Here is a 144,179-nt window from a genome sequence, read left to right as displayed (position 1 = left end):
GCCCATCTCTCCCTTCTTTCACTCACTCTCTCTCTCTCTCTCTCTCTCACACACACACACACACACACACACACACACACACACACACACACACACACACACACACACACACACACACTTGCTCACAACATCTGTCAATGATAGCATTTGGAGGGGGTTCTGATTGTGTCCCGAATCACTGTATCTGGCTAAAAAATGTGACTTCCAACCATTTACACTATAAATAGATTTGAGTGGTTGCCTTATGGGAGTTTACCTTATGCTTTACATAATGATTACTGCTAACCTTTGCTATGGAGAACACAATGGCTAAGTAAAGCTATCTACTAGGATGTTTTGAAAGAACTACTCATTGGAATGTTCTTTAGCTAAGAAAAATGGTATGATAACCTAGGTACTGATATTCACACATCAATAAAGGGTTTGTTTTGCTTCTTGCCTGGTACTGATTACATACATACTTACTCTAGTTTTTGCTGTTGTACTAAAAATTGGCATCAATTCTGACAGGCATATGATACTGATTTGGTTTTTTTACTACCTAAATGTGCTATGGTATGGTGATATGGGGGAGATTGTTCTGACTTACAAAAAATCAGATACTGCTATATTTAGACCGATGAGATGAATTCCTAATACTGGCCAAACTCTGGTCCTATTTTGTGAGAAAAGCCTTTTTCAAGGGAAGTTGTTTAACTAAAGCTTGGACACAATACAGGAAGCATGTGAAATTTTCCTGGTCTTTTTGACTAGGAAATACTAAATAAACTGGTTTTTTTGGGGCTCCAATCTTGCTCAATGTAGTTGAGAATTTACTATATGAAGTAGTTACCTATCATGAAAACTTATGAGAAATTAGTGTTTTTGCATAAACATGCTACCTATGGTGGGTATGGTGTTGAAAGCCTGGTGGCGATGCTGGTTATGCTGCCATAGAATATATGTAAACACTCTGGCTTTTGGACGAATCTGTTTTGATACTGATTTGATTTTGATACTTGAACAATAGGTACTGATATGGTTTTTTACTACCTGAGTATCGTAGGGTCTTGTGATATGGGGGAAACTATTTGCTTTGACTAAACAAAAAAATCTAACCTACAGCTGGTTGCTTGGATGTCTGGCTTAGATCTGGCCTTTTTTAACCATATTCATATATATATTCCACTACATGTGGTTCTTGGTGTTGGTGCTGCCTTAAAAAATATATGTAAACCATGCTTATTCTGGTTTTTTATGCTTTTCTACCTAGGATTTGGCTTATCCTATGATTTTGACCAACATATGGTTACTAATTAGGTTTTGATGCTTTTAATACCTGAGCATGTTATGATATTGTGATATGGAGAGTCTGTTTATCTCCAGAAAAACTGACCTTTAGCCTATTGCTAAATACTACGACTTGATGAGGTTATGAGGTTATAAAGAGGGAACCTAGTGGCCTTGACTTACAAAGTGAGATTTGATCTTTATCTATGCTTCAGTTAAAAAAAAATTTAGCTGTGTCTACGGCTCATTTTCTGGTCTTTAATCCTGGTCTTTGGATGTGACTAGCCATTTTTTGGAATAGACTCTACTCTCATTAGCTGGCTATTTTTGGGAATGGTTTGAGGTGGCCTGCTTTTGGCTGGCCCTAGCTCTGGCTCTGGCTGATACTTCTCTAGATTTGGCTGGTACTTCTCTGGGCTAATGGTTCAGCTATTACATTAGTTTCAAAGGGTATTCTTTATGGAATGTAGTATAGTGCTGGTAAATTTGCATAACCTGTTGAAAAATATTGGATGACTCAGTGACTTCAGATTCTTGATATCTGGCCTAAAAATTGGTCGAATGATAATCCTAGTTGATTCTGGCCTTGAAAGGCTCGACCTCAAAGCATATTTTAAGGTGAAGTTACAAAACTTAGCATTGCATGCAAGATTTTTTCCATACTTTACATAGAATGTTATGGATTGGTCAACATTTTTTATAAAAATAAAACAAATGGAGAGACTGGCAGGAATATGGTTTTTTAAAAAAATTCCTTGACATTTTAATATGTAGGACAATAGCTAATCTAATAATTTTTAAGTTTGACATAGATAACAACTGATAGATTCTTTGAAGCCTGCCATACATAGCCAAGTCTAACATATCTGTTGTCTTGACTATATGGATGCAGGTGAGAATTCTATCTTGGCTTAAAAAGGTTTAGCTTGCTGCAGTCCGACTATGAAAACACTTGATAATTCAATTGGGATAGTTTTGATACATTTGTACACTGATTTGGAATGATACTTGATTCTTATTATGCTGTACAATTATGAATGAAAGACTGAGTTGTTTTTGTACTTATCTTTGCCTAGACATCTTTAGACAGTCGTCTTTTTGAACATCTTGTTCATTGGTGTGTATTCATTATAATTAAAACAGCTACACACACCCCTAAACACCAGCCCCTCTCAGGCAACTGGGAGGACCAGGACGCTGGCTTTGGATATTTCGTGTCTTTAGGCTTTGAGTGACCCACTGTCTATAATTCCTTAACTGGTCGACAGGTGTTAGGTGGTCTCTCCTTGACTATAGATTGGATTCCTACTCACGACTATTGTAGTCTTTTTGGCTCAGTCGGTTTTAAGTAGCAGGTTAATCCAATTCCACTCACCTATGCTTAAGCAAATTGTATTTGACAATTACAGGAACATGCTACCTATTACACATATGATGACTTTTTGGAACAAGAGGAAAAGCTTGGCATATATCATCTAAAGACTACTCAATGACAAACATACTTTTTCAAACTGGCTGACAAAGCCTTAAAACTCCTACAGGAGTAATGTCTTCCTTGAAGATGCTATCTGATATTGTATTAGTAGACAATTCTACTCTCTTCAGGGACACTCGACACTTCTATGCTAAGGAATTTTTTAATCATCTTTCTGATGAGACAATAGGTCCATACACAATGGGCCTACTACCGAAACCCATTGTGTATGACGCCTGGGATAGGGCGGGTACACACACACACACACACACACACACACACACACACACACACACACACACACACACACACACACACACACACACACACACACACACACACACACACACACACACACACACACACACACACTTGGTCACAACATCTAACCATGATAGCATCTGGAGGGGTTCTGATTGTGTCCTGAATCACTGTATCTGGCTAAAAAATGTGACTTCCAACCATTTACACTCAAACTAGATTTGAGTGGTTGCCTTCTGGGAGTCTACCTTATGCTTTACATAATGATTACTGCTAACCTTTGCTATGGAGAACACAATGGCTAAGTAAAGCTATCCACTAGGATGTTTTGGCAGCATGGTGCCTCTAAACACCTAACCCTTTGGGAATATTCCCTTGTGGAAATAACCCTTCCCTATATGGTGTTTGTATGGCGTCTCCTAGATTAAACCACTGCGAGGTATTCTATGCAATATCGGGGGCCACCGATCCCCTTCCCCTTCTGATGATGTCGGCGGCCTGGCGAGGCTTGTAGCTCTGCATTTTCATAATATCTCCTCCTCTCTAGGGCCCGCTCACAATCCCAAGGAGGATTGTGTGCTGTGAATGGCTTGCAGGGAGTGGCCTTACCTAGCATGCTGTGACGACTATTGACATGCTTCTTTGACCCCTATATTAAGGTGAGGGGCTCTTCCCTTCACTTAAACTTGGTCTCCCCTGGCACTTTGAAGAAAATCTTGGATTGCTTTTGCTCACAGGTTATATATATTTTCTCAATGCTTAGATAATCCCTTGCTCTGTTGAGTGATTATAAAAGGTTTTTTTTAAGAATATTAAAAGAACTGTTCATTTTGGAATGTTCTTTAGCTAAGGAAAATGGTATGATAACCTAGGTACTGATATTCACACATTAATAAAGGGTTTGTTTTGCTTCTTGCCTGGTATTGATTACATATGTAATTACTCTAGTTTTTGTTGTTGTACTAAAAAATTGGCATCAATTTTTGACAGACATATGATACTGATCTGGCTTTTTAACTACCTAAATGTGCTATGGTATGGTGATATGGGCTCTTCTGACTATAAAAAATCGGATAATGCTATATTTAGATTGATGAAATGAATTCCTAATACTGGCTAAACTCTGGCCCTATTTTGTGAGAAAGGCCTTTTTCAAGGGAAGTTGTTTAACTGAAGCTTGGACACAATACAGGAAGCATGTGAAATTTTGCTGGTCTTTTTGACTAGGCAATACTAAATAAATTGGTTTTTTTGGGCTCTAGTCCTGCTCACTGTACTTGAGAATTTACTCTATGAAGTAGTTACCTATCATGTAAACTTATGAGGAATTAATGTTTTTGCATAAACATGCTACCTATGGTGGGTATGATGTTGAAAGCCTGGTGGCGATGCTGGTTATGCTGCCATAGAATATATGTAAACACTCTGGCTTTTGGACAAATCTGGTTTTGATACTGATCTGATTTTGATACTTGAACAATAGGTACTCATATGGTTTTTTACTACCTGAGTATGGTAGGGTATTGTGATATGGGGGAAACTATTTTCTTTGACTAAACAAAAAATCTAACCTACAACTGGTTGCTTAGATGTTTGACTTAGATCTGGTCGTTTTTAACCATATTCATATATATATTCCACTACATTTGGTTTTTGGTGGTGGTGCTGCCTTAAAAAATATATGTAAACCATTCTTATTCTGGTTTTTTATGCTTTTCTACCTAGGATTTGTCTTATCCTATGATTCTGACCAACATATGGTTATTAATCAGGTTTTGATGCTTTTAATACCTGAACATGTTATGATATTGTGATATGGAGGCTCAGTTTATCTGCAAAAAAATTGACCTTTAGCCTATTGCTGAATATTGCTCTATTCACCACAACCCTTGCTCCATCATGTTCTCCCTTGCCATGTCCCGATGTTGGGATGATATGGCTCTATTTGTATCCTTGTCAGACCTACATACCTAGCTACAAAGTAGAAAGTATTCTATCAATTTGAGAACATTCAAACAATACTCCTTTCAATCTTCTTACTAGAATGAACCATGCATGTGCATGTACTCTTGTATGTATATCACAATATGTGCTAACGAACGGGTGGTTATATGTAGGCATATGTTAATTAGCATACATGTGTGATCTAAATCACATGCAAGCAAGAATAAGTGGCTAGAAAATACACGTACTATCACACATGTAAGAGGTAATGACTTGCATCAACTTGTACACGAGTTAGCATACATGTGTATGCTAACTAACATAGACTTGTATGTTTACTACCAGATTTGTATATGTTAACTAGCACTAAGGTTTATGCTAACTAACACATAAATGTATGCTTAATATCATACACGCGTGTGCTAGTTAACATATAGTAATATGCTAAATAGCACACAAGTAGGCGTCTAGCTATATTATGAACTTACTTCCACACATGCAAGAGGTAATGAGTATTATATGAGTATTGATTCTAAGATTTAGTGAGCTTGTGCACACTTGCACTAGTTAGCTTACAAGTGTATGCTAACTAAGATAGACTTGTATGCTTACTAGCATATATGTGAATGCTAACTAGCATCCAAGTTTATGCTAACTAACATAAAATTGTATGCTAACTAACATACACCTGCGTGCTAGTTAACATAAATTAATATGCTAACTAGCACACAAATAAATTTTTGGCTATACTATAAACTTACCTTGCTATGTTGATGTGCTAAACTCAACATACAGTAATTAAGTGTCTACCTATACTACTCAACACTAGTTTGGTACCTGGCACTAAAATGTCATGTGGACATTATTATGTCCTAAAACTTGGAAAAAATTAGGTCATTTCTATGCTCCAAACAATGTCAAATGGAATTTTCTAAGGAAGCCACCAATGGAAAAAACTTAGATATGCAAGAAAAAGTCATTATATATATATATATATATATATATATATATATATTACAATATCAATGGACATATCAATGTCCCCTGTTTTTGTCCTACTCACTCATATTGAATGATTTTTTTCCTAGGTAAAATCAATTTTGTTTGTCACAATACTTTATGTGCCACTCTATATACTTACAAACACCACAAATTCATGTAATCAAAGCCAATGAAATTTGTTTTGTATGATTTATGCACCACATACTAGAATCTACACACTTTTGTAGACATGGTATTAAAGAACCTTAAAAAAAAAATTTAACTAGTGATTCTCAAAACAACTTTATAGGTTCTTATGTACTATACCCATGGCGCAAGTCACACACTATGTAAGTTGGTAGAAATTCATTATGAATTTTCCTTGGTATTTTCTACAAAATAATCCAAAAAGGAAACTGTAGTGTCCGGTTGTGGTACCAGACTAGTGTTAGCTTGCATATTATTGTTAGCATGAACCAATATCTGTGTTATTGTGAGTGAGTGGCATCAATTAATCCTACACTATTAAGAGACCTATAAAAGTACATAACAGTCATTATCTTGGATTACAAAACAATACACTAGCAAGTTATTCAATTTCAACACATTAGTCCTATGTACACTTTGCAAATCATGTACTTGTATAATAGAAACACGTGTATAGAGAGTAAGTTGTATTTTCAAAAAAAGTACAAGGCCTTTCAAGAGGGGATATTGAGCATAGAAAAAAATATAGGGCCTTCAAAGGCCGAACAAGGTTTCAAACTAAATCATTGAGAGGCATTCAACATCTAATGGGGCATGGATCATGTTCTACCAAGCGTATACAGGTAGTCGGATGCAAGCAACCAAAGCCAAAGCCAATTCACAACTTATCCAAACTGAGACTTTGGGATATTTTTTCAAGCTTTGGAAAAATCAAACAACAATGGTAGAGATTATGAAAGCACTTGTATGCAGAATCATCAACAATTAAAGTGTTTCAAGCATTCTACTACTTTTCTTATCCCAAAAATTAGCCAGATATATGTAAAAAATGGGCTTTCCTAACCCAAGAATGACTTAATCACCTTCCTGCCTTTTGCATTGGGACTGAGACAATAGCCACCTAACTAATCTTTTGGAACACTTGTGCAACTCCATGTGAAATTATCCAAGCACCACAACAGGAAGTGAAGGGCTATAGTACGGATAAAAGCACGCTAGATATGTTCATAAAACACCTATTTCATTCTCAGAGTCTATATGTGTAGTAGGATCACCTCACCTACTCTGAAATATGACACCATCACTCCATTGAAATCAAGAATAAAAACCCTTGGATCCTTCTCTATGGGAGGGGGTGCCTGATCTAAGTCTAGCTTGCCAACTACCAAGGGTGGTGGCACGTGCTCAACGATGGTTTCCTCTATTGGGAAGACCATTGGCTTTTGACATGCCCTTTTATTTTTCTTCAATGGTGGTGGCCATTGCAAACATAGCATTAGTTCCTCATCTTCAATTGTTATTGCTAGGTCTAGTTGATTAAACCATTTCAATAGCTGCAAAAGTGTTTGGGAATGGGAAAAAGCAAATAAATAGTCAACTTTTGATAGCCACACCACAATAATTATACCATCTATGGAGCAACCAATTGCAACATATAAAAGTGCAGGCACCCACATGACTAGTACACAATGAGTTGTCCATAGTGATGTAACACTTAAGACAATTATACAATTGCTTACTCATTGATGCAAATCAAAATTTTGCATTATAGGTAACATCTACATAAGGAAGTTCTCAATTCTATTGATTTAAGAACATCCAAAGAATACTCTGATGCACAAAACAACTAGATGGGGAAATTCAAAGTTTTTTGCAAGCACGTGTTTCCACTACAAAACTGGGCTGGCAATCATCTGTACATGCATAGGGTTTTCATTTTTTAGCAAGAGACACTCGACTACCCAAGTTACCCTTACCCTTCTTCCTTGCTAGCTAGCTTACTAGATGGCCCAATTTGGGGAGTCATTTCCTATGTCAATCGTGTCTTTGCTTTTGAGGTCTTCTAGGACGTTGACTATCACCTCATTTGTCTTAGCCAACACCTCCTCTTCTTGTTCTACTTCATCTGATACATTGTACCCCAGTGGTTTTTCCTCTTCATTTTCTTTCTTTGCATCTGCAACATTCAGTTCCTCCACCATCTTCTTAAGTCACTCAACCCCATTAATAGCCACAATCTCAATTGTAGAGGCAGTCACATCCATGCTCATTGTTGCAAGATTTCAATTGGCCATATCTATAGTCGACACATGGTCCTCACCACCAACCTCTTCACCTTCTAACCTGCTACAAACTTTCACTCGGGATTCCCTCCATCTTCCCAAACGAGAACATTTGGCTCCTCTCAAATGAGCTACATATCACATGTGCTGCAAGAAAAGTCAATCATGTCAACTATAGAGACTATAAAGTAAAAAATTTACTTGAACTAGCATATGGAAATGCTAACTACTACCATGGTGGCACTATTAGCTAGCATAGTGCTAGTGCTAACAAGCATAGGGGCCAATTCTAGCTAGCATGGTGGAAATGATATCTAGAATAATGTTAGTGCTAACCAACATATGACACTGCTAACTATTATGGTGGCACCTATATCTAGTATATACATATGAAACTGCTAACTAGCATGGTGGCAATGATATCTAGCATAAGAAGGATGTGACACTGCTAACTAGAATGGTGGCACTTATATATAGCATTGTATAGCTCTATGCTAGATATCATGAAAACACTACTAGCTAGCATGGTGGCACTTATATATAGCATAAGAAACATATGGCACTTTTAACTTGCATATAACAGTGTGAACTATCATGGTGGCACCTATTTCTAGCATAAGCATATGACATTGGTAACTCGCTGTAAGACTAGGGGAACTAGTGCCTTGGAGTCCACCTCCCAACCTCCCACTATATAGCAAGCTTCTAGACCTTTTCCCTAGTTGGACTCCCTTTCCACACTGCCTACTCCGGCCTTGCCCTTTTCTAGACATTACTCCCCCCTTAAGGAAGAGTTTTCGTCCTCGAAAACAAAAGTGGGAAACTTCTTCTTAAGAACACTAACGTTTTCCCAAGTGGCACCTTCCTCAGGTCGATCTTTCCACTTGATTAAAGCTTGTCAACGCACATGATGACATGTACGTAAATCATGATAGTCAAGAATTTGTTCAGGTTCATGCGGTAAGGTAGGAGGTTCAACAAAATCAACCAAAATTTGCTGGTCTATGACGTTGTCGTCCCATGTAGCCGCTTATGTAAACGGCTTACATGAAACACCCGATGAATACGAGAGTGTGTAGGTAGCGATAATTTGTAGGCACGATCACCCACTCGCTTGAGTATTTTGAAAGGCCCACAATATCATGGAGATAGTTTAGGTGTTGGCCCAGTTTTCAGACTTTCTGAATGCTCTGGCACACGTAAAAATACTTCCTCCCCTTCCTCAAAGGTAACTTGCCGACGTTTCTCATAAGCGTACTTCTTATACCGATCCCGTGCTTGTCGGACATTCTAACGAGCGAGTTTCAACATATCCATGTGGTCTTGGAGAAAATCCTTAACCACTTGGAGTTTTTCGGTTGTCAACCCCATCGTAACAGGTGACCTAGGTTGAAAACCATACATGAGCATGAAAGGACTAAATCCAGTCGTGACATGCTTAGCACTATTGTAGGCAAACTCGAGAATAGGTAAATATTCTTCCCAGTCTAACTGTTTCTTGCTAACATATGCACGTAGCATATCCTCTAGCACTTGGTTAACTCGTTCAGTCTGACCATCTATTTCTAGATGATCGGCTGTACTAAGGTTTAGTTGTGTACCCAATCGTTTGAACACAACCCTCCAAAAATGACTGTTAAACTTGGGATCACGATCATTGACAATGTTACTTGGCAAACCATACAACTTGTATAGGTTGTCCACAAATAACTGGGCTAGTTCTGGAGTCTTAATCATTTATTTGGCTGGAATAAACTTACATAGTTTAGTCAACCAATCTACGACCACCTATACCGAGTCATGACCTCGTACAGTGGTTGGTAAACCCACAATAAAATCCATAGAGATACTTTCCCATTTACCATTGGGAATCTCCAAAGGATGTAAGAGTCCTCCTGCTTTCAGGCACTCCGCTTTGTTAACTTGACATTTTTGGCAATGCAAGACATAATCTTGAACAAAGCCATGTCAATATGGCCAGTAAAACTGTCATCGTACGAGAGCATAAGTCTCTAATACCCGGGTGCCCTGCACTTGGACTATCATGAAATTCATAAAGAATTTGGCACCGAATGTCTGTGTCCGTCAGTACACAAACTCTCTCCTTATGGAGTAGGTACCCATTGTCGATGGTGAAATGCTTCCATCGCTATAGTTCATCACTCGACATAGGAGAACTATGTGTGGAGGTTAACGTTACACTACCATCATTGGAGTGAGAAGGATCCCTCATTTGTACATGGCTCCACACTTGGGAATATGCGTCATCATGCTCATATTTGCCCTTTAAAGAATTCAAAAATTCACTACGAAGTTCCAACGAACAAGAGAGAATTGATCCTCGGCATACGACTAAGAGCGTCAGCCACCACATTGTATCGTCCTTTATGATATCAGAGCTTGGTGTCATATTCCTGAAGAATCCCAGCCCACCCGGCTTTCCGACCCTTCAAATAAGGTTGTTGTGTAAACCATTTGATGCTTTCATGGTCAAACACAATCTCAAACTGAGCACCATACAAGCAATGTCGCCATGTTTTTAAGGCAAACACTATTGCATAGAGTTTGCGTTCATAAGCAGAGTAGTTCTGCTGTGCTGCATCAAGCTTCTTGCTTTCAAATGCAATTGGCCGCCCGTCTTGTAATAGGACTGCTCCAATAGTACGGTCACTGGCATCCGTTTCCAAAACAAATGGTTTCAAAGGATCTACAATAGCTAGTATTGGAGCTGTAGCTAATGCATCCTTGAGCGTATCGAAACTATGCTGTTGAGCTGGTCCCCACTGAAAAGCTTTGCCTTTTCCTTTCGTTGGTCCATCATGGGAACAACAAGATTAGCATAGTTTTTAACGAACCTTCGATAAAAACCTGCAAATCCTAGAAAAATCTATAACTCTTCCAGATTTTTAGGAGAAGGCCACTGCCAGATTGTATCCACTTTGGATTGATCCATATGTAGACCAGTAGCTGAAATAACATGCCCAAGATAGTAAATTTCTTCTTTTAGAAAATCACACTTAGATTCCTTGGCATATAATTTATTTGTTCGTAATAATTTGAACACCTGCCTGAGATGTTGTAAGTGTTCTTCTTTAGAAGCACTGTATACTAGAATGTCATCGAGAAAAACAATGACAAATTTGCCCAAGTATGGCTTCAAGACACTATCCATAAGTATCATGAATGTTGCGGGCGCATTGGTTAACCCAAAAGGCATAATAAAAAACTCGTAGTGTCCAAACCTTGTTCGAAATGCAGTTTTGGGTATATCAGCAAGTCAAATACGTACTTGGTGATATCCTGACCGCAAGTCTATTTTCATAAAAATACGAGCGTGAGTGAGTTTGTCGAACAACTCATCCACGCGTGACAATGGGTACTTGTTCTTAACAGTAACCGCATTTAAGCCACGGTAGTCTACGCACATGCGCATACTGCCATCTTTTTCCTTCACTAATAGGATAGGAGAAGCCCATGGTGAAGAATTGGGTTGGATAAACCCTCTGCTAAGGTAGCCAGGAAGCTGACGTTCCACCTCAGCAGCTTCATAGTAACTCTTGTGGTAGGGTGGTTTACTGACAGGTTTATTTCCTACAACTACATCGATGCTATGTTGCACCGATCATGTCGGCGGTAATCCTGGTGGCAAATCATTACGAAAAACATCGTGAAATTCCTTTAATAAAAATTTTAACTCACTAGCAACTTTTGCTTATTGGGAAGTAGCCATTGGTGGAAGAGATGAGAGAGAAGCATGCGGCGTTGAGGAATGTTCAACAAATTGAATGTTAGAGAGAAAATGAGACAATGAGTAACACAATAAAACTTGATCTATTTCATTATAAAAAACGAGCTGCATAAGCTCAGCTGTACATATCAATGGTGAAGAAGGTACATCCTTCTCTCCTAACAACAACACATGTGCGCCATGGGATTCGAACATCAAGCTGTTGTGCTCATAGCTACGCTTCAGTGATGGTCCTAGGCTATGCAACCATTGCCTACCAAGGACCACGTCTGCCCTCTCCATGTTCATAACCTGAAAATCCAAGGATCTGGAGTAGCCTTGTACTTCCAACATGATAGCTCGGACTTGAGTATCCCAGATTTTGGCATCATGTCCATTCATCATTTCTACCTTGTAGAGGTGGGTACTCGGAGTTTGAGGCAATTTGAGTTTTTGCACTGATCCATAATTGATAAAATTGTGAGTAGCACCGTCATCTACCAAGATGCACACCTTGTGCCCTTGCAGAGATCCGTGCATACGTACTAACTCATGTGGTTCGAAGGTCTGTTTCCACATGGAAGTTTTGAGACAGCATTCATGCACCACCGTGGTGTGTGTTACTTCCACTGTAGAAAATCATGAGGAAGACTCAAGAGGCAGCAGTTGCACTGTGTGCACTGCTTTCTCCTTGCCATGAGCAGCAGATTTCCCCTTGGGACAATCCTTTTTGCCATGACCGCTTCCCAAGCATTGAAAAGATAATTGCTCTTTCTTAGACTTATCAAAGTCCTCAGAAGAGAGAGGACCTCTGGACCCCTTGGGTTTTTTAGATGCTTCTGAATTGGCTACTATAAATTTCCTTTTATTCTGCCCGTACTGTGTGGGTGTATTACCATGTGTATTAGCAGGCACATGATTATGATGTGGTTTCTTTTCATCTGGACCATCATGAATATGTGCTTTCACTATGGCTTCCTTAAGTGTTTTAGGGTCTTGAGTCTTGACGTGCTTCTTAAGCTCTGGCGTCAGACCATGGATAAACCCACATACTTGCTGAAAGGTGTCTAGGCCTTCCAACTTGAGGATAACATCCTGATAGTGAGATATATATTCAAGTAATGATGGGTATTGGCGCATGGAACATGTGTCCCAAGCCGTCCAATTCTGATCTGCCTCATTTGTTGACAAGAATTCTTTGCGAAACATAGTTTCAAAAGTTTCCCAACTCTGTGGTATGATATTCTTCTCCTTGAGAGACATCCACCATTTTTAGGCCTTGCCTTCCAGAGTTAAGCTTGTTTGCACTGCTCTGACTGCGTCTGGAGTACGCCGTAAGGCATGAATTCCATCCCACTTGCTGAGAAAGATATTCACTGCATCCTTATTGCGATCTCGGTCTTCTCCCTTAAAAGTCGGTGGTTTGGTGTTTTTCAACAACTCATCCACCTCTTTTGCCGTGAGAGTGTGCAAAGCATTGGTAGATGGACCTTGTTCATGATCAGAGAGGCCTTGCCCCTGTGTAGCAAGGTGCTCATGCATGTGCGTGTCAGTAGGACCCTTGGATTGCTGTTGCATAAATTGTATCACTAACGTGGATAATTTAGTGACATTTTCATTTAAAGATGCAAAATTTCCTTCCATGATTGGTATGCGTGTCTGAAGTGCACCAAATTCTTGAATATCAAGCAGTTCATAAGCGCCGTCACCTGCCGTAGCATTGCGGGCACTCTCCGTGAGAGCATCCGGCCCGTAGGCCATCACGGGCAGGATCAGGCGTTTGTTGCTCCAAATCAAAAGTCATATTAATATCTGAATCAATGGCAACACAGTGCAGTGTAAGGAATAGAAGAAAAAATATATTGAGTCGAGGAAAATTAATCCCGTAGTTGTAATTGGCACCGCCAAGGGTAATTATCCGTGCTAATTACATCAATTGTCCAAGTTGAAATCAATCCGAAATTCTAGTCGTGCAGGTACTCTACTTGGACACGTCGTAGCCGAATCGGGTGTGATTGTTATTACTTTCCAATGCAATTGACTTGATGAATATGGTCGCCAATGAATCCCTTTGAGAAAATTTATCGAATTGCTGATTATTTGCAGCAAGCACGTAGGGAAATTATGTACTTGCCGGCCCCTTCGCCGATCAAACTCGAATATGTGCTCACAAAGTCCGGGTTCGAAGCTTGTTGCTCGATGCGGTGTGTGTAATCACCCTTAATGTTAATTTAAGTCCTAAGGCCAAAGGCCTTAGGCATTGTATGTGAACACAAGGCTTTAAAAAGCCATAGCCGTCAAGCAGACAGCGCGAGAGTAGGGGAAGGTGGAGGGGGAGCGATGCGATGCGAGGCGGGCGCCGCTACTGTGTTGAATATTGTTCAACAGCCCGAGGCGCTCCCGTTGAGCTAGCCTGCATCCGTTTTGGTGCACCTTCACCCGGCGGCTCCCCTTGCCAAGCCCGCGTGCACACGAGGTTCGACCTCGTCGTCCTCCCTTAGCAAGAGACAGGCTCCAGGGCGTCGACCATGGCATGCAATCATGCAAAGGCCTTGTGTGGCCAAAAAACACTACACCCTCCTTTTCCCCAAAAAGGCAACGTGGCTCTGATACCAGTGTAAGACTAGGGGAACTAGTGCCTTGGAGTCCACCTCCCAACCTCCCACTATATAGCAAGCTCCTAGCTTTTTGCCCTAGTTGGACTCCCTTTCCACACTGCCTAGTCCGGCCTTGCCCTTGTCCCGACACTAGCATGGTGGCATTGATATCTAGCATAAGAGGGATATGACACTGCTAACTATTGTGGTGGCACCTATATCTAGCATAAGAATAGTGACAATGCTCTATATCATGATGACTTTGCTAGATATGATACTATAATCGTAATCTACTAGATGAGCTAGTGTTAATACTAGCATAGTGGACGTAATATGTAACGTAGTGGTATGTACCATATAGACCAAAAAAATGTTGTAAATATCTTACCATCTCCCCATATCACACCCAGATGAGCATCTCCTATAATTTCTTTGGAGAATTCTCAAACCACACATCAATCCTTATAGGCACACAAGGTTGCAAAGCACATTGAGTGATATGTCTGCTTGCAAGGTAGCACCACCATTATGAAAACTTTGTTGACATTGTATTTTTGCCCACACCCAACACATTTTTTAGAAAAAGTAAGGTCAGCTATGTTGGGGGTTAGAAAAAAAGGTAGAGGAGGGAAGATGCAAACTTGGTGCCCTACTTTGACCCTACTCATTATCTCTTAAGGCAAGGCATGCTGCATCTCCAACTCCTTGATAGCATCTACATGGAGATCTATTTCATCCTGCAGTCAATCAAATACACATAAGGATTGCAAAAATACATCCATGCATACAATCAATGTTTGGAAATAACTTATAACCAGCCTGGAGATATTATTTGGCTCGATTGTTACTCCTCCAAGAACTACCAACATCGATCGATTCTTGTGCTTCAAGCTACGTAGCAAGGGTGGTTCTTGTGACAAAATCTTCCTCTATCAAACCTACCAACTTCAGCTTTGTTATAGTAATTTACTTATGCAATAATGCAAGTGCTTTAGCAAATTTCTCGTCACTCAATTTCTGTACTTTTGCAGCCTCCAATTTGTTTTGGCTGCTTGCAAGTTCAACTTTGGCCACTTTCGCTCATAACTTTGCATCTTCAATGAGAGCTTTTAGCTTCCACGTTGTAGGCATGTAATCTACACGTTGGCCTAGTAAGTCATGTCTTGTTGGAGGTGCTCTTGAGATAGGTGTCACTTCAATCTGTAGTTCTACTTTGACATTCTCCGAAATAGTTTCACCCATGTCATTGTTTAGATTCCCACACATGTAGTGGGTATTGAAGTGGTCGGATTTGTGTAGATCATTGTTGTGTTATTCACCCACAACACCTCAAGAAAAGACTACTACCTTGCCACTTTTCAAAATTCATGGAGTAAATTGCAAGATGTATTCTCTTACAAATGACACGTTTACCTCCATATTTATAGGCTGCCTTTGGTAGACCTTGTTGTAAAAGACCACATTGTCCTCGGAATGTTCTACCAAATATTGCTACATTTAACCCTGTAAGAACCTGCATCCCTTGCATATGCAAAGATCAATAGCCCAGTTTGCCTCCGAGACATCAAAGTCCCTCAGCATCCATGGGTCTTGGCCTTCTATGGCAAAGCCATACTGAACGTGAAAATCTTCCTTGTATGGGAAAATATCGATCGGAGGGGGTAACAAACCTAGGGCAACCTCCATCTACCCACAAAAGATTAAAGTATAAGCATTAAGGCATTGGCTAATAATTCATGTGTGCCAAGCATAAAATCATAAATTAAGGATTTTAAAGTGGTCGATCAAGTAAGCCCACGTGATAATTTACACTTTTATGAATTATCATTGTGACACTATGCCATGTTATTAATTAAACATAAGTGACAAGCAATGGATAATTTTCATAACCTAAAAAGTTTGCCAATTGTACGGTCACTTTCATTCAAAGTTACCACTTGGTAACTTGGATTTTCTTACACACTACCAAATGGTAGCACAATTTTCTCAAATAGTTATCACTAGGGTTTAGGTTTATATATATACACTTATATAGATAAATAAATGCATACATATATATTAAATGCTCCTTGCTAAGATATAGGAGTTACCATCTCAATTACAAATGTCACCAATTGGTAACTTGACTTTTTGAAACTAGTACCGATGGTAATTTTATACAAATTTCATATTTATATAGTGCTTTCACTCATCTACATAAACTATGTATTTATGAGATTGGTATCTTTGATGCATCCTCATAAGTTTAATCACGTCTCTTGTACTAGATAACCATTGCTTGAAACTGCCATAATTTCTTTGCTTTGAGAGCTACCTGCAAATTAGTCAATGTTGTTGACACCCTCTCTCAAATGAAATGTTAGTGTAATTTAGTATCATCCAGCCTATAATAAAATATCACTATTCTTTTTTAGGCTCTTAAGGGTGTACATTATGTGATGCTTGCACTATTAACAGAACCATGTGCTAGCAAACCTTCCAAAATAGAAAGGGTAAGTCCAGTAATCAATCATGAATTTATACATGTCAATTAGCCACCCAAGTTATAATTAAAATTCCAAAATATCTATAGGGTGGATGCATGAATAGGTGGACCAAAGAATTGGTCCCAAAGTAAGGTTGTGTGATCGGATATAACTCCATTTTTGAAAACAAGTTTTTTTTTTTTTTTTTGGTTCATATTTTAGTTAAATGCATGCACAACAAAAATCTATATATTCGATAGGTGCACCGAGTATCATACCATTTGGTAGCCCTCAAGCCTCTAACAATAGTGTACCGTGAACTTAGCCTCAAAAATGGGATGGTGGTCACATTCTAAATGAGTTATTGTATTTTTAATCTAGGGCAAGGAAGCGGAGAACTCTGGCTACTTGATCTCTTTCAAACTTAAAAGGGAGGATGCATCCTCTCTCAGTGTTGTATGATACATGTATGTCACGGTCTTTAATTGACCTTACAATCACACAATGTTGTTTGGATAAAGGTAGAGCATCTTAACACACTTACCGTAGGACTATGTCTTTATTCTTCTACATGTGCATGTTTAAGTATTCTTTGAATACACTTATCCACACATTTGTTGTCTTGGGTAGCAAGGATATTGTAGAGTCCTATAGGATACAATTTAACATGGTGGGCATTCACTACTAGCCTCATATGTATACCTACTATGGCAGGGCAGGCCTTAGTAGATAATTTGAAACTCAAAAAATGAGATTTTTAAGGCTACGTATCTCTTATACATAAGGCAAGACTTTTACTTGAGTACTCACTCATGCTCTCATGAAGGCTAGAGACATATATTCTGCCAGTGTGTTTATCATGCCACACCCCTTCCCCCGACACTTGCATGTGATCCATTCCCCCAGAACTCTGCATGAGCTTCCATCACACACACACACACACACACACACACACACACACACACACACACGCACACACGCACACACACATTGCAGGTTGCAAAATTATCACACATGTTGTCTCTTCCCACTCACCATATCCTGCTATGTACTTGCACATGAGGATCCCTTCAACGCACACACAAAGACACATGCACGAACACACACCCACAAGACCAACAAAGGCTTTTGTCTCTTCGACACTCGACTCAAATGATACAATACCTAGCTCTAGATTTCTAGCTCCCTCGCAACCTCATACCATTCTCTCAATGTTCATGATTTGGAATCAACATTTACTCTCCAAGTTGCTCCTTTGCCGCATCCAAATTTCCATACAAATAGGTGCTTATGCACCTACTTAGTACATACATGTTTTTGTTAGAAATGCAGGCACTAAATTGGACTTAAAAGCATTGCTTTCTGGTGATATGTACTAAAGAAAGATGAAGAGGTTTATTGTTTAGCATTTGTAAGTTGAACTAACAATACAAATTAACTTTTTTTATAAACATTCTAAATTGGAAATGTCAAGAAACTATCTAGCTTTACATTTGAAACCACGGATGAGGGTCGTGCAAGAGATGTCATAAGTGGATGATTTTGGCAAAATGATAATATTACAAACAAAATGCTGGCAAATTTTTTGGTAGTTTTCACGTGTATGCACACATATGGAAATGAGCGGTAGTTGATGATGTTGAGTAGAATCTGCTTGATCTCTTTTGAGACTAAAAGATGGGGAGATTGCTAGCATATCTTGATCATAAATTCACAAATAGTACATGAACGCTTGTATGAACACAAACCACTTATAATGGAGGATAGAATTTTTTATTGATTACATGAGAAATTTGATACTACCTATTCTTAATCTTAGCTAATGATTGACTCAAAATTCACACTTGTATTTATTAAGTGAATGCCTATCATTCATAGTGACTATATAGATGGACTTTGAAGTCCAAATCCCAACAAAGTTTTGAATAGACTTGATTTGGGATCCTTTACAAGTTGTGTCTTTGGTAAGGGCTCAAGCTAGAATTGAGTTTGAATTGAGATTGACCAGATGAATTTTTTATAATGTTTGTTGTACATCCCAAGATTGATGCCTTTCATCTTATTATATGTTAACGGCCTATTTTGCTAATTTAGATAAGGCACTCATGAGGAATTTCAACTGGATATGCAAACTTATGGTGTAACCATGAAACTATATGCTAGTTTTTATGATCATGCTGCATATTGGTATGGGTTTATTCAAAAGTTTTCTTGATTTAATCCGATGAGGTTGTGTTTAAACAATAAATGAGGCAACACACAAGTAGCTGATATTTAAGTAATTGAGATGTATGTTCCTTAGTTATCACACTTATGTCAGAAACCTCCTCTAGAAAGGGTGATTTTTTTAAAAATTTTGGATACAAACAGGATGTTACTAGATTTCTTGAATTCCAAAATTTTAAATTTTTTTGGATGAATACAAACAAGATGTTACCAAATTTTTTGAATTCCAAAATTGGTCTCTTGATACATCACATACATACTGAAACCTACTAGCAAGGTTGTTGTCTTAAAATTATTGGGTATTATTTTGCTCAAAAATGACATAAAGCTTGATTTTTAGGTTTAATTTGACCAGATTTTTGGTAGAGACAAATATGGTTTTTGAGCTCAAATTCCTCTTTGGAATTCTTCCTAATCTAGTATTTGCAGGATACTTTATGATTATTCAACTCTTAGCCGTTTTAGAGTCAACGCAAGAAATGTTTTGGGGATTTCCAATAAGTGCTTGCATGCACATATACAGTTTTTTGTGTTCATTTATGACCGCATAGGGGGAAGCTAGAGATGCAATATACAAAAAGATTTAGTCTCTAGGTTTTTTTGCTTCAAAATACTAGCCTTAACTCCTCATGTGAGGATCTCTTATGAGATCGTAATGACTGTAAATTTGAAAAATAAAAAATAAAATGAACAAGATGCTACCCAAATTTTTTGGGGGGCTTCTAATCATGTGATTTTATGTTTTAACTAAAATTGCTTACAATTTTAATAGTTGTCCGCTTAGTTTCTAGTTTCATTGTAATTTTGAACATAGATAACAAGAGGAAGGGGTCATTGACACATGTCTTCCCAAGTAATGCCAGTACTGACTTGCTTGTGTTTCTTGGATGGTGGTAGATAACATGACTTTTCCTTGGAATCACAAAAGTAACTGCAACTTTAGCAGTTGAGATACATACTGGAACAATTCTACATATAAAGACATTTTTAAATCTTATAACTTATTGTATATAAAAAATTGTTGTGTTGTTAACAAATCAAATAAATTCAATAGACATATGGAGATGGTTTATTTTCCTTTCCACATATAAGGTAACTTAAACTTCATTAATGATACATTTGATGCAACATTCCCCCCCCCCCCCCCCCCCCCCCCCACACACACACACACACACACAACGGTGAAATTAAATGCCTTCAAAAGGCCAAAATGACCTATGAAACCAAAAGTTACATCCCATTAGAATTTGATACTTTGTTTGGAAAGCTATGAAAATAGAAACTGAACAAAAAATTCTAAAATCTAGGTCTATCATACATAGATGGGTAGGTGGGTCGTGTAATAGAGTAAACATGGTGAACAAGATAGGGATGATGAGAGCTAGAGACTTTCATATGCATTTGTACATGAATACATGAGAGGAGTGGGGGAATAGTGGGTAGAGCCTCAAGGTGTACAATAGCTCATCTTATGTATCTTTGATTATGTGAGTATCCTTGTAGCCTAGGGCATCTAGTTCATCCTATTGTTGAGCATGGGCTCCATGATATGTATCTATGTAGACCCTGTCTCAGTCAGGTGTCCACCTCTAAGGAGATTGTCTCTGAATTTGTGTATCTTTAAGAGGTATATCCCCATACATCTCTGGTCATATTAATCCATGACCTTGGCCAATGTTCCAAAGCCCTCTTAGTAGAGGTGGTGGAAGTGTCCTCTAATCTTATAATATGTGGTACATCGGCATATGTAGTGCTCCTCTATCTTTGGATCATGCTGGCATTCTTGAAAAATCCTCTCCTCTAGTGGAACCCTCTTGTATCTGCCTATCTCTATCTTGAGTTGGTAGAAAGAAGTGTGGATCTTACCAATGGCACATCTTGTTAGGACAAGGATCCTAACGACAAGTCCAAGGAGTAGCTACAAGCTTTAGGGGTTCCTTAAAGATAGTTGGCACAACCAAAATGTATATAAGGAGATGGTTGGGAGGAGAAAAGTATCATATTCCCCCTATGTCCTTTCACTTGTATCAAAGAGGTTTGTGTCTTAGGAGAGGAGGGAAGGTCATGGAAGCTCCGCCTTGCATGCACTTTTGCATGGCTCATGCAACCACTCTTATCTCTTTGTCTAAGCTATAAAATATTTTTGAGGGTAGAGAAGCACATGAGAACGGGCCCCTAGCACACATGGAGGAGGCACTTTTGACCTGCATCAATTTTTGTGTGGGCCATCTCAACAGGTGCACGCCGGTTAAGGTTGTCTTTGCCACAATAACGATCGGGCATAATGGGAGGAACAATCTTTTCTCTCCCTCTCATCTGCACTTTGAATGCCAGAAGCCATGAGAGATTCGTTCTTTTTTGCACTAGAGACCCATAAATTGGGCCTAGTTGAGGCTCTCCCATCAAGGGGTGCCCATGAGTTGTCTACCAAGGAGCAGTTCACCTCACAACCACCAATCTTAGGAATGTCCTTTTGCAGTAAGCCAGCACACTAGGTGTTGGAAGGAATTCAGAGTCCAAGGCCAAGCAAGTGCAAAGATGCCAAATAAGATGTGATCAAACATAGAGAAGCAAGGCTTCTATGCATGTTCTTCTTTGACTTTGTGCACAATCATCCATCCAAAACATGATCAAACAAGGTGAAGCAAGGCTTCTACATGTGTAAGGCATTATGCATGGGCACGTCAAGTGAGGTGAGGCTTGTGTGCATGATTTTGCACATGTTGATTGTATAACATCCAACAAGGCTTGTGAGCAAAGAGATCAGGTGGCACGTAGAAATGTTTACACATGCATAATGCATGCATGCTTCTTGAGCTTGCATTCCAAGTGAACGATGGTGAAAGATCCATTACCAAGGAAAGCTTTATTAATCCTTTCATCACATTCAACACAAATCACGTGAATGATTCCACTCTTATCAATTCATTCAATGGTAACGGATGTATGTAAGTACATTTGCTTCATATTCAAGCACAAGCGCTTGAGCAAGGCTCAATAAGAATTGTCAGTGGTTTATGATGTCACTTTGTAGTAGTGGAGCATAGCTCAACGGGAATCCAATATTATTCAAGTTGTTCTTTCATTGGTGCATGACACATACTTGTCAAATGCACTTGAAAGTGTTGATTTTAATAGTTTTTTGCAAAAAATTACATGGCTACAAGGTTAGCAATCATCTTATCTATCCACACATGTTGATCCTATTGTACATAAGAGTGCACAGCTTGGTCTACCAACTCATGGAGTTCATTAAAAACGTTGTACTACATAAGATTCAATTGATTCACAATGATTTTGTGTTATAGCATCATCCATTACTATGGTAACTAAGACGTTCAATATTCTAAATTCTACAAGCTAGGATATGTCTTTGTCAAAGCATGCACACTAGGTGTACAAGCCTTAGTGTTAGGCAAAGACTTTTCCAAGGTGGCATGGGAATTCATTGAGACATAATGTGAGTCAATTAAGTACAACAATATGGCCTATGAACTCAAGGAGTTCCACAAGACTTAGGAGCTCAAGGAGTTCAACCATCATCTGGAGCAAGTTTATGAGGGTGCCTCTCATTCCTGTCAGTGAGTGTTTCTAGTTTCCTCCACACACGAGTACTTCTCATACTAGATGTCACATTTACTAATGTCACTTGAGTCTCTGGGAATGACACATGTGACTTTTTCCTTATTTGTATTTCATGATAGATTCACAGTGTACTAGGTCAAATTCATTTGCTATACCAACACAGGCATGCAATATCAAGAACAATTTTAGTGGAAAAATTTATTGGGTATCTAGAATGACTTGTTAATGTAACAAGTATGTCAATAAAATTTGCAAATGGTTGTTAATAAGTTTTTTATTATAGTTAATCATACTTAGTACAAACATAGCAAAGGCTATTTCACATCAACAAAAATGTTTCATTGTTTTGTTTGACCTAGTATATTATGAATCGCTATGGTCCATGATGAGAAGTGTTTAGTTTCTTACAAACAAGCTATTTACACATTTGTCTCCTCAAATTTCATATATGCTATGAGCATAAACTAATCCATGAGAATTGGTAAGCACAAACCACTCCAATCATGGAAATGTAGGCTCAAATAAGTTTTGCTAAATGCATGCATACTAGGTGTTATGGGCCCTACTGGAGATTATATCTATAGTAGCATGCAAATTCATGTTTTTGTGAAGCTTTTTAGTCACAACAACTACAATATTATCCATAGATATAATCTCCCATTTACATTGGGAATCTCCAAAGGATGTATGGATTTCCTAGCACTATTGTGAGTGATCGTGATTCCAAGTTTAATAATCATTTTGTAGGGTTGTCTTTAAACGATTGGGGAACACAACTCAGTATTAGTAGTATAGATCATGCAGAGGTGGATCTGTAGATTGAATGTGTTAATTAGGTGCTAGAGGATATGCTTAGAGTTTATGTTAGCAACAATTAATATGATTGGGAAGATTATCTCCCAATTTTGGAGCTTGCTTATAATAGTGCAAAGCATGTTAGGACTAAATTTAGTCCTTTCATGCTTATGTATGGTTTTCAACCTTGATCACTAGTTATGGTGGGGTTGGCTACTAAGAAAATTCAACACGTCAAGGACTTATCCAAGATCATATGGACATGTTGAAATTTGCTCAACAATAGCAAGGTAGATCAAATAAGTATGCTGATGAGAAACGTCGACAAGTCACTTTCGCGGAAAGTAAAGAAGAGGTATTCTTAAGTATTCTAGAACTTTCACAAAGTTTGAAATTTTTTCATCCATCTAGTTACCTCTTAGATGGTGTGGCCCATTTAAATACTCAAGTGAGTTAGTGATATGGTCTACATACTCTTGTATTCATTTGAATTTTTCCCTGTAAGACGTTTATGTAAAATGAACTTACATATGGACAACAATGTCATCAATCAAGATGTTTAGATTGATTTCGTTGAACCTAGAAACTAGATGGTTGGGAGGAGACCAGAAGGCCATTTTCCATGTGTCCTTTCACATGTGAGGCCACGTGACAGGTCCGTGTCCATGTAGCTAGGTTGTACTATGAAAGCCATCATCTATAGTACATGAAGGTGTGTAAGGTGTCTAGGTGCTATTGCATTACCTCTGGGGAGTCTACTATAAGAACAATATCATCACCATACAACAATAGTAACATCCAAGTACTAGCCATTGGACTCCTCTGCCTCCTGAGCTCCCAATGTAGTGTGAGATCTCATCAATATATCATTGAAAGAGAGTCGATGCAGGTGGGCATCCCTATTTCACCCCTATATTGGATTGAACTAGCTGTGATAAAGCTTTTGAGGTCCATACTCGTCCAACCATAGTCTCATAGAGTGCCATAATACCCCATATCAGCTCATAGGACACTCCTCAAGCTTGTAGTCTATGATGGGCTCCTCTGCATCCTAAGCTCCCAAGGTAGACCAAGATCTAATCAATATATTATCCAAAGAGGGTTAATGAGAGTGGGCATCCTTGTTTCACCCCTTTATTGGAGTGAATTGGTAGTAATAAACATTTTGAGGTCTATACACATCCAACAAAAGTCTCATAGAGTAGTTGAGCCTTGTATAAGTTTTACTTTGCACATCAATCATTATAGAGCTTTGTTCTCTAAACTCTTGTACTTCAAGTCATTAACTGAATCTGAATACAGTTCTAGCTATCTCATAATTTGAATTCAATTCTTTTTAGTTTAGTTGTTCATCTAGGAAGTCTGAATTTATCATCTGCTCATCTAAAGTTTGAGTTTGTAATTAGTTCATCTAAGCCTAAACCTAGTCGTCCACTCTAAGTTCAAATTTAAAAATGATTTCAAAGCAATCCAACTCATTCCAATGTGTGTGTGTGTGTGCACATCTAAGCCTAAACCTAGTCATCCACTCTAAGTTCAAATTTAAAAATGATTTCAAAGCAATCCAACTCATTCCAATGTGTGTGTGTGTGTGTGTGTCTGCACATGCACGTGACGTGCATGTGTGTTGATGTTTTAGACTTATACTTATAAACAAAAGAACACAACAGTTCAAAAGACAGCTGGCTTTAGATAAAGGACAATGATTAGCACAAAAACAACTCAGACTTTGATTCATTTTTGTACATCATAGTCAGAATGAGGTATCATTCTAGTGTTTTTTATATAAGATAGTCAAGAACAACTTTTTCCTAAAGTGAAAGAGACAAGGTTTGACAGTCATGGATAGCAGCAAAGCCAAGAAGATCCTAACTAGAGATAGAGTCCTCACCTTCATCCATATAAACAAGACCACCCCTTCTAATCCAAGTGTCAGAAGATCCCTTAAATATTTCATAAAAAATTGAAGTATTTAAGATATGAAGTAATTTAATTTTTTTAATTTTCAAACCCCAAAACACAAACAAGTGTTTTTCCACATGTTTTCATTGTGATCAGAAGGCCACCACCCCTTCTGATCCAAGCGTCATAAGATCCCTTAAATATTCCATAAAAAAATGAAGTATTCAAGATATGATGTAATTTTTTGAAATTTACAAACCCCAAAACATAAAGAAGTATTTTTAAAGATGTTTTCATTGTGATCAAAAGGCCACCACCCCTGCTGATCCAAGTGTCAAAAAACTATGCTTCTAAAAGTCGCTCTATAATAGTCATCTAGAATTCAAATTATTCAAAGCTAAGCAGAGGCGAACGTAAAATGCCATATGAAACATTATGTACTCAGAATGAAGTAGTATATCCCAACATCAAACTAGTGTGAGAGAGAGAGATTAAAAAGGCCAGAAATAATGAGAGGGAATCTGTGTAATAAGTCCCATGGTAGTCAGCCATTGAAAGTTCTCAAAAAATACAGCATCCATATCCTCACCTAAGTTCAAGCCAGGAAAAACCCATACCAAGATGTTGATCAAGTTGTTTTTAAAGTAATTACTAATATAAAAATAATTGCTCATTTTCCAAAGAGCCAATCCAATAAAAATGGTTTTCTAGCATCACTTTGATAACCACCTTCGAAGTAGTGCAGGACATGGTCGTAGATTAATCCTTTTCAATAATCCATGCCAAAGAAGGCTATCATGTAGGGATGCTCTACTTTGAAAGGAGGTTCCTTTGATTTAGATGGCCCTCTATTTTGGAAGGCCTATGTGAATGTCCTCTCTGATGTACAAAATAATTTCCTTTGGTACATTTTTTGGGCATTATTCAATAACATTTTGATTGGTTGAATGCTGCGATGTATAATGTATGGTATAGAAACAACTCTCTCTTTTACATTCAAATCAAAATAGTTCGTGAACTGAGTGAGGTGAAGCATTTGTGGGTGGATGTGATTCTCAATGATGTATCCCCCCCCCCCCCCCCCCTCTCTCTCTCTCTCTCTCTGGCGCACCCACACACATAGATGATACTATGTAATTAATGCAACCCATCCCAAGGGTAGGAAAAAAAGTTGGGAGGATCATGTCATGTGGATATGTATCAAATTCTACATGGATTCCTTAAAAGTCACGTGCACCTTTAAGCGAGAGACTATTGGATAGAAGGGCCGCTTAAAGGCGAATGTGACTTTTAAGAAATCCGTGTAGATGGGTATCACATTTGTCTCCTCTAGCCAAAACCAAAGATCCTTCAAGATCTTTTATGTGCTATCAATAGTTTGAAGCTACATGTATCACAACATTATTAGCTACAGCATTTGAACCCACATAATTTTTTAAATAGCCAAACTAACATTTTAATGCAGCAATAGATGAAGCCATACCAAGTTATAATGAGTATCGGCATCACATAAAAATAGATCATAGCACAACCTAGTTATATATGAAGTACAAGTAATATAGAGAAAAACAAACCGACAGCATAGAGGTAATGTTTTATGTAACAGATAGTTAGTCTTTGGTGATACGTGTTCTCTTGGCACCTCCTTTACCCTTTTGGCCCTCTTCAGTCTTGATATATTCAGAGTCAACGTAGTTGTTACTATTAGAAGCTTAGGTGTGGTTACAGGAAAGACCAACGGATTATCTTTGTGGGGGTGTTTGGGGCTTTGCACTGTGAATCTCTTCACCTCAACAATCTTCTCTTGCAATTTGGTGACTTCATTGTCACAAATCATAGCCTCTTTTTCCTCCCCTATTCTTGTCTCTTTGTATCTCTTTACTGGTTTCTCCCCCTCTTCCACTGTTGTTTCCTTGATAGGGACATGATTAATATTCCCTAAATTGGGGGCTTGGGATGTAGGCTCGGAGTTTTCTTTAGTCCTCATGGGAAAATCCTTGGCAAAGTGCCCAGATTTGTTAAAGCACGCCCCAAAGTAAGTCTCGAAGTTGAGCGCAATAGTCCAACATTAATCACCATGCTTTTTGATGGTGTCTTAGACCCATTACATCCTATACAAACCCGATTAGAGGACCTTCCTAGCCCCCTCCTATTAGGAACAAATAGGGGGGTGCCCAATTGACTGGCAAGCATCTTGATATTATCCTAAAGCCAACTAGGCAGGCGTGCAAACTCAACCCAGACAGGATGAATCCCCTCAAGGTACTCTGTCGAGTCAAACATTGGCTCCCATGGTAAAACGCAGACTGTTGTCCTATTAAATGTAAGGGGACCCTTACCAAGGATCTTTAAAATGTTGGATATCTCCTGAATCTCATTGAGAAAAACCCCTTTGCTAGGTAAGTAGTATTTTCAATTGCTCCTTCATGCCCAAGGATTTGCGGCCCCTGAATCCATTGTATCAGCTCATATCTATTCGGCATTCTCCCACTAAAGCCAAAAACTAGTGTTAATTGGGCTTGCATGGCTAGTTTTTCTTAATCAAAGCTGACGAAATTGGGACAGTGAGGGCCTCCATGACCTCCATCTGTTATGGTAGCGGTTTCTTTTGAGCACTAAAGTCTCGATCCATCAGTGTGTCTTCTAGTACCCCACTGTCTTCTCCCTATGAGCAATTTCTTTTGTTACCATTCGGGTCGGTATCTAGTTGCTTGATAACTTCCTTAAGCTCTTGTTCAAGTCGAGCCTTAACATTCTTTAGATTTCATGACTTGTATCATGTCCTTAATGCAAACCTTAGAGTCGTGACCCTTCAAGATGCTTACAAAAGATATTCCTTGTTTGAGAGCTATAGAACTCGTTGCCACCTTGTTTTTATCTGCACAGATCATGCTTTGAGTCTCACCCGCCTTGAGGGTTATCACCTCAAAGCTGTATCCTTTAGAATTTTGGTCAACCATGTTTCCTTTTTCTTTAGCAAAGCCGACCTTTTCAGTCGACCCCGCTTCATTAGCTACCGGGGCCAGGTCCCTTGTCAAAGTGCCACCCCCCCCAGTAAGGCTTCATTCAATGGTCGTGATGTTGGCCCATCGCCTTCATCCACCGGGATACTTTCTTCATTCAGTGGGAGTTTCCTAGCCACGAGTAAGTGCAAGAATTTAACAATGTCCTCCTCCATCAGAAGCATGTCCACCTCCATCGTTAACACCACGGGGGAGTGCCAACAGTTCGTGCAATAGCCTTGCTTAGCACGAGAACAAAAATGGTGGTAGGGAGGTAAGGGCTAGAAACCTCACAGGAAGGGGGGGTTAAAATCCTGGGGCAAACGACCCCTAAGGGGATACAAGGGCAAAGATAGCAATCAACGAAGGAAAAATGGCACATAAGATAATGAAAATTGCCACGCTTACTACGCTAAGGACACAAACAAAAAGCGAATCACGAAGTTCAGCACGCCAAAGATGCAGTAGCGGCCGCGAGTAGCATAAGGGAGTCTTGATGAGGAGGGATGTGAAGCGGTGCAAGCAAGAAGGACTGGGAGCACATCAAGGGGGATAAGCCCAATGATTAAAGGAAACCCCCTCCAAAGAGCGATAATAGCCTCAACCTAGTCCAAGAACCATGCAAAAATGAGTGCACAACTCTATAGAAGGGTGATGCTGCATTGTGCAGCAAACATAAACGAGCTCCTACTCAGATCTTTGAAAACTTGCTCCCCTTCTACACACATACCATCGTAGACCATCAGATACCTAAGATAAGGGAGCCTTAGATTTCTTGAAGAGAAAGAGATCATGTCCTTTTAAATGCTATTTATGAAAGCTTGCATTCATTTTTTTTGTCATGTTGAAAAAGGCATTAGAGAACGAAGGATTAAAGGGTGTATTCATAAGAGTTTGATCCCATGATGTGAACTATTGATTTTGAAAAAAAATTCTTGATATTTTTATTCATAAAGAGTCCTTTCATTTAAGGACTTCACAAAGATTCATTTCATTGAATTGTTTTACTATTTTCTATGCTTATTAAATCTGTATTTTCTTAAGAAAACATTAAAATATTTTTTTGTTTTAGTTTTTCAAATGTGTCATTTTATTTTATATCTTTTTCATTTTATTTTGTTTTAAAATGCCAATGTGCAATGTGCACCTTTCTTCTTATTATTAGAGTTTTTCTTAATACATAAACCATTTGTGATAATTTATATATAATGGATAATATAATTTTATACTAAACACAAGAAAAAACTATGTGTGATTGTAGGAACTCATTTAAACTTGCTCTCTATAACTCTCATTTCCCTTGAACTTAGCGGTCAGCGGTCCTTAGTGTCTGCTCACTTTGTTACAGAAGGCATTTAAGTATTCCATGTCTATCACTTTCAAATGTTCGATAACCATATACATCCTTCCTTTATGTGAGCTTTAAAAAAAAAAAAAAGTAGAACTCACAATTGTGAGCGGCAGATAGATTATCAAAGCCAAAAAGAATACATCAACACCCATGCTCACACCAAGCCATGGCATCACAAAGACCACATGACCATCATCATCATACAACCTAGAAAAAATTACAAGACAAGCCAGACCATCAAATCGATTAGATAGAACATTGGCGAACAGAGGAGCCACCCTGACGAACATATCATAACCAGAAACAGACATAGCCAAAGAGAACCTGGGTAAGCCACCTCAGCTGCCATTGGATAGCAAGCATCTTCCACATGCTTGAAATCTACCGAGAGGAAATCCGCAGCAAGCTTACTTTAGGCTCAACCCGCAGCAAGCTTACTTTATATGAGCTTTAAACTTCCTATTTGGACTTATTCTCAAATACATTATCACCTTTCTTTCCATGGTTATTTTTATTGAAAACATAAGCTTAAGTTTCAAATGATGAAAATAATTTCTCTTTTCCTTCCATGGTCTTTAAATAAGAGAGTGTTCATGTAGACCATTATATACAAGAGTACAATGCATTTCAATGCTCATATTGACGATCGAATGTCTCAAAGGCCAAAACATAATTAGGACTTTGTCATGTGAGTAGGTCAATAGATGAAGCGGGAAAATTTCATGTATCAAAATTTTGCACTAGGGTAATACCCCCTAGTTTTAGAAGTGTTAAGGTGCACTTGGGCGGATTTCATCAATGTTGCTCCATTTTGGGCATGGAGAGATGCAATGCATAGTTATGACCTAGATCCAACTGCAGCTTCTTAGCGCAAATGATCCTTTAGAGGAGGAGACCGACGGCATGTTTAGCAAACACGTGTATCAAAATGTGGTTCTAGTTTAACAAAATCATAGAGGCCCATTTCTAAGACAAAGTTGCCAACGGACTTGGCATCGTGCTCTGGCATCCCGAAAATGAGTCTGCACTGCACTTGGCATGGGGACACCAGGTCCCTGTGGATGGGGGTAGCATTTTGTATTCACTGTAGAGGGCTAAAAAAGGGTGATTGATTTGAATACCTCAAATCTAGAGAAGATTTTGAAGTCTTTTGTGTTTGTCACTCATTCATTATCAGAAGAAATCCTACTCGGGGCAATCTCGCAAAAGTCAGAACAAGGTGGACAATGGCTATGCGATGCAGGCTTAGTTTAATCTAGGAGTCGCGATTCGGAGCATGGAGTTGTGTTGTGCTCACTCAGTAGTGTTATATTTTATGGGTCGATGAATGTCAACTCATGGCTTATGGGAGTGGGCGGCAGCGCGGCGACTAACAATAGAAATGTGGTCTGTCGGTTTACCGCAGTGGGAAAAGGCTTCTATGTGGTAGGATGTGCTTCTAAGAAAATTTGTTCAGTACCTGTTCATGAGAGGAGGCATATAGGGAGCTTCTTATTTTGCTTATGCTATGTCTTGGACGCTTGAGTTTTGCTCGAACAAAGAATTAATGAACTTCTATCCAGTGTGGGTCACGATCAAAGGCTTTCTTTTATGGGTTCAAGATCATGCTAACTCCATCATTGTTATGTTGGGCAGGGTGCTATTCATTCCAAAATTACAGCGTGTAAGGTTTGGCTTGGATGTTAAGGTGTACATAATATGGAATATGAGCAAACCTATCCCCAAGTATCTAGATTTGAGCATGGGCAATATTGGCGCATACCAACAAGAATTAGTGTTTGCGTCATTTCTCAATGCTTGTTACAAGTGTTGTAGAATGGGCACAACAATGCAAGGGATTGCCATGAGGTAGTAAATGCCCCTTCTCAAAGGATTAGGACAATGTGGAGGCGGGTCAATATAGAGGTTTAGCCTCTAGAGGATGGCAAAAGGATGGAAATAAACACCAAGGAACAAGATGGGACAAGTGGGGAGGTGGATAAAGAGATGGACTGCAATGTAGAGGAGCTACAAGAGGAACGAGATACCCCAATCGGACCTTCTAGTGGGATCAACAAAGCGATTGAGATCCCAACGGGGGAGGTGCATGATAAATGCAAATTGACAATTTATTATGTAAGCTAGAGTCAATTATCTTAGAGTCTTTCAACCTTGAAGGAAATAGCAATGAGGTAGAGTTCCCTTGTGTTGAGGTGCAGGACAAGATAGAGATGGTCAATACGGACGTATGATTGCAAAACCAACAACTAGACCTAATTAGAGACTTGGTGAATGTCAGCTCCTTTGACCACCACTGTGAGTCTACTATTTAAAGAATAGCTAGAAAAAAGTGATGGCTGTAGCAATAGTTTTTGGCTAGTTGGTCAAGGGGTGTGATAGAGTTCCCTTGTGTTGAGGTGTAGGACAAGATAGAGATGGTCAATACGGACGTATGATTGCAAAACCAACAACTAGACCTAATTAGAGACTTGGTGAATGTCAGCTCCTTTGACCACCACTGCGAGTCTACTATTTAAAGAATAGCTAGAAAAAAGTGATGGCTGTAGCAATAGTTTTTGGCTAGTCGGTCAAGGGGTGTGATGTGACAGGGCTCTCTCCTTGGTGGCAACCCCAAGCCAACCTAAGTCCCATTGGTATCATTTGGTTTCAAGGTGGCACCCTTCATTAGCCAATGTGACAGTTTCCTTGTGTTTTAGGTGGTGTCATGGCTCAGTTGGAGCATGGCTTTCAATGTAACATTTTTGGTTTCATAATATATACATACACTCACTATTGTGAGTTTGGGGGAAAAAGAAGGAATAAATTGAAGTAACTAAGAAATCTAATTCTCTCTCTCTTTGAGCTCATAGAAAGCTCAATCTCTCACCTCTTATGGCTTGTGGAGTTTTGCCTCTTGCCACCTTGATACATGAGCTTTATGTGCTTTTTCATAGCTTTCATACGATGCCATTAATTGTCAAGCACTCCTTAATAAACAAGTGAGGGAGATCTTCACTTGCATTTTTGCACCCTGAGTACCTATCTGGGCCAATAACTCTAGCCAAAATCTTCATGCATGTTGGCAGAGAGCCCCCCATAGCACTTTCCACAATTTATTGTATATCTTCATCGATAATAGCCATTGTGAATTCTAAATGTTATTTGCTAGCATTGCCCATCTTGCTTCTAGCCATTGCAAACCCCACTCCTTGTTAAGGGGCAAGAACCAATTGGTCTTGAATATTAAAGTGTAGTAAATGTTGGAATTAGGGTTGCAGAGAAACACACACAAGTTGGAGAAGACGAAGGAAGCTCAAGGCACACAATAGAGAGTGTGTTACTTAGTGTGCAATGAAAAGATAGATAGCCCTAGAGTGATGGGCGTATAAACAATGCTCGAGGGAAAAAACCTCCTGAAGAGGGAAAAAATGCCCCGGCGGTCCTAGTGTGTTCACACACATCACTACCACATGTATATGGTAACAAATCCCCCCTGGAGTGATGCGGTGAACGAGAGCTAGCACATGAGTAAAGGGAAGTGCCATGCCTTGAGGACATGATCAGTCCACAAAGGGGAGTAAGCCCAAAGATTTGCGGAAAGCTTCAAGCTTCTCACGAGACAATGCCTTTGTGAAAGGATCTGCAAGGTTGTCCTGTGTTGGCACATAAGCCAAGCTGATCTCTCCTGCTGAGAGCCTCTTTGTGACATAATGGTAATGCACCTCAATGTGCGTTCTAGGAGCATGAAAAACTGGGTTCCTCGCAACTGCCAATGCGCTCTGATTGTCAGTGTAGACGGTGTTGGTAGTGTCCTATCCAACACCCAAATCAGCCATAAGGCGTCTGAGCCATACACACTCAACTGTAGTTGTGAAGACTGCCCTGTACTCAGCCTCACAACTCGAAGTGGCCACAGTAGGTTGCTTCTTGCTCAACATGATATACATGAACTACCAAGCATGAAAAAAAAACCACTTGTGGACACTCGTGTGTCAAAACAACCAGCCCAATCAGAGTCCGAAAAAGCATGTAAGTCTGGCGGCAATGATCCCCCCTTGGGATAAAACAAGCCAAGATGTAAAGTGCCACTAAGGTAGTGGAAAATCCTCTTGACAGCCTGCCAATGCTTAGACCCTGGGCTATGCATAAATCTGCTGACCTGTGAGACTGCAAACTGAATATCCGGCCTCCTGTTGCATACATAAATTAGGCAGCCAACAATAGTTTGGTAAAGAGTGACATTAGCAGGATCTCCAGCATCATGTAGACTCAACTTCAAACCTGTTTCCATGGGAGTGGCAATAGGTTTGCAATCCTCAAGTCCAAACTTACATAGCAATGTCTCTATGTAACTTTTTTGACACAAGGCAATACCACCATCACACTGCTTAAACAATATACCCAAGTAATGATGCAACAGCCCCAAATATTTCATCTTGAAAGTAGCATTCAAATCAGCCTTAAATTCAGCAATATGTCTCTCATTTGGTCCAGTGATCAGCAAATCATCAACATAAAGAACCACAATGAGAAGTACATCACCCTCACGCTTTACATACAATGTGATTTCTGTTGGATTGTTACGAAAGCCTCGTTTGACCAAATGAGTGTCAGATTTCTCATACCAAGCACGAGGAGATTGGTTCAACCCATACAAAGCCTTCTTACATTTGCACACTTTGTCCTCTTGTCCTTTTATGACAAAACCGCGAGGCTGCGTTACATAAACTTCCTCAAATATGTCACCATTCAAGAAAGCAGTAACAATGTCTGATTGATGTACATCCCAACCAAAATGAGCTGCCAATGCTCATAGAAAACGCACAGTAGTCATACGACAAGTGGGAGCAAAAATCTCTTCATAATCTATGTCTTTTTGTTGTGCATAACCCTTTGCAACAAGTCGAGCCTTATGGCGATCAATCTCACCATCCGGCTTGAGTTTCAACTTGTAAACCCACTTCGTACCAATGGCCTTTTTGCAAGGAGGAAAATCACATAAAGTCCATGTGTCATTTTCTATAAGTGCATCATATTCTAATTGCATGGCAGCCATCCAATTTTCTGAATTTTGTGCTTCATCAAAAGACAGAGGCTCCTCAACATCATGTAATGTAGACACAGCCAAAGCATAACAATCTGATGCATAAGATGCATGGCGAGAGCCTGAACGAGTACGACTAGACAAAGGTGCATCCAATTTACTGTCACGCAAAGTGTGCACCAGCCGCAAAGTGTGCACTAGCCATTTTGGCATACCTCTAGCCTGCTCATTTTCAGCCCTTTCCTCATCAAATACATCATGTACATCTGCATCAGTAATAGGCTGATCTGTAACATTTTCAAAAAACCCCATAGGCTGTACATTTGCCTCATTGGAACTTACATTTGTATTTCCACCACTGAAAAGAGGCAACAAAGTGTCATAAATGTCCTGTGAGCTTACATTATTGTCTCTTGTACATGACAGCAAGGGCTGAACATAATCTTCCACAAACACTACATCCCGTGAAACCAGAATACGTTTTGTTTGCGGATGATACAACCTGTAACCTTTGCTTTCAGCACTATAACCAACAAAAATACATTTGACAGCCTTATCATCCAATTTTCTGTTCTGCACTTGTGGCACCAAAGCATATGCCAAACAGCCAAAAACACGCATGTGCTCAATAGAAGGCTTTCTATCATGCCATGCTTCATATGGAGTAATAGACTGCAAAGCTTTCGTAGGACACTTGTTAAGTACATAAGTGGCACACATGATGGCCTCAAGCCAAAAAGAATGCGGCAAAGCTTGACTTTTGACCATACATCGTTCCATTTCCGTCAGTGACCTGTTTTTCCTCTCAGCAACACCATTTTGCTAAGGTGTATAAGGCACTGTACATTGGTGTTTTATCCCACGACTAGCCAGAAATGCATTAAATTCATGAGACATATACTCCCCCCCTCGATGGGAACGGAGGGTGCCCATAGTACATTTCGAGACATTTTCAGCCATAGCCAAAAAATGTTTGAAGCACATAAAAACTTCGGACTTCGCTTTAAGCTGAAATACCCATGCATGCCTGGAGTAATCATCAATGAGAGTCACGAAGTACAGGTAATTGCCCAAGGACGGATTTTGCATGGGCCCACAAACATCACTATGCACAAGCTGCAACCTGCATGTGGCCCGAATTGAACCATCCTTTGGAAACTTAGAACGCTACATCTTACCCAAAATACAGCCTTCACAAACATGTTTGACAGGTGCTTCAAGAGGTGGCAAAGAAGCAACCATATTAGATTTCTGCAAACGCAGCAAACTGGCAAAATTCAGATGACCAAAACGTGCATGCCAATGTTTTGCATCTGAAATAGCCCTTGAATCTGCAACAACATTTGCAAAATTTTGTCCACACTTGTCATACAAAGTGAGCTTATACAGCCCACGGTACAAAAGGCCAGATACAACAATTTCATCACCAAAACTGAGATCATGAACTATATATCTGTCATCCACAAATTTGACTACAAGTCCAAGTCTAGCAAGTGCAGATACAGACAAGAGATTCTTCTTGATCCTAGGTACATAAAGTGCATCAACAAATGTGAAAGAACTGCCATTAGCAGCAATAAGCACAATCTTTCCAACTCCCTGAACTGGATAAGAGGCATTGTTGGCACAAGTGACTGAATTCCCATGAGGGACAGACTCGAGAGAGGTAAACAATTCACGATGTGAGGTAATGTGCTTTGTAGCACCACTGTCGAAATACCACACATGTGAATCTGCAGCAACTGACAAGCATGCATCATGGTCTGTAGGATTGTAAGTGCACTCTATGCTAAAAGCCCATTTTGCATCAACATCAGCATTACAGTCTCCTTTCACAGAAGACCCAACAATGGCTGCATTTGTAGTGGAACAAGCATTTGCAGTGGAACCAACCTCTTTCTTCTTAGCCTCTTTGGCCTTCAATTTAGGACACGACTTGATCAAGTGATCATTAGCTTTACAATAATGGCAACAAAAGTGTTGCCAACAGAAGCATTAGGAACAGAAGTGTTGCCACTCGCAGCAGAACCATAAGAAGTGGCTGCATTGCTGTTACCACCCTTTCTTTGAGAAGCAATAAAAGCCTGTTCAACTGCACGCTGTCTAGTCCTGTTTTTTCTGGAAAGTGACTCTTGCAACAACAATGTGCATAATGCATCAAACTTGACAACTTCTGGATTTCCTTGGGTCATAAGTCTCCAAGACTAGCAAAAGTCTGGTAAGAATCTAGTAAGGCATCAAGAACAGTTTACACAAGGGAACTGTCTGAAATGACTTCACCTGCAGAAATGAGTTGCTCATTGATATCCTTGACACTAGCAAGGAAAGTGTCCATATCATCTTCCTCATGCATAATCTTCGACTCCAGCTCTTTTACGTAGCAAAGCAATTATATCCTCATTGCGACTTGCATAAAGACCAGCCAAAATATCCCAAGCGTGTTTTGCAGATTTCGCTGAACGGATGTGAGGAACAATGGTGCGCTTTACAGACAACGCAATCAATGCATGAGCCTGCGCATCCTTAACATCCCAACGAGCTTGTGCTACCGTAGGCAAAACAACTCTAACAGCAACAATCCTTGCAGCAAGACCTGCAACATCCTCAACATCGCCTACATCCTCAGAACTAGGACGTACATCAATGCCCTGCACAATGTTCCAGATGCCCTTTGACACAAGAACATGTTGCATCATATAAGCCCACATAGGGTAGTTGTCCCCATCCAACCTGTCCTCAGCTTGAACACATCTGTGTTGTTGTTGTCAGCCATGATAAATGCTACACCTGATGTGAAAACTGGCTGAAAATAGGAGAAATAGAGCGGAACAACACGTGCTATATAGCACAAACCGTAGAAGACTGTAAGGCACCTGAGTACGCAGAAAATGGCACTGATAGAAATTCTGCACAAAATGACGAAATTGCCTGTGCAGACCTGCCTGTAGTGGAAACGGAGGCCGAAATGAGCCCGAATCAAAAATTTGAGCAAAAGCTCACTGAAATCGAAGAAAGTGAGCAGGCATATACTGGAGCAGCTGGCGACTAAGCCCGGGAGGACGCAACCTGCTTTGATACCAATTGTTGGAATTAGGGTTGCTGAGAAACACACACAGCTTGGAGAAGACGAAGGAAGCTCAAGGTACACAATAGAGAGTGCGTTACTTAGTGTGCAATGGAAAGATAGATAGCCCTAGAGTGATGGGCGTATATACAATGCTCGGGGGAAAAAACCTCCTAAAGAGGGAAAAAATGCCCCGGCGGTCCTAGTGTGTTCACACACATCACTACCACATGTATATGGTAACAGTAAACACTCCTGGATTGCGGATTACAAAAATGTATGTGCTTAGGCCATCATCAAGCTTTCCACTCAAGGTTCAACTCACAGATAGGCATCACACACTTTACCAACCCTTTGATAGTCTTGTTCACCAATAGTCTTTCAGTGCCACTTGGATGGAACTGGGCATCCAATTTTGGTGTGCTTCTTTCTAGCTCTTACTGTTGTTGTCCCAAAATGGGCCAACCATCAGAGACCTTTGTTATTCTCTTTTTTGGCTATTTCTCTTCGGAAGGAGTTCAAGAGTGCACCTCCTACTTTGGAGAGACAAGGGGAAGAACATTTTACGGTGTGAAAAGATCTGGTTGAATCTCCCCACTTCAGATCCTATGTTGCTTTGGTACACTTGCGTACCAGCTATTGTACCACCTAGTCTTGAATTGGACCATCTAGGGGAAAGTCATTTGTCATGAACTTATATCTCTTTCCAATGCTCCCTTGGGAGAACATCTTGGCCTTGGTCATCATATCCTTTGTCAGCATTTCTCATGACTTGTCTTGCTTTGCAATTGAGACCACAAATTTGGCACATTGGGCTTATGCATGGACAACAGGTTTAAGTATTCCGATACCTCCTTGCTCGACTGGCCTCACGACCAACTCCCATTTGGCCCATTGCTAGGGAATTGGGTCTCTGGTATTCTTTTTCCACAAGACTATTTTTATTGGTTTTAGGAATTCTTTCCAGTTGCATTTGGCTATCTTGAGAAGTGGTCCAATGAAGGCTATATATGGGAGCATGAACAAATTGATCACTTTAACCCTGTTTGAAAAGGGAAAAGGCACATACTCCCACCTTTGCATATTGAACCTTACTTTATCTAAGACCCATTGGAATATTTGCTTGTGCACTATGTCCACTCTTGGGGGGGATCCTAGGTGTTGAAATATCTTCCCTTTTGACACAATATCTATCGACCACATAGAAGGGTCGAATGAGTCATTTTTTGAGAGTGAGATCAATCTTGACTTCTCAATAATGCAGTTCAATCTCGAGGCAGTGGAAAAATTTTGCACAATCTCAAGGGCCTTCCTAACCACCTGAGGACAAGCTTTCAAAAACAAAAGGGAATGGATTTGTTCATTATTAGGTAAGGATAGCCCTTGGATCTACCCTTTTGTGCCACTGGCTTTAAGAATTGTAACAAGTGGATGAGAGTCAATGTTGAATAGCGGCGAGGCTAGAGGGCATCCCTACTTGTTAGACCTTTTTATTGCAAAAGCACCCACAATTCTATTGTTGAAAAGGAGTTCAAAACGGCTACTAGCACCAAGAGTGAGAACCAATCGACATATCCACAGGCCAAATCCCAGCAAATTCATGACATCTTCTATGAAGAACCATGTTATCTAATCATAGGCTTTTTCTAGGTCAAGTTGGAGGAGGGTACACTCTTGCTTGGTGAAGGCTATGTATTCGATACCGATCATTGTTGCAAGATTGTTGTCATAAATTGACATTCCTTTAATAAATCCATGTTGATGGGGGGGTAATGACTTTGTCCAGGAGGGGGGAGAGTATCAAGGCAACAAATTTGGGAATTATCTTATAATCCACTGACATCACCAGTGATGGGTTGCTGGTGCTTCAATTGGGAGTATCATATTTGCTTAGGAATAGGCTTGATGAGGCCCCTTTTTATGCTTGCATCTAAATATCCTTCAAGAAGGGCTTTGCTAGCCATACACGTGATTGAGGTCTTAAGATCCTCCCATAATTGCTTAAATAACTCCGCATTCATCCCATTCCACCAGGGGGCTTTTTCCTTACCTAGAACTTGAAGCGCACAAGAGCGTTCATTCTAGGGCCTACACTTTTCACTACTTTTTGAATACCCTTGGCAAAGCAGTCCTAGGCTTTGGGGTTTGCCTTGTTGACATCTTTGCTAAGCTTCCTCATAGCTTTTTTGGTTAGGCTTTTAAAGAGAGGGTCTCTGAAGAGGTGGTCACCTCTGATAAGTAGCGTCTTCAATCCTTTAGGGTACTTTTCTTCCCCTTTGACCTTTCTCAGCTTTATACCCAGGAATAGGTGATCTAATAGGCATTGAGGGTCACCATCTTCATCTCAAGAAGCAGCAAAATCCAATTATGGATGAGAACAGTAGCATTAGCCAAGTCAAGAAGTTGTGTGGGCATATTGTAGATTGGTGTACGTAAAGCTAGGCGTACTATTCCACGGCCCAACTCCCACATGTCCGTTAGGGCCCATTTCTCACAGAGGCTCAACCATTTTGTTTTTCTCAACGCTATTAGAATACTTGAGGAGCCTATCTTGTCCTTACTCTTCTCTAGCATTTTAAAGTCTCCTACGAGGAGCCATTCTCCCTGAGGTGCACCCACGGCTTTGTTCTTTCCTTGGTAGTACATGGGCTGTAAATGTTAATAATGGTGATTGGTTGATTTGCCCACTTGACCCTCACTCTAGAGCTCTCTCAGAGTAGTGATTTAAGACCACCTCATGCTCAAGGTCCTTGTCCACAATAGAGAGGACACCATTGTATTCGTCGACTCCCTCTCCATAGAAGATCAACTTCTTCTCATTGCTTGTTTTCTTGTGATGGAGGCATAAAGGTGATGCTTTTGAATGGCCCAATAGCTAACATCCTCCCAAAAAAGGGCATTCTTCTTTTGGGTTTTCAACCCCTTCACAATTCCATGATTGAATATTAATTTCATCCATCATTGACAAAGGGGTACAAACTCCTCCACCTCTAGGGACTCTTCCTCCGTCTTAGACTATTTCCTATCGTCCTCCTCCATTGGTATTTTCCGATTCTCAAGCTGGGAGCTTACCAACTCAGTTGTCTTGAAGTTCTCAAATTCATTATCTTGCAACACATTAAACAGGTTATTGTACAAAAAGGGATTTTTCGGTTTATCCATTGGGAGTTTTTTTTATTGCCCAACACCCTTGCTTGGGATCTAAATTGCTTGCAAGAGATATTGGAAACATGTTGCTATCCTTCCTCCTAAATATAGGTGAGAGCACAATTTTTTCGACCACTCGGGTTGTTGGTTTTTGTTGAGCATCGGATGAGAAGCGGTAGCTAGGGGTGGCCTTTCCACTGCTGTGTTGCACTTGTGAGGGTTTCTCTAATTTCTCGTAGGCTTATGTACAATCTTTGGGCTGCTCATCCTTTCCATATTATTATATGTTGTTTTGTGGTGGAATCTCACTAGTCGTGGCTATCTGGGTTGCTGCTTGCTCAACTATTTCCCCAACTGAAGGATCTAGTGACGGAGGAGTGAGGCGAGACCTTGCAAAGTGTCCAAACTTGTTGCACTTAAAGCATGCACCAAAGAAGGTGTGGGATAACCTTCAAGCTAGCCCCCACATTCACCATAAGATTCTTGGGTTGGGGATTTTTGAGGCCGCAACAGATGCAAACCAATGAGGCTACCAAGTCTTTTAGATTATTCTTGAGCCACATTGAAAGGTTGACAAATTCCACCCAGACCAGGCACATTTCCTTAAAAATGTCGATAGATTCAAAGGAGGGATCCCCAAGAAGTATGCACATCGGCGAGTAGTTGAAGAAAAGTGGGCTTTTAGCTAGGATTTTGTCCACCACTACTGTGTCATTGAATTGGATTGAAAAGAAACCTTTTGCAAGGTATTTTGCGAACATCATGGAGCAAAATTTGGGTATTTGAGATATTTGGGTTATAGAGCCAGTTGATCAAAAACTAGCATAGAGTTGGCTATCTTTGCTAGTTGTTTCTTTATTAATGGCAGAGGGACGACAATAGTGAGAGAATCTTTAACTTCTACTCTTGTGGGAGCATCTTTTTGAGAGCTTGAAATGCTCTATCGACCTTGACCATTTCCATTTTGTCAGATGGTGCAGCCGGTATCTCCCACGACTTCTTGTTCATAGTAAGCACGCTTATAATATCTACTAGCTCTTTTTCAATATGTGCCTTATGCACCCTTAGTTCTTCTTTGTTCATTCCAATAGTGGCATTCTGGCTACTAGTGTTGCTGGCCGTTTCACCTGACTGGGTTGCGTTGTCCAACATTTCTATTTAGCCAAGTTGTGGGCCCTTATACCTCCCTTGAATCCTCACAACCACATTTGCATAAGAGGGTCTAGGTGGAATCTCCATCAGTCTATAGTGGGACACTAGTAGACCCTCGAATCTTGGGCCCGTGGGAAAGGTACCTAACAGAAAAGGGAAGGGGGTGGGGTGGGGGGGGGGGGAATGCTTATTTTCTAGAATAAAAGGTGCTTATTATCTTGAATAATAAACAATTATTATCATTGGCGAGGACTGGCAAGTAGCAAAAGCGGGGATCTTTTAAAAAAAGGGAAAATTACCAAAATACTCCTCTAATTTGTGGAAATTCCCAAAACACCCCTAGAATTTAAAAAATTCTCAAAATACCCTTGTATCTATTTTGGTTGGATTGTTCAAGATTTTCCAATCTTTATTCCTTTTTGACAATTGAGATCCGTTTTTGAGTGCTTACCTTGTAATTTGTCACAAATTACCTCGCAAAAAAGGGCAATTATGTCTAAAAATAATAAAGAAATTCATCTCCAAAGCTTACGTAACCAACGCAAATTCTAGTTTTAGCATCTTGTATTGATAGACAATCAGTCTTCTTATGAAAATCTACAATTTTTTAATCTTTGGAGAAATTTAATCTCAAAGCCAGGGGTATTTTGGGAATTTCCACAAATTAGAGGGGTATCTAGTCATTTTCCCATTAAAAAAATAGCTAAGTATCTCCAAGCACTTATAATCACACCCATACAACACTTTGGTTAGCAAACCTCCAGGTTCTAGTGGACTACAACCCTGCATAGCCTGGTCTGAATGCAGGATGAGCCACTCGCTCACCATGTGAGCAAAGTTGTTGTAGTGCGGAGACCCAGGTTGCAAATGATACTCGGATACCCCTTCATCCTCCTACCAGCAGAGCCTAGGACATTCTCAGCCTCTTTCTTTACCTTCCATCGCTAGCATAAAGCCTAAGACATTGCTCTTGCACCAACACTTGATTATTTGAGAATAATATACACAATCTATCTTACATAAGGCACACATGCAACTTTTTTTTTTTTCAAAACTCACAATGGTGAGTAGATTATATTATCATAACCAATCAATTACAAATTCTAACCATGCTCGTGCCAAGCCATGACATCTTCCAAGGATCCTAGATACATCAGCTGACAAGGGGACCGTGATAAGGTTAAGGGTATTGTAGATTGGTTTCAACCTAAGAGACTAAATATGCCAAGTAAACTACATCCCTTGGATATCTTGAAATGGAAATTCATGAGTATGGACTTTATCATTGGACTTCCATATGTCCAAGCTATCTACAATTAGCTAACATGCTCACTAAGATAGTAGGTTTAAAATTCCAATCAAGAGAAACTCTTCTATAGCCTCAAATATTGCTCGCATGTTGATCAAGGAGATTTTTAGAACTTGTGGTTTCTAAGAGGGTTTTCAATGATCGTGATGTCAAATCTACTTCAAGATTCTAGATATCACTTTTCCAAGCCATTGAAACCCAATTATGCTTCAGTACAACTTATGGTCCTCAAACTGGTGGCCAAATAGAGAGGTATACCAAGTTATGGAAGACACTATAAGGACCTACTACAACAAAGAGACTAAGAAATGGATTCACTGTCTTTTCTAAGTAGAGTATGCTTACAATTATTCTACCCAAAGAAGTATTGGAATGACACCTTTTAACACCCTATATGATCAAGAATGCTTAGCTCCATTAAATTTTTTAAACTTCACCACCATAAGGATAGAATCATCAATGCAAATGCTCAAGGAAATGGAGGTCCAAACTAAGGCTATTTACAAGGACATTCAAGCAGCTGAGTACCGATAGAAGAAGCATTAAGATCAAAGGAAATTTGAGATGTCTTTAAAGAAAGGTCATGAGGTATTCTTATGAGTAAAACGTAAGAAGAGAAACCTATCATTAGACAAGTACAAGAAGCTAATCTATCATTATCGTGAACCCTGCCAAATTATCAACATCATAAGTGACAAAGCTTCCTCCTCATCTCAAAGGTCATGATGTATTCCATGGAAGTCTCTTGAATCCTTATGTTTCTGACCCTAATCATGTGCTTGATGATGACCACTCAATACATTTTTCAGCTTCAATCGAACTATATATTGGAAAACTGTGAAGACAAGCTTAGGAATAAAACCATTTGGGAATCCCTTGTATCATGGAAAGATTACCCTATAGAAGATTCTACTTGGGAAGACGAAACAGACTTATGGAGGACTATTCCACCTTTTTTAAGAGATGAGGACATCTCAAATCCCAAGGGTGATTGTAAGGCCACTGCCTCCTAATAATCAAAATGTTTATAATTTTTCTTGTATGTATGGTCTTTGCAAATACACTTGGTAAGTTAAGCATTTTCCCTTATTAGAATGACATAAATTAGCACTTTATATAAATCTTAACTTAAGCATTTATAGGTTGAATTTTTCAAATCACAAATCGAACTCACGTAATAAAAATAAAAAAATAAATCCCAAAAGGTACAAATAAATTAGACATGAACGTTCTGTTTTATAATGGGTGGATAAAAAGGGTCTAATTCATACTTTATAATTTAAGAATTTCATTAAATGATATATCGTAAGTTTATATAATTTACCAAACATTAGAATTTATAGATATAAGTATAAGACTGTAAATTGAGAACATTAATCAAAGTATAATGCTATTACAAACATTAAGGTACCTTAAATTACTATAATTCCATAAATTTATGGTCTTGCTAAGATCATATATTGCATGGTTAACCTTAAGACGCTAATTATATTATCTAAGTGTAGTAAAGCTTAGCGATGGCACCACAAAAACTCTACATTCAAGGAGCTAATGACCACAAAGCCAAAACCAGCAATTAAGAAAATCAAGAAGAGCAAGCCACTTCTATAGAAGAAGCACATGTTAGCTATGAAATTTAAGTTGCACATTCATTTTGGGTGCTAGAACTTTGTTAAAGTATTTAAAAAACCATCTACAATGAAACAAAACCCGAAAACAATAGGTCTTAACTCTAAGAAATACAACATATGATTGACCAATTGGAAATAACAGTTTGGACAAAATGTTTCCAAAAGAAAGAAGTGTTTAAAAAACCTTTTGGTAAGGTTCTTCTTAAGACCCTTTACTTACTACTTTTAGTTCACTAGGTGGCCAAGGGCCTAGAGGTATAGGACTTTGGGGTATTAGAAAGAGTACCTCGTCAAGTGGTAACCTAGTGCATTTTTATGCCAAGTGAAGAGCCTAGATTGGTGTAGTGATATTACCCAAACCATGAATGGTAACCTTGAATGGTATTTCCATATTGGGTGAAGTGCTCAAAATGGAAATACCCTATTTTTGTTTATACATGGACATATCTAGCCTTGTTAAAGTAAAGGTTCTTAAGGAGAACTTAATCCTAAGAGTGTCTTAGATGGGGAAAAAAGGTTCTATATTCTTGTTTGGAAAAGGATGCTTTCAATACTGTTTGCAAAAAATATTATTATTTTTAAAAGCTAACATGTGCCCCATAATAAGAAAGGAACATTGCATGTGTCAACAACATGGTAATAATTAGAGAACCAAAAGTGATCCGGTGAGTACGGTGTGGAAAATGAGAGAATGATACTCAACGGCATCATTCTATGGATGAGTGGACCCAATAAGTTGAATAACTTTTTAATAATATTTTTTAATGTAGTTAGAAAAGTACATAATTTAAGGGTAAAGTCAACGAATGTGCCTTTTAAATATGGGGAAAAAAGCAATGAGTTTTCTACTCTATGTTTCTACTCTTAGGATAGTTGAATGTTATTAAGCTAGGGGTTATGTTTGCCCCTACTCTGGTAGCATATGTGACCAATCCTTCACCACCACCGGCTCATGCTTGACACTACAAAGTAGCCAAGGCAATGTCCATTTTTTTTGTGAGGGCCATACCCAGACTCGACCCTACTCACCTCCCTCAGTCCTCCAGACCGTTCAAGGGAGTGACGTAGATCTATCTGTAGGTATCCCTCCCACTTGGGACCGACACTCAGATAGGACTCCGGTCTATCTCAATCGCCAACCCAATGTGAGGGCCATACCCAGACTCGACCCTACTCAGCTCCCTTAGTCCTCCAGACCGTTCCAGGGAATGATGTAGATCTATCTGCAGGTATCCCTCCCACTTGGGACCGACACTTAGACAGGACTCCGGCCTATCTCAATTGCCAACCCAAGGGGGTACATCCCTTCATTCAATGATTCTATCCGCTTCTCATAATCAATATATCCTCGACAGCTTTTCGCACCCAAAATCGTGGTCCTTAGTCTTGATTCTCTTTATCTTTAACTTGAGGATCTGCTCTTGCTTTCTTGTTCTCCCTTGGTTCATGGTGATAACCCCTTTTTCCTGACAAGCAGGCACTGCAGTGATCACTTTCCCCTAAGAAGAGGGATCTTACAATCCTACCTGGTCTTGCTCATCCCCGATTACCCATTTTTATCCCACGCAGTCCTAGCGTTTAACATAAAAGTTTTAAATTAACATCCGGCCATCTGACCCTCCGGATCCGCCCACCCACCGAACCATTTCATGAAAATCCCTTCCCGAGGTAGTACTTAACTACTACGAAATCAGGAAGACAACAGCCTATCAGACATCATCAAACAACAAGAAGCATGCAATCTGTTGCATACCCTTGTTCAGGGAAACTCATCTGGTTGTTCCCACCAGATCTTTATTTAGAAACTTTTAATTCATTTCCTTTCCTTTATCTGCTAAAATTAGCTTGTAACTAGTTTCCTGATTAATCATGCTACACATTTAGTTTCAACCAATTCATCTTACCTCCCCATTCAGGCCAAGATAATCGGTTACAAGACATCAAAATGGCAACACCTTCACAATATTCCCAGAATTAAGTGTTTAGGAAAGGCTCCTCATGTAATTTAATCATTCCTTTCTAAGCATTTTATTTCGAGAGGTATAGCACCATCTGGTGACAAATGCACAGGGTAGCCCCTATATTCCTAGCCTTTCCAGTTCCTATTTTAAGCAACCAAATAAAAAAAAATCCTTAATTAAATTCACACCATCCTCCCTGAGAATAACCTTCTCAGCCAACTATTGGCATCAGGCCATACCCGGATTATGGCCTATTTCCAATAAGATACCGCGGGTACTTCACCCGACCGAGCAAAATAAAACAAACCCATTCATCCCTTATCCCTTGAGCATGAATGACCTAGGTATAACAACTTGTTGGTTACACTGCCCTAGTCGAAAAGGGCCAATCTCCAACAAGTTCCCCAAGAGAATCCTCTCAATGGGCCGGCCTTTCAATCAAATTGACGCCAAGAAGATCCATCTTGGTTCCCGGTCATTTCCAGACAATCTTCAAAACTCCTAGTTAAATCTATGTTTTGCAATGGGCTATCCCTATCACCTCTCGAGATTCCTTTTAAATCCTAGTTGGTAATTTCAAGGTTCATTCATTTATCAACCTTAATTCCTACTTTCATTAATTATCTACCAGCCACGTTTATTTAGAAAATACAAGCGAGTTTTTGCCCCAGGCATTTGATGGTTCATGTCTCTTCGAAAATGCCAACTTTTTAAGTTCAATCCCCGTTTTGTCGATTCCCAGGTTTTTGCAATCCTTTTCCATCCATGGGGCATCTCCATGGAAGCTTGTAGAGTTTTCGGCTCAAACAACACGGAGATCAATTCCGCGAAGTTATCCCCTATCTCCCCCATTCCGTATTTGCAAACAAACTTGAAATTAAAAAACTTTAGAAATACTCTTCAATAATAAAAATTGAACTACTTCTATCGAGCTTATACAACTACTCTTTTCTTATGGTACTTAGCTTTCCATTTTAGGAAGCTAGAAGGTCATCCTATAATTTATGAGTTTTTCGAGCTTTCCATTAAAGCTTAAACCTAAAATACAAGGTAGTCACTAAAGCTTACACCTAAGTGAAAAGTTACCATTAATGCTTAGCTTACAAGAGAAAATCTACCTTTGGAGATTAACTTTATGATTCATAGATGCTCTTATCACTTGACCTTAATTGCGAGGTTTTCATTAAAGCTTAAAACCTAAAAATGCAAGGTAATCACTAAAACTTACTTCTAAGTGCAAAGTTACCATTAAAGCTTAGCTTATGAGTGCAAATCTACCTTTGAAGCTTAACTTTATGATGCGTAGATACTCTTATCACTTAACCCTAATTGCAAGGTTTCCATTAAAACTTAAAACCTAAAAATGCAAGGTAATCACTAAAGCTTACATCTAAGTGCAAAGTTACCATTAAAGCTTAGCTTATGAGTGCAAATTTACTTTTGAAGCTTAGCTTTATGATGCATAGATATTCTTATCACTTACCCTAATTGCAAGGTTTCCATTAAAGCTTAAAACCTAAAAATGCAAGGTAATCGCTAAAGCTTACATCTAAGAGACAAGTTACCATTAAAGCTTAGCTTACGAATGCAAATCTACCTTTGAAGCTTAGCTTTATGATGCATAGATACTCTTATCACTTACCCTAATTGCAAGGTTTCCATTAAAGCTTAAAACCTAAAAATGCAAGGTAATCGCTAAAGCTTACATTTAAGAGCAAAGTTACCATTAAAGCTTAACTTACGAATGCAAATCTACCTTGGAAGCTTAGCTTTATGATACATAGATACTCTTATCACTTACCCTAATTGCAAGGTTTCCATTAAAGATTAAAACTAAAATGATGCACAATAATCCTTTCTAGTATTAAAACACATTAATTAAACCTACTAGAAATGAAGATTACCTCCTCTAAGCAAGAGGGATGCGGGGTTGAAGTCCTTCTTAAAGAGACGTGAGGCTCAAGGAGGAAGGAAGGGATTTATGGTGAAGAGGAAGGAGAGAGGAGCTTCTTCACAAAACCCTCAAGGGTTTGGCCTTCGAGAGAGGAAGAGAGTTAAGGGTTTGGCCTTCAAGAGAGGGAGAGGGTAAGAGAAAGGTTTAATGGAAACCTTGAGTTACTTAAGCATAGTCTTGAGCATGGCAAGTATGCAAGTAGCTTAGCAATATGTGTGTAAAAATACAAAGGAGAGGGGGTGCTTATATAGAAAAAAGGTGTGTGTAATTCTCTTCTCAATTCCTATTGGACCCTATTTCTCTTCTCAAATGCTATTGGACCCCAATTTCTCTTCTCAAATGGTATTGGACCCCAATTTTCTTCTTAGTTCTTATCTCTTAACTTTATCTTTTAATTAAGTTAGTCCCTTTTTCTCCTAGTTCTCGATCTAAACCAGTTCCCACGCGGCTTTTGATGAAGAAGTATAAAAATAACCTTAATCTTAAAGGAAAAATATAGGGATGACGTAATTTCTTATCTGAAATATCCTTGTCTTTTCATTCTGGAGTAAAGTCTCGTTGTCTGTATAACTTCTTTGTCGGTCTTACTTTTTCTAAATTATTTTCTAGGCCGAAAATTTTGTGAATGGCTCTAGGGTTTAGGGAGGGACCTTACATGTTTTGTATTATGTGCCTATTGCCCCCTCATAGGCTTGGTTCCCTAGTGTACGCTAGATGGATGGACATACAATCCTTAGAATAGCACCTTCATTGTTACTAACCCTTCATAAGGGTTCCCTCTCTTGGTCATATAAAATCGGGATAAATCATTCTTTACACCCTAACATGTATTTTTTCCTAATAAGGGCACCTTTTTTGACTGCTTGTTGATTATCTAAACATAATTGGATAATGAAGAGAGGGATGTAGCCCCCTATGTTACATCAATCCTTATCATCATTGCCTCCTCTCTCACCAAATCTTCAAGGCAATAATCGCATTCTGGCATGTCTCCAACTACCAAAATTTGGCACCTCCAGAAGCTATCTTTAGGGAGCTAGCAACTAGAGAATTCTTCTACTGAAAGCTAGTAGGTAGGGAATCTTCAATTTGGAGGTTCATGGTCACAGAAAACCTCCTTGGACCATACATCTACATTTCACCCTTCAACGTGGAGCATACCTTAGACTTCAACGTGGAGCATACATCTAAGGTAATATATACCTTTTATTTTTTTGGAAGGTGAGCACCATAGGGATGACCTCAATAACAAGTGGGTAAGTTTCACAACCTCTAATTTGGCACCTCCAAAAGCTATCTTTAGGGAGCTAGCAACTAGAGAATTCTTCTACTGAAAGCTAGTAGGTAGGGAATCTTCAATTTGGAGGTTCACGGTCACACAAAACCTCCTTGGACCATACATCTACATTTCACCCTTCAACGTGGAGCATACCTTAGACTTCAACGTGGAGCATACATCTAAGGTAATATATACCTTTTATTTTTTTGGAAGGTGAGCACCATAGGGATGACCTCAATAACAAGTGGGTAAGTTTCACAACCTCTACCTTTTGCATTTTAGAGTGAGTTTACATTTTTTGTTTGTGATGGTGGTAGGTTGCTTGTCCTATGTGTGCTACTCCTCCAATATTAAGTGAATTTTTTGTTCTTATCTCCTTCCCTTCCCTACATTTCTTTAAGTCCTCCCAAAAACCTCTCCCAACCATCAAAGTATGACTCATACGTGCTATGTTAATCGATTTTATCTCTCTCTCTCTCTCTCTCTCTCTCACACACACACACACACACACACACACACACACACACACACACACACACACACACACACACACACACACACCATTAATGGATAACTCTAGCGCCCACTACGGTTTTATGTTTTAGTGTGTAGGTGCATGTGCACAGTGGAAAGAGTTGGAGGTACACAACAAATTGCTAGCCCCTTTATGGTACAACTTGAGATTAGGTGGTGCGACGAGCGAGTTGGTATGTAAGTGTACCAGAGCACAGCGGAGATATTAGAGTGGGGAGAGAGATCCATATATTTTCAAAACTCCATAACACACTGGTCCCCTTGGCTCTCTAAAGCAGGAAGCAAATTATTGAACCAATTTTGAGGAGAAATTGCTAGAAAGGTCAATAACAAAGGACTTCGAGGACTGACTCATTTTCGGGACAATAGAAGCAAGAGCTAGAAATACTGAAAGAATACTGATTAATAGAGTTGTAAAAGGGCTGGAAAATTACTTGATGCCTACCTATGAGTCTAATTTCAAGTGGAAAGCCTGCGGTGGCCCAAGGGCAAGCATTATTATCAATCGCAAACCAAGGGTCATTGCAAATACCATAGCATCAAAATTCCACATGGAGAATAATGGCCATGATCTAAGAGGATAATAGGGATACCTTCCTCCTATTGAGGAATCAACAAGGTAATTTTGGAAACCTAGTTTGGAAGAAGGTCAAGCTACCATTATGGCTTTACTCCTAGCACCTAAAATAGGGCAAACTTGAAAGATACATCACCCCACATAGGATGGTGGCACATGCCATGATAAACGTCATTCAAAGGTATAAAGCCTAGCCCATGCAATTTTACCCTGCTCATCCTTCATGAGATGATAGACTATGCTAGATCAAAGAAGGTCAATACAAAATTATATACGAACATTGTGATAGTATTGAAAAAGATTTTACACTATCACTCACAAGGATATATGAGCTACATTTACACCTAATTATTAGCAAAATTGTTTTAGGATGTGAAAACCTAGCGACAAGCTACTAAAGACTAAATCTATGAAGACAAGTAGAAATGGAACAAAAAGATAGGCTAAAATGGAAAAGTCAATGTGCGAAGTGATTGGTGGTGAAGATGACAAGGAAATAGAAACTGAATTCATCAAGTTGTGAAGATGAAGATGAAAATACCCTCTCCTTAAGACTACTCCAGGCATGCATGGGTGTATCCGCTTAAAGCTAAGTCCGAAGTGTTTATGTGCTTCAAACAATTTTTGGCTATGGCTGAAAATGTCTCTAAATGTACTATGGACACCCTCCATTCAGATCGAGGGGGGCGGCTAGTTGTGGGATAAAACACCATGTACAATGCCGTATACACCTCATTGAAATGGTGTTGCTAAAAGGAAAAACAGGTTTGGATGTTTGGCTTAGGCTTTTGGCTTAGGCTTTAGAGCCATAATATAGCACAAAAACAAAATGTATTTTTTTTGTCGCAGTAATGAGAGCAAAGGTTACAGGTTATACCACCCACAAACAAAATGTATCTTGGTCTCACAAAAAGTTGTGTTTGTAAAAGATTTTTTTCAGCCCTTGTTGTCATGTACTGGAGACAGTAATGTAAGCTCACATGACATTTATGACAACTTGTTGCCTCTTTTCAGTGGTGGAAACTTAAATGTAAATTCCAATGAGGCAAATGTATAGCCTATGGGGGTTTCAAAAAATGCTGCGGATCGAGCTATTTCTAATGCAAATGTACATGATGTACTTGATATGGAAAGGGCTGAGAATACTGAGGCTAGAGGTATGCAAAATGGCTGGTGCATACTTTGCGTGACAGTATATTGGATGCACCTTTGTCTAGTTGTACTTGTTTAGGTTCTCACCATGCATCTTATGCATGAGATTGTTATGCTTTGGCTATTTATAGCTTATGTGATGTAGAGGAACCTCTGCCTTTTGATGAAGCATAGAATTCAAAAAATTGGATGACTGCCATGTAATCACAATATGATGCACTTATAGAAAATGACACATGGAACATATGTGATTTTCCTCTTAGCAAAAAGGCCATTGGGACAAAGTGGGTTTACAAAGTTGAAACATAAGCCAGATGGTGCAATTGATCATTATACTGCTCGACTTGTTACAAAGGGTTATGCACAATAGAAAGGCATTGATCATGAAGAGACTTTTACTCCTACTTGTTGTATGACTACTGTGCATTTTCTATGTGCATTGAAGCTCATTTTGGATGGGATGTACATCAATCAGACATTGTTACTGCTTTTTTGAATGGTGACATATTTGAGGAAGTTTATGTAGTGTAGCCTCGCAAAAATTACAAGAAGATAAAGTGTGCAAATGTAAGAAAGCTTTGTATGGGTTGAAGAAGTGTCCTCCTGCTTGGTATGAGAAAGCTGACACTTATTTGGTTAAACTAGGCTTTCATAACAGTCCAACTGAAAGCACTTTGTATGTAAAGTGTGAGGGTGATGTACTTCTCATTGTTGTCTTATATGTGGATAACTTGTTGATCATTGGTCCAAATGAAACACATATTTCTGAATTTAAGGCTGATTTGAATGCTACTTTCAAGATGAAAGATTTGGGGTTGCTGCATCATTACTTGGCATACAGCTTAAGTAGTGTGATGGTGGTATTGCCTTGTGTCAAACAAGCTACATAGAATCATTACTATGTAAGTTTGGACTTGAGGACTACAAGCCTATTGCTACTCCCATGGAAACATGTTTGAAGTTGAGTCTTCAGGATGTTGGTGATCATGTCGATGTCACTCTATACCAGACTGTTGCTGGATGCCTTATTTATGTATGCAATACGAGGCAAGATATTGGGTTTGTAGTCTCACAAGTCAGAAAATTTATGCATAGCATAGGGTCTAAGAATTCGCAGGCTTTCAAGAGGATTTTTGCTACTTGAGTGGCACTTTACATCTTGGCTTAATTTATTCCAAGGGGGGATCATTCCCACCATATTTACATGCTTTTTTGTACTCAAATTGGGCTGGTTTTTATGGCACATGAATGTCCACGAATGGTTTTTGTTTCATGCTCGACAGTTCATGTATATCATGGTTGAGTAAGAAGAAACCTACTGTGGCCACTTCTAGTTGTGAGGCTGAGTACATGGAAATTTTCATGATTATGGTTGAGTGTGTATGGCTCATCATACACCTTATGGGTGTTGGATCGGACAATGCCAAAATCATCTACAGTGACAGCCAGAGTGCATTGGTAGTTGCAAGGATCCTAGTTTTCCATGCTCGCACAAAGCACATTAAGGTGCATTACCATTATGTCAGAGAGAGACTCTCAACAGGAAAGATCAACTTGGATTATGTGCCAAAATAGGACAACCTTGCAGACCTTTTCACAAACGCATTGTCTTGTGGAAAGTTCAAAGCTTTCCACAAAGCTTTGGGCTTACTCCCCTTTGTGGACTGATCATGTCCTCACGGCATGGCACTTCCCTATACTCTATGTGCCAGCTCTTGTTCACCGCATCACTCCTAGGGGGGTTTGTCACATTACATATGTGGTAGTGATGTGTGTGAACACACTTAGGACAGTTGAGGGATTTTTTTCCCTCACTAGGAGGTTTTTTCCCCCATGCATTGTATATACGCACATCATTCTAGGGCTAACTCATCTTTCCATCGTGCACTAAGCAGTACTACTCTCTGTTGTGTGCCTTGAGCTTCTTTGTCTTCTCCAAGATATGTGTGTTTCTCTGTAACGCTATTTCCAACACCCCAAACCATTTAAGGATCAACCGAGTCAACATGAACCCACTCCATTGTGGACAAGGAGAATCTCATTTCAATGAAAGGAAGCAAATATATCAACTATTCCAACTCAAATAATAGAAGCTGCTTCAACTCTCTCCATGAATCCAAGCCTTGAAAGGAAAGGGTTCCACTTAATGATGAAAGAAATCAACATTGATTGATAAGTTTAGGTATCCAACCTCTTTGAGGATCACTTGGGGTGCAGTTGACATTAGCTAATGACATCAATCACGAGGATCACCCCTTTGTTGTCTTCTTAACTCAGTCATATAATACTTCCAAATCACTCGCTAGTAGTCATCAACTCGCCTCATAGAGGAAAGATTATATATACATAACCATGAGTATTAGGTCTCACCTCAAATAATATATCACCCATATCCAACAATGTGATAGCATAACCAGATCATTCAATCAAAACCCACTCATAATACATCATCTGTAGTTAGGAACATAATAGCAAAATCATATCAACCAATTTAAACTAATCTTAAGGTTATATCATAGCAAGCTATCCATTTCAATCAACCTAAACCATTCAATAGCTTATCACTTACAACATGAAAATCCAACTGTATTAAAAAAATTACTCACTAGAATGTCATGTGTATTATTGCAATGTAATAACCCAATCATATCAACCACTGCAAACAAAGAAATAGTCAAGCATGCACAATCTTACAACATAACAATCAAGCCATATCAACCACTGCAAACAAAGAAATAGTCAAGCATGCACAATCTTACAACATAACAATCAAGCCATATCAAACAATCAATCCAAGCTAATCAATAACCCATCATTTACGGTCATGCAACATGACAATCCAACCATATCACCAAGTCAAAAATCAAGCAATAGCCCTTCATGTGCAAGATGCAACATAATATATAAATGTATCATATAGCCAATCGAAGCTAATCAATAGCCCATCACTATGTGTAGCTTGTTATCCTCCACTATCTCCTCTCATCTCCACAACATTCCTCACACTCTACTATGCATGATGAGTGCTTCTATAGAGGCAAAAACACTTAGAAATTAACTCAAGGATTTTAAAAACAAAGAACAAGGCTCACAAAATGTGTGTGCATTGTAGTTTTTTGTCTCTACCACCTTAGCTATTTACTTGGCTATGTACTTTGCTCCTAAAGAAGAAGACCTCTCTTGCATATACTCTTACAACATAGCTCTTTACATGGCTATGTATTTTGCTCCTAGAGAAGAAGATCTCTCTTGCATATATTTCTTCTTCCATTTGGCTAACTATGCCATCTTCTTCATCCTCTTTAGTAGTCATAAATTATGATAGAAAGTGTTTATTACACCCGGGCTGGTTTTACTTTCATGTTTAAGATATTTTAACGGTCCCAAATTTCAAACTTTGCTAGTTGAGGATTACTATAACATATGCTTGCAAATGCATCAGATTGCATTAAGATCCAAATTTTGTCAAGTAAAAGTGATTGTGAAACCTATACTAGATAAGGATTGAGCATTTTAGTTTTTATTGTTATTTCAAGTTGGGTTTCCTTGTATCAATGCATGGTTCTTATGCCCTAGAAGTGGCTGACATGACTACTATGGTTATGTTGGGAACATGCTTATGGTTATGTTTGAAGAATGTGATATCACTATAGTGTTTTGATGAGATGAGATTAATAGACAATCAATGTATTAATGTGTATTAATAGATTTTCAAGGTTTAGATTAGACATTGATATAATTGAATTTATATCATGTTTTATGTTGCACATAGTGGGTTATGGGTCAGTTATTATGAAGGAGTTGTCTGCAAGGTCATGATTTACAGCAAGAGAAGGAAGCCTAATGGAAAAAAAAACGTGCTTTATATTTTTCAATCCATAGTTATATTAGTTTCTACCTAAGGAAGCACACTAGATATCTATACAACTAAAGCATCTTGATTTAAACTATTGTGTAAAACTAGTCTAGGCTACAAAATCTATAGGTCATAATTTTTTGTTTCCATAATGATTAGATTTTATTGTCACAATTCTCAAAATACATGATTTAATGGAGAACATCACAAGCTACACAAAGCTACACACATGACATTCATAGCAAGAGAAGGAAGCCTCATGAAGATAAACTGTGGCAATCACTCTTGGACAATGTTCTCAACCAAGAAGAGGGACGCAAGTTGATCTCTTGAAACCACATGTAATCTTTTGGGATGTAGCTGTGTTGGGCGCTCTCTCTCTCTCTCTCTCTCTCTCTCTCTCTCTCTCTCTCTCTCTCTCTATAGTTTCCTAGTAAGACGTTAAAATTCTCTTCTTCTTCTTCTTCTTCTTCTTCTCCATTGAAAAGGAATGGAAGCATTTGACACCACACAGTTTGGACAAGTAAATGCCAAGTTCCAACCTAGGAGTGTAGGTTGTAGTTCCATTTTGCAATATAGACTCATCACTTTCTACATCTCGCTTATATAAGAAGGGGGTTGATTGATTACTTGAAGATAAAGAAAATTGCCTACGATTTTGTTTTTGGAGGACTTGGAGGTTTTCTTGGGTGCTATCAAAAGAATCTTTGGCTAGATCTAGGTGTCAAAATGAAAATTCTCAAAAAATCAAAATTATAATTTTACATCAAATTAACCTACTTTTTTCCTTTTAGGTCTCATAATGTATTTTGAAATTTTTAGAAAAAAATTAATGAATGCAACAAACAATTTTTTGGGCGTAAATTAACTTTTGATAGTGATACAAAAAATAGCACAAAAATTTAAATAGAAACTAAGAAAAGGAAAAGGAAAAATCTAGAATTGAAATCAAGTTTACTCTAGGGTAATTTTTAATTTGTTTTGATACCCATAAGATAGAAGATCTTACATCGTCCCATGCTTAAAGAATTTGAGGTTCCTTAACATCAATTTTTTTTAAAAAAAGAGAATCAAACTATTTAAGTTATATTGGTCTACAATTAGGTGCATGTTATAGTAATCAGTTTGAATATCTTGGTATATGGCTCTAGTAGCACTCATCCGATTTAATTAATGTTCACTCAACTTTTGTAATGTATTTCAATGCTATGTAAGTGATGTAAAGAGATAAATAAGGAGAGAGCTTGAGCTCTTACAACAAGCACAAACATGCACAACTAAGAGAGAACACAATGGAGATGGAGACTAAAAGCAGCTTCTCCTTCTTCAAAACTCAAAATGATAAGATGGTCTACAAAACATAAGTAGGGAAGTACAACATAACGAGATAATTTTGTACAATGGTGTATGTGAAACTACTAGTGAGTGAGTTGGAAAGATAGGATCCATCACTTTTGGTAGGTAGACCATGTTGTTGAAGTCTAGCTATAGTATCGCGGGTGATGATTGTTGCACATGCTACTTTATACCGCTAATAAGAGCAGGTAAGAAGTCATCTTGATGTGCCATGTACTGAGCTTGATATCTCAAAACTCCCCGTCAAGCTCAATGCCATCTCTCATACTCCAAGAATCACTCAAAATTTCTTTAGGTTCTCTAAATCTAGGGCCTTTTTGAAGATGCTTGCTACTTGGTCATCTTTCCTCACATACTCAAGGTCAATGTCCCCAGCCAAGATCCTATCCCTGATGAAGTGGTACTACACATTGTGCTTTGTCCTTGCCGAGAACATTGGGATTCATGCCAATTGTATGCTGCCAAGGTTGTCATTGGAGATTATAACCGAACTCTAAACATATATGCCCCTTCTCCAAGTAGCATCTACATCCATGCTACCTCATATGATGCCATTATAAGACCTTTGTACTCAGCCTCTATACTTGATTAAGTTCAAGGAAAATAAGTCAAAAAGAAAAAGGTTGGATTTACTACCAGTGCATCTATTGTTGAACCTTCTGGAATGGAGATTGTGATGTTGATGTAGATGCAGAGTTGGCATTTAGTGCAAAGAATACTTATAACCCTTCTGTCCATGATGCATGTATATCAATTGTTTGGCACTTTCATAGCGGTACTACAAAGCACATTACTTTGCATCGTGATTTGTTTGCCTCTCTCAAGGCTATTCCTGAAGAGAATACAGTCACTTGTGCCAACAATGCCTCTTATCCAATCAAGGGAGTTGAAAATACTGTGCTAGCTACTACAACTGGAAATTTTTTTACACTTGTTAATGCACTTTATGTACTGGGAATAAAAAAGGAACCTATTTTTTGTATCTGCACTTGCAACACTTGGTCTTGTCGTTGAATTTGTGGATAACTAATGTACAATTCATGATCTCAATTTTGGTGATTAAATTGTTGCATATGGCATTTTGTGATGTGGGTTTTATAAGATCACTTTGTACGACATGTGTGGGTAGAATTTTTCAACTGTGGTTGTGAATTCAACAGCTATCTTGGATGAGGCATTCGCTATGTAAAATTTCCCTATATCACGTGTGTTCACCAAAATGGATCAAAAGTACCCCTTATAGGAATTATGTACACATGTTTTTGTAACCTTACAAGAATATAAAATCCCTTCTATTGAACGCACGTGCTATGTTACATATACTTTAGTGAATTCCACGAGCTTGGATGCCAAACTTCAGCATGCACATTTTGGGCATCTGAATTTTTCTACTTTTCTATGTTTGCAAAAATCCATTTTGGTTTCTTTGACTCCCTTTCAAGCACCTTCTAAGCGTGTTTGTGAAGGCAAAGGATGGTTCAGTAAGGGCTACATGCAAGTAGCAACTTGCGCTTAGTGATGTTTGTTGGCCTATACAAACTCCATCCTTGGGTAACTACCTATACATTGTGACTACCTCCATCATTGGGTAGCTACCTATACTTTGTGACTTTCATTCATGCTTACTCTAGGCATGCATGGGTGTATCATTTATAGCTAAGTTGAAAGTGTTCATGTTTTCCAAGCAATTTCTGGTTTATGGTCGAACATGTCTCTAATTGTACTATGGACATCCTACATTAAGATCAAGGGGTGGAGTATATGTCTCATGAACTTGATGCATTTCTAGCTAGTCATGGTTAAAGCACTAGTCATGGGATAAAGCACCAATGTACAATTCCATTTACACCTAAAAAAAATGGTGTTGCTAAAAGAAAAAATAGGTCGTTTACGAAGATGGCATAATGTATGGCCAAGAGTCAAGCTTTACCACATTCGTTTTGGCTTGAGGTTGTCATGTGTGCTACTTATGTACTTAATAGGTGTCCTACCAAAGCTTTGCACTCTATAAGTCCTTATAGAGCATGGGATGATAATAGCCACCTATTGATCACATGAGTGTTTCGGTTGTTTAACTTATGCTTTGGTGCCACAAACATAGAGCAAAAAATTTGGATGATAACACTGTCAAATGCAATTTGGTTGGCTATAATCATGAAAGAAAAGGTTATAGGTTCTACCATATGCAAACAAAACATACCTTGGTTTCAAGACATGTTTTATTTGTGGAATATTTTGTTCAGTCTTTATTATATGTACCAAAGGGTCCCACTCTCTCTCAAACTCTACGTCTAGATGCTCTCCGAAAGAGTGGCACTCCGGGCACTTATAAACGTAAAAGGGATGCCCAAAAGAAAAGCCTCAAAAGGACTTCACTCAAAATCACTAAATCCCAAAAGCATATGCTCTCAAAAGCTAGTGCCATAAACTGCCAAAATCTACCAGCGTAAATTGCAAAAAATTGTACAACAGTGCCACATTGCATGTCAACACAAATCATGAAAATCTACATTTAGCCTTCATGCTTTTGAGTTTAAGATTTTGGGTCCCTCGATCAATGCTCTATAAGTTGGGTAGGGCTAGGTTCATTAAAAAACCCTAAACCCCTTCAATTTAGGTCCCTCAACCACACTTTCTAGGTTCAATTCTTTGGGTTTTAGTTCCTCTTGTCCACCTGGCCATTGCTCTTCCAATTGGACACACCACATCATCACTTTGTGAAATTCTATCTTAGATCTCTCTCAAAGACACAGAATCAGCATGATGGGATCTCCACTTCTTTGGATAGATTTAGCAAGGAGGCTCACTTTGTTTCAATGAAAAGTTGTTCATTGCTCAAACCTTCAGACATCATGGCATGTCATAGTCTATTGTGTCCAACAGAGAACCGAAGATGACCAGTTTGTTTTGGAGGGAATTGTGTGAGAATCTACGTATTGCACTCAAATTCTCTTCATCCTTTCATCCACAAAGACAAGGTTAGTCAAAGATTACCAAGTTAGTGGTTCTTGATTTATTAAGTGTTACATATTTGACCACAATCTATAGCTGAATGCAAAATAAATAAACAAAAAGGAAGCATCAAATTCAGCCTTTCACTTTGCTACTCCACATGAGCTTTGGATCTCTAAGTGGTTTGTTGTCACCCTTCTCTTCAAAGAAGTTTTAGAGTTTACACTCTGTGTGTGTGTGTGTGTGTGTGTGTGTGTGTGTGTTCATGTGAGTATGAGTTGGCTATTTATAGGCCTCTACAACGACCAAGCCCGCCCCTTTGCAAGATTCCTAGGGCACCTTGTATTACTTGCTAAGTTTACCTACAACCTCCTACAAACATGTAGATGGAAGGTTAAGAGTTTCATAACCAAGTTTATAAGTGCCACACTGCCGCATGTGAAGCCTACATGAAGGTCACATGACATCTTATCCTCTTGGCTTAATAATTCCAATTATTCTATATAAATTCATGCTTTAGAAGATATTTTTAAAGGTTTACATGGTTGCACTTTTAAATAGGCCATGAGTAGGTAGTACAAGTTCACATGAGTCAAAGCTGTAGAAATGCACACAAAGATGGAGAAGATGAAGGAGAAGCTCAAGATCACCAAACACAAAAAGTAGTTTTATTGAGTGTGCCAATACAAAGATAAGGCTTACCTTAGAGTGATGGGCATATATACAAGCCGGGGGAAAAACTTCTTAAAGAGGGACAAAAGTGCCCTGTGTATTCCTAAGTGTGTGCACACACATCACTACCATAACATGGTAACGAATCCCCCTAGGAGTGATGGGATGGACATGAGCTAGCACTTGTGTATAGGGAAGTGTCATACCCTGTGATCAATCCACAAAGGGGAGTAAGTGCAAATCTTTGTAAGAGATTTGTTTAACTACCTCCCAATGTGTAGACCGTCGGGCTATGCATAAATTTGCTCACCTATGAGAATGTATATTGGACATTTGCCATGTAATGCATACATAAATGAGGCAACAAACAACCTCCTAATAGACTTTGACATCAAAGTAATATCTAGCATCATGAAGAGAAAACTTCAAGCGTGTCCCAATAGGAGTAGCAATAGGCTTACAATCCTCAAGGTTGAACTTTACACAATAGTGTCTCAATTTACTTTTTTAAACACAAAGCAATATCTCTATCAACTTACTTAAACTGCATGACCAAATAATGATGCAAAAGTCCCAAATCTAATATTTCAAAACAACATTCAAATCAACATTATTGCACTCATTTGGAACAATGAGCAACATGTCAACAACATAGAACACAATGTTAAAAAAAGACATCATTCGCATGCTTGACATAAAAAGTGCTCTTATTTGGACTATCTAGAAAACCATGTCCAACCAAGCAAGCATGAATCTTTTCATACCAAGCATCTGGAGGTCGCTTCAAACCATACAATGCCTTCTTAAGCCTACACACCTTGTCGTACTACCCTTTCTGACCAAAACCACGAGGTTTCCATACATACAGTTATGTTAAAGTTATGGCATCTCAAGTGAACTGCCCACCATTATCTATTTTGGCTTTTAGGTATTTATTTTACTTATTTGTCAAACTTTGGGTAGGGCAATTTACTTAGGTGGGTATATATGCAACACATTCCCCCATCGTATATGCATCAGTTATTCATTGGCAAGGTTGATTAGTTTAGGATCTCTCTCTCTCTCTCTCTCTCTCTCTCTCTCTCTCTCTCTCTCTCTCTCTCTCTCTCTCTCTCTCTCTCTCTCGTGTATTCTCCCCATTTTGCTATGCTTTCGCATCATCAAATTTGACATGGTATGAGAGCCTTGATTGATGCTTTGGGCTTGCTTCCGGGAAAGACACTGCCAAATAGCATTTTAAAATGCTAGTGTTTTTCAAAGCCTTGCAGCATCGCCATTTTGGAGGATCAATAGCATGAGGAGAGGCTATTTAGGAGCATTTGATATGCAACCAACAATGCTTGGTTCATCGGCATTTTGAGAAGCTTTCAAAGAATTTCATCTTGAGACACCCTTTGTTTGCCTACACTTTGGATCCCTCAGCCTGCAGGTGTGTTTTGATATGCTCTCAGGAGAGGACTGGTAGTGACATCCTAGCAGTAAATAGCTTGCATTTTTGGCGGGCATTTTGAAATGCTTCTGGAAGGGATGGGCATGCTGGAGCAACCTTTTGAGATGAAAACAAAAGCAACAGCCTTTAGCAACCAACGACAAGGAGGACAATGTATTAAGCTCCATGAAGAGATGCATTTTGAAATTTCGATGGAATAGCCTTCAAGGGATGGTGGTTTCTCTTTTTGGTTTGAACGGCACTTTGAAATTCAATGGCTCAAAGAGAACAAGTTTCCTTGGTTGCTCCAGAGGTAGCACAAAGGTACAGGCTCGACATCAACGGTAGTAAAAGTGAACCCACACCAACTATTGGCTATGAAAAGCGGATTGGCCAGCATCCAGATTAGTGACCTATGCTTGACCAAAGCTCTCAAGGAAACTGTCAACTTTTTTGGCTTGAGATTGTGAAGTCAAAAGCAAAAGAACTAGTTTGCTAGAGGAGAAAGGCAAAGGCAAGCTTAACAAGGATGGTAATACCAGTACTCAGTTAGCTACCTTGGTACCCACAAGATCCGACAACTGTTGTTATAAATGTGATAAAATGCTTTGTTTGGCTTGGGAGTTTCAAGCCAAAGACAAAAGCAAGAACTCATAAAGAGACAAAGACAAAGGCAAGCTTGATAGAGATAACGATGATAAAGATTTGACATCGGATATTTGCATGGCACATGTGGTGGCTACCACAGTGTCCATGACGCTAGTTTTCTAGTCAAGAAGCAAATAACACCACTAGCTCCAGCCCACAGAGAGGCTTGTGAGTGGTAAAGAGGGGCCAGTAGTGCTCTCTATAAGTAATTTGGATCCTTGTGTTGGAGTTCAAGTTATTGATGTTTGAACACGTGGGTTAGAGTTCAAGGCACATTCATCTGGCAAGGAACCAATCAGACATATCTAAAACACTATGGATGAGTGCACCAATCCGTTGTTGTTGGTCGGATTATGGATAGGATGTGTTCCAAAGTTCATTCTCTTGGAGTATTTTGGACGTGATGTGTTCACAAATCACAAATGGGGATTCTTGGACGTAGAGTGGTCTATAGTTCAATTTTCTGAAAGGCAAACAAAGCTCAATATGGAATTCTTCTAAGGAACAAAGTTGAGAATAGCAAATCCGAGGTGTATCCAATGGAGTGTATAGCTATTGGGGTATCCATGGTAGCTTCTTCATCAACTTGGTCTCACTATTTATGTCCACTATGAGCTCTAGAGAGGGTGTTAAAGTGTATGACATCTCAAGTGAAGTGCACTATGTAATCCCAAAAAAAAAAAATCCGAGAAAAAGATCCTTCTATTAGTTAATGAAACTGCCCATAGGGCTACAACCTCCTCGACAAGAGAGGACTACAACAATCATGATGGGGAGACTCTCCCAATGAAAAAACAACTGATGTACAATGAGGCTAGATCAAGAGATGGGAGGAGGGAAGAGCCACACAGGTGGACGGTAGTGCCATTTGAGCACACGCTAGTCCATGGTGAAAAATGGCCCAGGACGCCAAAGTCGAAGGAAAGCCTCTCTGCGCTCCCACATGCGGTCAAAACTGCCCTGGAGTCTCTCGAACTGTCCTATGAGAGTATGAACAAGCTCAAGCCAAAGATCCCGAACAGTCTCTGCTGGTGGTACAGGCCGTGCCTCAAAGATGCAGAAGCAACGGGCCCGCCAGATGAACCAGAGTTTCAGGCCACTCATGAGCTTGCAACACACCTCTCTCTCACTGTACCACTCCTGTGGAGTAAGCTCTGTGGCAGGCTGGAGTGAAGGTCACCCCCCCCCCCGCATCACTATCATCCTGCTGGTGGATGAAAGCTCAAACTGAAGTGCCTGACCCGTGAGAGTGGACCAAGCAGCTGACCCCGAAGTGTACTGTTGAGTCATGGAAAGAGTAGGCATCAGCCGAAGAACACGAAACCACACCCGCTGTGCCAAGGGACATTCCCAAAGACAGTGACGCTGACTCTCCACAAGGTGTTCACAAGTTGTGCATGCGGACGAGATGCCACTATGCACAAGCTCGCTCCCAGCTACTATAGCTCTGTGTGCAACTAGCCACTGAAACAAAGTGACTCGCCTTGGTAGTCTAGAGTCCCACAACCTCTCCCAAAAAGCTGCCAAGAACTCAACTTTGAGACCCTCCTCCTCCCAATGAGGTGCTGCAGGAGGGCGAGCCTCTCTCTGTGCTGCCAATATGTGACGTCCTAGTCGAACAGTGTACTGAAAGAAAGGGACACCTAGGTGGTCTGCAAAAGAGAAAGGGTCCCTCCAGAGCCACTCTCCATGGTCCCAGTGTACTCGTGTCAGTGGACAACACTCCCAGGCCCACAGCCTCTAATGTCCACTCTCAAGAGCTGCTAGGTGAGGATCAATGACACAAGTCCTCCCACAAATACCCACCACTTGGATCCTCTAAAAACAGCACTCTGCCACCTGCGGGGCCTCTAGTGCAACTCATTGTAGCGTCCCTCACCCTGTAGCTCGAAAAACAGGGCGGGAACAGTCTTTGAGCAAGCCCGAACAGAGATGAGAACCTCCAGTCGCGTGAAGGCTCCCATCCATCTACACACTGCTAACTCAAGAGACATGAGCCACTCAGCTGGTACTGCCTCTGAGATGTCCTGACACATGCTCTGCACCCCTCTCATGCCTTGTTAGCTGAAAGCCCTGTAGCTCCTCTGACAAACCTGAAGACTGTAACCAGTCATCTAAAGAGCGTGCTGGACCCGCTTCCATGGAACCCCAGGAAACATGAGGCCGACTACTCACCGAGTGCCCTCTCTGAGTGCTAACCATGGGGTTCCAAACAAATGGCTGTCGTAGGTGCTCCTCCGTGCAAGTAGGCTGGCGCTGCTCCAGGACTCGCCGCAAGTGCTCCCAAGATCGAAGCAACCCCACAGCGAAGCGATCCTCGAGTCTCCAACTCAAACCAACTCTACGCATCTCTGTGAAGATCCATCTGGTCGAAGGTTGCTAGGGGCCTCCTGTCTGAGGCACCCCAGCACGAAGCTGCTATAAAAAAAACTCCTTCTAGGGCTCTTTGCTTGGAAGAAGAACTCGAACAATGAACTTCCCAAGAAGGGCTCTGCTCTGCTGTGCTGGGTCAATGATCCCCAGCCCTCCCTGTGAACAAGGAAGAATGATGATTTGCCAAGCCACTTTGGCTTGGGTAGTCAGGGTGACTCGCCTTGACCAAAGGAAATTCCTGATAAGCCACTCTACCTGGTTGATACAAGAACTCGAGAAGATCCAGCAAGAAGTGATGTACCACATAGTAGCCAACAACACCTGGTTGGCCACTACAACTCTGCCAGCCAAAGAAAGTCGCGTGGAGCTCCAATGTAACAACTTCCTCCTGATGGACAGGAGGAGGGGAGCAATCTACTGTTCGGGAGACAAGTCCAAACCAACTTGACAGCCCAAGTACCGAACTATAGTCCCTAGGCCTAAAACCCTCACTAGGCGTCCAGTTAGGCACATGAGCACTACCAACCGAGAAAGCCATAGTCTTTCTCCAGTTTATCAGTGCGCCAGATGCACAACAAAAGGTCTCAAGTGCCTGCTCACACCTGTGAAGGTTGGCCTCCTAGCCATCTAAGTACAAGGCTGAGTCGTTAGCAAACTCAGCGTCCAGTAGCTCATCTCCCCGAATAGGGAGTGCTACGCCCCTAGACCAACCTGCTGCGACACCAAAAACCTGCTCATCGTAGAACAGAAAGAGGAAGGGGGCAAGAGGACAGCCCTGTTTGACCGAACGTGTGAGCATGAAATGATCACCTCTACCTCCTGCCAAAAGAACCTGACTGTGTGCCTGTTTGTACAAAGCTGACACCCCTTTGATCCAAGCATATGAAAAGCCCATCCTACGTAGAGTGCCCTCTAGAAATTCCCAGTCAACTATGTTGTATGCCTTCTCAAAATTGAGAAGAAGAATCACCAGGTCCTCACCACGGAGCCGCGCTAGGGCATAAGCCTCCCAAAAGGTAAAGATGTTGTCAAGGATATTGCACTCCTTGACAAAACCTGTCTGAGTCCCATGTATAAGGCTCTCTAGAAGTGGCTGGATCCTCAAGCTCAGAGCCTTGGCAAGAATTTTTTTGTAGGCTGAGTTGAGTATGGTGATGGGGCGCCACTGTCGAATCCCATCCAAGGAGCCACCCTCCTTGGGAATGAGGTAAATCAGACCCTCACTCATGCTGTCAGGCATCACTCTTGTGTGCAAGATGTACTGAAAAGCACTATAGATATTTGGGCCAAGCAAGTCCCAATACTCCAAGAAAAAACTGGGAGTCAATCCATCCTCATCTGGACAGCTACCACGAGGGAGTGCACTAAGAGCCATGTGCAGCTCCTCAAGCTGAAGTGGTTACTATCATTGCATACTGGAATGAGGCCTCATTCGTATATACTATGTGCAAATATAATTCTAAGAATGAGTTGTTTTTGTATTGATCTTTACCCTTTCTCTGAAGCCAGCTATTTTTTGAATGATAAACTTCATTTTTGTCTTATTATTTAAAGTAAAAACAGCTACACACACACACACATAGTTTTTTTACTTAGTGGAAAAGAGAGATGTAGGGTTGTTGATTTTTGACTTGACTGCTGTGGTATATATTTTCCCTTGGGAACACACCCTGGATAGTTTTTAGTGGCAGCTCAAGCCTCTGAGGCATCTCCTCAGTCACAAGGCAAGGCATCTGTGCCCACACCTGCTCCCTGCATGCATCCTGACTCTCTGACTGAGGTGTTGCAGACAGTAACTCACGATAAAAGTCGGTAGCAACTACACACATTTCCTTTGGCTCAGAAGCAACTAACACGTCATGCCTCCTCAACTGATTGACCTTGGCATGCGAATGTTGAGGTCCCACTGCCTCAAAGAAAGCACCAGTGACTCTTTCTCCCACCTGTGTCCACTGAGATGCCTGTCGATGGAAAGCAAACTCATGTCACCGCTCCTCTGTGCTAACAAGCTCCTAGCGAGCCTGTTGTAGTTGCTCCTCCAACCAAGGACTATCTGGATGCTGCTCCTGCATCCTCTGCAATGAAGCAATTCCCCGTCCGAGACACTGCTCCTCCTCTCTCGTTGCAGTCAGGCGAGCCAAAGACTCCTGGAGAAAGAAACGACTAATCTGAGCTTGTCCTGAGGACACTCTGTCAGTAGGAGAATCCTGCATGTCCAAGCTCTCTGTCCAGAGAGCCTCAACTCTCTCTCTGAGTGCAAAGTCCAGCAAGACCCTCTCTGGGATGCAAAGCATCGTGCTCCCCCTCCTCTGCCTGTCTGCCATTGTGAGGATCACTGGTGCATGGTCCGAGAAGGAAGTCCCTGCCAGAATGCCAACTGTCCCACCCAAGTCCTGAAATGGTCACTAGTGTAGAAACGATCTATCCGCGATAGATTCACTCCTCCCACTCTGCCGTCCGAACTACAGAAGGCTAGGCTGTCTGGGGGCCTCACAAAACTAGAGTGCTGCCACACATCCAAGACCATCAGAGTGATACAAAACCTCTCCCAAGCTGCCAGCTCAACTCCATGCACGGTAGCATGGCTACCACCAATCCTGTCAGAAGGGTCCTCCAACATGTTGAAGTCCCCTCCTATGCACCAGTGTTCTGCTTGCGGCAGAGACTCAACTATCTGTGACCAAAACTCTGCTCGTGCACTCGCCACATTGGGTGCATAGATGTTCAGGAAGCCCACAAGGCAACCCTGAACTTGCATAGTGATCCATCGAACCCTGCCTGGCACAATAATCCCTCTACCCAAAATGGCATGCTGCAAAGAATCCTCAATAGTCATACATACGCCACCCTGGATGCCTCCAGGTCATCAGGTGACCAAAAAGTATCATATCGTCCACGCAAGAGTTGACCACAACATCTAATGCGGCTCTCACACAGATGGTGCTCATGTAGCATAAGGAGATCAATCTCTCCTCCCACAAGGCAACACTAAATCTCTTGATGTAGTCGGCCCCGCTGACGCTGAAATTGGGGCCCACCAAGTCTCTGCACATTCCATGAGACAATCCTCATGGGGAGCGAGAGAGAATAGATGCTGCCGTAGCAGCTAAACGTGCTATCTTTGAGGCTAGCTTGGATGGGGAGTAATCCGCATCCGAGCGTCCTCTAGATAGGCGTGACTGCACTGAGTTCCTGGCCCAAGCCCAAGTAGAGCGAGCCGTACGTAAAGAGACCTCCTCTGTCCAGGAGTCCTCATGAATGTGTACATAGCATGGCAAGCACTGTGTATCGGCAAATAAGTAAAGCACAATGTGTCTACATCCTGTTGTATCTGGAGGGGTCACCGCAAACTTGGCCAATGGCCACAAAGTCTGAAGCATGTATGTAACTCCTAGTTCTCCCATGTGGTGAGAGAACTCTAGGGCCTGTGTGTGCAACCACCCCAATAGTGAGTCAAGAGTCCACTCAGTCTGGTCCATGCCGCAAAGGGGAAAAGAGAAGCCAACCAATGAGTCCAAGGCCTCTGTCCCCCTAGCTGCAAGGAATAGAACATGGACCTTGAAGCAGGCTGCCTCATGGTTTGTTGAGGGGTCACCGAGAAAACGAGTAAATTTGTAGTCAAAGAAGTCCCATCGGCACTAGATGTTGATGCTCATCAGACATGAGGGATAGCTGCAAAGGGAGATGTTTGTACCCGTAGAGGGGGTCGCAAGAAAGGTTGTCCCTCTCTCGCCAAGCGATTCGTGGCAAAGGCGCTGCCAAGAGATCTCCTAGCAGCCCGAGATGGCCCTTCCCCTTGGGTCGACTGTGGAATTGGGGGGGGGGGGGAGGGAGTGTAGGAGCAGGGGGAAGAGGTGGAGAAGAGGGGCGGGGGGGAGCGGCAGAGGTAGAGGGGCGGGGGGAAGAGGCGGCGGGAGCAGGAGGCGGGGGGGAGGATGATGAGGAGGGGGGAACTCTGGGGGGGGAGGGGCTATCGAGGGTGAAGCTGAGGTGGGGGCTGGAGTAGGGACCTCATCCTGCTCAAGAGGACCAAAACTGTTCCCCATGGGAACCCACTGCTACTGGGCAGGCACCTGAGGAACACTCTGAGTGCCACGCTGTCACTATGGCCCATGCCGTCATCGACCACAGAACTGCTGCCATCCCTCTCCGCTAGAGCCCCAGGCTCAGAGGGTGGTTCTGCATGTGTGCACTGTGTTGATGCATGTAGCTGTTGGCCAGCCCTTGTAGGCTGGGGTTGAGCCTATGGTGTAGGTCGAGGCCTCCTCCGTGGACAGGCCTTCGCAAGATGGTCCATCTGTCGAAAAATGAAGCACTGGTTCGGGAGGCCCGAATACTCCATGCTCTATCTAAACCAACCCCCACTCACCCGAGGCAGAAGAATGACCTTCGAGAGCATGTGAGTGTCCCTAAAATAAATCACAATATTTATTTTGGCTTTTAGGTATTTATTTTACTTATTTGTCAAAGTCCTAGTAGGGCAATTTACTTAGATGGATATATATGCAACCCATTTCCCCCATTGTATTACTTATTAATTCATTGCCAAGTTTGGTTGGTTTAGCAAGATCTCTCTCTCTCTCTCTCTCTCTCTCTCTCTCTCTCTCTCTCTCTCTTGTGTGTAATCTCCCAATTGCTCTACACTTTTTCATTGTCAACTTTGACAACTTCCTCATGCAAATAACCATTCAAAAATGTATTCTTTATGTCCAATTGATGTACATTCCAACAACTATGAGCTGCCAATGCACAAGTGATATGAATGATAGTCATACAGCAAGTGGGAGCAAAAGTCTCATTGAAATCAATGCTCTTTATCTTGAGATCAATACCATCTTTTCACAAGCCTAGTCTTAGAGAAAACTTGCCACTACAAGAGAGGCATAGTTCCACTTTCATATGTTTCATTTTTTTCCTCTTGTTGTAGTGCCACTTTTCTAAGGGGTATAGGTACTATACATCGGTGTTGTATCCCATGACTAGCCAGAAATGCATTGAAATCTTTAGATTTATTCTCCCCCTTGGATCAAAATGAAGGGTGCCCACACTACAACCAACTACATTTTCAGCCATAAGCAAAAATTTCTTGAAGCATACAAATACTTCAGACCTTGCCTGTGCCATGCATGCATGGAGTAATTATGAATGAAAGCTACAGAGTACAAATGATTCCTAAAAGCAATGTGCATTAGACCACAAAAATCACTATGTATAAGATGTAGTTTGCATGTAGCCTGCACAGAATAATGTTTGTGCAACTTAGAACACTATATTTTGCCCAAAATATAATTCTTCACATGCATGTTCAATGGTGCCTCAAGAGAAGACACCGAAGCAACCATATCATTTGTTTTGCAATTGTAGAAAACTGGTGAAATCTAGATGATCAAAAAGAGTCTGCCAAAGTTTTGCATTTGAAATAGCTTTCAAATAAAAAAAACAAACATGTTGATTCTTCCACACATTTCTTATAAGAAGTGAGCCTATATGAGTCCATGAAACAAAGTACTTGATGCCACAATAGATCACCAAAATTAAGATCATTTACAGTACATTTGTCAACCACAAACTTAAATATAAGACCAAGTTTTGCAAGTGCAAATCCAGATAAAATATTCTTCTTAAGTACATGCAAAGTATCCAAAAGTGTAAAGCAACTGCCACTTGCAGCAGTAAGCAGAATCTTCCGAATTCCCTAAACTAAATAAGAGGCATTATTGGCCACGTGATAATATTATCATTAGGGATAGTCTCAAGAGAAGTGAACAATCACAATGAGATGTAATGTGCTTAGGTGCACCATTGTCAAAGTACCACACATGATCCATAGATTCTACAATATGTGCACCATGAACAAATGCGTGAACTTGCACGTAAAAAACCCATTCAAAATTTTTCACAGCGTTTGTTGACAAATCTTCATTGGAAGAAGCATCTAGAATGGTTGTATTTTCCTCTTTTGTCCAAGCTTCTTTAGCCTTAAGCTTGGGACATTGCTATTAGAGGTACATTTATCTTCAAGATGCTTTTTCTCTTGCTTACAGGCTTCTCATGACATGTGCATTGGCCCTTGGTAGTTCATTGGCCCATATACTTGCTAGATAGGGATATCATCCACATTTAGGGTGTGCACCAGCACTACCCATCTCATGCCTATTTTGGCTATTTCAATATTTTTATGATGAGGGTTTTATTTTTTGTTGTGGTATATGACAAAGATATTTACTTGACCCTACCCTTGAGTTACTGTGCTCACTAGCATTTTTTCCATCTCTCTCCTATGTCATGTCACTGTCTCTTTCCTCTCTCCTTCCAAGGCCTCTCTTCAAAGGAAGTGCGAGCATGGTTTGTTGTACTATACAATGTGGAGTTGTATAGAAACGAGGGATCCTTCTCACTCTAATGTGAGTGTAAACATTGAATCTACACATAATTCTACTTTTTCACAAGCAAAACTACAGCGATGGAAGAATTTTTCTATCAAGGATGGGTATCTAGTCCACAAGTGGAGGGTACATATATATATGGACGTAGACACTAGCTGCAAAATTCTTTTTGATGACAGTCCAAATGCAGGTCATTCAAGTATTAGAAATACATATACATTATTGAAAAGGTAAATTTATTGGCCAAGTTGACATGATGTACATGAGTATGTGTTACATTGCCAAAAGTGTAAGTGACAAAAGCTTAGTGTCTCAAGGTAGGCGAGATCTCCCATTCATTAGAGATCTCCAAAAAAAAATTGGGAAAGAATTTCTATGAGTTTCATTGTTGGTATGCCTATGACAGTTCATGCCCACAATTGTATTTGGGTAGTAGTAGTAGACCGTTTGACCAAAGTGTGTAGGTTTATTTCTAAAAAGAATATGACCAAGGCTCCATAATTGGCAGGACTATTCATGGAGCACATATACAAGTTATATGGCCTTCTATTTCATATTGTTAGCAATAGAGACAAAATTCTTGATGACCATTTTTTGAGAGTAGTTTTTTGTAAGCTTGGAACTACCCTTAACTTAAGTACAACTGATCATCCTCAAACGGATAGATAGATTGAGCGAGTAAATCAAGTACTCAAATACATGCTACGAGTTGATGTTAGTAGTAAGAAGTTGATAGGTTGGAAAGACGATCATTCTATCTTGGAATGACAATAGTGCAAAGCATGTCTCCACAGGATTTAGCTCATTATGCTCATGTATAGTTATTAGCCTCGGCCTCATGCTACTATAGGTTTTAGCCAATGAACGCATACATATAGCTAAGGATTTCTTGGAAGAACATTTTAATATGTTACAAATTGCTAAGAGCAATGTTAATAAGCAAGCTCACGACCATTACACAAAGTTTTCGGATGAAAAATGCCAAAAAATCTCCTTCATGGAGGGAGAGTGGGTGTTTCTAAAGGTTCCATAGCATTCAAAAGTTCAAAAATAGCCCTATACCTAAGCTTTCACCTAGGTAGCATGGTCTATTTTAAATTCTTAAGAAGGTTAATAAGCATGCTTACAAATTAGATTTACCAGTACATTCACAAGTTCATGTATTTTATGTTAGTCATTTACATAGTCAAATAGGACACGTATTTCACTCAAATGGCATTGCAAACACACCTACCATGGGCCATTTCCCACTGGAGATGTCTTAGTTTTGGTTGAAGGTGTTATAGCTGCATTTTCCATTGGCATTGTAAAATTTCCTTTTGTTACTATTAATTCCCCTCAAGAAAAAACTTCACTATTCCTTTATCAAATTAGTCCTTAGAGCTACCTGCCATGAAAGGCCACTTGCCTTGTAGGGTGAATGATTGGCAAACAACCAGCCAGACATTTGGTACATATGTTAATTCAAAATACACAATTTCCTCAACAAATACTCACTCATACATTAAAGGGTATTTCTATAATAAAAAAATTTAAAGAAATAAAATCGAGGAAATAAATATTGTAAATATCAAGAAATGTAAACCTGAATAATTTAGTACGTATTATTGTAGCAATCAAGTGTGAAAGGAGTGCTACAACCCAATGTTAAGACGAATGAGTTAAGAACTTGAACCCCAAGTGGTCCACTTCAAAATGTTATTTTACACGTAGCACGTGAGTTCATCAGGAGGTGTTTTTTTTTCAATTTCAAAGAGTTAAAGAATTACATTATTAAAGGGGTTTAAAAATGGTATTTTGAAAAAGAGCTATAGGTTTATGAGGGAAAGGGGTCGTTTAATTCAGAGTAAATTGTGTAGAGGGATTTTTAGTAAAAGAAACTCTTGAACACATATACTATAAGTAAGTTTTGGAAGGAGCCCTCGAAACTTGAACCATCTGCCACTACTCAATAATGGCTTCTACTTAGGTCAATTATCAAAGGGATAGACTACCCAAGAGAAACACAATTATCTAAGAAAAACAAGTGCAATGATAAGGTGTTCAAACCAATTGTGTAAACCATTAGGGAAAAGGATAGACCCACCTAGGCATCCAGTTGACAAGAGGTGCTACACACAAACATAGAATAAAACCCATAAACCTAGCATACACCAAGAAGCAAGAGCCTCATTTTTAAGAATGGAGCTTTGCGTGGGGATTTTTCCTCCAAACAAGGTGATAGGAACTAATGAAAGGTTAAAGTAATGAAAATGAAGTAAACATGTATCTTTTGCTCATGTGTTTTCACATGTGCTTAATCTAAGTTTATTACTATCTAATGACATATATGTATTCAATCCTCAATCATCAGTCCTATAGCTAGGCTAGAGTGCTCTTTGAGAGGATTGCTGTATAGTATTTATATTGTGGTCATCGGTCCATTTATTGGACTAAAGTGCTTCTTCTTTTATTGAACCAAACATATTTTGACCATGTAGTTACCATTGTTTTGGACGGTCTATCCTTTTTCTACTTGTTTCAAAACGATTGGTGTGGCTAGGAGGAATTATTGAGAATATATGAAGGCCTAAGTTCTTGGATCATTGGTCATATGGTTGGTTAGAGTGCTTCTTCACACCTTTTCCATTGTGCTTATTTTCATTGACTAGTATGCTTCTCCTCGATGGTCAATCTTTCCACAAGTTGGTTTGGATAGAATGCATACTTGAGAGGTAGTAGGATGGTATGTTGCATTGTTTTGTAGAAAAGACACTTAAATGGTGTAGATACCCATGAGGGGCATTTCTAGAGAGTTTGGACTCACTTAAACTTAATAAAAGGGTTCCTAAAGTGGCCTAAAAGAGCACCCACGAGTTCACAAGTGGATTTTGACTCATTTGGAGCTTCTTATGATGTCATGTATGATGTCAGATGAGATGCCTACACTAGCTCTATATAAGGAGCCTCTTTGTACTCACTATGATCAATTTAGTTATCAAGCTTGTGTCTACACTCTACTCCAATCTCCACTATGCAATTAAGTGTTGATTATTATATTAATTCCATGAATGGTTCTCTATTTTATTCTCCTTAATCTCTACAAATGGTGTCATAAAAACTATTATCTAAGTCTCCCAAATGATTTTCTCATGTTAAATTCATCATTTAATATGGGGAAGTACCAGAGGAGTAAAAACTAGAATAATGGTAAGGCTGTCAAACCGGTCTCAACAGGGATCCAAAGGAGGGAAAATAGGGATCAAAGGGGGGCAGTCTCCAAAAGAGCAATGTGCATCAATGGAGCTTAAAAGACCTAAGGTTCGGCTCCATTAAGACTTCCATAGGCTAAGGTTCCAAAAATTAATTAAAAAGTCCAATGGCCAAAAGTGGGAAAATTGGATGGTTATGGGAAGACTAAAACGTCTTCCCACATCCCTAGGAAGGAGGGGGCAAGCCCTAAAGGGAGATAAAGAGAGAGAAACACACACATACACACTCCCAAGCTCCCCTTTACACAAAGGGAATAATGGACACATGGTAGGCTCCTAGCCCAGATTCCCCCAATCTCCCCTCAAATCCTATTGGATGGCCATAGAGGTGGACCAATGAGAATTAGGCTATAGTAAAATTAGTCTAATGAATTTAAAAATGCTTCATAAAAGAACCAATAGAAATTACGCTCCCTAGAAGACTATTGGACAGTCTACCAAGGGGTCCAATGAGCATCCAACATCCCAATGGCTTGCTTGATTTCTATTGGGGCCAGAAGACTAAAAGGTCCAATGAGAGTTTAAATAAATTAATTTATTTACCTAAAGTTCTCACCAAAGGGGAAAGGGGGGCACATGTCACAAGGCTATAACCTATGCTTCTTAATTGTTATTGGCTAAGCTTTGCAGGAGCCAATGGGAAGCTAGCAAGAGTAATTGGGAGGAGGGGTCGACCAAGAAGAGAGAGAGGTTGGCATTTAAGTCTATCTAGTTTTTGCTATATACACACACAACTCATGTGTTGAGCAAGAACTCCGTCTCCTTCTCCAAGCATTGAGAAGTAGAGGCCTATACCAACAACTCTTGGCTTTAGAGTGCAAATCCAACCAAGAGCCAAGATTCAATGGCATGCTCATCTCCTCTACCATCATGCTAATTACTAAGCTAAGCTATGCTACTAGAGTGATTATGCGAGGAGAATACTTATTTCTCATAAGATACATCTTCTTCCTCTCAATCTTTCCTCATTCCCTGCTAGCTCTCACCATTTTTGAAGGTGTGTGAAGTCTTTGGATTGAGGCTAGGCCCACAAGGAGTGTTTTTCAAGCATAATTTGGTGCATGATATGTGAGGAGAATACTTCTTTCTTCTAAGATACATCTTCTTCCTCTCAATATTTCCTCATTCCTTGCTAGCTCTCACCATTTTTGAAGGTGTGTGAGGTCTTGGGGCTCGGGCTAGGCCCACTAGGTGTGTTTTTAAGCATAATTTTGCGCATGAAGCTTCCATCTTCATTGCACCAACGAGTTTTGTCAAAGGAACCAAAGATTGTATGGTACAAAAGTCTCCCTTAATGGGAGAAGCTATAATACAAAGCCTTTTTGGAGGGGGGGACTGGCTCCATGTTGTTAGGAAATAGGGTGTAGCTTAGTAGATAATTGAGTAGATTACTTAATGGAGAGAGATCATTTTCACACACAAGAGGTTATAGAGTAGAGAGAGAGAGAGAGAGTATACACAATATACGTGGTTCACCCAATGTGGGCTACGTCCACGAGAAAGCAGCCACTCAATGGCTTTAGTACAAAAACAAGAAGTAGGTTACAAAGGGATTATACCCTTTTGGAGCTCCCGCTTTGCTTCACTCTCACCACCTCACACCCACCTTGTTGCATCAACTTCACACTATGAAATGTGTAGAAATGGCCTCCTTTTATAGGCCAAAAGGGTTGCCCTCTCTCATGAGAGGCAACCATGTGTAGCCGCCCTTGTCTAGATAAATCCAAATTGGACCCTCCCTTCCACCCATGTGTGGCCGCCCTTGAGAAGACAAGTCTGCTTTTGAATTTGGCCACCAGCCACCACCGGCCATTGACTTCCGACCATTGGGCATCGGTCATTGACTAACGGCCACCGTCCAACCGGCCATTCGACCTGTCGTTTTCCGACCACTTTTCGACCGCCATCCAGCCATAATATTTCGGCGAAAAGAAATATTCAGGCTCGAGACTGGTCGTGAAAATTTTGGTTTCCGAAGAGTGCTTTTATTTTCCGGCGAGTCATTTTTTCTTCACGCACGATGGCTTCTCCTCATAATGGGAGCCTTACAAATGTGTGTTTTTAATACAAAAATTTACAAGGGATAAATCAGGCTCCATACTTAACAATCTCCCACTTGGAGACTGATCTCCAAACCAAACCTGTGACTGCTTTCCATCCTGGCTTCTTATCCTTGAATGCCAATTGAAGATGAGCAAAAGCTCAACTTCTCCTTCTTGGGGTATAAAGCCCAATGTGGTTGCCCAGGTAATTGGGCGGGCCGCCAGGTATGTACACATATTCTTTTTTAAAAACCTAATAAGAACTCACTATGCTCTACACATTACAGTAGAGCGAGTTCACCATATCGTCGTGCTCTTCTTCTCGCACTCTCTCTCGCGTCACACTTCCGCTCGTATCAGAGCTCAGATCGAGGCTCGGGGCAGCATTTGTAGGTAGCCAGAGTCACCTGCTCAGATTGGAGTGAGATTCGACAGGCGAAGACACGGCCCCAAATCTTGTGGGAAAGCGCGAAGGGCTTGGTGTTCTCAGAATTTCATTTTGAGGTCATCTCGGCCACCGTTCGGCTTCGACAAAGTTCTGCGTAGGCCATTTTCGACTACGTGGTCTCGGCGGGTGCAGATCCGACTCTGCAAATTTGGGGTTTTGGCCTACGACTGCAGGTGCTGAGGATATCGGCACTCCTAGAGTGTTGATTTGTGGCTGTCTACACATCGAAGGATGGCTCACAGTTCTTGGAGGCGTGTCACATACGACACGGGCACATCTACACACAGATTGTAGGCGACATCCACTAGTTCATCAGGTAGCTTGTGTTTGCTGCTTGATATTCCAGATTTCATCCTGACATTGCAGGTACTTCCACATGGGATGTATTGTCAGAGATGATGTATGTCTGTTGAGGGTTTGCTGGCTGTGAGTCACGCAGCAAACAACCGCCGCAGCGGTTACAACATATAGTGGGAAATTTGTGGATGTATGACTTTGTGGGAAGTCTATGTACTGTCAGATTTACTGCAGCCTTTGTTGAGGGTCGAGTGAGGTTTTATTGAGCTGGGGGATTCTCGAATGTTGAGATCCTTTCGGTGATACAGGTCTTGGAGCGATCCCTCGAGCACCCTTAGATAGGCAGCTAGGATGTATTGACTGTGAGTTAGACAGTTGGGATTGCATCTTTGCTTTACTGTCGTTGAGGCATTGTCGCAGTCTATGCTTACAGGACAGTGACAGGACAGTCAGAGACAGTACAGGTGCAGGACAAGTTTACCCACAGCTTACAGTGTTAGAGAGACAGTGGTTTTTTGAGCTGTTTTTTGGTATGTTTTTGAGTACACCAGAGCCATTTTACAAAGGAGACTCTGCCAAAATTTCTGCAGAATCTAAAGCTTTCTTGGTTCATTTGACAGGTTGATATTGGTTCAGAGGTCAGTTTACAGGGGAAACTCTGCCGAATTTTTCCCAGGAAAGTAAACTATTGTGAAGTGTAGCTATGGCTGGATCACAGGACACTGCTCTTTACAATATCAAGAAGCTAGATGGAACCAATTTCCCATTGTGGAAGAAGAAAATTTGGCACGTGTTGGTACAAAACAAGCAGATAAAACCTATAAAGCTCAAGGGGATAAAACCACAAGATATGGACGAAGATGAATGGAGCGAAATGGATGAATTGGCACTTTCTACCATTATGCTGACTTTGGCAGAAAGTGTTTAGTTCAATGTAGCAGACGAGATGTGGGCTTATCAAGCATGGTTAAAGCTGAGTGATCTTTATGAGAAGCAGAGTGCAGCTTCACAGGTATACTGGCTTAAGAAGCTTATTGACTTGAAGATGAAAGAAGGGACACCTATGTCCAATCATCTGAATGAATTCAACACCATCTACAGTCAGTTGTCAACTCAAGGTGTCAAGTCTGATGAACCTGTTAGAGCTATGTTCCTGTTGATCACATTGCCGAAAAGTTGGGACACTTTTCGCACAGCTTTGAGTAATTCTCCAGATGGTTTGAACGTAGCAAGTGTAGAAGGCAGTCTGCTTACTGAAGAAACCAATAGAAAGACAATGGACAAAGGCAAAGGAACAGCCTTAGTTGTTAGGGGAAGGACCAAAGAAAAGTACAAAGGTGGAAAGAGGAATCAGTCTCGTAGCAAGTCCCGCAGTGCTAAAGGCAAGAGTGACATAGAATGCTACCATTGTGGCAAGAAGGGTCACATGAAAAGAGACTGTAGAGAATGGAAAGCAGAAAAAGGCAAAGAGAAAGCTGAAGACCATGGTGAGAAGAACAAGTCCTCAGTGAAGATTCAAGAAATAAATGTGACAAACACTGTTGCAGAGGATGACAGTCTAGTGTCAGGAGACATCTACTTCTTGAAGAATACAATGGACTCAGCTCTTCTTACAGCACTCTCTCTCGCGTCACACTTCCGCTCGTACTCCTTCACTCCTTGTTGACCACCTTTGTAAACATGTCTGTAGGATTTTCACTTGTATACACCTTTCTTAGCTTTAGCTGTCCCTCTTCCAAAAGAGTGTGTATGAAGTGATATCTCACCTCAATGTGCTTTGTCCTTGAATGAAAGGCTGAGTTCTTCGCAAGATGGATAGCGCTTTGGCTATCACTGTACAAGACACAATTGTCTTGTTTGAATCCAAGCTCTTCTAAGAATCTATGAAGCCACATAATTTCTTTGCTTGCCTCCGTCATTGCTACATACTCTGCTTCCGTGGTAGAAAGCGAGACGACTTTCTGTAGATTTGAAGCCCAGCTTACTTCTGTGCCTCCAACCGTGAAGACATAGCCAGTAGTGCTCCTTCGAGTATCTTTGTCACCTGCCATATCTGCATCAGCATACCCTTCTAGAAAAATATCAGTTCCTCCAAAATACAAAGCATTTGTTGTTGTCCCTTTTAGATACCTAAGTATCCACTTCACAGCTTGCCAGTGCTCTTTATCTGGGTTGTCCATGAACCTACTTACAACTCCCACTGCATGTGCAATGTCTAGCATTGTCCAGACCATAGCATACATAAGAGAACCTACCGATGCAGCATATTGAACTTTTAGACATATAGGCTATCTCCTCTTGTGTCTTCGGACACATATCCTTGGTTAGTTTAAAGTGACCATCCAAAGGTGTAGAAACCGTTTTTGCATTTTGCATTGCAAACCTTTCTAGTACCTTCTTGATGTAATCCTCTTGAGATAGCTTTATTGTCTTCTTCGTCCTTTCCCTTGATATCTTCATACCAAGTATCCTCTTTCCAGCACCTAAACCTTTCATTGAAAAATATTTAAACAACTCCTCTTTTAGGTCTTTGATGTCCTGCATGTTAGTACTTGAAATCAGCATGTCATCAACATACATCATCCCATCTCCCAAATTCTTCGTGTAGATGCAATGATCTGAGTTGCATCTTCTGAATCCATGATCTAACATCCATCAATCGAACTTCAAGTACCATTGTCTTGATGCTTGCTTTAAACCATACAAGCTTTTCTTTAATCTGCAAACCATTTTCTCCTTACCTTTTACTTCATACCCCTTTGGTTGAAGCATGTAAATTTCCTCCTCTAAGTCACCATGAGGGAATGCCGTATTTACATCCATTTGCTCAAGATTTAGATCATGAGCAGCCACAAGGCTTAAGACAAGCCTAATTGAGTTCAAGTTTACAACAGGAGAATATATTTCATTGAAGTCAATACCTTTCTTTTGAGAAAACCCTTTTACCACAAGCCTAGACTTGTACCTTTTCTTCTCACCTTCTTCTTCATTCAGCTTGTACACCCATTTGTTTTGAAGTGCCCACTTACCTTTAGGCAACTCAACCAACTCCCATGTTTAGTTGCGATGTAGTGAGTCCATCTCCACTTGCATGCTCTTCGTCCATTCTTCTTTGGATTCGTGTTGCATAGCTTCTTCGTATGATTCTAGCTCTCTAGAATTTGAGATTAAGAGATGGTTGAAGGAAGGAAAAAACCTTTCTGGAGGTCTACTTGCCCTTGTAGATCTTTGGGGAGTAGGTTGAGGCTCATCATTTTGTTGACGTTGTTGCACATTGTCACCGTTTTCAATCCTTGGGTCTTCACCGTCCTCAAGCTCCATGTACTCATCACCTATTTCTTTTGTTTGTTTTCTTTCCAAGTACTCTTTGTACATATTTTGTTCGTTAAAAATTACATCCCTACTCCTTCAAATTTAACCATCTTCAGGATCCCATAGGCGATACCCAAAGTCACCTTCTCCATAGCCAATGAAGAAACACTTTTTGGACTTTGCATCTAGCTTTGATCTTAGGCTTCTATCTATGTGCATGAAAGCCTCACACCCAAACACTTTGAGAAATGCATAATTCACCGGTTTACCTGTCCATGCCTCTTTTGGAACTACTCCATCCAATGTCGTTGAGGGTGACCAGTTGATTAAGTACACAGACGTACTTATAGCTTTTGTCCAAAGCTCAAGCGATAGGCCTGCATGTAGCCGCAAGCTTCGTGCTTGCTCGATGATTGTTGTATTCATCCTTTCGAAAATGCCATTTTGTTGAGATGTCCTTGGGGTTTTTTTTTTGCCTTTGAATGCCGTTGCTAGCACAAAAGGTTGGCTGCAATATTCGCCTCCATTGTCAGATCTGAGGCATTTAACCTTAGTACTTGTTTCATTCTCCACAAAGGCTTTCCACCTTTGAAATATAGAAAACACATCGAATTTATTCTTCATTACATAAACCATGTTTTCCTAGTCGCATCGTCTATCAATGTTACAGAGTACAATGAGCCACTAAGTGATGGTGTACTTGCAGATGTCAGAATGAACCAACTCAAGTTTTTTATTTTTTCTTTCATTTCCAGATTTTTGAAATTTTACCCTCTTTTGTTTACCATAAACACAATCCTCACAGAACTCTAAGTCCACTTCTTTCAAACTTGGTAGAAGCTTCTTTGTTTGAAGGATTTGCATTCCTTTGGCACTCATATGCCCAAGCAGGTAGTGCCACACCGCACTATCGACTTCAGTAGTTGTTGCACAAGATGAAGGTTGTGTGCTAACAGTACACAAGTAAAGTGTACCAACCTTTTCTCCCTTGGCAACCACCAAAGATCCCTTTGAGATCTTCCACCGTTTGCTTCCGAATGCAATGTTGTGACCTTCATCGTCCAATTGTCCTATAGAGATCAAATTTTTGCGAAGAGAAGGAACATGCCTAACATCTTTAACCTTCCATTCATTTTCGTTAGCAGTTTTGACACGAACTGTACCTTTGCCGACAATTTCACAAGATTCATCATCTCCCAAGTATACATACCCAAAATTACCTCTGGTGTAATCTTGGGAATGTTGCTTGTGTGGTGTCGCATGGAATGAAGCCCCGGAATCTACTATCCATGAATTAAACACATTGTCTAATGAGAGAATTAGAGTATCTTGCTCTACTTTACCCGCCACATTGGCCTCCGATGTTTGCTTGTTGTCTTGAGACTCAGTCTCCTTCTTCTTCTTGGACCAGCAATCCTTCTTGACGTGGCCCTTCTTGCCGCAGTTCCAACATTCAAGAACTGACATTGTGTGTGACTTGCTCCGTCTTGAGCGATCACGACCCTTTTGGTTTTTGAACCTCTCCTTAGGCCTTCCTCTTGTTTCCACTGACAGTGCAGCATTTGATGATTCTCATGTGCTTCTCCTTCATATTTCCTCGCTTAGGAGAACACCCACAACATCATCAAGCTTAAGAGTATTTGTGCCAGAAATAGAATTACTTATGGCCATCACAAGACTGTCCCAACTATCCCCGATAGAGATGATAGTCTAAGGAGAGCTCGCACTTCGTCATCGAAATTGATTTTCACCGATCGAAGTTGACTTATGTTTGTGTTAAAGTTATTTAGGTGTTCTGCAGCTGAACCATTCTTTGCCATCTTTAGATTGGACAAGCGCTTCATGAGAAATACCTTATTGGATGCCGATGGTTTCTCGTAGAAGTCGTCAAGTGACTTCATCAAGTCCTCCGCGGTATTCATCTCCAAAACATTGAAGGCCACCATTGACGCCAAGCTTATCCCAGTGCCTTTCAATCAAGGACAATCCATGCTTCATCTGCCATCGTTGCGGGCTTCTTTGCAAGACCGCCTAGTGGCAAATAGAGGTCCTTCTGGTAGAGATAATCTTCAATCTGCATCTTCCAATGTTGGTAGTTTTTGCCGTTGAGCTTCTCGATCTTGAGCTTCCCTTCCTTCGCCATTTCTCCCACTCAATTCAAGGAATCCTTTCCTTGAGATAATTTAGCTACGAGCAAACCTTGCTCTGATACCAGTTGTTAGGAAATAGGGCGTAGCTTAGTAGATAATTGAGTAGATTACTTAATGGAGAGAGATCATTTTCACACACAAGAGATTATAGAGTAGAGAGAGAGAGACAGAGAGAGAGAGAGAGAGAGAGAGAGAGAGAGAGAGAGAGAGAGAGTAAACACAATATACGTGGTTCACCCAATGTGGGTTACGTCCACGGGAAAGCAGCCACTCAATGGCTTTAGTACTTCAAAACAAGAAGTAGGTTACAAAGGGATTATACCCTTTTGGAGCTCCCACCTTGCTTCACTCTCACCACCTCACACCCACCTTGTTGCATCCACTTCACACTATGAAATGTGTGTAGAAATGGCCTCCTTTTATAGGCCAAGGCTGGTGTCTCTCATGAGAGGCAGCCATGTGTAGCCGCCCTTGTGTAGATAATTCCAAATTGGACCCTCCAATTCGGCCATGTGTGGCCGCCCTTGAGAAGACAAGTCCGCTTTTGAATTCGGCCACTGGCCACCGCCCATTGACTTCCGACCACCAACCACTGGCCACCAGCCATTGACTACCGGCCACCGGACAACCGACCGATCGTTTTTCGACCACTTTTAGACTGCCATCCGGTCATAATATTCCGACGAAAAGGAATATTCCGTTTCCGGCGGAGTGATTTTATTTTCCGCCGCATTATGTTTTCTTCACGCACGATGGCTTCTCCTCATAATGGGGGCCTTACAAATGTGCGTTTTTAACACAAAAAAATACAAAGGGTAAATCAGGCTCCATACTTAGCACTTGCAAATCCGGTCCTCAAATGTTGTCAATTGTTCTATTTCTCTCTCTTTTCAAGTATTGTCTATGCCAAACTAGCTAAGTGTAATTGCTATGTTGTTTTCTCCAACTAAGTACTCTCTCTATGCTCATTAGAAACTTGTTCTTAATGAAATGCTCACTATGTTATCATTTTCCACTACACACAAGTTACTAGTGCATTAAATGCTACATTGGTATTAGAGCTATTGGTTTCTCTTTTCTTGCTCAAGAAGAGAGGTCCTCAAGCTTGCTACAAATCGTTGGTGTTATTAATTGCAAAGAGTAAGTAGAATAGGGATTTTTCATCCTTGAAGCACGCCTGCTTTATGCAGTTAACGGGGATTTTGTCAAGAGCTACGGGGTTTACCTATGGCTTAACCATTATCGAGCTATTAGAAACTTGACAGGAACCGTTGTTGTCTTGGCTCTATGAAACCCTCTCGTGAAACCCTCTCTTCTATTCCTTATAATTAATAATATTCGAGCCACGGGTATAGATGCTTGAGTGCTTATCTTTGAAGGTAAAGAGGAGTAGCAACTAGGGCTTGAAGTGCCAAAGTACAAGTAAAAAATTACAACTAAAATTTAATGATATGGTTGACAAGGGAAAAGAGATTGAAATGAATGTTGATAGCTTTGATTTTGCTAATGAAAGAGCAACTAATGATGCCCCTATTCTTGTAAACTACTTTGTTTCTAGGCTTCAACAAGCCCCGGGCAATCCATCCCTCCAAGGTGAAGTGCTACAGCCATCCCTTCAAGGTGAAGTGCTATAGCAATTGCACACCCATGGTATTCTCCAAACTCCCCACCAAAAAGAGAGTACCTAGGAAAGCTCCTAGTGAGACTTACAAAAGAGGACTCTCTCCGATAAGGGAAGAAGAGGAAAATATGTACGAAGGTCTCAAAAACTTACTACTAGATGAGGCATCTCCCTCTCAAAGGAGAACCCAAGTTTCAATGGTAGAGCCCCCACCAAAAGAACGAGAAAGAAGCGAGTCTCCTGTCACCTCGACGGAGATGGCTCCATGAAGACGGCGGGAAAAACGCTCTCCAACACCCCCTAAACGGAGAAGACCATCCCATACTCCTCTTGACCAAAATTCAAAGAGGGAAGAGAGGAAACAAGAGAAGAAAAAGGCGAGAAAGAGGTCACCCTCTTCTCCATCTTCCTCATCCTCTTCCCCTTCTGAAGAAAGTGATGGTACAGAAAAGGAGGAGCAGGGGAAGAAAAAGGCAAAAAAGAGGTCACCCTCTTCTCCATCCTCCTCATCCACTTCCTCTTCCATGTTTGCATTACACCTCTCTTGTTTATGGTGAGCTAGTGTCTTAGGAACTACTCAAGATTGTGTTTATGAGCCCAAGCTAATTCATCTTGGAACCTAATTTTCTTGAGTGATAATCTAGCCTACGCACACTCACTTTTGTGCACAATGTTTGTTTTTCATCCACCCTAGCTAGCACGATCACATTCCCTTCAAGTGGTATCAGAGATATGTCATTTGTGTGATTAGCATTCCCCAATATTTATTTGCCTTAGCTTAATAATCCCAATCCATAATCACCACTTGAGCAAGAGCATGCTCCACTACCCCTGTTACCATATACATGTGGTAGTGATGTGTGTGAACACACTAGGACCGCCGGGGCATTTTTTCCCTCTTTAGGAGGTTTTTTCCCCCGTGCATTGTATATACGCCCATCACTCTAGGGCTATCTATCTTTCCCTTGCACACTAAGTAATACACTCTCTATTGTGTGCCTTGAGCTTCCTTCGTCTTCTCCAAGTTGTGTGCGTTTCTCTGCAACCCTGAAGAAAGTGATGGTGCAGCTCTTGAACCACCCAAGAGAGGAGGCCATAGGAAATCCTATGTCGCTTGGAAAAGGTCGTCCAAGCTCAAAAAGTTCAAAGAGAGAGGAAAGAACATATCTTTTCTTACCTATACGATGGCACCTTTGGTACTACGGACAAAGTCTTGCCCTTTATCCAACAATTCAATACGGCGTTTGAAGATGAGGGCTTCACGGAGTCCTCTATGATACATCATGTAGCTATGCATTTTTTAAAGTCTGCTAGGCAATGATGGTCTAGCCTACGAGCAAAGGGTTAAGCTCCACAAACATGGAAATCTTTAAGAGCTTCCATCATGAGCAGTTTTTGACTAGCGATGCCAAAGACAAAGTACTCACCAAATGGCGAAGATTGAAGCTCTCTCCCTATGAATCTATTCACAAATATGTAGACAAGTTTTGGGATTTACATCTGAAAGCCACTGTCTACAAAAAGATGGATTTTGGAGAGAAAAAACCAACAATTTTGTGCGGGTTTATCTGAGGATATGGAGGAGAATGTTAACTCCCAAAGGCCTCACACCATATCTGTAGTCATACACCATACCATGGTGGCTTCAAGAATTAACTTCCAACAAGGGGCTAAGAGAAATCTTAAGCCCATGGAAAACAAGGACCGTAGTGAGCCTAAGGGGAAGGACAACGTCCAGAAGTCTCCCAAAGGCAACTCCAACAACAACAAAGCCAAGGATAAGGGAGTTTATAAAGGCAAAGATAAAATCTCTTCTGAAGAGCTAGAGCGTTATCATAAAGATAATCATTATTTCAAGTGCGGGAGCAAGGGCATGCCTATCATGCTTTCCCCCACAAGAATACACGTAATGAGCCTCCTAGATCTTCCTTATTTGAAATTCAAGAAGAGGATGCTCATCACAAAGGATCTCCTCTATGTCATGCTTGGGGAAAGGTAAGAGAACTTTCATTCTCTTTGACCCTGGTTCTCCTCACAATTTCATATCCACAGAGTTGGCCACCAAGCTAGGCATCCAAGCCAATGAGATGGTAGATGTCCTACGTGCCAATGGTGCTTTCAAGGGACAAGAAGCCTCAGTCACTCCCTTAATTGAGAAATTGAGGCTCCATGTCCAAAGCTATGTGGACAAGGAGGATTTCTTCATCTCTCCTCTCAAACATGAGGATGTAATCCTAGGGGCACCATGGTTTGATCACATGGCTGCCAATGTTAAATTCCCTGAAAGACAAATCTATTTTAGGTACATGGAAAAAGATATGTACGTAGATGCTAAGGAGTCCGGTAGAACCATACCCATTGTACATAAGCCAGCTTTGGACATGGAGCCTCAATTTCTCAATTAAGGGAGTGACTGAGGCTTCTTGTCCCTTGAAAGCACCATTGGCACGTAGGACAAGGAGGATTTCTTCATCTCTCCTCTCAAACATGAGGATGTAATCCTAGGGGCACCATGGTTTGATCACATGGCTGCCAATGTTAAATTCCCTGAAAGACAAATCTATTTTAGGTACATGGAAAAAGATATGTACGTAGATGCTAAGGAGTCCGGTAGAACCATACCCATTGTACATAAGCAAGCTTTCAATAAGTCAATAAAGAGCTCTATTTCTGTGTACGTGATTTTTGTTAAAGATTCTCAAAATGAACGTAATGTTTTAGCAAAAGAAAATATAGGCAATCAAAAGGAATTAGAGTTATCCAATTTCCTCAAGGGATTCCAAGATGTTTTTATTGATGACATCCCTTGTGAGCTACCTCCCAAACAAGGGGATGACAACCATGCAATTGAACTTCTTCCAGGAATCTCACCGCCTACTAAACCTCTTTATTGAGTTTATCAAGCTCAACAAGAGGAGATTAAGCGGCAAGTGCATTATTTGGTTTAGAAAGGCATGGTTAGGCCTAGCTCATCTCCATTTTGTTCACCAATGTTATTAATGCAAAAGAAAGATGACACATATCGTATGTGTGTCGACTATAGAGCACTAAATAGGATCACTATCAAAAATAGGTTTCCCGTTCCACGGGTAGAAGACCTATTTGATAAGCTACAGGGGTCGACCTACTTCAGTAGGATTGACCTAAAAAGTGGCTACCATCAAATAAGGATAGTTGATCAAGATATTGTAAAGACCGCATTTCACACTATGTTTGGTCTTTATGAGTACATTCTCATTCCTTTTGGCTTGACCAATGCACTAGCCACATTTAATTGTCTAATGGAGAAGCTATTCATGCCTCACCGAAGCTTTATTGGAGTGTTCTTTGATGATATAATCATCTACTCTGATTCATTAGACAAACACAAGCAATACCTCCAGGTAGTATTTCAAGTTTTACGAGAGAATAAACTTTAATTAACCGAGAGAAAAATGATTTTTTCTTACAAGAGATTTAGTATTTAGGTCACATTATCTCTCTAAATCCAAATAGATCCATCAAAGTTAGAGGTAATAAAAGGATGGCCTAATCCAAGGAATTTGCATGAACTAAGAAGCTTTATAGGTATGTGTGCATACTATAGACGCTTCATAGAAAAGTTCTCACAAATTGCGAAACCATTACATGACCTAACAAAGAAAAACATTAGGTACATATGGTCCACCGAGGAGAACAATGCTTTTGAAAATCTTAAAGAGAAGCTTATCTCTCAACCTGTGCTTACACTATCGGATCTCTCAAAGCCATTTGAGGTCCAATGCGACGTCTGTGGTGATTGCCTTTGAGCTGTTTTACTCCAAGAAGGGCACGCCATAGCCTATGAAAGTCGAAGGCTCGACCCTGTTGAGCAAGCTTTAGGTATATATGAGAAGGAACTCTTAGCAGTTCTACATGCTCTAGACTCGTGGAAGCACTATTTATTGGGGACTCCTTTCATTCTGCGAACGGATCACCAAAGCCTTAAGTACTTCATGATGCAAACCAAGCTCTACGACAAACAAATGAGGTGGGAAAATTTCCTTTCGCAATTCCATTTTTATATTGCTCACATTTCTGGCAAGCATAATCAAGTAACCGATGCCCTCTCAAGACAACTGAGATTCAATGCAGTATCCATAGCAACTCACAATGATCTGTCTTCTATGATAGATGAGTACGCTATCGATCCCGATTTCAAATATGTGATTTCAGCCCTTGCACTAGGGAAGAAGGAAGAACCATTTACCCTACAAGATGATTATCTTCTCTATGGAAAGAGGCTATGCGTTACTAACTCACTACGTGAGAAATTAATGTATGAATTTCCTGCTCCTCCTTATGCGGGGCATAGTGGGATTCAGTCTACCCAAAAAGGGATAGAAACATACTTCTATTGGCCTGTCATAGAAACAAACATACAAGAGTATGTTTCAAAATGTGTGGTATGACAAAAGACAAAGTTTGATAGAGGGAAGCAACCTGGATTACTTCAACCTTTGCCAATCCCTAATTCACCATGGGAGAGCATATCCATGGATTTTATCTTTGGATTACCGAAGTCTATCCATGGGAATACAAGAATATGGAAGATAGTGGACAGGTTTAGCAAACACGCACATTTCATACCTGTCAAAAAGACTATCAAGTCCCATCAAATGCCAACCCTCTTTATATCAAATATCTTCAAGTACCATGGCATGCCAATGTCATAGTGCCGGATAGAGATCTTAGAATGACCAATAATTTATGGAAGGGTCTCTTTGAGAAATTAGGTACAAGGCTAATTGTCTCTTTGTCCTATCACCCGCAAACAGATGGCCAAAGTGAAATAGCTAACCTAACAATTCTTGATCTACTAAAAGCTTATGTCACAGAAGTAGATCAAAAGTCCCAATGATACCCACACACCTAGCCGTGCAGGAGACCACATTCTGGGGGCATGCCCCAGAATACTTGTTACGATGAAGAGTGCAGAGAGATGAGAGCCCAGCTTCAGAGGGATCTCCTTTTAGGAGTCATCACTTACAGAGAGTCTCCGATTGCTTCCCGGCACCTTGTGCGACGGAAGAAGTGAGATTACCTGGCTTAGATGGAACAAGAATTATATCAGATGTTCTTGAGTAGGGATTCACGAGAGGCATGGCGACTCTTTCATGAGCACTCCACTCCCCCAGTGCTTACTTCACCTTATGTGTGGGGCCAGTATGCGACATTGTTATATACGGTTCTCGGAGAGGAACCCCTTCCAGACCTTACAGAGCCATGCCCAGCTACGAGCACCTTCTTTACCACTGGGATGGTATAGAGGGCCAGTGACATGATGAGGACAGCGAGGCTATCTCTCCGCTCAGTGGGCATTGTCTTGGTTGAGACGTATGCCAAATGTGATGCACTTGAGAGGCACACATATGTGAACACCCTCTCACAAGGCCCTATAAAAAGTAATTAAAATAATGGTTAGCTTGTCATGTGTTTAATCCCTTTGTAAACTACTTCTTCTTTTGAAGTGCTAAAGCCATTGAGTGGCTCCTTTCTCGTGAACGTAGCCCACATTGGGTGAACCACGTATATCCTGTGTACTCTCTCTCTCTCTCTCTCTCTCTCTCTCACTCTCTCTCACTCTCTCTCTCTCTCTCTCTACTCTATAATCTCTTGTGTGTGAAATCTATCTCTCTCCATTAAGTAATCTACTCAAATATCTATTTAGCTACGTCTTATTTCTTAACAACTGATATCAGAGCAAGGTTTGATCGTAGCTAAATTATCTCAAGTCTTCTCTATCCCATAGTCTAGGATGACTATGATTTCAAGAGAGAGGTAATCTCATAAAAACTAATACTTAATTCTCCCATATGAGTTCTCATGTTAAACCGATCATTAATATGGGGAAGTACCAAGGGAGTAAACGCTAGAATATTGGTAAGGCTAACAGATCGGTCTCAGCATGGATCCAAAGGGGGACCGTCTACAAAAGAGCAATGTGCATCAATGGAGCTTGAAAGACCTAAGGTTCAACTCCATTAAGACTTCCATAGGCTAAGGTACCAAAAATTAATTAAAAAGTCCAATGGCCAAAAGTGGGAAAATTGGATGCTTATGGGAAGACTAAAAAGTAAGGGACTTGCCGATACACCGTGTACGAGCCGCAGACGGCTCCAAGCACACAACTAGTTTAACTAGTAAGCTCAAAGAGGGCAATGGTGTGTCATTCACCGCCTTATGCTCCTGCCGTAGAGGATTCCTCGCCGCGAAGAAGAGGGAGACGCCGCTACGCCGCGCTCAACCGCCTCGCCGCCGTCGTGCCGCCGCAACGCTCGATCGCACACACACTCTCACACTCTCTCTCTCACACGCACACACACAAGGAGATGGTGAAGGAGAAGGTGGAGATGGAGCAAGAGCAGTTTCTATTGCACAATGAGAGAATGACTCAATTTTAGGTTTAATTGGCTTTTATGTGAGCTCACCCCATTCACACTTGGGCGCCCATGCTTAGCCAACTAACCCTAGCATGTTCGTGTTAGAGTGCGCCTCTCATCGGCGATCACTCTACCTTTCCCTATTGGACCGACAAGCCCGGTGCCTGACTCTACTTAAATAAATAATACGGTTACAGTGTCCGTCGTAGGCGATAGGGTGTCCATGAGCCACGAGGGTTAACATTGCCCCCCTTCCTGATGTAGATTCCGTCCTCAGAAGCTATTGAGTTGAAGCTTGGTATGTCCATGTTGTAGAGCATCTAGATTTGAATCTGTAAGGCAAAGTCACTGTTTTAGCAAGCGGAATTATATTGCCATAAATCATGAGGGGAATGTAAAGTACATGTGGAAATGAGTAAATGCAAGATTTATGAAATGTTAGACTGCCATTAAGGACAAATAAATTGCACTTTGAGTAAATTAATTAATCAAGAGTTTTGAGCTTATGGGTGAGTCTATCAATTAGTTAGCTATGACTAAGGTTAAAACAACTACTCTAGTACTAGCTAAGCTAAGAAGATTATCTAAATGCAAGATTCCCTAATTATGCTTTTCAGCTTTGATTAGCCAACTCGCTCTCACAACTGCAAACAAAAGCTTGAAATGTTAACTGTAAGCTCAATGGAAGTCTTTTAATTTTAATTTTAATTTTTTTAATACTTTTTTACTTTGGGTCACAATCATGTGACGTGTGTGCTTATTTTGTATGTCCGGGGTTTTTTGCTTCTCAAGGAAAAGCGCCCACACTGGGAACCTCTAGGGCTCTAGTACCATAGACAATACATGTGAGTGAAGTACCAATTCAAGCCAGGATTTCTCCTCCAGCGTAAGATTTTTCATTTGTGGCACTTATGTTTTTTTTTTTTTTGCTTCCATTTCCTTGGTATTCGCACTAGTGTTTTTTGTTGTTTGAGTGAGCAAGCCTTTCTCTGCCTAAAACATTCCTAAGGTCTCAAATACTCGGATAATTTTATTAGCTAGTCCTAGTGGTCAAGTAAATGAGTTAACCTAAAGTCACGGTCTCCTAATCTCCAGGCTCATCCATAAGATTAAACTGGAGTTCAATCAACTTAAGCAAAGACAAATTTATACATCTATAATGGCAGATAGCAATCATAACTATTGCACTCAAACAAAGAAGGAAAAATCATTATTAGCAATTACACATATCCACCAACATGAATCATGGAAAGTAGTACAGCTGGAGGTATGGAGTGGCTCATTTCGTTGAAGCAGATGTCCTCAGCCATGTGGATGGAGATCCATATAAGTCCTACCTAACACATCCAAAAACAGGCACTATACCTCTAGGAGGCATGTCAGTGTGAAAAATTAAAACTCCTAAAAAACAAACTCAAAACACAATCTAGACCCCTAACCTACCTATCTGTCACCCCTTTTAGAATCAAGGAAAGAGGATATTATATAAACCGGGTGGCCACCCTAAGGCTAGGCCTCTATCCTCATCATCTAGATAAATAAAATCGTTGTCCGTGAGGCCATAGTCTTCCTCGGTCTCTATTAGTTCCTCTTCATCATCCTCTTGTGCAAGCATGCTAATCAAGAACCTCGCGATGCGTGGATACTCATCTTGTGCAAAAGAATAAGCATGTGCCATTGGAGACACATTCGCTACTGGGTAGGGATCACTAGTTAGCCATAGACGTATCAGCCATTCTAACTCCTCAAAATTTCTCTCACATGCAAGGCTCTCTATCAAATCCCATTCGCAAGAAAGTATAGGGTAGCATACGTAGAACACTTGAGGAAAAGACAAAGGGTACCTTTCATCAAAAATAGAAGTGCATGCCTCTGGTGAAGTAGCCATTTCTGACAAGACAGATAGATTTGGTTAGGCCTTTAAAACATAAGAGTTGTTTTTGTGTGTTGCTTGAATTGACACGGTGAATTTGGACTTATATGTAAGATCTGATAGGGTGCTCTCTCGTTGCTAATCGCTCTTGCTCTTTACTATTTTTGTTTTTTGTGAGTATAAGGCTATATATATACATTCCCTAAGATTGGAATTGAGAGGTCAGGGAGGAAGGTTGAGAGGGGAGCGAGTGAATGATTGATGTTAGCAAACACTCCCCCCTTCCTTGGGTAGATCATACCTTTTGGAATGAGGTCGTCACCTTTTGAAACCAATTGTTCCAAGTTGTTATGGGTGAAGGTTTTAACCAATAGTTTTCGACCGCCCTATGCGTTTCATCTAGTTGCAAGGGTGGTAAGGTACTCTCCCATGATTTTATTTGCAACGTTGTTGTAGGTGGTGAACTTACCCCGGGAGGTGTAAACTCTTTCGTGCTTGTATGGATATGCACAGTGGTAGGTGGAGGTTGTGTCGAAGCTTCTATTTGCGTATAGGAACTACATGAAGAGCAAGAAGCTTCATTTGATTTCCCTGTTCCTGAGCTAGGTGGAACAAATCGTTCTTTCTTTGGTACCCAAACTAGCTCTAGATCGGGTGTGTAACATTCCATGATTTTTTCCTTTCCGCGATTTTCAATTTGTTTTGGAGCCACAGGATATTGGGTTTACATGGGCAAGGTGACAGGTAAGAGTACACTTTACGTTTGGGCACCCAGAACTGATCATTTCCTTCATAGTATCCTTGGGCTTCCAATAGTCGTTTAGGAATCCAACGCAACGTTTCTTTACATTTCTTGGAGTGAGTGGGACGGTTCTTACTAGGTTTCTGTTTTTTTGCATCAACCATGCTCACTACAAAGGCTTTAGGGACCCACTTGTATGTTTTCTCTGTTATATTAGGATGGTTCTTGTGTGTCTCAAGCTTTCTTTCAACTACATCAGTTGAAGCTCTAGAGAGTTGGGCTATGGGGACGTATGGTTCAACCTCCTGGACATGCAATGTCTTGGGTTTTATTTCCTCAGGCAATATCTCAGGGACTATGGCTTGAGTGGTAGGGCTAAGAGTTGGTTTTTGCGTTGTAACACCCCCAGTCCCCCAATCAATAGTGCATTTGGTGGCTATCATCCACGTGCGGCCTAGGTTTATATCACCCTCCATAGTTCCAGTAGGCATGACCAAAAAGTCTTGAGCTACAATTCCATTGTCATAACTGACAGAAGTGTGCCAGATTCCAAAAACCGTAGTTTTTTTCTTGTTGACACCCTTGACTTGGATAATACTCTCAGATAGAGGTGGCTTCCCTAACTGACACCACACCCCATAGGATAGCAGATTATATTTAGCACCCGTGTCCAATAAGGCGTTATATAGCACTTTTCCATAGGCACTATTTAACTCAATAGGGTATCGTAGAGGTGTGTCAGAGTCCAACCCATCCTCTTCGATTTCCACGTGGAATGCATTTGTGACTCCAAGGTTAGCCTCTCGTTTTTGTCTTATACGTTGTTGTCGCTCCTTAGCCTCAGCTTGAGCTTGTATCTTGTTTAACTCGGTTTGTGCTTTGGCGGCCTTCTTTTGATGAATGACCCGTAGTTCTTCTTGGCTTAAAGGATCATAATATCTTTTGAATTTACTCCCATTGAGGAATCCAATGGTTTCAACTCCATCAAGAGTTTCCACACGAAGGGTACCTTGTGGGGTAATTTCACATACTCTATATGGTCCTTTACCAACATATTTCAACTTTTTCTTCTCTTTACGTACTCCATACATAAGGACTTTATCACCAACTTTGATGTCCTTGTCCTTCACATGGCGATCAAACCACTTCTTTCTCCTATCCTTTTCCACAAGAGCATTTTGCATAGCCAACTGTCTCTCTTCATCTAGTTTTTCTAAGATATACAAACGCTCGGTTAAGGGGTTACCATTCCATCCTTCTTGCGAAGCTACCCTAAGACTAGGAATGACAAACTCCCAAGGCATAACCGCTTCTTGGCCGTATACCATTTTGAATGGCGTACAATTAATAGCCACTTTATAAGCAGTACGATAAGCCCATAGAGCAGATGTCAACTTCAAATCCCAATCAGTGCGATGAGCTTCTACCGTCTTGGTTAAAATAGAGATTAGAGTCTTGTTGGTGCTCTCGGCTTGTCCATTAGCTTGCGGGTAATAAGGTGTAGACTTATGGTGGGATATCATAAAGGTCGTGGTAAGATCTCTTATTACCTCATTTATAAAATGGGTACCATTATCACTAACAATTTCAAAAGGGCAACCAAATCTTGTGATAATGTTCTCAAAAAGAAACTTAGCTGTTGTCCTCGCGTCAGCTTTTTGTGAAGCCTTAGCTTCAGCCCACTTTGTTACATAGTCCGTAGCAACTAGAATATATCGAGATTGAGTGTTGCGAGCTGCGGGACTAATTGGACCTACAAAGTCTAAGCCCCATTTTTCAAATGGTTGGGTTACTTTAATAGGATGTAAGGGCATTTTGTCTTTGCGCTGTGTGGTCTTGTAACGTTGGCACTCATCACACCCTTTTGTAAAAAGTGATGCATCCTTAAATAAAGTTGGCCACCAATAGCCTGATTGCAGCACCTTTCTAGCAGTCAGGTCTCCTGAAAAATGTCCTCCTGCTATGCCCATATGTGCTTCTTGCAAGATATACAAATATTCATCCTCGCGGGCACAACGCCTAAGAATATCATCCTTGCCTAATCTATACAGAGTTCCGGCAATCAAACAATAGGGTTCACATTCTTTTACTAGCCTTCGAGCGATATCCTTACGAAGTTCCTTGGGTGGAAAACCATTAACTAAAAAGTTAACAATGTTCTCACTCCATTCAGGCATAGTCTCAACTATGAATAGGGAAGTATCGGGTAATTCATCATCAACTCCTGTAGGGGCTTCACCATTGGGTGTGCGAGACAAATGATCAGCCATGACATGCCTTTTACCGGGTCTCACTACAATCGTGAAATCAAACTCCAGAAGAATTAACAACCATCGTGTGATTCTTCCTGTGGAGCATGGCTTGTTTACCAGATACAACAACGCTTGATGGTCCACATAAAATACAAACGTGTTTGCCAGAAGGTAGTAGCGAAATTTCTTTACTGCATAAACCATTGCCAAACCTTCTCGCTCTGTAGTGGTGTAGTTCCTTTCAGCATCGTTCAATTGACGGCTTGCAAAGCTAATGGGATAGTCCAATTTATGTTCTCCTGGTTGAGTGAGAACACACCCAATAGCAAAGTTTGATGCATCAATATGCACATGGAAAATGACATCCCAGTTAGGTGTCCTTAAAATCGGAGCACTTGCTAGTGTTTTCTTCAATTGTTCATAGGCATGGTCAAACTTTTCAGTCCATTTAAATTCAATGAGAAGCTTGTACAAAGGACGTGCTATCTCAGCAAAAAATAAAATAAACCGTCGATAATAACCCACGTGTCCCATGAACCTTTGAACTCCCTTGTAATTGGTTGGTGGTGGTAACTTTAGAATCACTTTAATTTTGCTCTCATCGGTTGAGATACCATTCTTGGATACTATATGCCCTAAAATAACTCCATGCTTGACCCAAAATTGGCATTTGAACGGGTTCAATGAGATACGATATAACTCACACTTTTCAAAAACCTTCCGCAAACATGATAGATGTTCTTTCCAAGAAGAGTAAACACAAAGGTCGTCTAAGAAAGCTTCACAAAACTCTCTCAAATATTCTTTAAAAGCAGTGTTTATTAATCGTTGGAATGTAGCAGGGGCATTTGTTAAGCCAAAAGCCATCACACGAAATGCAAACACGCCAAATTCTGTGATGAAGGCAGTTTTAGCTTGGTCCTCTAGCGCTATCGTGATTTGGTTGTAGCCTGAGTACCCATCTAGAAAGCTATAAGCTTCCTTGCCTGCAACTCTTTCGAGTACATGTTCGGAATATGGTAGGGGGTAATGGTCTCTTCTAGTAGCTACATTAACTTTTTTGAGGTCCACGCACACCCTGAGTTTCCCATTCTTTTTTGGCACGATAACTATTGGAGACACCCATTCAGAGTGTTCAATAGGATATATAAACCCACATTTGATAAGCTTTTCTAGTTCTTCTTGAATGATCTTTGCGTACTTAGGATTCATCGGGTAGGGTCTTTGTTGTACGGGCTTCGCAGTGCTAATCATAGGGATTGTATGTTGGACCACAGAAGGTGGAACACCTTTCATATCATGGTATGTCCAAGCGAATACGTCCTTGAATTCCTTGAGAATCTCTTTGAGGACCGCCTCTTCAACTTCTGTGAGGTCTTGGGCAATAAAAACAGGTTTTGATTCTTCACCGGGGTCAGCTAATTCTATTTCTTTAACTATTGCAGGACCATCATAGATTCCATTATTCCCATCGATAGGTATTCTTTGGGCTTTTGTGTACACAACCTTTGCTTCCCTTGTGGTGTAAGATTTGAAATGTTCTGGTGCAGGATGCAAGTCTGTGGATTCTGGTTGTGCTTTGGTTTGTGCTTCCATTTCTGCTTTCTTGTGATGTCGAGCTAACTCTTGGTTTTGACGCCTCCTTGCAGTGCGGCTCAACTTTGGCTTGTCTATGATCTCTAATTGGGCTATGTCATGGGGTCGTGGTCTACACCACATAACATTTTGGAGATATTCACCCCAATTGTCTACCAATTTTCGATGAGCATCACATGCTCCTATATAACTGAGCCATTCTGCTGAGGATCTCTTCTTTTTTATCCTAGCACGTACATTGGCTCGATATCGACGCCTCTTAAGGTTTTTCTTTTTCTTATTTGAGACCTGCTTTTGATTTGCATTTAGATATGGCTCACTAAAGGAGTCCTCGTTGGTGTCCTCTTCACTCTCGGAGGAGCTATCATGGGTTGATGTGCTCGGTCCTTCCGAATGTTTTGACTTTGAACTTGCTCCACTCTTTAATTCATGAGATTCCGAATCCGTTTCACTCTGGAAGTCAGTGTTTGAGTCGTGTTGGTTAAAGTCTTCTATTGAGCTATCGGTGTCACTGTCAGATTGGTCCACAATTTCCTTTCCCTTAGAAGATGCATGTATGGCACTTATCATGTTCAGAGGTGCAATTTGTGGTACCTTTTCCCCCTCTGGTGTGACCCAAGTGGTTCCTCTATTTCCCCAGGTATCTATGGTTGCAGCTAGGTGTACCCAGTCTACGTTGTCTGATTCCGTCATACCCGGTAACACATCCATGTAAGGAGAATCTTGGCCAATGTCTGTATCCTTCTTACAAGTGTAACAATATTGTAGTGGGGCCGAGTGAACTGTGGTGTCAGAGCGATGATCAATAATGGTTTTACTCCCTAAGGGGTGTACCTTACCAGTCACCAAATCCACTCTAAGGACAGAGTCTTGGAATTGCAAATAGACATGATTTTTAGACCAATCATGAACCATTTGTGCTTCCCTCATGAATGGTCGTCCTAAAATCATTTCATATGACATAAGGTGTTTAGAGAAATCCATTACAATGAACGTATGTCGTACCTTGTGTCCTAGAACTTTGATCTTAAGATCCTTGAGCATCCCCATAGGTTTGGCTATGGTACCATTTGCCATCTTTACCACAATGTTAGTAACACTGAGGCGGGGTTTTCCCATGGATTTCCAACAATCTTTTGTAACGATGCTAACTCCCGCACCACCATCAAGAATTCCCTTTATAGTTAATCCCTTGGTACTGATGGGTAGGGTCGCATTAGACTCGTCGCCTTCAAAATACTGCCCTAATTCGTTAATGGGTACCTCGATCACAGACTCGTGTCCATCTAAGTCAAGTGATTGCTCATGATTTTCCTCATCAATCATAATCGAGTCAGGCCTATTTGGTTGCGCAAACTGCGATAATCCTGTTCGTAGCTCTCCGTTAAGGAATGCTCGAAGTGCAAGGAATAACTCAGGATCTCCATACAGCTTTGCTATGATCGTGGTTCGGACCTCAGAAGACATGAAGTCCACTAGTTTGGCAACATTCATTGGCATTTTGCAGGGTGTAGGTCCTTGACTAGGAACTGGTGAGGATGGAATCTCATATTCCTCAATGGGATCAGGTATTCCTTCGTTAAACATCCTTTCCAACAAGAAAGGTGTATGCTCACTTTCTGATGTCCCGTCCTCACTCCCTTCTTGGATGATACTAGATATGGCTAATGGTCTATGGTTCATGTGGGGTGGATGAACTTGCGTGGGAAACACTGTGTCATGAATTTTGACATGCATGGGTTCTGGTTCTAGTTTCCTTTGAGTCTCCTCCACTAAACCTCTTAGATGTTTCACCTGCTCAATCTCGTCTACTGGGTTTGGGTACGTCCCAATCTTCTTTTTATGATTCTTCCCTTTTTGCCCCTGCGGTTTATCTTGGGGGTCTTGGATTGGATTTGGAAACACTTGTGGTGTTTTCAGAGGCTCTTTATGGTTTTCTCTTATTCGGTTTTCATTTGGTTCCATGTTACGGTTTTCTTTGTCGGTCTTTCCCTTTGTGGTATTGGTTCTAGTCTCCATTGTCTCGATTGAATCTGAATCATCCTCGAGGTCATTCTTATACACGGGGTCATCTCCTGTTCCTATGTTTGTTTTGGAACTTGGCTTTGAATTTCCCGTATTCTGCGACCTCTTCCTTCGTGTCTTCTTTTTCTTTGCTTGGATAACTGACGCGGTATCTCTCTCTTCGAGGATATGGCCTGGCCCTTGAATCATGGACCGTGTAATCGCATAAGCGGGTGCGACGGGTGGTATTGGCGATGTCACACTAGCAATTTCGACCAAATTTAGGGGTGTGATTTTAGGCGCATTTGGGTTATAGGGGCATTGGGCAATCAAGTGATCTATGCCACAACGATTACATGTGAGTATTGGCATTGCAGACGTGCTCCCTTGATTCATTTGCATCTGTGCAGCATTCTTTTGCAGCCTAATAGGGCACTCCGCTGCCCGATGTGGTCCACCACACTCGTAGCATTGAAGAGGTGGCCTCCTAGCCTGGGTGTTGATATTTTGACCTCTGGATGCGAGAGCAGCAGCTTGATAAACCAGCTTGACTTGCCCCCAACAATCTTCCATGTAGTATATAGGACACTCTTCCAATGTATCAAGTCCGTAGGCAATACTAGTGTCTATTTCCTCCTCACAGCCATCTGCATAAGCATTTGATGGCTCGCAACCCACTTGGTTCATAGGGGCGACTCTTGGATGCGGGGGCTGCGGTCCTAGCACAGGAGGTGGTAGCAGTGTAGCTTGTACAACATTTTGAGATCTAGGTACCATGTGTTGTGGTAGTTGCTCAACAGGTGGAGCAGGCATCAATACAGGAGCTCGAGGTGCATCCGTCCAGGCTACAGGTGGTCTATTTGCCATCATATGTTTGATCATTAAACAATCCTTAGCTTGGTGACCATACCTACCACATGCGTTGCAAGTTCCATTAAATTTTACTCTAAACGTAGGGCACTCACTAGTGCTATGTGGACCTAAGCAAATGGAACACCATTGTTGCTCCCTTCTTGGATACATGTGACTATTTTGAGGGGGTCGATTATCCTTAAGAGACTCTTGGATAGCCTTGGTGAGGTCTGTCAAGAATGTCTCAAATACCTTTGGCTCATTGGCAATGGGCTTTGCAGTCATGGGTTCATACTCAATGGCTTGTGAGCTAGTGGATCTCGTGTCAGTAGACACCCTCATGCCTGCTATCATCAAGTTGTCCTCTAATTGGATTGCATTGGCAGTGACATCTTCCCAGGTTGTGATACCTCTAATCACTAGTCCATTATAGATTCCTTCATTCCTCAACCCTCGAATGAATCGATCAAGCAGTTGGTTATTGTTGAAGCGCTCATTTACAGGGAAGCGAGAGTTTAAGTGCTTTAGACGACTAATGAAGTCCCTTACTGACTCTCCTTCCTTACGTTCGGCCTTCTGTAGCTGAGATGCTACACCCCAAAGCACACCTTCTCGTATGTACTCCTTTAGAAACAACCTTCGAAGGGTAGGGTAGATTGTTTTCTCGTCCACCCTTAGGGTTCTATACCAATCTCCAGCCTTCCCACTTAATGTCAAGCTTAAGGCATTGCACTTATGTAGTTCGTTGCGTTCCCCTAAGGAATCACATACTTGTTCAAACACTTCAATGTGTTTTCTAGCATCTTCGTCCCCATTGAATTTTTGCGTGAGTTTGGCAATTTGTACTACCTTACTTCTAGGCTCTCTATCAGATGCATGACGCATATTTTCCGTGATAGATCGACCTATGGTTTGAGCAAACGCTGCCAAGTCACCTATGTGAGGAGGTAGGGCCGGTGGAGGTACTCTTGGAATCATATGTGGGAGAGGGACGGGTACCGGTCTTGGCATATGTGTGGATGATGCAGGATATGGAACATAACCGGGCATAGGTCCACTCGGATAAGGGCTAGGGAGCGGCACTTGAGGAGCATAAACAAGTGGTACAATTGGAGGTGTGGGGGCCATGTGTGCATAAGGGGCTAGAGGCACATACGATCGAGGCCCCATATTAGGTACTACGACACTAGGTAGTGGCACTGCGCTAACCGTAGATGTCATCGGTACATTCTCTGTCAGGCTTATCCCTGGAGTGAGCACTGTGTTTTCCTTAATAGAGGGTTGAGCCAAGTTAGGGAAGCTAAAGTTGTCGCTCGGAGGCTCAGATTGCATAGAGACCCCAGGTGAAATGACGTAAGATGGGTCTATGGGGCTCATTAGAGGAGTCTCCATTTGTGATAGAGTAGGCTGTTGAGCCTTGCTCGTATCCAGAAATCTCATGGGGCCAGTTGAGAGTATATTTACCCCTCGGTTTTGCCTTTCTGATTGAATAATTCCATGGATAACATTACAGATCATTTTCTGTTGATCTTCGATGCTCGTGGCACTAGAGGTGGATTGTACAATCTCTATCCATCCTACATGGTAGGCGTGGCCAGAGTGTAGATCCGTCAACACCTCAGTGTGGAGGTCGTATGTCCAATGATCATTAATGAACAATCCTTCTAGAGTCGACGTGTTAACGGTTTCTTGTGAGGTAGAAGCAATGTTGCTCCCCGTGGTTTTACTTGTTACCAACAGTACTCTAGAGGGAACTTCTGAAGGAGGCAGCTCAACAGGGCCTTCTTGGTAAGAAGTTGACAGGATATCCACATGGACACTCTTTGGGGGTGTGGGGTCCACGTGCGATGTGAAAGGAGAGTCCACTTCCCCACCCCCTTCGTGTGCTTCATTTGCATCAGGTTCCGAGCGAGTAGCTCTACCTAATGTTTCCATGAAACGGCTAAACATACTAGTACTAGGCTGTGGAGCTTCGGGAGGTGCGTGGCCTTCTCTCTCAGTGTTTTGGGTAGGGTATGCTTCCATGATTTCTGAGTCGGAGGAGGAATCACTAGCGGCTATTTTAGGGTCTTTGGTGGTGCTACCTTGTGTCCCCGCTGAGGGTCTAGAGCCTATCGTGGATGGGTAATGGGTGTCCATATGAACAGAGGCACCCTCAATATGCTCGTGTTCTAGCACCCGCCCAGAGCGTAAGTGCATGTGCTTTTGATACCCTAAGGTGTCAAAAAGCTGCTCTAGGAGGCCTTGTGACTAGTTTTAGCGTGTTTTTTGTTTGTTTTTTTGCTAGATTTTTTAGAGCGTGTCGTGGAATGGGCCGTGTGATAGCTCGAAACGAGCGTATCGCTAGGAGGGACGCGCTGTGCTTTACAGCCCACTGTTTGGTTCTATTTTGCTCCAGAAAAGCCCGAAACAGTCTTTTCCTAGCTGGGGAACTAGGCTCCAAATAGCAAGTCTAAAGGTGCAAGTGGGAAGAGAAGGGAGGAGAGTGGAGGACTTGTCCCACATGCTCTCATTCCCTCTTGAGGAGGTAGGGTATATATATAAGAGTGAGTCTAGTATATATCATACGACTGAGGACTGAGGCCTGGGCCTGGCCTTGGGCTTGGGCTTGGGCTTGGGAAAATGAGCCCGATCCCGATCTAACTTTTATACAAACCAACCCGTCCGTTTTTATAACTCACGTTTTTTATTTTCGAAAATCTAACCTCCCCCTCGCTCACGTTTTTATTTTTTGAATTTTTTTATTTTATTTTTTTAAACGAATTACTAATCAGTGGTTCACCTAATTACTAACCTACTTAATTAACTAATTGTGCGCCTAACTGTGCACAAACCAGAAAACACAAAAAATGCAGAAATTGAAACTTGACAGAACTATGCAGTGAAAACACAGAAAATGCAAAAAAAACGCAAGAAATGCTAACTGTGTGACTAATGCTAACTGTGTGCAAACAGAAAAACAAAATTTTGCTAACTGTCCAACTAATACTAAATGTATGCAGCAGAAAAACAGAAAATGTAAACTGTGCGCAACAGAAAAACAGAATTAACAACTTGCAGAAAAAATACGCCTTCCTCTCCCTCTTCTTTCCTACTGCAAACCACTCATACAAGAAGCACAAAGTGCCTCTTGGGCTTAGTGCAGGGCTATTCCCCGGCAGCGGCGCCAAAAATGTGCACTCCTTGCAGCACTGTCGAAGCAAGGGACTTGCCGATACACCGTGTACGAGCCGCAAACGGCTCCAAGCACACAACTAGTTTAACTCGTAAGCTCAAAGAGGGCAATGGTGTGTCACTCACCGCCTTATGCTCCTGCCGTAGAGGATTCCTCACCGCGAAGAAGAGGGAGACGCCGCTACGCCGCGCTCAACCGCCTCGCCGCCGTTGTGCCGCCGCAACGCTCGATCTCTCTCTCTCTCTCTCTCTCTCTCTCTCTCTCTCTCTCTCTCTCTCTCTCTCTCTCTCTCTCTCTCTCTCTCTCTCTCGCACACACACAAGGAGATGGTGAAGGAGAAGGTGGAGATGGAGCAAGAGCAGCTTCTATTGCACAATGAGAGAATGACTCAATTTTAGATTTAATTGGCTTTTATGTGAGCTCACCCCATTCACACTTGGGCGCCCATGCTTAGCCAACTAACCCTAGCATGTTCGTGTTAGAGTGCGCCTCTCATCGGCGATCACTCTACCTTTCCCTATTGGACCGACAAGCCCGGTGCCTGACTCTACTTAAATAAATAATACGGTTACAGTGTCCGTCGTAGGCGATAGGGTGTCCGTGAGCCACGAGGGTTAACACCTAGGAAGGAGGGGGCGAGCCCTAAAGGTAGGGGAAGAGAGAGAAACACACACACACACACACACACAGACATACACACACACTTTCTCCCAATCTCCCCCTTTACACAAAGGGAATAATGGACACATGGCAGACTCCTAGCCTAGATGCCCCCAATCTCCCCTCAAATCCTATTGGATGGCCATAGAGGTGGACCAATGAGAATTAGGCTAGAGTAAAATTAGTCTAATCAATTTAAAAATGCTTGATAAAAGAATCAATAGAAATGAAGCTCCCTAGAAGACTATTGGACACTCTACCAAGGGGTCCAATGAGCATCCAGCAGCCCAATGGCTTGCTTGATTCCTATTGTCCAGAAGACTAAAAGGTCCAATGAGAGTTTATTTACCTAAAGCTCTCCCAAAAGGGGAAAGGCAGACACATGTCACAAGGCTATCAAATATGCTTCTTAATTGTTATTGGCTAAGCTTTGCAGGAGCCAATGGAAGGCCAGCAAGAGTAATTGGGAGGAGGGGTCGACCAACAAGAGAGAGAGGTTGGCATTTTAGTCTAACTAATTTTCTCTACACACACACACAAATCATGTGTTGAGAAAGAAATCCATCTCCTTCTCCAAGCATTGAGAAGTAGAGGCCTACACCGATAATGCTTTGCTTCGGAATGCAAATCCAACCAAGAGCCAAGCTTCATTGGCATGCTCATCTCCTCTAGAGTGATTATGTGAGGAGAATACTTCTTTCTCATAAGGTACACCTTCTTTCTCTCAATATTTCCTCATTCCCTGTTAGCTCTCACCATTTTTGAAGGTTGGTGAGGTCTTCGGGACTCAGGCTACGCCCAATAGGTGTGTTTTTCAAGCATTATTTGGTGCATACTAGTTTTGTCAAGGAACACAAAGATTGTATTGTACAAAAGTCTCCCTTGATGAGAGAATCTATAATACAAAGCCTTTTTGGAGGGGGACTGGCTCCATGTAAATCCGGTCCTCAACTGTTTTCAATTTTCTTGTTTCTCTCTCTTTTCAATTATTGTCTACGCCAAACTAGCTAGATGTAATTGCTATGTTGTTTTCTCCAACTAAGTACTCTTTATATGCTCATTAGGAACTTGTTCTTAATGAAATGCTCACTATGTTACCATTTTCTGCTACACACAAGTTACTAGTGCATTGAATGTTACAAATGGTATCAGATCCATGATTGATTCGTCCTAGTCAATTAGGTTAATATCACTCTAGCATAGACTACCTAGTTATTAGGGATCTTGATTGCGCTTTGGCACACTCTTGGAAATATCAATAAGCCACTTCCCTCGAGCGGGGGCATCTCTTAGACATGTAAGTTACCACGTGAGTTCAAATGGATGAGTTTTTTAATTGCTAGAACTTTAAAATTCTAACAGGATTATATTAACAAAAGGGGGTTTTGATTTATTTCAAATAAAACCCCATAAATTTTTGAAGAAAAAGGGATCATTTTATTACCTTAAGATGTAAGTAAAGGGGTTTTTCTAATACCCTTTGAATGCACATTATATAAATAGTTTCTTAAAGATGCACCCCATGAGCCACTACCCTTGTCATATCAAGAGGCTTGTGATTTTGTGCCTCAAAAAACGTGCAATGAGAGCTTCCTCCTACATTTTTAAGCTTTGATGTTAGGTTTGATTAGTACATAATAATTCATCAAGGAATTGTGGTGTGTGTGTGTGTGTGTGTGTGTGTGTGTGTGTGTGTGTGTGTGTGTGTGTGTGTGTGGTTGACCCTACGAAGCCATGCATAAAACACCTTTTTATGGGATTTCTCAAGAAGGAACCCACGTAAGTGGGCTGGCTTAGCCCATTAAATTCAGTTCATTGACCTGAAAGTCATAGGCTCCAAGCTAATGGACGTTTTGGGCTATTGGGCGGACGTCAATGCATGCACCAAACTCCATTGAATGGTGATTTTGGGTAGGTAATGTTGCATCCACACGTAGATGGTTTCAATGCTTCCAGACTCCAAAAGCTTACTCATTATACCACCCAAATGCCCCATTTGGGTCCATACGAGTAGCATCCATTGTGCGGCTCCCTTAGCACAAGGCCTTTTAGGTCCAAGCTCCAAGCTGAGCCTCTAATTGCAAGCAAAGAGGATGAAACTAGCTACTCGTAGCTTTCACAGGTATATCGTAGTGCGAGCTCCTCTTGCCTTGAGGCACAATATATATAAATGGTTGAGCTCTATTGTCGTGGGCTCTATTTGGATGGCCAAATTGTAACTATTATAAGTATTGAATGGCCAAATTGAGCGTGCTCTATTTGGAAAGCCTTATCTTTCTTTGTTTGAACTTTACTGTAGCATGAGCAGACCTCGTGATTTCACTAAGTAGGTGATACGATCTTTGAAAAAGAAAAGAAGAGGCGAATCAAGGTGGATGCTCCTCGGGCAATCTGTGAAGAGGCGATTTTGAGTCACACGGAGAGAGAGAGAGAGAGAGACGGAGAGAGAGAGAGAGAGAGAGAGAGAGAGAGAGAGAGAGAGAGAGAGAGAGAGAGAGAGAGAGAGAGAGAGAGAGAGAGAGCGCTTGAGGAGCTTCGCGTCATCTCTTGGAGTCCATGGCAAGGCGGAAGGCTGTGTTGCAAGCATAATATTTTTTTGAAAGGAAATATGGCTTCATGAAGCACATGTTGACTGTAGCCCGAGTGTCTAGGTCAAAGTGCACAAAGTCGAGTGTGCAGCCTAGTGAGTTCGAGATCTCCTCCTATACTTTTTATGAGGCAAGGGCAATACGTCTATGATAACCTTGAGATGCAATGGAAGGAATCGTAAGGAATCTCTCACAGAAACAAATATAATAAAAGTGGAGCCAATAGGGAGTTTTATTCGTTTGTAAGTTTTTAGAAGCGATAAGTTTTTGAATTTTCAAAGTTGCCTATGACTAAGAGATATTCGATTTTGCCGACTCTCCGTGTTTAGCAAAGGGGGTTATTCATATGTGACCATACAAGTAATTTTTTTTATTGCAAGGGTACCTTTTATTGCACCTACGCATGCTACCATGTCATCCTCGATGATGAGCATGCAATGGGACTGTGCTGACATCTGAGAAGGCCCTTAATATTCTTGGAGTCTCTTTCATGAGAAGGCATTTTTAGCACATCTATGGGGTGGCACTATAATCTCTTCACATGGGTGAGGCATGGTTTTGCCTCGTTCATTTGTTGAAACTGGATGCTATTTTATGAGAAGGCATTTTTAGCACATCTATGGGGTGGCACTCTAATGTCTTCACATGGGTGAGGCATGTTTTTGCCTCATCTCACTTGTTGGAATTAGGGTTGAAGGGATGCACACACAACTTGGAGGAAGATGAAGAAACTCGAGGCACGCAACAAAGAGTGCATTGCTTCGTGCACAAAAATATAATATAAGTTAGCCCTAGAGTTATAGGCGTATATACAATGCAGGGAAGGGGGGGGGGATCCTCATGAGGGAAAAAGTGCCCCTCGGTCCTAAGTGTGTTACTACTATGGTAACAAATCCGCCTTGGGAATGATGCGGCGAATGAGAGCAAAAAACATAGCGTATAGGGAAGTGTCATGCCCTAAGGACATGATGAATCCATAGAGGGAAGCAAGCCCAAAGCTTTGCAAAAAGCTTCAAACTTCTCACGAGGAAATTCCTTTGAGAACAGATCTTCAAGGTTGTCCTGTGTCAGCACATAATGATGAGCGCGCGATGGTGTGTGCAAGTGATAGAGCACGCGAAGATGTGCAGGCCTTGAGGCTTGAAGCGGAGGCACTATGCTGCAGAAAGGAAGCGCTAGCAGAACGAAGAGGGAGAGAGAGAGAGCTCATGTTTTTGGGGAAAACTCAATAAGTGAGTTTTGGGTTTTCCCACTTTTATTATAAGTGATCTTTAAAAAATGTGTCCAGGTTCAATATGAACCTGGACAAAGTATAAAAATGTACAAAAAGGGGTTATTTAGGCCTTTAACCCAACAACCTCCCACTTAAAGGCATAAATGATGCCTTTAAGTTAACCGGCTCCCACCAACTGTATGCAATGCTCATGTTGAGCCTTAGCAAGACTTTTGGTGAGAACATCCGCAGGGTTATCTTGTGTATGGATCTTAGTCAAGCTGACTATACCATCCTCCAATACCTGTCGTATGAAGTGGTACTACACATATATGTGTTTGGTACGCGTATGAAACATGGCATTTTTGGCTAAATAGACAGCACTCTGGCTATCACAACCCAACACGGGTGTATGAGCAGGCATGCCAAGTTCTTTTGCAAGTCTGCCCAACCAAATGGCCTCTTTTGAAGCCTCTGTGGCTGAAATATATTCAGCCTCAGTAGTACTCAATGCCACAATTTTCTGTAACCTAGAACACCAAGAGACTGCACCACCAGCAATGGCAAATACATATCCACTGGTAGATTTCCTGGTATCCATGTCACCTGCCATGTCTGCATCACAATATCCCTGCAACTTTAAGTCACTTTTGCCATAACAGATACACTTTGATTGTGTACCTTTCAAATATCTTAGAATGCATTTGACAGCTTCCCAATGCGCTTTGCTAGGATTCGACATGTATCGACTAACAACTCCCACTGCATAAGCAATGTCGGGATGAGTGGCAACCATAGCATACATAAGATAACCACAAGCTGATGCATAAGGGATTCCCTTCATTGCTTTCAATGTTACCTCATCCTTTGGGCAATCTGCTTTGCTAATCTTAGTGTATGGAGGTAAAGGTACTCCAAGAGGCTTAGCATCAGCCATATTAAACCTATCAAGTACTTTTGCAATGTACCTTTCTTGAGATAAAAACAACAATTTCATCTTTCTATCTCTTTTAATACGCATGCCCAAAATATGCTCTGCATCACCCAAATCCTTCATATTAAACCTATCAAGTACTTTTGCAATGTACCTTTCTTTAGATAAAAACAGCAATTTCAGCTTCAGATAAAAACAGCAATTTCAGCTTTCTATCTCTTTTAATACGCATGCCCAAAATATGCTCTGCATCACCCAAATCCTTCATAGCAAATGTTGAATTTAGCTTACGTTTCAGAGCATCAAGACTAGTCTTATGTTTCCTGGCAAGCAGCATGTCATCAACATAGAGAACAAGTATGATGGGACTACCATCTTCATCCCTTTTCGTATACAAACAATGATCTGCATGGCTGCGTTTAAATACTTAAGACATCACAAAAGTGTCAAACTTCTTATACCATTGTCGTGATGACTGTCTCAAACCATACAAAGCCCTTTTCAGTTTGCATACAAGTTCCTCACGTGTAGGAACTACAAAACCTTCAGGTTGTTTCATGTATATGTCCTCTTCAATGTCACCGTGCAAAAACGATGTCTTTACATCCATGTGATTCAATTCCAAATCAAGCACCGCAACGAGAGCAAAAAGGACACGTAAAGTTCTAAGCTTTACAACGGGAGAAAAGATTTCTTGAAAATCAATTCCTTCTTTCTGTGCATATCCTTTTGCAAACAATCTTGCCTTGTACTTGGGTTTTTCATCCACAATCTTAATCTTGTATACCCATTTGTTAGGAAGAGCCTTTCTCCCTTTAGGCAATGGCACAAGATCCCAAGTATCATTTGCTTACAAGGATTTCATTTCCTCTTGCATTGCAAGCTCTTACTTACTACTTGACTCACATGTCTTTGCCTCTTTATACATAAGAGGATCTCCCTCATCTGTCAACATAACATGATGCAAAGAGGGCTCAAAGCGCTGTATCAACCTTCTGACACGAGTAGACCTGCATACCCAATGATCTACATTCTCAGGCACAGGTTCTACATCACGAGGCAACTCATTTTCAGCATGCTCATGCTGCTGAAAATCATTTTCAGCCATGATAGGTGGCTGTCCATCCTCATTTGGAGCATCTAAATCATGTCCTACCTCTTCTGGCTCAAGGTTAACCGGCTGATTATCAATAAGGGGCTGTCAACTCCCTTTTAATCCCATATTGTTTGCAATAACGCTGAAATTCAGTAGACGTGTACTCCCCCCCATTGTCAGATCTCAGACATTTAAGCTTACTACCCTTTTTTGTGGTCACAAAAGCATGACACCTCTTAAATGCATTAAATGTCTCACTCTTATTCTTTAACAAATATGTCCAGCCTTTCCTAGTGCAATCATCAATGAATGTAACAAAGTATAATGCACCACCAAAAGACTTAACAGGCATTGTACATACATCGGAGTGAATTAAATCAAGAGCATTAGCTTTGCACGAGACATCATAATAATAAGAAGACTTCTTTTGTTTACCATACAAACAGTCACTACAGAAATCTAACTTGGTGCCCTTTACATCAACCCTCTTCAAAGAGGAGAGCACATCAAGTCCCTTCTGGCTCATATGGCCAAGTCTTTTGTGCCACAACTCCAAATGAGAAGCAACTTCAGCCACTGCAAGAAACGTGTCAGGAAAAGCTTTGCCATGTAAATAGTACAATGTACCACTCTTGCATCCCTTGACAATGAGCATTGATCCCTTAAGCAACTTCCATGAACCCCCATCAAAAATGGTTGTATTAGCATGTGCATCCATCTGGCCAACAGACAATAGACTCTTCTTGATGCCTGGTACATACCTGACATCTTTAAGCACAAACTCTTGGCCATTGTTTAATGCCAAGCGCACAATGCCCATATCTTCAATGTCACAAGCATGGTTATCCCCAAGGTAAACCTTGCCATACTTGCCTGCATGATAAGAAGCAAAACACTCCACAGATGGAGTCACATGAAATGAGGCACCCGAGTCTACTATCCAAGATTGTGTAAGGCCATCATCTGCACTTAGCAATGCATCAATGACATCTCTACGTGAGATAAGCATGTCTTCTGCATTTGCTACAACAAAATCTGAGGGGCATGAAGAAGCAACCAAGATCTCTTCACTGTCGGATAACTCTGTGATAACCACACTAGAGGATACATTGACAGTCTCCAAATCCTTGGAGAGTACCTGCTGATTTTTCCCCTTTATTATCCTCTGTCTTCTTCTTCTCCTGTGATTCCTTCTTTCTTTCCTGCTCTTTCTTGAAATACCTGCAATCTGGCTTCTTATGGCCTTTTCTGCCACACTGATAACAAGTCACATCCTTATCCCTAGACTTGGTTTTGCTCCTGTTTTGAGTCTTGGTACCTGTATTTTGCTTTTGACTTCTGCCTCTCGCATTGTAAGCAGAACTACCACCTTCCCCACCACTAGACTTGCATCTAATTTCCTCATTTAAGATGGAGCCTCGCACTCCATCATATGTGAGGTTGGGGCTATTACTCAAAGAAACCACAAGCGTTTCCCAAGAGTCTGGCAAAGTCAACAAAGATATGGCTTTCAACTTGTCATCAAAAGGTTGAAGCCCAGTATCCTGTAGCTAACTCATAACACTGGTGAAAGCACTTAAGTGCTCAGAAGCCGACTTGGCTTCGTCAAGCATCATGTTCACCAGTTTGTGCATCAAATGCACCTGATTCACAGGGGTGGCATTCTCATAAGTGGCCTTCAACTTATGCCAAATTGCATGTGCACTGTCCAAGCCCTTTATGTCCACCAGAATTTCATCGGTCATAGCCATTTTGATGTAGGCCTTTGCCCTCTTGTTGAGCTTGGCCCAATCCTCATCCAGCATATGCTCAGGCTTTACAGCCAAAAGGGCGTCCTCACAATCCTTGAGGAACAAAATCCCCTGCATCCTGTCCTGCCATAGGTCGAAACATGTACCGTCAAATTGCTTGATTTCCATCAAGCTCTTGGCATCAGACAACGAGGAAGTAGAGGCCATTTGCACCGATAAAAATGCAGCAGAAAGTGTATACACAAAATCTGAAAATTTCCAGTGATCACAATGTACCGCACGTTGCATACAATGTGCTGAAAATTTCAGAAATTAACAAGTATCCCCAATGCGTACTTGCATAATCCCACAAAAGGCGTACATAAACCTCAATTTGTGTACATAAAAACAGTCCAATTCTGAATTTTCTGCAAATTTACTGTTTTGGCGCATCAATTTGCATCAAATGGACCTGTTTTGAGTGGGAAAAGCAAGGGGCACTCACGAGAATCGATTTAGAATACCTGCGTTTTGCTGTTTTGACCTGTAATTTTTTGGTTTTTACATGGTTCAGCCTGTTTTAGGCTGTTTTGGGAACCCTAATCACCCTAGGTGGCACCGGAAGCAAGGGGCTTTGCGATGAAAGCGGAAATTTGACGCGAGAGAAGACTTTTGCCTTCTGTCCAGCCACCTGCACAAAGTTTCTGAAACCCTAATCTGGCTCTGATACCAGTTGATGAGCGTGCGACGGTGTGTGCAAGTGATAGAGCACGCGTAGATGTGCAGGCCTTGAGGCTTGAAGCGGAGACACTGTGCTGCAGAAGGGAAGTGCTAGCAGAACGAAGAGGGAGAGAGAGAGAGAGAGAGAGAGCTCATGCTTTTGGGGAAAACTCAATAAGTGAGTTTTCCGTTTTCCCACTTTTATTATAAGTGACCTTCAAAAAATGTGTCCAGGTTCAATATGAACCTGGACAAAGTATAAAAATGTACAAAAAGGGGTTATTTAGTCCTTTAACCCAACACATAAGTCAAGCTTATCTCTCTTGCTAGGAGTCTCTCCTTGAAATAGTGATAATGCACCTCAATATGCTTTGTGCGAGCATGAAAAAGTGGGTTCCTCGCAACTGCCAATGCACTTTGGTTGTTAGTGTAGATAATGTTGGCAGTGTTGTGTCCAACACCCAAATTAGTCATAAGGCATATGAGCCAAACACACTCAACCATAGCTCTGAAAAGTGCCATGTACCTAGCCTCACAATTGGAAGTGGCCACAGTGAGTTGCTTCTTGCTCAACTATGATATGCACGAACTACCGAGCATGAAACAAAAACCACTTGTGGACACTTGTGTGTCATAACAACCAGCCCACAAACCAGCATAATCTGAGTTCAAAAAAGCATGCAATGATCCCCCTTGGGATAAAATAACTCAAGATGTAGAGTGCCACTCAAGTAGCAAAAGATCCTTTAACAGCCTATCAAAGCTTAGACCCTGGCCTATGCATAAATTTGATGACCTATGAGATTGAAAACTGAATATTTTGCCTTGTATTGCATACATAAATAAGGAATCCAATAGCAGTTTGATGAAGAGTGACATCGGCAAGATCTCTAGCATCATGAAGACTCCATTTCAAAATTGTTTCCATTTTAGTAGCAATAAGTTTGCAACCTTAACTCCAAACTTACATGCTAATGTCTCTATGTATCTTGATTGACACAAAGTAATACCTCCATTACACTGCTTAAATTGTATGCCCTAGTGATGATACAAAAGCCCCAAGTCTTTCATCTTCAAAGTAGCATTCAATTCAACCTTGACTTCAGCAATGTGTGTCTCGTTCAAATTAGTAATGAGAAAATCATCCACATACAAAACGACGATGGAAAATACATCACCCTCAAGTTTCACATACAAAAGGCTTTCAATTGGAATGTTACAAAAGCCTTGTTTCACCAAATGAGTGTTAGCTTTCTCGCACCAAGGATGAGGAGAGTGCTTCATATAAAGCTTTATTATATTTGCACACTTTCTTTTCTTGTTCTTTCTTGAGAAAATCGTGAGGCTCCATTACATATATAACACCATTCAAGAAAGCAGTAACAATGTTTGATAGATGTACATTCCATCCAAAGTAAGTTGCCAATGTACATAGAAAACAAACAGTAGGCATACGACAAGTGGTGTAAGGTGTGAGCTTTGTCCTAGAGTACTAGAATATGAGTCAAGGAGAGAAAAGGTGGAATTATCCCACATGTATTGGTGCAAGGATTTAGAGCTACTTAAAGCTCATTTCATGAATTAAAAAATCCATTCCATGTTTGCATTACACCTCTCTTGTTTATGGTGAGCTAGTGTCTTAGGAACTACTCAAGATTGTGTTTATGAGCCCAAGCTAATTCATCTTGGAACCTAATTTGCTTGAGTGATAATCTAGCCTACGCACACTCACTTTTGTGCACAATGTTTGTTTTTCATCCACCCTAGCTAGCACGATCACATTCCCTTCAAGTGGTATCAGAGATATGTCATTTGTGTGATTAGCATTCCCCAATCTTTATTTTCCTTAGCTTAATAATCCCAATCCATAATCACCACTTGGGCAAGAGCATGCTCCACTACCCCTGTTACCATATACATGTGGTAGTGATGTGTGTGAACACACTAGGACCGCCGGGGCATTTTTCCCCTCTTTAGGAGGTTTTTTCCCCCGTGCATTGTATATACGCCCATCACTCTAGGGCTATCTATCTTTCCATTGCACACTAAGTAATACACTCTCTATTGTGTGCCTTGAGCTTCCTTCGTCTTCTCCAAGTTGTGTGCGTTTCTCTGCAACCCTGAAGAAAGTGATGGTGCAGCTCTTGAACCACCCAAGAGAGGAGGCCATAGGAAATCCTATGTCGCTTGGAAAAGGTCGTCCAAGCTCAAAAAGTTCAAAGTGAGAGGAAAGAACATATCTTTTCTTACCTATACGATGGCACCTTTGGTACTACGGACAAAGTCTTGCCCTTTATCCAACAATTCAATACGGCGTTTGAAGATGAGGGCTTCACGGAGTCCTCTATGATACATCATGTAGCTATGCATTTTTTAAAGTCTGCTAGGCAATGATGGTCTAGCCTACGAGCAAAGGGTTAAGCTCCACAAACATGGAAATCTTTAAGAGCTTCCATCATGAGCAGTTTTTGGCTAGCGATGCCAAAGACAAAGTACTCACCAAATGGCGAAGATTGAAGCTCTCTCCCTATGAATCTATTCACAAATATGTAGACAAGTTTTGGGATTTACATCTGAAAGCCACTGTCTACAAAAAGATGGATTTTGGAGAGAAAAAACCAACAATTTTGTGCGGGTTTATCTGAGGATATGGAGGAGAATGTTAACTCCCAAAGGCCTCGCACCATATCTGTAGTCATACACCATACCATGGTGGCTTCAAGAATTAACTTCCAACAAGGGGCTAAGAGAAATCTTAAGCCCATGGAAAACAAGGACCGTAGTGAGCCTAAGGGGAAGGACAACGTCCAGAAGTCTCCCAAAGGCAACTCCAACAACAACAAAGCCAAGGATAAGGGAGTTTATAAAGGCAAAGATAAACTCTCTTCTGAAGAGCTAGAGCGTTATCATAAAGATAATCATTATTTCAAGTGCGGGAGCAAGGGCATGCCTATCATGCTTTCCCCCACAAGAATACATGTAATGAGCCTCCTAGATCTTCCTTATTTGAAATTCAAGAAGAGGATGCTCGTCACAAAGGATCTCCTCTATGTCATGCTTGGGGAAAGGTAAGAGAACTTTCATTCTCTTTGACCCTGGTTCTCCTCACAATTTCATATCCACAGAGTTGGCCACCAAGCTAGGCATCCAAGCCAATGAGATGGTAGATGTCCTACGTGCCAATGGTGCTTTCAAGGGACAAGAAGCCTCAGTCACTCCCTTAATTGAGAAATTGAGGCTCCATGTCCAAAGCTATGTGGACAAGGAGGATTTCTTCATCTCTCCTCTCAAACATGAGGATGTAATCCTAGGGGCACCATGGTTTGATCACATGGCTGCCAATGTTAAATTCCCTAAAAGACAAATCTATTTTAGGTACATGGAAAAAGATATGTACGTAGATGCTAAGGAGTCCGGTAGAACCATACCCATTGTACATAAGCAAGCTTTCAATAAGTCAATAAAGAGCTCTATTTCTGTGTACGTGATTTTTGTTAAAGATTCTCAAAATGAACCTAATGTTTTAGCAAAAGAAAATATAGGCAATCAAAAGGAATTAGAGTTATCCAATTTCCTCAAGGGATTCCAAGATGTTTTTATTGATGACATCCCTTGTGAGCTACCTCCCAAACAAGGGGATGACAACCATGCAATTGAACTTCTTCCAGGAATCTCACCGCCTACTAAACCTCTTTATTGAGTTTATCAAGCTCAACAAGAGGAGATTAAGCGGCAAGTGCATTATTTGGTTTAGAAAGGCATGGTTAGGCCTAGCTCATCTCCATTTTGTTCACCAATGTTATTAATGCAAAAGAAAGATGACACATATCGTATGTGTGTCGACTATAGAGCACTAAATAGGATCACTATCAAAAATAGGTTTCCCGTTCCACGGGTAGAAGACCTATTTGATAAGCTACAGGGGTCGACCTACTTCAGTAGGATTGACCTAAAAAGTGGCTACCATCAAATAAGGATAGTTGATCAAGATATTGTAAAGACCGCATTTCACACTATGTTTGGTCTTTATGAGTACATTCTCATTCCTTTTGGCTTGACCAATGCACTAGCCACATTTAATTGTCTAATGGAGAAGCTATTCATGCCTCACCGAAGCTTTATTAGAGTGTTCTTTGATGATATAATCATCTACTCTGATTCATTAGACAAACACAAGCAATACCTCCAGGTAGTATTTCAAGTTTTACGAGAGAATAAACTTTAATTAACCGAGAGAAAAATGATTTTTTCTTACAAGAGATTTAGTATTTAGGTCACATTATCTCTCTAAATCCAAATAGATCCATCAAAGTTAGAGGTAATAAAAGGATGGCCTAATCCAAGGAATCTGCATGAACTAAGAAGCTTTATAGGTATGTGTGCATACTATAGACGCTTCATAGAAAAGTTCTCACAAATTGCGGGACCATTACATGACCTAACAAAGAAAAACATTAGGTACATATGGTCCACCGAGGAGAACAATACTTTTGAAAATCTTAAAGAGAAGCTTATCTCTCAACCTGTGCTTACACTATCGGATCTCTCAAAGCCATTTGAGGTCCAATGTGACGTCTGTGGTGATTGCCTTTGAGCTGTTTTACTCCAAGAAGGGTACGCCATAGCCTATGAAAGTTGAAGGCTCGACCCTGTTGAGCAAGCTTTAGGTATATATGAGAAGGAACTCTTAGCAGTTCTACATGCTCTAGACTCGTGGAAGCACTATTTATTGGGGACTCCTTTCATTCCGCGAACGGATCACCAAAGCCTTAAGTACTTCATGATGCAAACCAAGCTCTACGACAAACAAATGAGGTGGGTAAATTTCCTTTCGCAATTCCATTTTTATATTGCTCACATTTCTGGCAAGCATAATCAAGTAGCCGATGCCCTCTCAAGACAACTGAGATTCAATGCAGTATCCATAGCAACTCACAATGATCTGTCTTCTATGTTAGATGAGTATGCTATCGATCCCGATTTTAAAGATGTGATTTCAGCCCTTGCACTAGGGAAGAAGGAAGAACCATTTACCCTACAAGATGATTATCTTCTCTATGGCAAGAGGCTATGCGTTACTAACTCACTACGTGAGAAATTAATGTATGAATTTCCTGCTCCTCCTTATGCGGGGCATAGTGGGATTCAGTCTACCCAAAAAGGGATAGAAACATACTTCTATTGGCCTGTCATGGAAACAAACATACAAGAGTATGTTTCAAAATGTGTGGTATGACAAAAGACAAAGTTTGATAGAGGGAAGCAACCTGGATTACTTCAACCTTTGCCAATCCCTAATTCACCATGGGAGAGCATATCCATGGATTTTATCTTTGGATTACCCAAGTCTATCCATGGGAATACAAGAATATGGAAGATAGTGGACAAGTTTAGCAAACAAGCACATTTCATACTTATCAAAAAGACTATCAAGTCCCATCAAATGCCAACCCTCTTTATATCACAAATCTTCAAGTACCATGGCATGCCAATGTCATAGTGCCGGATAGAGATCTTAGAATGACCAATAATTTATGGAAGGGTCTCTTTGAGAAATTAGGTACAAGGCTAAACGTCTCTTTGTCCTATCACCCGCAAACGGATGGCCAAAGTGAAATAGCTAACCTAACAATTCTTGATCTACTAAAAGCTTATGTCACAGAAGTAGATCAAAAGTCCCAATGGGAGAAGTACTTACCTTTAGTGGAGTATGCTTACAATAACATTATACATACTTCCACGAAAAAAGAACCTTTTGAGGTGATAGAGGGAAGATCAAAAGGTCCCCAGCTACTCAAGGTACATGGAAAGATCTTTGCTGCAGATGAATATAGCCGAGACTTGCAAGAATCTTTCCAAAAGATTAAGGATTCTATATCCACCTCTCAGCAAAGGCAAAAAGCTGTTGCTGATAAGCACAGAAGAGCTCTAGCCTTTCAACAAAATGATTGAGTCTTTCTTAATTTTTGCAAGGCTTGACTAAGGCACACGATGGGCAAGAATCTGACGGGACTCCAAAAGTACTGTGCTAAATTAGCAAAAAGATACTATGGTCCCTTTCAAATTCTTAGACCGATCAATGAGATGGCCTATCAACTCAAGTTGCCCAACCATTGGCTCATACACAATGCTTTCCACGTGAGCCTACCAAAGCCTTACAATGGAGAGCCACCTCAAGGAGCAACCATTGAAGACCCACCGAAGATCGAGGACCAAGAAGAGGTGAAGGCAAGGTATTGAGACACGGTAAGACTATCCGATGATATATTATCAAGTTTAAAAATTATCCTTTTGAAGATGTTAGATGGATGCAAGGCATACAATTAAAGGATAACCTAAACCTTGTCAATGCTTACAATGATTCCCTAGAGTAAGCAAATGTAAATATGTATAAATGAAAAAAAAATGTCTTATAAGGCTCTCTTTTTCTTTATTGTGCACTAATGTTAATAAGTATGCATGCTTATGATCATGTTTGTGGAGACAATGTCTCCCGAACACCAAGTAGAGCTTGTCATTCTATTATAGAAGATTCATACGGACTAATGTGCATACATGCTTGCTGTAGCTAAGTCTCTCAAGAACCAAATGGACTATTCATCCATTCTGGAAGGGTGTCGTAGGGTATAATAGGGATCCTCTACCAGCTAGCAAACGGACTAATGACTAGGCTTTATCTTCTCTATCCCATAGTCTAGGATGACTATGATTTCAAGAGAGAGGTAATCTCATAAAACTAATACTTAATTCTCCCATATGAGTTCTCATGTTAAACCGATCATTAATATGGGGAAGTACCAAGGGAGTAAACGCTAGAATATTGGTAAGGCTAACAGATCGGTCTCAGCATGGATCCAAAGGGGGACAGTCTACAAAAGAGCAATGTGCATCAATGGAGCTTGAAAAACCTAAGGTTCAACTCCATTAAGACTTCCATAGGCTAAGGTACCAAAAATTAATTAAAAAGTCCAATGGCCAAAAGTGGGAAAATTGGATGGTTATGGGAAGACTAAAAAGTATTCCCACATCCCTAGGAAGGAGGGGGCGAGCCCTAAAGGTAGGGGAAGAGAGAGAAACACACACACACACACTCTCTCTCCCAATCTCCCCCTTTACACAAAGGGAATAATGGACACATGGCAGACTTCTAGCCCAGATGCCCCCAATCTCCCCTCAAATCCTATTGGATGGCCATAGAGGTGGACCAATGAGAATTAGGCTAGAGTAAAATTAGTCTAATCAATTTAAAAATGCTTGATAAAAGAATCAATAGAAATGAAGCTCCCTAGAAGACTATTGGACACTCTACCAAGGGGTCCAATGAGCATCCAGCAGCCCAATGGCTTGCTTGATTCCTATTGTCCAGAAGACTAAAAGGTCCAATGAGAGTTTATTTACCTAAAGCTCTCCCAAAAGGGGAAAGGCGGACACATGTCACAAGGCTATCAAATATGCTTCTTAATTGTTATTGGCTAAGCTTTGCAGGAGCCAATGGAAGGCCAGCAAGAGTAATTGGGAGGAGGGGTCGACCAACAAGAGAGAGAGGTTGGCATTTTAGTCTAACTAATTTTCTCTACACACACACACAAATCATGTGTTGAGAAAGAAATCCATCTCCTTCTCCAAGCATTGAGAAGTAGAGGCCTACACCGATAATGCTTTGCTTCGGAATGCAAATCCAACCAAGAGCCAAGCTTCATTGGCATGCTCATCTCCTCTAGAGTGATTATGTGAGGAGAATACTTCTTTCTCATAAGGTACACCTTCTTTCTCTCAATATTTCCTCATTCCCTGTTAGCTCTCACCATTTTTGAAGGTTGGTGAGGTCTTCGGGACTCAGGCTACGCCCAATAGGTGTGTTTTTCAAGCATTATTTGGTGCATACTAGTTTTGTCAAGGAACACAAAGATTGTATTGTACAAAAGTCTCCCTTGATGAGAGAATCTATAATACAAAGCCTTTTTGGAGGGGGACTGGCTCCATGTAAATCCGGTCCTCAACTGTTTTCAATTTTCTTGTTTCTCTCTCTTTTCAATTATTGTCTACGCCAAACTAGCTAGATGTAATTGCTATGTTGTTTTCTCCAACTAAGTACTCTTTATATGCTCATTAGGAACTTGTTCTTAATGAAATGCTCACTATGTTACCATTTTCTGCTACACACAAGTTTTTAGTGCATTGAATGTTACAAATGGTATCAGATCCATGATTGATTCGTCCTAGTCAATTAGGTTAATATCACTCTAGCATAGACTACCTAGTTATTAGGGATCTTGATTGCGCTTTGGCACACTCTTGGAAATATCAATAAGCCACTTCCCTCGAGCGGGGGCATCTCTTAGACATGTAAGTTACCACGTGAGTTCAAATGGATGAGTTTTTTAATTGCTAGAACTTTAAAATTCTAACAGGATTATATTAACAAAAGGGGGTTTTGATTTATTTCAAATAAAACCCCATAAATTTTTGAAGAAAAAGGGATCATTTTATTACCTTAAGATGTAAGTAAAGGGGTTTTCTAATACCCTTTGAATGCACATTATATAAATAGTTTCTTAAAGATGCACCCCCTGAGCCACTACCCTTGTCATATTAAGAGGCTTGTGATTTTGTGCCTCAAAAAGCATGCAATGAGAGCTTCCTCCTACAGTTTTAAGCTTTGATGTTAGGTTTGATTAGTACATAATAATTCATCAAGGAATTGTGGTGTGTGTGTGTGTGTGTGTGTGTGTGTGTGGTTGACCCTACGAAGCCATGCATAAAACACCTTTTTATGGGATTTCTCAACAAGGAACCCACGTAAGTGGGCTGGTTTAGCCCATTAAATTCAGTTCATTGACCTGAAAGTCATAGGCTCCAAGCTAATGGACGTTTTGGGCTATTGGGCGGACGTCAATGCATGCACCAAACTCCATTGAATGGTGATTTTGGGTAGGTAATGTTGCATCCACACGTAGATGGTTTCAATGCTTCCAGACTCCAAAAGCTTACTCATTTTACCACCCAAATGCCCCATTTGAGTCCATACGAGTAGCATCCATTGTGCGGCTCCCTTAGCACAAGGCCTTTTAGGTCCAAGCTCCAAGCCGAGCCTCTAATTGCAAGCAAAGAGGATGAAACTAGCTACTCGTAGCTTTCACAGGTATATCGTAGTGCGAGCTCCTCTTGCCTTGAGGCACAATATATATAAATGGTTGAGCTCTATTGTCGTGGGCTCTATTTGGATGGCCAAATTGTAACTATTATAAGTATTGAATGGCCAAATTGAGCGTGCTCTATTTGGAAAGCCTTATCTTTCTTTGTTTGAACTTTACTGTAGCATGAGCAGACCTCGTGATTTCACTAAGTAGGTGATACGATCTTTGAAAAAGAAAAGAAGAGGCGAATCAAGGTGGATGCTCCTCGGGCAATCTGTGAAGAGGCGATTTTGAGTCACACGGAGAGAGAGAGAGAGAGAGAGAGAGAGAGAGAGAGAGAGAGAGAGAGAGAGAGAGAGAGAGAGAGAGAGAGAGAGAGAGAGAGCGCTTGAGGAGCTTCGCGTCATCTCTTGGAGTCCATGGCAAGGCGGAAGGCTGTGTTGCGAGCATAATATTTTTTTGAAAGGAAATATGGCTTCATGAAGCACATGTTGACTGTAGCCCGAGTGTCTAGGTCAAAGTGCACAAAGTCGAGTGTGTAGCCTAGTGAGTTCGAGATCTCCTCCTATAATTTTTATGAGGCAAGGGCAATACGTCTATGATAACCTTGAGATGCAATGGAAGGAATCGTAAGGAATCTCTCACAGAAACAAATATAATAAAAGTGGAGCCAATAGGGAGTTTTATTCGTTTGTAAGTTTTTAGAAGCGATAAGTTTTTGAATTTTCAAAGTTGCCTATGACTAAGAGATATTCGATTTTGCCGACTCTCCGTGTTTAGCAAAGGGGGTTATTCATATGTGACCATACAAGTAATTTTTTTTATTGCAAGGGTACCTTTTATTGCACCTACGCATGCTACCATGTCATCCTCGATGATGAGCATGCAATGGGACTGTGGTGACATCTGAGAAGGCCCTTAATATTCTTGGAGTCTCTTTCATGAGAAGGCATTTTTAGCACATCTATGGGGTGGCACTATAATCTCTTCACATGGGTGAGGCATGGTTTTGCCTCGTTCATTTGTTGAAACTGGATGCTATTTTATGAGAAGGCATTTTTAGCACATCTATGGGGTGGCACTCTAATGTCTTCACATGGGTGAGGCATGTTTTTGCCTCATCTCACTTGTTGGAATTAGGGTTGAAGGGATGCACACACAACTTGGAGGAAGATGAAGAAACTCGAGGCACGCAACAAAGAGTGCATTGCTTCGTGCACAAAAATATAATATAAGTTAGCCCTAGAGTTATAGGCGTATATACAATGCAGGGAAGGGGGGGGGATCCTCATGAGGGAAAAAGTGCCCCTCGGTCCTAAGTGTGTTACTACTATGGTAACAAATCCGCCTTGGGAATGATGCGGCGAATGAGAGCAAAAAACATAGCGTATAGGGAAGTGTCATGCCCTAAGGACATGATGAATCCATAGAGGGAAGCAAGCCCAAAGCTTTGCAAAAAGCTTCAAACTTCTCACGAGGAAATTCCTTTGAGAACAGATCTTCAAGGTTGTCCTGTGTCAGCACATAATGATGAGCGCGCGATGGTGTGTGCAAGTGATAGAGCACGCGAAGATGTGCAGGCCTTGAGGCTTGAAGCGGAGGCACTATGCTGCAGAAAGGAAGCGCTAGCAGAACGAAGAGGGAGAGAGAGAGAGCTCATGTTTTTGGGGAAAACTCAATAAGTGAGTTTTGGGTTTTCCCACTTTTATTATAAGTGATCTTTAAAAAATGTGTCCAGGTTCAATATGAACCTGGACAAAGTATAAAAATGTACAAAAAGGGGTTATTTAGGCCTTTAACCCAACAACCTCCCACTTAAAGGCATAAATGATGCCTTTAAGTTAACCGGCTCCCACCAACTGTATGCAATGCTCATGTTGAGCCTTAGCAAGACTTTTGGTGAGAACATCCGCAGGGTTATCTTGTGTATGGATCTTAGTCAAGCTGACTATACCATCCTCCAATACCTGTCGTATGAAGTGGTACTACACATATATGTGTTTGGTACGCGTATGAAACATGGCATTTTTGGCTAAATAGACAGCACTCTGGCTATCACAACCCAACACGGGTGTATGAGCAGGCATGCCAAGTTCTTTTGCAAGTCTGCCCAACCAAATGGCCTCTTTTGAAGCCTCTGTGGCTGAAATATATTCAGCCTCAGTAGTACTCAATGCCACAATTTTCTGTAACCTAGAACACCAAGAGACTGCACCACCAGCAATGGCAAATACATATCCACTGGTAGATTTCCTGGTATCCATGTCACCTGCCATGTCTGCATCACAATATCCCTGCAACTTTAAGTCACTTTTGCCATAACAGATACACTTTGATTGTGTACCTTTCAAATATCTTAGAATGCATTTGACAGCTTCCCAATGCGCTTTGCTAGGATTCGACATGTATCGACTAACAACTCCCATTGCATAAGCAATGTCGGGATGAGTGGCAACCATAGCATACATAAGATAACCACAAGCTGATGCATAAGGGATTCCCTTCATTGCTTTCAATGTTACCTCATCCTTTGGGCAATCTGCTTTGCTAATCTTAGTGTATGGAGGTAAAGGTACTCCAAGAGGCTTAGCATCAGCCATATTAAACCTATCAAGTACTTTTGCAATGTACCTTTCTTGAGATAAAAACAACAATTTCATCTTTCTATCTCTTTTAATACGCATGCCCAAAATATGCTCTGCATCACCCAAATCCTTCATATTAAACCTATCAAGTACTTTTGCAATGTACCTTTCTTTAGATAAAAACAGCAATTTCAGCTTCAGATAAAAACAGCAATTTCAGCTTTCTATCTCTTTTAATACGCATGCCCAAAATATGCTCTGCATCACCCAAATCCTTCATAGCAAATGTTGAATTTAGCTTACGTTTCAGAGCATCAAGACTAGTCTTATGTTTCCTGGCAAGCAGCATGTCATCAACATAGAGAACAAGTATGATGGGACTACCATCTTCATCCCTTTTCGTATACAAACAATGATCTGCATGGCTGCGTTTAAATACTTAAGACATCACAAAAGTGTCAAACTTCTTATACCATTGTCGTGATGACTGTCTCAAACCATACAAAGCCCTTTTCAGTTTGCATACAAGTTCCTCACGTGTAGGAACTACAAAACCTTCAGGTTGTTTCATGTATATGTCCTCTTCAATGTCACCGTGCAAAAACGATGTCTTTACATCCATGTGATTCAATTCCAAATCAAGCACCGCAACGAGAGCAAAAAGGACACGTAAAGTTCTAAGCTTTACAACGGGAGAAAAGATTTCTTGAAAATCAATTCCTTCTTTCTGTGCATATCCTTTTGCAAACAATCTTGCCTTGTACTTGGGTTTTTCATCCACAATCTTAATCTTGTATACCCATTTGTTAGGAAGAGCCTTTCTCCCTTTAGGCAATGGCACAAGATCCCAAGTATCATTTGCTTACAAGGATTTCATTTCCTCTTGCATTGCAAGCTCTTACTTACTACTTGACTCACATGTCTTTGCCTCTTTATACATAAGAGGATCTCCCTCATCTGTCAACATAACATGATGCAAAGAGGGCTCAAAGCGCTGTATCAACCTTCTGACACGAGTAGACCTGCATACCCAATGATCTACATTCTCAGGCACAGGTTCTACATCACGAGGCAACTCATTTTCAGCATGCTCATGCTGCTGAAAATCATTTTCAGCCATGATAGGTGGCTGTCCATCCTCATTTGGAGCATCTAAATCATGTCCTACCTCTTCTGGCTCAAGGTTAACCGGCTGATTATCAATAAGGGGCTGTCAACTCCCTTTTAATCCCATATTGTTTGCAATAACGCTGAAATTCAGTAGACGTGTACTCCCCCCCATTGTCAGATCTCAGACATTTAAGCTTACTACCCTTTTTTGTGGTCACAAAAGCATGACACCTCTTAAATGCATTAAATGTCTCACTCTTATTCTTTAACAAATATGTCCAGCCTTTCCTAGTGCAATCATCAATGAATGTAACAAAGTATAATGCACCACCAAAAGACTTAACAGGCATTGTACATACATCGGAGTGAATTAAATCAAGAGCATTAGCTTTGCACGAGACATCATAATAATAAGAAGACTTCTTTTGTTTACCATACAAACAGTCACTACAGAAATCTAACTTGGTGCCCTTTACATCAACCCTCTTCAAAGAGGAGAGCACATCAAGTCCCTTCTGGCTCATATGGCCAAGTCTTTTGTGCCACAACTCCAAATGAGAAGCAACTTCAGCCACTGCAAGAAACGTGTCAGGAAAAGCTTTGCCATGTAAATAGTACAATGTACCACTCTTGCATCCCTTGACAATGAGCATTGATCCCTTAAGCAACTTCCATGAACCCCCATCAAAAATGGTTGTATTAGCATGTGCATCCATCTGGCCAACAGACAATAGACTCTTCTTGATGCCTGGTACATACCTGACATCTTTAAGCACAAACTCTTGGCCATTGTTTAATGCCAAGCGCACAATGCCCATATCTTCAATGTCACAAGCATGGTTATCCCCAAGGTAAACCTTGCCATACTTGCCTGCATGATAAGAAGCAAAACACTCCACAGATGGAGTCACATGAAATGAGGCACCCGAGTCTACTATCCAAGATTGTGTAAGGCCATCATCTGCACTTAGCAATGCATCAATGACATCTCTACGTGAGATAAGCATGTCTTCTGCATTTGCTACAACAAAATCTGAGGGGCATGAAGAAGCAACCAAGATCTCTTCACTGTCGGATAACTCTGTGATAACCACACTAGAGGATACATTGACAGTCTCCAAATCCTTGGAGAGTACCTGCTGATTTTTCCCCTTTCTTATCCTCTGTCTTTTTCTTCTCCTGTGATTCCTTCTTTCTTTCCTGCTCTTTCTTGAAATACCTGCAATCTGGCTTCTTATGGCCTTTTCTGCCACACTGATAACAAGTCACATCCTTATCCCTAGACTTGGTTTTGCTCCTGTTTTGAGTCTTGGTACCTGTATTTTGCTTTTGACTTCTGCCTCTCGCATTGTAAGCAGAACTACCACCTTCCCCACCACTAGACTTGCATCTAATTTCCTCATTTAAGATGGAGCCTCGCACTCCATCATATGTGAGGTTGGGGCTATTACTCAAAGAAACCACAAGCGTTTCCCAAGAGTCTGGCAAAGTCAACAAAGATATGGCTTTCAACTTGTCATCAAAAGGTTGAAGCCCAGTATCCTGTAGCTAACTCATAACACTGGTGAAAGAACTTAAGTGCTCAGAAGCCGACTTGGCTTCGTCAAGCATCATGTTCACCAGTTTGCGCATCAAATGCACCTGATTCACAGGGGTGGCATTCTCATAAGTGGCCTTCAACTTATGCCAAATTGCATGTGCACTGTCCAAGCCCTTTATGTCCACCAGAATTTCATCGGTCACAGCCATTTTGATGTAGGCCTTTGCCCTCTTGTTGAGCTTGGCCCAATCCTCATCCAGCATATGCTCAGGCTTTACAGCCAAAAGGGCGTCCTCACAATCCTTGAGGAACAAAATCCCCTGCATCCTGTCCTGCCATAGGTCGAAACATGTACCGTCAAATCGCTTGATTTCCATCAAGCTCTTGGCATCAGACAACGAGGAAGTAGAGGCCATTTGCACCGATAAAAATGCAGCAGAAAGTGTATACACAAAATCTGAAAATTTCCAGTGATCACAATGTACCGCACGTTGCATACAATGTGCTGAAAATTTCAGAAATTAACAAGTATCCCCAATGCGTACTTGCATAATCCCACAAAAGGCGTACATAAACCTCAATTTGTGTACATAAAAACAGTCCAATTCTGAATTTTCTGCAAATTTACTGTTTTGGCGCATCAATTTGCATCAAATGGACCTGTTTTGAGTGGGAAAAGCAAGGGGCACTCACGAGAATCGATTTAGAATACCTGCGTTTTGCTGTTTTGACCTGTAATTTTTTGGTTTTTACATGGTTCAGTCTGTTTTAGGCTGTTTTGGGAACCCTAATCACCCTAGGTGGCACCGGAAGCAAGGGGCTTTGCGATGAAAGCGGAAATTTGACGCGAGAGAAGACTTTTGCCTTCTGTCCAGCCATCTGCACAAAGTTTTTGAAACCCTAATCTGGCTCTGATACCAGTTGATGAGCACGTGGCGGTGTGTGCAAGTGATAGAGCACGCGTAGATGTGCAGGCCTAGAGGCTTGAAGCGGAGACACTGTGCTGCAGAAGGGAAGTGCTAGCAGAACGAAGAGGGAGAGAGAGAGAGAGAGAGAGAGAGAGAGAGAGAGCTCATGCTTTTGGGGAAAACTCAATAAGTGAGTTTGGGTTTTCCCACTTTTATTATAAGTGACCTTCAAAAAATGTTTCCAGGTTCAATATGAACCGGGACAAAGTATAAAAATGTACAAAAAGGGGTTATTTAGTCCTTTAACCCAACACATAAGTCAAGCTTATCTCTCTTGCTAGGAGTCTCTCCTTGAAATAGTGATAATGCACCTCAATATGCTTTGTGCGAGCATGAAAAAGTGGGTTCCTCGCAACTGCCAATGCACTTTGGTTGTTAGTGTAGATAATGTTGGCAGTGTTGTGTCCAACACCCAAATTAGTCATAAGGCATATGAGCCAAACACACTCAACCATAGCTCTGAAAAGTGCCATGTACCTAGCCTCACAATTGGAAGTGGCCACAGTGAGTTGCTTCTTGCTCAACTATGATATGCACGAACTACCGAGCATGAAACAAAAACCACTTGTGGACACTTGTGTGTCATAACAACCAGCCCACAAACCAGCATAATCTGAGTTCAAAAAAGCATGCAATGATCCCCCTTGGGATAAAATAACTCAAGATGTAGAGTGCCACTCAAGTAGCAAAAGATCCTTTAACAGCCTATCAAAGCTTAGACCCTGGCCTATGCATAAATTTGATGACCTATGAGATTGAAAACTGAATATTTTGCCTTGTATTGCATACATAAATAAGGAATCCAATAGCAGTTTGATGAAGAGTGACATCGGCAAGATCTCTAGCATCATGAAGACTCCATTTCAAAATTGTTTCCATTTTAGTAGCAATAAGTTTGCAACCTTAACTCCAAACTTACATGCTAATGTCTCTATGTATCTTGATTGACACAAAGTAATACCTCCATTACACTGCTTAAATTGTATGCCCTAGTGATGATACAAAAGCCCCAAGTCTTTCATCTTCAAAGTAGCATTCAATTCAACCTTGACTTCAGCAATGTGTGTCTCGTTCAAATTAGTAATGAGAAAATCATCCACATACAAAACGACGATGGAAAATACATCACCCTCAAGTTTCACATACAAAAGGCTTTCAATTGGAATGTTACAAAAGCCTTGTTTCACCAAATGAGTGTTAGCTTTCTCGCACCAAGGATGAGGAGAGTGCTTCATATAAAGCTTTATTATATTTGCACACTTTCTTTTCTTGTTCTTTCTTGAGAAAATCGTGAGGCTCCATTACATATATAACACCATTCAAGAAAGCAGTAACAATGTTTGATAGATGTACATTCCATCCAAAGTAAGTTGCCAATGTACATAGAAAACAAACAGTAGGCATACGACAAGTGGTGTAAGGTGTGAGCTTTGTCCTAGAGTACTAGAATATGAGTCAAGGAGAGAAAAGGTGGAATTATCCCACATGTATTGGTGCAAGGATTTAGAGCTACTTAAAGCTCATTTCATGAATTAAAAAATCCATTCCATGTTTGCATTACACCTCTCTTGTTTATGGTGAGCTAGTGTCTTAGGAACTACTCAAGATTGTGTTTATGAGCCCAAGCTAATTCATCTTGGAACCTAATTTGCTTGAGTGATAATCTAGCCTACGCACACTCACTTTTGTGCACAATGTTTGTTTTTCATCCACCCTAGCTAGCACGATCACATTCCCTTCAAGTGGTATCAGAGATATGTCATTTGTGTGATTAGCATTCCCCAATCTTTATTTTCCTTAGCTTAATAATCCCAATCCATAATCACCACTTGGGCAAGAGCATGCTCCACTACCCCTGTTACCATATACATGTGGTAGTGATGTGTGTGAACACACTAGGACCGCCGGGGCATTTTTCCCCTCTTTAGGAGGTTTTTTCCCCCGTGCATTGTATATACGCCCATCACTCTAGGGCTATCTATCTTTCCATTGCACACTAAGTAATACACTCTCTATTGTGTGCCTTGAGCTTCCTTCGTCTTCTCCAAGTTGTGTGCGTTTCTCTGCAACCCTAATTCCAACAATTGGTATCAGAGCAGGTTGCGTCCTCTCGGGCTTAGTTGCCACCTGCTCCACTACACGCCTGCTCACTTTCTCCGATTTCAGTGAGCTTTGGCGAGCATTCACAGGTCTGCACAGGCAATTTCGTATTCGGCTCATTTCCGCCTCCGTTTCCACTACAGGTTGGTCAGCACAGGCAATTTCTGTCATTTTGTGCAGAATTTCTGTCAGTGTCGTTTCCTGCTTAACACGTGCCTTATAGTCTTCTACGATTTGTGCTATATAGCACGTGTTGTTCCCGCTCCGTTTCTCCTATTTTCGGGCAGTTTTCACATCAGGTGCAGCATTTACCATGGCTGACAACAACAACACAGATGTGTTCAAGATGTTTGCTGCTAAGGACAAGTTGGATGGGGACAACTACCCTATGTGGGCTTATATGATGCAACATGTTCTTGTGTCAAAGGGCGTCTGGAACATTGTGTAGGGCATTGATGTACGTCCTGGTTCTGAGGATGTAGGCAATGTTGAGGATGTTGCAGGTCTTGCTGCAAGAATTACTGCTATTAGAGTTGTTTTGTCTACGGCAAAACAAGCTCGTTGGGATGTAAAGGATGCGTAGGCTCATGCATTGATTGTGTTGTCTGTGAAGCGCACCATTGTTCCTCACATCCGTTCAGTAAAATCTGCAAAACAGGCTTGGTATATTTTGGCTGGTTTTTATGCAATGGTCTTTATGCAAGTCGCAATGAGGCTAAAATTGCTGTGCTGCGTAAAGAGCTGGAGTCAAAGATTATGCATGAGGAAGATTATATGGACACTTTCCTTGCTAGTGTCAAGGATATCAATGAGCAGCTTATTTTTGCTGGTGAAGTCATTTCAGACAGTTCCCTTGTGCAGACTTATGACCCAAGGAAGTCCTGAAGTTGTCAGGTTTGATGCATTATGCACATTGTTGTTGCAAGAGTCACTTTCCAGAAAAAAGAGGACTAGGCAGCATGTAGTTGAACAGGCTTTTATTTCTTCTCAAAGAAAGGGTGGTAACAGCAATGCAGCCACTTCTTATGGTTCTGCTGCGAGCGGCAAAAATACTGTTCCTAATGCTTCTACTGGCAGCACTTCGTCTGAAAATTCTGGTCATAAGGGCAAAAAGAAGATGCGTTGCCATTATTGTAAAGCTAATGACCACTTGTAAAGCAGTGTCCTAAAGTTGAAGGCAAAAGAGGCTAAGAAGAAAGAGGGTGGTTCCACTGCAAATGCCGGTTCCACTACAAATGCAGCCATTGTTGAGTCTTCTGTGAAAGGAGACTGTGATGCTGATGTTGATGCAGAATGGGCATTTAGCACAGAGTGCACTTACAATCCTAATGCCCATGATGCATGCTTGTCAGTTGCTGCAGATTCACATGTGTGGTATTTCGACAGTGGTGCTACAAAGCACATTACCTCACATCGTGAATTGTTTACCTCTCTCGAGTCTGTCCCTCATGGGAATTCAGTCACTTGTGCCAACAATGCCTCTTATCCAGTTCAGGGAGTTGGAAAGATTGTGCTTATTGCTGCTAATGGCAGTTCTTTCACACTTGTTGATGCACTTTATGTACCTGGGATCAAGAAGAATCTCTTGTCTGTATCCGCACTTGCTAGACTTGGACTTGCAGTCAAATTTGTGGATGACAGATGTATAGTTCATGATCTCAGTTTTGGTGATGAAATTGTTGCATCTAGCCTTTGTGTTGTGGGTTGTATAAGCTCACTTTGTATGACAAGTGTGGACAAAAATTTTGCAAATGTTGTTGCAGATTCAAGGGCTATTTCATATGCAAAACTTTGGCATGCACGTTTTGGTCATCTAAATTTTGCCAGTTTGCTACGTTTGCAAAAATCTGATATGGTTGCCTCTTTGACGCCTCTTGAAGCACCTGTCAAACATGTTTGTGAAGGCTGTATTTTGGGTAAGATGCAGCATTCTAAGTTTCCAAAGGATGGTTCAGTTCGGGCCACATGCAGGTTGCAGCTTGTGCATAGTGATGTTTGTGGGCCCATACAAACTCCGTCCTTGGGCAATTACCTGTACTTCATGACTTTCATTGATGATTACTCCAGGCATGCATGGGTATTTTCGCTTAAAGCGAAGTCCGATGTTTTTATGTGCTTCAAACAATTTCTGGCTATGGCTAAAAATGTCTCAAAATGTACTATGGGCACCCTCCGTTCCGATCAAGGGGGGGAGTATATGTCTCATGAATTTAACACCAATGTACAATGCCTTATACACCTCAGCAAAATGGTGTTGTTGAGAGGAAAAACAGGTCACTTACGGAAATGGCACCATGTAAGGTCAAAAGTCAAGCTTTGCCGCATTCTTTTTTGCTTGAGGCCATCATGTGTGCCACTTATGTACTTAACAGGTGTCCTACGAAAGCTTTGCAGTCTATTACTCCATCTGAAGCATGGCATGATAGAAAGCCTTCTATTGAGCACATGCGTGTTCTTGGCTGTTTGGCATATGCTTTGGTGGCACAAGTGCAGCGCAAAAAAATGGATGATAAGGCTGTCAAATGTATTTTTGTTGGTTATAGTGCTAAAAGCAAAGGTTACAAGTTATATCATCCGCAAACAAAACGTATTCTGGTTTCATGGGATGTAGTGTTTGTGGAAGATTCTGTTCGGCCCTTGCTATCATGTACTAGAGACAGTAATGTAAGCTCACAGGACATTTATGACACTTTGTTGCCTCTTTTCAGTGGTGGAAATACGAATGTAAGTTCCACTGGGGCAAATGTACAGCCTATGGGGGTTTCTGAAAATGTTTTAGATAAGCCTATTACTGATGCAGATGTACATGATGTACTTGATGAGGAAAGGGCTGAAAATGAGCAGGCTAGAGGTATGCCAAAATGGCTGGTGCACACTTTGCGTGACAGTAAATTGGATGCACCTTTGTCTAGTCGTACTCGTTCAGGCTCTCACCATGCATCTTATGCATCAGATTGTTATGCTTTGGTTGTGTCTAGTTTACATGATGTTGAGGAGCCTCTGTCTTTTTATGAAGCACAGAATTCAGAAAATTGGATGGTTGCCATGCAATCAGAATATGATGCACTTATAGAAAATGACACATGGACTTTATGTGATTTGCCTCCTGACAAAAAGGCCATTGATACGAAGTGGGTTTACAAGTTGAAACGCAAGCCGGATAGTGACATCGATCACCATAAGGCTCGACTTGTTGCAAAGGGTTATGCACAACAAAAAGGCATAGATTATGAAGAGATTTTTGCTCCCACTTGTCGTATGACTAGCATTTTCTATGTGCATTGGAAGCTCATTTTGGTTGGGATGTACATCAATCAGACATTGTTACTGCTTTCTTGAATGGTGACTTATTTGAGGAAGTTTATGTAATGCAGCCTCACGGTTTTGTCATAAAAGGACAAGAGGACAAAGTGTATAGATGTAAGAAGGCTTTGTATGGGTTGAAGCAATCTCCTCGTGCTTGGTATGAGAAAGCTGACACTCATTTGGTTAAACGAGGCTTTCGTAACAGTCCAACAGAAAGCACATTTTATGTAAAGCGTGAGGGTGATGTACTTCTCATTGTGGTTCTTTATGTCGATGATTTGTTGATCACTGGACCAAATGAGAGACATATTGCTGAATTTAAGGCTGATTTGAATGCTACTATGAAAGATTTTGGGCTGTTGCATCATTACTTAGGCAGATTTATGCATAGACCAAGGTCTAAGCATTGGCAGGCTGTCAAGAGGATTTTCCGCTACCTTAGTGGCACTTTACATTTTGGCTTGTTTATCCCAAGGGGGGATCATTGCCGCCAAACTTACATGCTTTTTCGGACTCAGATTGGGCTGGTTGTTTTGACACGCGAGTGTCCACAAGTGGTTTTTGTTTCATGCTTGGCAGTTCATGTATATCATGGTTGAGCAAGAAGCAACCTACTGTGGCCACTTTGTGTTGTGAGGCTGAGTACAGGGCAATCTTCACAGCTACGGTTGAGTGTGTATGGCTCAGACGCCTTATGGTTGATTTGGGTGTTGGGGACAGGACACTGCCAACACTATCTACACTGACAGTCAGAGCGCATTGGCAGTTGCGAGGAACCCAGTTTTTTCATGCTCGCACAAAGCACATTGAGGTGCATTACCACTATGTCAGGGAGAGGCTCTCAATAGGAGAGATCAGCTTTGCTTATATGCCAACACAGGACAACCTTGCAAATCTTTTCACAAAGGCATTGTCTCGTGAGAAGCTTGAAGCTTTCCGCAAAGCTTTGGGCTTACTCCCCTTTGTGGACTAATCATGTCCTTAGGGCATGGCACTTCCCTTTACTCATGTGCCAGATCTCGTTCACCGCATCACTCCAGGGGGGATTTGTTACCATATACATGTGGTAGTGACGTGTGTGAACACAATAGGACCTTCGGGGCATTTTTTCCCTCTTTAGGAGGTTTTTTTCCCCTGCATTGTATATACGCCCATCACTCTAGGGCTATCTATCTTTCCATTGCACACTAAGTAATACACTCTCTATTGTGTGCCTTGAGCTTCCTTCGTCTTCTCCAAGCTGTGTGCATTTCTCTGCAACCCTAAGTCCAACAACCCCTTGGTGATTAGGTAAGGGGGAACTCACACTTAGCATTGTGTGTGTGTAATTTCTTAGTGTGCTATTGTGTTCATCCTCAGCCCATTTTGCATAAGCATTGCTCTCATTGTACTATCCATTTGCTTTTGGGGCTCATGTGTGTACGACGTGTTTCCCAAGAGCTTTCTATAGAGCCCTTAAGTGCATGATTTGCACAAAGTTCAAGCTTTCAATTAAGCACGCAAAAGTCCTTCATTTTCAACTTCCAATTGACTGCTTAATCTCTACATTTGATGCTCATTAGGCCACCTAATCAACTCCTCTAATTTTAGGTGTGTGTGTGTGTGAGAGAGAGTTTGTTTATGTGTGGTCCCCTACAAAGGATAGCATAAGAATTTAAATCTCGGGCTCCTCCAATAATGGAGGGTCATTGCCCACTTGGTTTAGTGCATTATCACAAGGCATTGGGGCCCTCGCTCACATGGCATCTTCAAGCCTACTTTTAGGCAAGAGCATCATGGGCAGACTTGAATTTGGCGGTCATCTGCAGTTGAGGAAAAGTTCGGGTCCGTTGGGTTGAGTCCCACCACCATACCCTTGAGCTCCTGCTTTCCCCTTGAGGCGGACATGAGCAATGCGGTAAATTGCGTTGCAAAGTAGTTTCGGGTCCAAAGCCCTTGTTCCAACTACCGAAGGATGCCAAGGGCTGCCTCCAATTTGCTTTTAGATCTAGTCTTGGGTCCGTTAGGACCGATTCCCATGAGCTCATCAACCCTTAAGCCAAGGAGCCTCAACCTCTTGTGAAGAGAACTATCCCACGGGCCACCTGTCGCATTGCATAATCCCCAAGCCTTGCTCCACAAGAGCTGCAACAAATCACTTTAAAAGAGCTCCAAAGCCATTCATTAAAACCATTCAAAGTCAAATCATTCAGCTTTGAAAATACCTATTCCATCTCCCTTCAAGAGGGATTCAAAAGTATTTTCAACAAGCATTCAAACGAGACTGAAGAACTTCAAAACTTCATTTGGCTACTTCAAAACAAAAGGCACTACCTCTTTGTGAAGAGGAGCTTCACCCTGGTGAAGAGGAGCTTCACAAAGTTTAAATGGACTCTCTCTCTCTCTCTCTCTCTCTCTCTCTCTCTCTCTCTCTCTCTCTCTCTCTCTCTCTCTCTCTCTCTCTCTCTCTCTCTCTCTCTCTCTCTCAATTAAACCTAAAATCTTGCAACCAAGCATAATAACTTGCAAATTAACTTTCTATCATCTCCTAAGGGGTATTTGTGCTCGTGTAAAAGAGGTAGACATAGCTAGGAGAGTCTCATGAGCTAAGACCCCTTGATTAGTGCAATGGAAGAGAAAGGGCTCAGGAAATTCAATGGGGAGGGCTTTCACACTTGGCAAACCAAGTTGAAAGGCTACTTAATAAAAAAGCAATTGTGGGGAGTAGTCAACCCAATGATCATTAATCCGTCATCCATTGATGGAGCATACATACAGACACGAACTATGAGCACACAAAATCAAGCCAAGGATGAGCAAGCATTAGGAATCATAATCATTGCACTACATGAAAATTGTGTACACTTTACTGATGATTGTGAAACCTCATCAGCTGCATGGGAAGTACTAGAAAAAAACTTTGGTGCTAGGAAAAAGAAGAGCAAAGTGAGCTTAAACAAGGATCTATACAATTAAAAAATGGAACATAATGAAGATATTGCAAGCTTGGTCACTTGCCTTAAAATCATGACCACGCAACTAGCTTATGTAAATAGTGTACTACAAGAGGAGGACAAAATTGTAGTTCTTCTAGCAGCCTTACCACCTAGCTTTGACCAGATAATAACCATCATTGAGAAGAAGGATATAACACTAGATTTCCAAGCTGTAATCAACTCTTTAATGTCCGAGGAAAAGAAGCAAAGGAGGAATGCCACTTTAGGGGGAGGAGGTTTTGCAGTTAGCTCTAGTAACAAAACTTGTTCAAGTGTAGCAAAGAAAGCACATAACAAAGGACTCTCTAGCATCAAAGACTTGCAGCATTTGTGGGAAGAAGAGTCGCCTTCCTTTGAAGTGTTTCAAAAAGGACAGAGGCAGCACCAGCAAAAATCTAAGGCCCAAGTCTATTTGGTAGAAGAAGACAAAGATGAAGATGAAGAAGAAGGCAGCAACATCCTTCTAGTCTACGATGACATTCTCTAGCTTTTGTTTTGGTCTTTCCCCTTCAGCTGTATTTTTTAAGGAGATAGCTTGGTCTCAACTTTAGACATATGTTTGAGGGGACGTGTTGAGTATCTCTTGGATTAGAGATAGTTTGTCTACTCAATTGGAGTGTTAACCCTCACGGCTCATGCACATTCCTGTCACCTACGACGGACATTGTATTATTTATTTGGTAGAGTCAGGTACCGGGCTTGTCGGTCCAATAGGAAAAGGGTAAGAGTGTTAACCCTCACGGCTCATGCACATTCCTGTCACCTACGACGGACATTGTATTATTTATTTGGTAGAGTCAGGTACCGGGCTTGTCGGTCCAATAGGAAAAGGGTAAGAGTGATCGCCGATGAGAGGCGCACTCTAACTGGAACATTCAAGGGATTAGTTGGCTAAGCATGGGCGCCCAAGTGTGAATGGGGCGAGCTCATATAAAAGTCAACAAAACCTAAAATTCACTTATCTCTCATTTGTGCAATTGAAGAGTGCTCTTGCTCCATCTCCATCTTCTTCTTCTTCATCTCCTTTGTGTGTGTATACGTGAGAGAGAGAGAGAGAGAGAGTTCTCTTGCTCCATCTCCATCTTCTTCTTCTTCATCTCCTTGTGTGTGTATACGTGAGAGAGGGAGAGAGAGAGTGCGATCGAGCATTGCGGCGGCACGACGGCGGCGAGGTGGTTGAGCGCGGCGTAGCGGCGTCTCCCTCTTCTTCGCGGTGAGGAATCCTCCACGAAGCAAGCGTAGAGCGGTTAGTGACATACCATCGTCATCTTTGAGCTTACTAGTTTAGACTTGTTGTGTGCTTGGAGCCATTTGTGGCTCGCACGTAGTGTATCGGCAAGTTCCTTACATTGACACGTGCGACATACGCACACATTTTGGCGTCGTTGCCGGGGAATGCCATACACTAAGCTTGAATGGCACTCTGTGCTTCTTTTGTGGTGCAATTTCAATTGTAGGAAAGGTAGGGAAGGAGTGTGTGTGTGTGTGTTGAGAAGAGGGATTTAGTGTTATACTATGTGTTTTTTTTGTTAATGGAGTTTCCAAAGGTACTGTGTTTATTCTCTGTGTATTCAGGTTGTTAGTTTTCGTTGTTAATGGAGTTTTCAAAGGTACTGTGTTCATTCTCTGTGTACTAAGGTTGTTAGCTTTCTGTGTACAGTAAGTAGGAAGTAGATCTGTAAGAGTTAATAGAGTGTGTTAGTGTGTAATAGTAGGTGTATTAGTTAGAAGTAGGTAGATAGAGAGTGTGTGTGTGTGTGTGTGTGTGTGCTCTCATGCAAGCCGTGGCGACCTTATCCTTTATTTTAAAAAAAATTAAAATTTAAAAAAAAAATTTAAAGGTAGGACCGGGATCGAGAATATCTCCCATACCCAAGCCCAAGCTCACGCTCAGGCCTAGGCCTCAGTCGCCTTTTAAAAAACGAATTTTAGCTTCACACGTCGCTAAAAATCGATTTTTTGAGGACCAACGAAACTTCAGATGCCCGAAAATTGTGTTGTAAAGCACACAACGACCCTTTAAGTGATACGCTCATTTCGAGCTATCACACACTTTAATCAAAAAAATCAAACATTAAAAAAAACATTAAAAACGTAAAAAACACGAGTGAAAACGTACACTTAAAAAGGTAAGCGGTTAACCTTCGAGGTTATTCGCCGACGCTTGTAGGGTGCCAAAGGCACATGCATGTGCTCTCTGGTCGTGTGCTAGAGACGGAGCAACTAGAGAGAATTTCGACTTACGCGAGTTCTCAATATCCACCTACTTTAGGTTCCGGGCCCTCGACAGGGACCCAAGGTAGTACAAACCAAGACCCGAACATAGCTAGTGACTCTTCCTCTCACTACGACGTCATGGAGGGTTTCCCAATGCCTAATCCCGATAGCTCAAGCCAAGACATGCATGCCATGGGCCCGCAGTCCGGGCCTAGCGTGCTTAGCCACCTGAAGGAAACCTTTAGTAGAGCCACTCGCTCCGAACATGGAGCTAATGATGTAAATGAGGGGGGTGGCGAAGTAAATTCTCCATTCGTGACCAACGTAGACCCTATATCCTTAGAGAATGTGCACGTGAATAGTTCATTCACCGCACCTCCTGACTCTTCAGAGCTATTCCCCTCCGAGGTCATACTACTTGATGGTAGAAGCCTTGCCGAAGTGCAAGAGGTTGAGCGATATATCCTTGCAGCAAGGGAAAAGGAAATTGAGAGCTTACGCAAAGCGGAGCAACGAAGGGAGTTAAAATCGAAAGGGCCTATGTCAATATCTTTGCTAGGAGAGCAATCGAGTGCTCTTGACTTAGCAACCGCTAAGGGCCAACCCCTAGAAAGCAACATTGCATTTAGCTCAAAGGACACCCCTAGCACCTCAATCCTAGATGGAGCGTTCTTAAATGAGAACTGGGAGTACGAACTACAAACGGAAACTATGACCGACCTATACACAGGTCACACCTATCACGTGGGTTGGTTAGATGTCCTACAATCCACAATGGGCGCTACTAGTGTGGAGGATCAACAACAAAGAGTTTGTGAGGTCATCCATAGGGTCATTGAGTTAGAGAGACAGAACAAGGGGATCAACATGCCTTCAACGGGTCTCATGAGATTCTTAGATACAAGAAAGGCTAAACAACCGACCATATCGCAAATGGAGACTCCCTCGGTAAGTCCGATAGATCCTCCATATGTTGTTTCTCCAGGGGTCTCAGTGCAATCTGAGCCCACAAGTGATAGCTTCACCTTTCCAAGTCTAGCTCATCTTTCCCTTGATGACACCATGGCTACCATGCCTACCCCAATGATGGGCATGCCAAGAAACACGCCATGGACCTCATTTGTTAGTAAAGCACCGCTACATGGTAGCTCAATGCCTGCAACAGTACCTACAAATGTGTACCAATTGTATACACCCATGGGTCCTCGTACTCATGTAGTCCCTACCCCTCCCATTGTTTCAACAACCTATGCTCCACAACCACAACACCCAAGTTCTTATTTCCATGGGACTATAGCGGCTAGCATTAGCATGTCACATCCGACGTCTGCTATGCCTAGGACCACACATATGAACTTTGGACCACCACATGGCACAACATCGTACCCAACATGGAACCCAAGGGCTTCCTATGCGCCAAGCCCAATGCCAATACCTACTCCACATGTAGTCTCTGGAGCACCTCCACCCACGGTGCCTGCTCACTTAGGTGACTTGGCAACATTTGCTCAAGCTATCGGTCGATCTATTGCTGAGAATATGCGTAACGCACCTGATAGAGAGCCTAGAAGTAAGGCAGTACAAATAGCCAAGCTCACACAAAAATTTAGTGGAGACGGGGATGTGAGAAAGCATATCGAAGTGTTTGAACAAATATGCGATTCTCTAGGAGAACACAATGACCTACATAAGAGCAATGCTTTAAACCTAACCTTAAGTGGAAAGGCTGGGGATTGGTATAGAACCTAAGAGTGGAAGAAAAAACGATTTACCCTACTCTTAGGAGACTGTTCTTAAAAGAATACATACGAGAGGGAGTGCTTTGGGCTGTAGCCTCTCAGCTCTGGAAAGCCCAACGAGAGGAAGGAGAGTCGGTGAGAGACTTTATTAGTCGCTTGAAGCATTTGAATTCTCGATGTAATCCAAATGAGCACTTCAACAATAACCAATTGCTTTATAGATTCATTAGGGGATTACGACATGAGGATATCTACAATGGCTTAGTCATTAGAGGTATCACCACTTGGGAAGCAGTCACCACCAATGCGATCCAATTGGAGGATAATTTAATGATTCAAGGAGAAAGAGTGTTTGGAGTCTAAATCTATTAGCTCACAAGCATCGGGGCATCAGCCAATGACCCTAAAGCCTATTGCTAAGGAGCCAAAGATATCTGAGATGACTTTAGCATATCTCACCAAGGCTATTCAAGAGAGTCTTAGAGACAATCGTGCTCCGCAGAACAATCATATGTATCCAAGAAGGGAGCAACAATGGTGCTCAGTATGCTATGGACCGCATAGTACCAGTGAATGCCCTACTTTTAGAGTAAAATTCAATGGGAACTGCAATGCCTGTGGGAGGTATGGTCATCAAGCTAAGGATTGCATAGTATTTAAGCGCGCGATGACCAATAGACCAACCTTAGCATGGACAGACACACCTCGAGTGCCTGCATTGATTCCGGCCCCACCTTTGGAAAAAACATCACAACACATGGTCCCTAGGGCCCAAAATGTTGTTCAAACAACACCCTTACCACCTCCAGTGCTAGGACTGCAACCACCATATCCGAGAATCACTTCTGTGAATCAAGTGGGTTGTGATTCATATATTTCTTGTTTGGAAGGCTGTGAGGAAGATATAGATCCTAATATCGCCTATGGGATGGATGTGCTTGAAGAAAGTCCACAATACTACATGGAGGACTATTGGGGACAAGTCAAACCTATATATCAAGTAGCTGCTCTTGCGGCAAGAGGCCAAAATATCAATTACACTGCTAAGAGACCACCTCTTCAATGCTATGAGTGTGGAGGCCCACATCGTGTAGCCAAGTGTCCTATTAGGCTACAAAAGAATGCCACGCTAATGCAAACCAGTCAAGCGAGCACGTCTACAATGCCGATACTCATGTGTAATCGATGTGGCATAGATTATTTGATTGCCCAATGTCCAAATAATCCAAATGCACCGAAGATCACGCCGTTAAACTTGATTGAAGTTACCGAGGAGCCATCACAAAGTACACCTGTGGTACCAGTAAACGTACTCACACGATTGATGCTCCAAAAACAAAATTATATTCTTGAGGAAACAGACACGGGATCAATTGCCCAATCTCAAAAAAAAAAAAAACACGAAGGAAGAGATCGCAAAAAACAGCGAAGTCAGACCCCAGTTCAAAGACCAACATAGGGACTGGTGACGACCCTGTGTATATGAACGACGCTGAAGAGGATTCGGATTCAGGAGAAACCATGGAGACCAAAACGACCACTAAGATAGAAACCAACAAGGAAGATCTTCATGAGCCACAATGGCAGGGATCGAAGAAGAAGATAGGAACTTATCCAAACCCTACAGAGGAGATTGAGCGAGTCAAGCAATTAAGGAGTTTGGTAGAAGATACCCGAAGGGATCTAGAACCAGCACCTAGGCAGATCTAGATTACAGACACCGTGTTCCCTACGCAACAACAACCTCACCAAGTCCATAGACCCTTAGCCATACCTAGTGTCATCCAAGAAGAAAGTGACTTAAAGTCATGGGAAAGTGGGCGTACTCACTTCTTGATGGAAAGAATGTTTACAGAGGGACTACTTGATCCTATCCAAGAAATGGAGATCCCATCTTCCCCACATCAAGGGACTGAAGTCCAAAAGGTGCCGTTAAACATTGCCAAATTGATGGATTTCATGTCTTCAGAAGTTAGAACCACCATCATGTCCAAACTATATAAAGACCCTGAGCTAGTCTCAGCTCTTCGAGCCTTCCTCAATGGAGAACTGAAGTTTGGGCTACCACAATTTGCACAAATGGATGGAGTTGGGGAGATGCCAATAGAGGAGGAACACTTAGATCCACAACCCAACCTAGATGAGAACCTTGTTATAGAAATACATGTTAACAAGTTGGGACAATACTTTGAGGGTGATGAATCCAATGCGACTATACCAATCACTACCAAGGGATTAACTGTGAAGGAAATCCTTGATGGTGGCGCTGGGGTTAGCATTGTGACTAAAAATTGCTGGGAAACTATGGGAAGACCTCACCTTGCAACCACAACCATAGTAGTGAAGATGGCCAATGGGTCTATTGTTAAACCTATTGGGATGCTAGAAGATCTCAAGATCAAGGTCTTTGGACATAAAATAAGGATTACCTTTATTGTTATGGATTTCTCCAAACACAATATGGCATCGGAGATGATCTTAGGACGTCCTTTCATGAGGGGAGCAAAAATGGTGCACGACTGGTCTAAAAACCATGTCTACTTGCAGTTCCAAGATTCTGTCATTCGAGTTGATCTTGTAACTGGTCGAGCACATCCTCTAGGAAACAGGTTTATAATCGATCATAGATATGACACCACAATTCACTCGGCCCCATTGCAGTATTGTTACACGTGTAAAGCGGACACTGATGTTGGGGAAGATTCTCCTTATATGGATGTACTACCTGGGATGACTGAGTCGGACAATGTGGATTGGGTCCACTTAGCGACAACCATAGACACTTGGGAAAATAGGGGGACAACCTGGGTAACACCTGAGGGGGATGAAATGCCCGTACCCTTAAATATGCTACAAGCAATGCATATAGCTTCTGATAAGAGTCATCCTAATATAACGAAGAAAACATACAAGTGGGTCCCTAAAGCTTCTTTAGCAACCATATCTAGTGCTAAAAAACAGAAGCCTTGTAAGAAACGTCCCGTTCGCCCCAAGAAATGTAAAGAAACATTGTGCTGGATTCCTAAAAAACTATTGGAAGCCCAAGGCTACTATAAAGGAAATGATCAAATCTGGGTGCCAAAACGTAGATTGTGTTCTTACTTTGTCACGTGACCCATGTGAGCCCAATCCTGTAGCTCCAAAACGAATCGACGATCACGGAAAGAAAAAAATCATAGAATGCTACACACCCGCTCCAGAGCTAGTTTGGGTATCGAAGAAAGAACGATTTGTTCCACCT

This window comes from Adiantum capillus-veneris, chromosome 12 (assembly GCF_014529385.1).
Source record: "Adiantum capillus-veneris isolate H3 chromosome 12, ASM1452938v2, whole genome shotgun sequence".
In the NCBI taxonomy this organism is placed as follows: Eukaryota; Viridiplantae; Streptophyta; class Polypodiopsida; order Polypodiales; family Pteridaceae; genus Adiantum; species Adiantum capillus-veneris.
The sequence above is the reverse complement of the archived record's forward strand: the minus strand, read 5'-3'. Positions refer to the sequence as shown.